Source organism: Nesoenas mayeri (assembly GCF_963082525.1).
Source record: "Nesoenas mayeri genome assembly, chromosome: 14".
Classification (NCBI taxonomy): domain Eukaryota; kingdom Metazoa; phylum Chordata; class Aves; order Columbiformes; family Columbidae; genus Nesoenas; species Nesoenas mayeri.
This window is the reverse complement of record NC_137556.1, coordinates 799,581-942,283: the sequence shown is the minus strand read 5'-3', so window position 1 is coordinate 942,283 and position 142,703 is coordinate 799,581. Positions and strand designations below refer to the sequence as shown.

Here is a 142,703-nt window from a genome sequence, read left to right as displayed (position 1 = left end):
CTCCCATTGCCAGCAGCGAGAAAAACCACCCAAGACTGCCAAACTGAAGACTAGAAATGCTGAGAGAGAAACCTCCTCTTCAGGTAAATCATTTCTGCTCTTAAGGGTAAAGCAACCACGTTTTGATCAGGTGCACCGATAGAAGGCTGTAGCTGTCTAACGATGGATACTCCCATCAGCATCCACAGCTGAGAAACCTGACACAGGTAGAAAAGAGAAATCAGGATAAAAACACAAAAAGAACGCCCAGTAGGGCTGTCTCGCTTCATTTTAACTCAGCCATGTGTGCTCAGATGACAGTTCCTTTGAGGTGTAGGAAAGCAATGAAATAATATGAATTCTAGCTTCTTTTTCTGCTTTATGGCACATTACAAGGGAGAGTTTATAACCACCCACATCTTTGAAATACTTGGATTGTCATAATCTTGGAGAAAATATCTGAAACATCCAGCAGTGATGCATTAAAGACTGTTTTTCAACCAGAAAAAAAGTGTGAAGAGAAGGCGCACACAGCCACACACACAGCCCTCTCCGCTATGAGAACCTCATTGTGGCCATTACCGAGAACACAGGGCAGCAGGAACTGGTTTAGCACTTATTATGGCTTTTGCAGTTGTGGAATTAGTGTTGCACAGGCAGGACCTACTTTTACAACTTATTATATTAGACAATTTACAATCACAATATTTTCATTTTTTTATTCCAAGCCTTCGCAGAAAGAACTTTCCAGTAATTACACAATTAATGTAATGCCTACATAATCCCGGAATGAGTCAACCTGGTTGCAGCAGATAATACTACAGGAACCCAAACCGCTCGGTAGTTAGACCGCAATCTGTTCCACCTGTCTGCAAAGAGACACAAGAAGAGAAAGATGCTGCCAGCCCTGTCGGGGCTGGCTCTGCACCGGCACCCGGCTCTGCACCAGCACCCGGCTGAGCTGTGCACCGTGATCTCCCTGCTCGCTCAGAGCAGCCCTGGGCTGTGAGGACGAGTGGAAAGGTGGCAGCAATTGAGTGTGTGCTCCGGCAGAACCCGCTGCCAGGGAGCAAACCCCCAGCAAGGAGGCGCATGGAGAGCTGGGGCCAGGCAGGGTGCGCTGGCAACCCCCATTGCTGGAAATGACAGAGGGAGAAAAAGAGGAAAGAGGGGAAAAACACTGCTCTGAGTGCAGCGTGTTGGTGATCTGGAGGATCCTTCCAGCTGGGACTGTGACACCTAGTGTGACGAATTTCCACCTGCTCTTTCATGCGGGTCTGCTCAATGCTTAGCGAAACTCAGCAGGCAGAGTGGAAAACTGCAGCTGCAGAAGGAAGAGCAGCGATTGTACTTTCTCATTGCAGCTGTAATGAGCTCTGCGGTGAGGCGAGAGCCTTGCTCGGGGTGCCGCTCACAGCAAGGCTGGCCCCGCACAGAGCCGCCCGCGCTGGGGTCCCCGTCTCGCTGCGGCCGGGGGTGCCAAGGGGCAGATTTGTGTGTGAGACATCAGAACAACTCCGGCCGTTCATTCATGAGGTTTTCTCCAATTAGGCTGAGAAAATGATCTCACCCAACACCACTCCTTTCAGATCTACAGCTTTTCTCCCACCTGTGACATACTTTAGCATATTACATTCATTAAACTGTCCTGAGCCTCAGGGCCAGCATTGCTGTAAGTGCTGCAGGTTAATATGTTTTCTTTCTCCCCTCCTATGGACATTCATTAAACTATGACTGTTACCACAAATTTATTAGCAGACATTGTATATACAAGCTCACATTTCAGTGCTCTCAGCTTACACAAGCACTACTTTGCGCTTACCACTGTATTTTATTTAACAGTGGTAACATTTGCCCAGACAAGGAGGACACTCACATCTCTGCTATGCCGCACATTTCAATTCTGCAAAAACAAGTCCCCTTTAATGTATTTCTGCAAAGGGAATCGTTAACTTGTGATCAAACCCAAGCCACAGCCCTTCTGCTTTCAGCCACCCAGCAGGTGCACCTGCACACCCCCCTGCACACCCTGCACCCGCACACCCCCCCTGCACCCGCACACCCCCCCTGCACCCGCACACCCCCCCTGCACACCCCAGGAGAACACTCTGAGTATCTGCAGAGCTGCTGCCGGTCTCGGGACAAGCCCTGCTCCCCGCGTCTGGAGAGGGCCCGGGAGCCTCTTGTACCGTTCAAGAACTATGGCTTTATTGTTTGCTTCCTGTCTTGCTCAAGTACCCAATCCTCAGTTAGGTTATAGCGGAAAGACAACGGAATGAAGAAAACCTGCAGCTTTTTGAGGGAAAAAAAGAACCCGATATGTTTTTTACATATAATTATTTGGGTTAAGTTTGGGGTATTTCACTATTTTGCTTGAGACTGTTCATTCACTAGTTCTGTTAACAACAAACACAGCAGAGCAGCTTTGCCGGGCAGGACCCCAGGGCACCATTTGCACTTCGGCTCACAAATGCCCAAGAAACAACAAGAACTCGAGCACTCGAATACCAAACCTGGGTATTTTCTCAAGGTACACAAGAGGTGTGTTTTACACACACGCGGGCCTGAACTCCGCAATACTGGACTCTGGTAGAATCTGACACTTGCTTATGAAAAAAATACAAAAAGATAATTGAGTCTTAAAGCCTTTCAAAGCTGGGAAGACACTTTGAAAGGAACTCCTGAAACATTTCATTCAGAAAACGTTGGAATGGGAAGTTTGACATCGCCTGAATGTATCACCTCCTCAGTGCCTTCCCCCTCTCAGAAATGAAGCTCTCAGCAGTGACGCCGTGATTACACAAAGCGTTTTCATCTCAGCTGATCTGACCGAGCTGTTCATGGGTTTCTCCAGCAGCTCCGCACGCAGCACTAAGGCAGCTTTGGATTTCTTTGAAGTGCTGTATGCAGAACAATTACTACTCAATCTACTACCACTGCAATTTCTAGTTTGGTTTTTTTCTGGACACAGTTCCCACAGACATGATGACAAATGAAGCATCATAAACATGCCCACATCACAAAAACACATAGTCATAGTCCTTCAGGTTGTTAGGATACGATGTATGAGCATATTTTATCAGACAAGCTTCAAAAATAAAACCACCATGAAACAAATAACATACTGAGGAACTGATGTAAAACAAGAAGTTTCATCAGGATACACTAAGCAATGGAAGTTCCTGATTTACATCAATTTTATTAGCTTCAATTACCTGTCTCTCCATCAGTACCTGTCCCAGTGACACCACCTGTTCTCTATCACAGCCAGACAAACCTTTATGTTTTTCAGACACTTCATTAAGCAGGTTTAGAACAGAAAATATGACTGTCAGAGGAGTTATTCAGGCATCCACAAAAAGTTTCTGATAGGGAAGATGAAATTACAAGTGCAAGCAAGTTTTCAATATGCTTTCATATTTTGGCAATGGCATTTGAAATCAATATTTTCCATTACATCTATAAATGGTGACGGAATGCAGGGTAACGTTTCATGGGCTAATATCTTACGGTCTGATCTATACAGAATATCTATTTTTTTGTGGTCCGATGGTATTGATTCCTCATTCAACATACCAACGAGACTACGAGTTCATTAAACAAGGGAAAAACAATTGCAGGGTAGTTTATACTTGTCACTCGGGAGACTGAGCTGGATTCCAGTGAAGTTAGCCGAGCAGTCACCACGAGCATGTGCACACTCGTCTGCAGAAGCTGCACCAATCTCTCTATACCACCTGTTCCACACTTTCTCCAACCTTAATGCCTGAAACACTGGGACAGAATCTCTTGGCTGCAGCAAAAAAACAAAGGGCACCCCAGCAAACCCAACCCAGCTTTATACCAACACTGAAGCAGCTTTCCCAGGTGTCTCTCAGCAGCTGCCCCCTGAGCACACAGAGGTTGAAGATTGAGAACCTGGAATTCATTTTGCTGCTTTAGGGCCACCCCAGCATTACATGATCTTCCAGAAAAATCCTGCAGCCGGGAAGAGCCACCAGTGAGGGACTAGACACATTCCAGCTGTCACCTCATTGGTACCCAAAGGCAGGAGAAGCCGCCTCCTGCACACAACTCAGAGGGCGCGCACTGGGGTTTGTCATGCTGCCCATCAAAATTCCTGCTCATGTACCTGAGATCCAACTGGCCCCACCAGACCCTTATGAACAGCTCGACAAGCCGAGCTGCTCACGAAACACCCTTCCCAAACACGGGTCTGGTCTTGGGAAAGGAGCGCGCCGCCCGTCCCACCACCCGCGGGACGGCAGGGAGAGCGAACCCCGTGACATTCGAGTGCGTTACACGCGGGCTTGAAGCATCGAGGGGAAGCTGTTAAACTAGCAGCTTTGGATGCAAAAAGCCTGTTCTTCACGCTTGGAAAGAGAAGGTGAAATGCCAGCAGGGTGGCAGGATGCATGTCTGAACAGAGATTTCAGGAAGGACAGTTAGTTTCTTAGTTTCCAGAGGCTTTGGCCTCTGATTTCAATCTGACATCTGTCAATCCTGTTCAGAGCTCAGAGTGGTCTAATATTGGATGGGATTTTGAAAATTCCAACCCCAACATGCTCACACAGAACCCTCAAAAAATAACAGGTAGGAACCATCTCTCATTACGGAGCTGTGCTAATTTAGATTAATATGTCAGAGGGGAACACCCATAAATCATTACCAGCTTTGTACCCTTCTTTGCTGTAGGAATAAGGGTAGTAATTTGTAAAATTGCAGCAACCTGGAAGAAGAACTCGAGACAAACCATCAGTCCATAATGAACAGAGCGAGTCATTTCCAAGGCTCTGCGGGAAAGTGAGAGATGCATTAGGTACATTTCTGTCTCACATTTCGGGAGCTCCGGTGTGCTCTGAACAGAAGACTCCCGACGCTTTCAGAAACTATGTCCTTGAGAAGGTAATGACTATGTCAGGCAATGGAGTTAAAATAAGAAATGTGAAAGTAATAAAACACTCTCCATAAGTCACAGCAGGTGTCCAACCTTTTCACCTGCTGACATGCCAAAATGTCTTTTTTCACAGGAGATAAGCAGTGAGAGATGACTATTCTGGAAATTACATTTTAGCTCCGATGAATCACATTTTCCAGCCCGAAGTCGCTCACGGTGAAGCACTATGTGCCCAGAGCTCCTCATTTCCAGAAACAACGCTCGGAGCGCCTGGGAGGGAACACGACGCTCCAGGGGGACACGGATGCCGTTCACATGTACCCCAAGGGCCCCAAAAGACCACAGTCACCCCGATATTTGTAGTCTTTACCTTAATTTACCTTCCTATACATTGTTTTCTCTTTCTGTTGTCTGCTACATGTTCTACTGCTGATGGTGATTACGGTGTTAAATGCGAGATGAAAGGGACTTAGATGCAGAAAATTATAGTGCTTTATATTTTCATGTAATTGAATGTTTTCCTTTTCTTGGATATTTACATGAGCTATTAATTTTATTTACTTTTAGATATGGAAGCTGGAGCTTCAAAACAATCATTTGGCTTGTTTACTTACAAAAGATCCTCTGATTTAATTTATAAGAATTATGAATTGAGAATGATGAATAAACATGTGTGACAATTAATAGATTCTTTGTTGAATTCTCATATGGAACCAGATGGTCTACTGATGCATGTAAATAGATCATTTCTTTCATTTGCAAATCTGAATATTGAATAAGAAATCAGATATTTGCAGTTGAAGACCTTACCAAATGTTCAGGCTAATTCAGAACAGAACTAGGGAATGGATTATGCATTGTCAGATGGAAATAAATCCAGGGGCCTCTTCAGAACGATCAGCATAGTTTAACATATGAGCTCATCGCGAATGCCCAGTATGCACAGACAAAAAATATTTGTCTATCTGAACCTTTTAGTCATCACGGTTTTCCATCAGAAGTGTTTCTTTTGGCTCAGTAGCCAGCAGGCTGTGACACCATACACAAACTTCACCGGTGGGGGTTAATCTCAGTTTTTACACAGCTGCTTCAAACAAACCATCCACAAGTTGATCGCACCAGGAGAAGTTGGAGATGGATGGAAAAAACAAGCCAAACTGAACAGCACCAAAGGTACGTTTGTTCTCCACATGCCAGCATCGCCACTTTTCAAGACATACTTTTAAGAAAGAGAAAATAACATGTATGCGAAACCCAGACGCTCAGCAAATGCTGCTGCTGGGGCTTGTTTGCAAACAACCACAGCAACAACAGGCACTCAGACGCCAACCACCACGGTGCAACGGCTGAGCAGGACACACGCCATGAAGTCATTGATAAATAAACTCATGGATGCAGGCTAAAACTGATGGTCCCTGCCCACTTTAATAGCAGATAAAGTAAATATGACTGCGACCTTTCCACAGATCAGTAGAGTACCAGCACTCTAATTAATTGACTCTGTATATTATTCAGAATTCGTTATCACAGTGACCCTGGAAAGGCAATTTATGTATGCTGGTAGAAAGAGCCAATTCTAGTCTTAGTAAAACAGGTATAAATCAGACACCAGCGAGGGTACGTCAGGGGCAGGTCCCACGTCTGCAAGGGGATTGTCTGGGGACACAGATGCCAGCGGGCACACGCTGTCCCCAGCGGGACCCCGAGCTGCTCCACCGCAGGCTGGGGCGCGCGGCTGCTCGGCTCCGGGCACAGGGAAGGGCTCCGGGCGGCTCCGCAGCCGAGCAGATCGACTGCTCTGAAATGGGGAGCAGGAAATGACTCGTGGGACTAAAGCCTTCTAAAACCAGTCTCAAGTTTAATATTTAAAAAGTTCCAGTTCAGGTACATTAACACCTCTCAGCTTTCTCAGGTACTAAAGCTGACAGCGTGTTTGTAGGGAATAGGACAGAAAAACACCGCTGGTGGGTAAACCAAAGCTGGCTCCAGAGTCAGGTGGGTTAATCTGGCTTTCCTGGGATACGGCCGACATAGAGTAATCTTATTTTCTAGGCTTTCCAAGTACAAGAGAGTTCAGTGTGTGGCACTTGTAAAGAGCCAGCGACTCTTTCCTGAATGGTATTTGCTGAAGCATCCCTCTGCTCATGACGGTCCTGGCAGCGATGTCCTGCCCTTCTGCAGAGACTCACTTTCCTTGTTTTCCTTCCCCTGATGTCTTATGATATGGGTTACTTTTATGATAGCAGGACAAAATCTAGTGTTAGTCACCTGTTGTAATTCTTCCCTTTTAACTGACCATGAACACCACCTACCAAACCTGTATATCTGCCCCGTTGCAGTAACAACGGAGCAGGGAGAAGGATGCCATAGAGGTACCTACGGTAAGGGCTGAGCTCCTCTCCAGGGGCACAGAGTGCAAACGTATTACTCTAAGTATTACATCTTCAGTCAAAGCCTTTGTAACTCTTATACTCTGGCACTAATTATAAATTAGATTTCATTGCACTTAATCCCTGTAGCAGTCATGTAGATGCAGTATCATTTCTTTAGGTCATAACAGCCCGTAGCATAGTGTTAATTCCCACTCCATTTGGGCCAAGCACTTGGGTCCAGGGAAGCACAGCGCTGAATTTGGGGCAGGCTCTGCGGGCCGAGCGCTGCAGCAGGGCCGGGCAGACCCTGGGGCGGGACGGGACCCGCGGCCCCCACCCCGAGCTCTGACACCCCTCAACTCCACAGCACTTTGCTGCTGCAGCACGAATGATGCTCAAAGGCACTGAAAGCCTCAAGAGATCCTCCCTGTTGTGCACATAGCACTGCCTGTGCAAATAAAGCCATTCTCTAGAAGACAGAAAGGTCTGGGCTGCTCCACACCGCACCTTCCACCATGACACAGTGTTCCTGCCCCTTTAGGAACTCGTGTTTGCTTTGCCATGACGGCATTTACTGTTGTGCAAATTTCACATGAAACCTGAGGAATTAGACAAATGCTGAGACCAAGCAGACAATTAAACTGTCCAATACTCCCCTTTTCCAGAGAGAAATTACAAGTGGCACAAGGAAGTTGAAAAATGAAGTCCACTTGATTAAGGTCTATCCTCTGCTGAAAACATACAGACCCTGAAATACTCCTTTGCAGCAAAGCTGAGCTCTTCAGCATGACGAGCTTCATTTGCTCTTCAGTCCCCACTTGCCTACTTGCAAGATGCAATAACATTTACCTGCCTCAAAGAAAATGATCATGTTTAATTAAGGACTGTTAAGCCACTTGAGATGCTTGATGGCAAAGTTTATTCTTTATTATCAGAATAATCAGCCCTTCATGATGAAAAATGCAAATTGCTGCCAATAAATTCACACATGCAAGTCCACCTAGTATGTCTTCGAGATTATTATTTCACATTAGTGCTGAGTGAAGCCTCTTCCACCTGTTGGTCTGACCTGCAGCCATCGCTGCCCCCAGTGCACGTATCCCCTCACCCAAACAACCAGACATCACAGCCATGGGATATTTAGTGCATGTTTTTGTGTTTTACAGCACATCACCTTATCAGACCAGAGATGTTTCAAGCATCCTCAGTGCTTAAAGTGGCTCCACAAGACCAGCTCAAATGAAGACAGGGCTGGCTAGAGATGAGGAGGACAAAGGCAGAGCAGGCGGTGGCAGCACACGTGACCAGGGGCCCTGCACCCGGGATCAAAGCGATTCTGCCTTCCACAACTGCAGAAACCTGTCCCAGTGCATTGTGCTCTGTCCACATTCAAACTGACCCCAGCCTGGCCAGTGCAGGAAGGGACAGCAGAGAAAGGGCTGTCAGGGACCCATTGATGAGCCAGGATATAGACCCAAAACATCAGTGTACGTTTGCTATTTTAATTCCCCCACCAGTTACACAACACACTGTGAACATCTTATCGCTATGTTACTGACGCCACCAGCGCAAATACAGATCAAATTCAGGAGCAAACACCAGCTAAATTCAGGAGCAGTCCCATCTAATCCACATACAAACCTTGGCTCATCTTGCCACCTCAGTTAAACACACTGCCCCGCTGGAGTTCAATGGGGCAGGGGTTACACAGGAGATGACATTAAAGGTTATGTTTTAATCCTAGCAATGCTTGTAGACCTCAATAAAGGCAAAACCCCATGTGTCAAGTCACAGCAAGGCATATACTGGAAGAGACAAAGCGTTTGCAGCTGAGCCAAGCAGGTTGGGATGAACTGCCTGGGGTCACGGGGCAGCTGCCCAGCTGGAGTGGGAAACAGCGTCTCCACAACGTGTTCTCGTGTTTTACAAGCTGGACCACAACTCCCCACGCAGTTCCTTGGCACTTGTTTGGTGGCCAGGCAGTGCAACTGAAATCGTATCCTCTCTCTGTTTTGTCTCTATTTTTGCTGTTTTCTTATGTTCAAACATTTCACAGAGCGTTACCACTGCCATTTAGTCATCTCCATCTTCCCCCCAGCACACACACATCACATCTATAGTCTTCTATGCACATTAGTGCCGTATTCACCCTAATTTAACCGTGGAGAATGAACATAAATGCTTGACATTATTCACTAACATGCAAGAGAAACCACTTCCAGATCTGCACGTGCTGTCAAAAATGTAGACGTGGCAGAGGCACTTTGCAGTATTTTGGTTGCATTTGGTGTTTGTGGGGATTCACAAGCAGCACCACCACGGCACAGACACCGTGTTCCAGTTCTGCACTGCTGGAAAGCAGTTCTGTATTGACTGCAACATGATTTTCCTCAGCAGTTCCTGAGACGAAGCTATTAGAAAGGACAGGGCTTAAAAAATAATTTTAAAAAAAAAAATCAAATAGTTAAAGAATCTTTAGGTACATAGACTGCACAGATTTCCACAGCTTTTATGATAACTACAGAAGGACGATATGAGAAAGAACATAAGCTTATCTCCTTTAATTTGGAGGTCTGGGGGGCCTGACATCCAGCTGGGATGACAGGAGTTACAACACCAACGGGAATCAGCTCCTGTTCAAGTGCTGAACACACATTTAAAACACCGGCATTATGTTGATTTTGATAGCTCCTCAGTTTTGTTTTTAAAATTCTAGGAAAGTCTCAGCACATCTACAGAAACACCTGTTCCCGAGCCAAGAGCCAAGGAAATCTGTCTTTGCAGAGCAGTCTAGACAGGAAGAATCTGATACCTGCTCTACAGGGATTAACACAAATGGATGTCCTGGGGTTGAATTATTCTCCCCTTTCCCCTCCTCTGTACAGCAACTCCAATTAAAACCCATGCTCCTATTGCAAGAGAAAGCCCAGCTCTCATTTACCTACAGATTTCTTATGTTATGGATTATTTTTAGCTGCAAAATAAAAATGAAAAATAGCAGCAAACAATGGTTGCAACTGAAACCTTAACATTGACAACAGTTTTGGTGTGCAGTCACACCAGTTCCTCAAAGGACACTCGCAGGTCCTGAGCACCACGCCATGGCTGTACACAACTACTGCCCTCTTGGTCCTTTGGAAAGTGTAAGCGTTTTCACGAACATTCCACAGAGAAGAGTAAAACCTCAGCTCATATCCCTAGATGAATCAAGCAATAACACCAGCCACTGATATGAAACCCCCAAATAACCCATTTGCTACTTAATTAAAGCCGTGTCCTAAGGGCCAGACCTGCTGTGCCCGCAGCAGCTCCTCTGCCCACAGGTCTGCGCCACAGAGGGGCACCAGCCCATCCCAACAGCTCTAGCAGCAAATGCAGTATTTCCTAATTGGCTGGCTCCATAAAATTGATTAACTGCAGGCAGATCTGCAATCAAGAGGAATTTATGGAAGCTGTTTAGCAGTCAGTGCAGCCGACACTGAAGTCATTCAAAGGCTGGAACGCCCAGTCAGCCTTTTGGAGTGCTCAGCTCTGCTGCTGAGCACCCACTCTGCGCCCAGAGCCCCCAGGACACAGCGGGAGCCCCTGCCCGCCGCCCACCCCCGAGCACGGCAGCTCCTGCCCCAGCAGCTCTTCAGCAAGATCTCTCTGATTCTTTTGTAATCTCAGTGCTAATTAATCTACTGAAAGAAAAAGCTCAGTGTGGGTTTTTTTCATTTGTCATCTTTGTTTGGTTTGGGGTTTAATTGTTAACTTCACCTTTCTTCTTGCTCTCTGAAGAGCCTCGATCCCCTTTAAAACACAAATACATTCCAATCAGATCTCAGAACGTATGTTTGTTATTGTAAAAACCCTGTAATGACTTCCGGCTTGCTTACGCACAGGACCTCTTGCCAAACCGGGACTGAGCGCAGCAGCCGCGGTTGGCAGCCGCAGCTTCCAGGGAAACATCGGAGCTCCACTGAGGATTAACTAAGGTGACATTGAGATTCAACAGCATCTTAGCACCATCTGGTCCCCCATAGAAACTTCCCTGAGGGGAGAAGGCTCCAAGCAGCTTGGTGTGCCCTGGGACCGCTGCTGGGACCTGGCACTGAACAGGACCTGCTGCCTCCGCTGGGAAAGGGGCGGCTCGGTGGGGCTGCCAGGGCGCCCTCAGGTGTGTCTGCAGCCCCAGGAGAACCCGGCGCCTCCCCTGGTTTTCCAGGCAGCATTTCATCAGATGAGGGGGCTTCTTCCATTCAAGCATCACAGCCCAGGAGAAGCTGTACAAACACCAGGATCACAACCACCGGCTCTCTAGGTCTGTGTTGTGACAAATGCCACCTTCACCCGCAGGCACCCTGTAGAATTAGTTTGTGCTGCCCTTGGGAAAATGCTCAGAGTAACTCTTCTCTCCCAACTCGTTTCCTCAGGCTTTGCAGCCAGCGATCAGCCACCCCACTCAGCAGCCCTCCCTTCCCAACCATCCTATACCCAGACTGGTGCGGAGGGGAACAGAGCCCCTTTACAAGGGGTGACACAGAACAGGGGTACCTGGTTTGGCTCAGGTCCCCAGCAGCACTGTGCACCCCGAGCCATGGGGCACCAGGCAGGACCGGGTCCCCTGGGGCTGCCCCTTTGCTGTGTGCGGTTGGTTTGGTTTGTTTCCCCTGTTGCAGAGCAGTGTTATTGTTTTGCTTCTGGGGGAAGTTAAAGGATACATTGTAAATAGCTTGTGAGTAGCACTATTGTGGGCTGGAGGAAAGCGGTATAGTTAACAGAATTTAAACGATTAGCTGAGCTCAGGAGAAACAACCACCTCCTAAGTGACTATGAATATTCAGGTAAATATGTTTAGCTGAAATATTGAGTCATCAGCAGACACTCCACGCACAAAATGTACTCCTGCCTATTCTTCATTAATTTAAAACCAGTACTGGCCAGCACTCTGGACAGTTTGCCATGACACATCTCTAGTATTTCTCAGGCATGTTCTCTGTCAGGTAGGTTTGCTTTCTTCTGGCATGTTACAGAAGATAACAGCTTTGCATACAGCAGCTATAGAATGCATTATAGAGCTACAATATAGAATGTCCTGAGTTGGAAGGGACCCACACGGATCATGGAGTCCAACTGCTGTCCCTGCACAGGACACCCCACAGGTCACCCCGTGTGTCTGAGGACGTTGTCCAGTCTCTTCTTGAACACTGTCAGGTTGGGCTGGGACACCTCCCAGGGAGCCTGTTCAGTGTCCAGCACCTCCGGGTGAAGAACCTTTTCCCCATGTCCCACTGACCCTCCCTGGCACATCTGCCATTCCCTGGGCTCTGTCAGTCACCAAAGAGAAGACCTAAGTCTATACAGCTAAAACTCAGATGCTGGGGTTGGAGCAGGGAGAGGGAATATGAAGAAAAGAGTTGCTGAGCATGTTTTTCCTCACAGATAAAAGATTTATTTATCAGAAGATAGTGCTCCTTAAATGACAAGCTTCAAGGATTTCCAGACAGCAAGGATGGGAGTCTGACACAAGGCACCCACCCTCTCCTGGCTCCTGTGTGCAATACATGCAAGCACAGAAGTGGCTGAGGAGAAGTGGGAGCATCACCTTGTGCAATAAGAGGAGCAGGAGCTGCTGGGCAAAATGAAACTTAAACAGAAGTAATCAACACTTGAAGATAGGAAATGGAGATGAAACCATACAGGAAAGGTATGTCTGCTGTGGGGGAAGGTGGAAAAGCATTTTCAATATAATATTTTTCATTAATTACTGAAAAACAAGGAGAACTGACCTGCCTTTGGACAAAGTGCTATACAACAGCAGTGGAAGAAAGACAATCAGATTCTGGGATGCTAGAAAGAGGGAAAGCCAGACAAGCTTAGAGGAGGAGCCAAGCAAGGAAGAAGTGTGGAACAGTGGCCCATCGCTGTGCTGGGCACGGTGGAAGGAAAGCGGAGCGCCCCGCTCAGCCCGAGCGCCAGCTGGCAGCGCAGCGCTCAGCACGGTACAAGGACCAGCCGAGATACGCTCTGGGAACTGGCAAGACAACCCATCTCATGCATTCCTCACTAAACTGTTTGAAATAGGCTTATACTCATTGTTCCAGGACAGCATTTTTTACACATCACTGTCCTAACAAATAGTTTTGAGCTGTACATCGTCTGATCGCTCTGACAAATCTGGCTCCATGCACCAATGCAGCAAACTGCAGACCAACATGTAGGCTGGAAGGATGACGACTAATGGCCAACTACCCGCGCTCCACTGAACCTCGGGAATCTACGGCAGCCTGCACCAGGTGGGAAACAAGTGCTGCACTGGGTTTTAGTTGTTTCAAAATAAATCCTTATTGGAGAGCAGGACTAGGAGCACATCCTGCACAGCCACACTGACCACCAACAGCACCATGTCAGCTTACAGCAGCCCATGGGGAAAAGCATCATTCTGGTCACTCCAGCATTTGGCCGCCTGATCCCCGCTGGGTCCCACCGCTCTGCTTTGGGGCAGAGGCCAGTGCAACCCTGTCACTCTGGGGCAAGAGCAGGAGTTCAGATGTTAAAGCAGGAGGTGAAGAAGTGATTCAGAGCTCCAAGGGAAAGCGTTTCATCCGTTCCGCCCAGGAGCCACGTTCTGCGCTCCCAGCCGGGCAGCGGCCGGCTCTGAGGCCCAGCAGGGCTCTGGCGGCGGCAGCAGCACCTTCCCCTCTCTGCACACCCAAAGCTGCCCGAGGGAAAGGGCATTTTCATTTTCTTCGCTTTTTAAAGTCTGCCTGTTCTTCTAGAAGGTTCTACAGCTACCACATCTCTCCTTGTTCTGTGTTCAGTTTGGAAGCCCTGCATTCACGGCTGGAGAAATCCCCGTTCCTGAAGGACACGGCATGTGCCAATGGCAACAAACCGTTTGTGTTTGCTTCAGTAAATTCTGCCATCTCAGATTTTTAATGTGCTCATGGACCAGGACCAAAACTTTCCTTTCTGGCTGGTGTAGGCTCCAGAGCGCCTGTGATCTATTTCTATAGCTTGGCTGCATTAACTTTTCCTCCCAAATCTCTTGTTTCTGTTGCATGGAATTTATGCTTTTGTTCAGCTGTTACTGTGCAACTCTGGTTCTTCCCAAGGCTGCAGTGCCTTTGGTCATCCTGAGTACTGATAATTAACCTCTGGCACCTTCATCATAATTGCATTCAGCAGTACTTATGATCTGTTTGTGTCAACTTTAAAACAATCTTCACTAATAACTCCGGCTTGTTTTGCTATTGCTTTGTTTTACTTGCTCCTTTAACCTTATTGCGGCGCCCTCGCCGCGTTCCCTGCGTGGGCTGCGGTCACACCCGGCTGCACCGGGACACACCAAACCCAGCTTCAGATCAGATGATACGTGTGCAAACACAACTGGTGTGGGATCATCAAACACCATTACACCATTCACCTCAGCAACCCCCAGGTACAGCGTCCTGCTCACACAGCAGCCCTGATGCTCTCCTGTGCCAGAGCTGTTTGACTCCAGCCTGCCCAGAAAAGCGCAAACCCTGGCCAGAGAAGCATCCCTCAGGGCCCATAGAGCTGGCAGAGGTTCGCAGCAACACAGAAAAGCTTGTTTCACAGCAAGATCGCTTTTCGCTCCCCACCGCAACTGGAACAAGATGCTCAGGACCTTAAAAAGCAAAGTCTGGAGGGGTGAGAGTCGTCTCCAGGACGTCCCGGCCCCTGATGCTCCGCGCAGCATCAGCACCTGAACCAGCACCATGGGACCTCCCGGGCCAACAGTCAGCAACAGCTGAACATCCCAGCCATGCTTTCAATTAGTGCTAGAGAGCACCTTCATTTGCATACTGGCAGCCATTCACAGATTAACTACATCCTTACACATGCACATTTCATCCCCAATATTATGAAAGGGAGACAGAAAACTGAGTTCTGCAATTTTCTTAAACATATTCCAGCCCTTTCTCATTATCTGGGGGTGCAGAATATCTGGATTATTGGCTGTGGAGGAACAGCTGTATTATCTCTAATCTTTGAGTAAGCTGGGTTGTAGCACTCAGTGAATATTTTCTTTACAGTCCACAAGCTCTTCTCACTTCACTCAACACATGGCTCTTATTTAAACAGGCTTAGCAGGATGAGGAGTAACAGAGCTAGAAACGTAAAGCAGCGAAGGGGAGTCATGAGAACAATGATGTAACAGGTTTCCAAAAGCCTTACATTTATTTGTAAGTTTTTAGCAACTTCAGGTCTCCTGGGTACAAAAGGATATGCTTAGGAATATCAGCCTGCAAAAGCATAACAATTAAGAAAAATGGTTAAAAAGCAAACTTGCAACAGAGAAGGGCAAACCCAAGAACTGAGCACAGGCAAATTTCCATTAACTTAAGGGAAAAAAAAAATAAATCAGGATTTTTGTTCAAAAGTTGGCTATTTAGCAAACAAAATGGCCAAGGAAAACAAGGTACAGTTAGGAATGCCCACAGTCTTCCAGTGCTGGTTTAAGTACAGTGTATGGATAACACTGGACTGACTTGAATCTGCTCCCACTTGGCAGGAAAGCCGATCTTTTTTCCTCCCGCAGCTGTCTGTATTGATGTCCTGTCTTTTTTTTCTTCTTAATATGTCTAGCATCTAATTTAATGCCTATTAAGTGTTCTCAATCAGATAGCATTTCTTTCATTGCGGGAGGAAGGCGATCTATCACACACGCAGCACGCTCGCAGCACAGAGAGCGCAGGGATGGTCGTGAGAAGGTATTAACAGAACAGCAGCTCCCAGGAGAGCTGCCGCAGGGCCGCCCTGTGCCACCCCGTCCCGGGGACACCGGGGGCTGGGGCTGATGGAGGGACCCCCCACCTTCACTGGGCCATCTCCACTTCCAGAAGGGTGATAATAGCCACAAAACGTCACCACGAGCAAACATCTGAATTGGTTTTGTGAAGAGCAAGTGACCGGTTACACAGCATCACTGCGAAAGAAGGCTGCTCTGCTCTTTCCTGATGGGTGAGCTAAGAGGGTAAACTCACCAAAATGTCTCATTAACCATTCTAAATGTTTCTCTTCAGTTTCAACCCTTTCAACTTTTTTTCCAGTATAAGTGAACCACAGTTTCAAACAAAAAGTTACTTCCAGCTTAACAGGTCATTTTTGAAACAGATCCTCTTCATAGAGCTTAAATTAGAAGACTTGGAGGAAACGTACCCTTGTAATGAATAGTGTTTGTTTTATAAATGACTGTTTTTCAATGGAAAGAAAAGATTTCTTCAAAACCTTCCAGACACTGCCACTCACTGTCAGTGTCGTGATTACTTTGGTAATTAGAAACATAATGACTCTTGTCATATGCTCCCTCAAATTCTGGGAAGCACACGCCGATTTTCTATGTTGTCTCAATAGCTTTGAGACCCAACGGATCGGATCGTCCTTCCCTGCCCACCCCAAACTCATATAAAGTTTCCCAACGCCCTCCCCAGGCCCTGTGGGCACAGACCCTCACGTACCAAACGGGCCCTGCCAGGCTCATCCAGATCAGACACAACTGAGGCCAACGTTGTTTGGGAATCAATATAAAACCAGCGAGACCATGCTGCTCGTTCTCTAACGAGACTGGAGCAGGTCAACAGCGCCTCCCCCAGCCCAGGCAACAGCCAGTCAGCTTGTTCTGGGTACAGGTAATAACTTCGTTTACACAACATTCTTCGCAAAAACGTCTATCAAGAGGCTAAAATTTAAGGACACAACACAAGGGAAGCAAAGCTTACTGAAGAGATGTGAATATATTTAGATGAAAACACTGAACTTCAGAAAAACACCCCATGCTACAAAAGATATTAGCGTAGCCTATATCAAACGTGACCGGTAACAAATGCTGGCATTCTGCTTTTCCGGCCCTATCCACATTATTTGTTTCAATCACAGTACATGATATCAGAACAGCAACCTCCCGAAACACCTGGATACACAACTTTGAGCCTCCTCCACCCCACATCTCAGTAGTTTTAGCTTTGCAGTCAGATATCCTGACTCTTTGGTACCACAGAGTCTTCCCTGGCAGCTCTGACAGCCCATTTGTTTGCTAAATGATAACACTTCATCAGGCTGCTGACTTTCAAAATAGTCCTAAAGGTAACATCCTAATTTCTGCTAATCATTTTAAACCCAACTGGTTTCTCATATTTCAACAGCCGTATCACTGTCCGGCAAGGGCACTTGAGGAGAGAGGGGTCGCCGTATGGAGACACAAGCTCTGCTCCGGGGAGCAAACACTCTCAACAGAAAGACGGATGGAGTAAACAGGGCAGCAGTTCAAGCAGGCTCCGGGTTCAGCAGAAAACGCAAACACTGCAGCGCAGCCCGAGTGTCACCCTGGCTCAGAGCTGTGGCGTCCTGCCATCACTTTGGATGCTTATGTAGCTACACAGCTCCACGAAGCAGAGACCACCGCATTATTGACCTCTCTTCCGTGCACCAATTGCCTAAATCTTCTGTTGCTTCCTCTTAAAATTGACTCCAGACAATTCTATAAGCTAAGGGTTGACATTTATTATCAGAGTTTAACAGAGTAAAGCTGCCAGAGAAAAACAGTCTTACAGTTGAAACACACGGTTGGAAACCCTGGAAAGTAGGCTGCTTCACCAATCGTGCCGTGCATCTTACCTGCCACCCGGTAAAGGCGGCAGATCCTCTGGACACAGGCTCCTCGTGCACCAACGGAGCTGCAGGTGCCTGTGCTGCCACAGGCGGTTGTAAGAGCTTTGACACATCAAGTGGAAAATGTTGAAGTGTTACTTTAGGATAACACAAACTCTCAGCATTTCCAGTACAAGACAGCAGATAATTCCCTATTCTTTACGCTATGGAACTGGATGGGTCGCTCCCCAGGTTGTCCCAGTAACGGCAGCTGGGATCGGGGGAGCTGGGGGCACCGGGCTGGATTCTCCAGGGACACTCAGCGTCCTGGCTGGGGTTGGATTTCCCATCGAACAGCAGCCCCAGGAGCCCAGGGACGGCTGTTACCCCCCAACCCCAAACTCAGGCTCCAGCAGCCTGGGCTGGGGTCCCGCTCCTGCACACAAGCTCAGCCTCTGCAAACACTGCGGCTGTTCAGAGAGCCCGGGAACTGCAGGTCATTAGAACGAAGCACTCCAATGCCATGCCCCTGTGTAACCCGCCCTTGCCAAGGGGGCCAGGCCCATCGCTCCATGCCCTCTCCCCCTTCCACAAGCAGCTCCCCTCGCTCCCAGCTGCTGCAAACCACTCGAACCCCCAGACCCACCTCCAGCAGCCCCTCGCATCAGATGGGGCTTCTCAGCAGCTGCCGCCTCCCCCAGCCGCTCTCAGAGCCCCTTCCAACCCAAACCAGCAACTGAGGAGCTGGGCAATGAGACAACAGTACAACTGCAGAATCTCAACAGGAGACTTCAGAACCTCACACAGACATCACGATTTTCACTGTCTATTAGCCCAGAATACCCCATCCCACAGCAACGAGGGAAACAACCATGGTAACCAGCAGCCGCTCGCTGCAGTCCCAGAGGAACGGCCGGCCAGGCACAGCATTCCTGATGGCTCAAACCTCCATTAACCAGGCACGAATCAAAGCCCGAATCCGGGAGGGGCTCCTTGGTGGGACAAGACATACAAGGAGAATGCTCAGAGGGTGGAAAGAGCCCAACTGGTGCAGCACAGCCCCGCTCCAGGGCCACTGCGATCCCAGCACTTCCCATTAGGAACAGCCCTTCTCCTCCATATTTGCAATTTTTCATGCTGTTGCAATGTAAACAGTAATGGCTACGGGTAAATGTTAGCTTTCAATGACAACCACTGTACATATAGATTTCATACAGTTTACTTTTCGTGTTTTGGTTAAAAGGTCAGAGTAGCGCTCAAATATTTGGAAGAGGCATGAAATTTATAGCACGTAAGAAATTACAGCGCATAGTAAACACACACGCACCCTATTTATATGTCTATACATATAAAGAGAACCAGCCTGGCTCTGGCAGTTAATCTGTTCCTGCTGGAAGGCAGGATCCCAGCAGCAAACCCGCCTGCACGGCCTCACCCCTCCGTGCTCTTTGGAAGCGCCTTCATTCTATGGCACACACTAAGCTAATGCATATTTCTATTTACATTATCTTTATTTAATTAAATGCCGCTTTTCATACACACATACTATTTAGCTGACACTCGCAGCTCTCCCTCTGAATTGAGGAAAATCTCCTTTCCGTGGCCCCTTCTCCAGATGTTTGTCTTTCGGCAGCGATGCAGGATTAACCCAGCCGCAGGAGAAGCAAGCGGTGTGCCCGAAACCAGCCCCCGCCACCCCAAACGGGCAAGGGGTGCGTGTGCCTGCCCCCGGGCTGGGGGGCAGAGCTCTGAGCCCCCAGGGCCAGCTCCACCAGAGGCACTGCATCCAGCACAGGGCTTCAGGCTGCTCCCTGCACCCCAAAACCCTCCCTCCCATGCTCTGCTCGGGGGGCAGGTCCCCCCTTTCCTCTGGTCCCAGCAAGGGCTCTGCCGCCCAGCAGGGCCAGCACAGCAGCACGAGCCAACCTGCCCGGCCAGCACATTCACCAACAGCTCCATCAAAGTTTAATTATGATTAATAAAAGGATTGCAGCTGCAGCTTGGGTTTCGAAATAATAAAACTCATTTCTGCAGCCATTCCAAGAATGACTTGACTTCACCGTTCTTTGCAATTCAAACATTAGCTCCAAGCAGCACCCAGCGGCAGGAGCAGCGCGCTCTCTACCTGATAAAGCAGAGCCTTAAGATTTGTAACGTGAACTGGCTACATTTAGCCAGCATACCAAAGCAAGAACGTTTATTATTAAGAGAAAACAATATACTAATTTTCAAGAACTGTCTTTCACTACACAGAACTAGTGGAAAAAGCAAAACAGTAAAAGCTCCTGACCTGGGTTACAAGGGATGGGAGCACAGCCAGTTCTGAACAACACAGCCCATGCAGAGTCACAGAACAGTTTGGGCTCAAAGGGACCTTAGAGACGATCAAGTTCCACCCCTGCCATGCGCAGGGACCTTCCTGCCTCCCCCCAGCCCAGGCTGCCCAGAGCCCCATCCAGCCTGGCCCAGAACACCCCAGGGATGGTGCATCCACAGCCGCTCCAGGCCACACCACCTCCATGGGGAACAACTTCTTCCTTATATCTAAGCTAAATCTCCCCTCTTTCAGTTTAAAGCCATTATCCCTTACCCTGTCACAACATGCCCTTACGTTCTCCTTTTTCCTCCTTTTCAAAAACAGGAGTTAGGTTTCCCCTTTTCCAGTCAATGGGAACTTCCACAGCACCTCAGATATGATGGATGGGGCTTCACACTTGGTCCACCAGTTCCCTCTGGACCTGCAGATGCATCTCCTCAGGTCCCATGGGTTTGTGCACCTTCAGGTTCCTTAGGCAGTCTCAAATCTGATCCTACAGCAGGTAGTTCTTCATCCCCAGCCCCTGCCTTTGCCTCTGGGACCTGGGCTCTGCAACTACAGCACCCCCAGTGAAGACCGATTAAAAAAAACCTCAGCAAGTCCCTCAGCCTTCTCGCTACCCCAGGTACACAGCCCTCCTACTTCTTTCTGCAGACAGCCCATGTTTTCCCTGGGTTCAGCACCAGCACACCTATGGAAGCTTTTCTTGTTACCCAAAATAATGCAACTAGATGAATATCACCTATAAAGCCACCTGTTCATAACGTCAGTGTATGATTATTAAGAGTAGCCTAATTATTGTTACTATTTGTGTATACAACAGCAGCCCAGAAGCCATAACCTCCCCACGTTTGCAGCTACGACCACAAAACAGCTATTGCTGCTGCCCTGAACAGCAAATAAAATAACATCTATTTTCTCTCAAATGAAGTATTATGAGTGCACATTCAAATTTTGAGCAAGAGCCCCCACCAGGTTTAGTCTCTATCTGTTGTATTCCAGCACGGCCGAGCCGCCGCAGACAAAGGTGCTGGAGCTGCCGCCGGGCAGCCCCCTCAGACCTCCCCGCGGAACCCGGCTCCTGCGCCCCACGTTACAGGGCGAAGGAAAACTCGACTATTAACTTCAGAATTCTTTGCACAGGAAGCAGCTAAAAAGCCCCTCATAACTGAAATAAAATGCGGTCATCTTGACGTACATAACCTTTTGCCTTGGGTTATTTTTAGAATTTAAGTTGCCATAACAACAAAGAGTATTTTACCATGTAGTGTATGCTGAAATGAGTTTGTTCTCCCTTGTAGCGCACAGCGGCACCCTGAGCACCACCCGTGCCCCCAAGGGGAGAGAAGCTCCCCGCTCCAGCCCAGGGTCAGACCCAGAACCACGGCTACAGGAACCCAGGACACACAGCGTCAGACACACAGACAGAAAAGCAGCCAGAGCAGCAGATGCTGCAGCCCCATCAGCCCAGCTGCTTTCTGGGCTGCAGTAACCACTGCACAGCCCCCACACCCCTGTCCAAGCACCCTAGAGGAGCTCTTACCTGCACCCAGCAGCCCCTCCAGCAGCAAAGGACACTCAGAAGCAAAGCAAGACCTAGGCTGGCTGCACCCTTAAGAGGCTGTGGGGATGGGACACACCTGTGGAGATGGGGCACACCTGTGGGGATGGGGCACACCTGTGGGGACAGGGCACATCCATGGGGATGGGGCACACCTGGCCTGCTCAGGCAGCTGGACTAGGTGATTGTTATAGGTGCCTTCCAACCAAAACATTCCATTCCATTCCGTTCCATGTGAACGGGGCACACCAGCAGCAATTGTGACGCTGGGTGCTGTCACTGGAGCTGTCGGTGCAGCCAGCGCGTTGGGCTCAGCAGCGGGTCCCCGCTTGCTGTCCTGCCCCAGTTTCCAGGGCCTCATCCCCCATCTGCCCACTCCAGTTGCGCATGACCTGTTGAATATATATTTTTGCCAGCACACGCAGCAGAGCGGGGGCAGAGCTGGGCAGGGCTCAGCTCTAACCCGTCAATGGGCTCCATTCCTGATCCTGCGAGTGCAGGGGCTGTGGGGGGGTCTGCAGCCCTGGGGTCGCAGCAGCAGCGGAGCCTCCTCACCATTACTCATGTGTAAACTGCGTATTATTCAAAAACATGTTTGATCTGAAATACATTTCTTCTGCTTAAACAGTACTGTGCTTCCCCAGAGCTGCCTGATCACCAGGTAACTGACAGAAAGCAGCTGTGGATGCTGAACCCAGCTCAGATAGCTGAGTGATTGCTAAACACAGTTTTTAAATGTTTGCAAACGTTTACTCTCTTCTGCATACCTTTTTTCCAGCAAAAACTGACAGCGTTCTTTTTAAACAAAACAAATGAGGCAGTGGCAGCAGGTGAGCGCTCCTGGGCGCTCCTGCCGCTTCCAGACCATGTGGAAATCTGTGTGACTGCAGCTCCTGCAAGCCACGGGGCTCCAGGCACACACAGGGACACCTGGCCCAGCGCGGCCGAAGGGAGCACACATCATGGACAACCAGCGGACGGGCTTTAATTAAAACCAGTGATCAGAGTTTTAAGCATAGAAAATACTGGTCTTCTCCAAAATTATTTGCTCTGCTTGAAAGCTAATGCTCTACTTTAAGTCTGCTTTTATATGTCTTTTGGACTCGAATTACGGCACATTAATTATGGCCAGAGGCAACGAAGTGGTGTTATTCCTTTATGAAGAGTATGGAGAAATTCAGTTAAAAATAGCGTGTAAGGCAGCGCTGCCAGGCTCAGGCGTTTTCCTGCCTCTGCTGGATTTCTGGTTTCCATAACCAAGGAGGAATTTGCTCACAGAACATATGGAATTTTTATATTACTCAGCATAATTAAGTGTAACCAGTTAAACGATGGCAGCGACTGTGGAGGTCACTAGAACAGCCATTAACTTTTCCCTGCTAAGTGACGTGGCAGGTGGCCAAAATACCATTATTGTCCTTCCCCCCCCCCCCCCTTTTTTTTTAGTGTGGTTACACAGAATTTTAAGCTTCCATTGGAAAGGACGAGCACATAACACCCGCACACCCGCATGCTGTGCAGCTGCGTTCCCAGCAAGAGACAAACATGCTGCAAGATCCGAAATCAGAGCCAGAGCCCCAGCCTGAGTGATCCACTGAGCTCTGGTGGGACCTGGTGCCGCCTGCAGACATGGCTGAGCTTTAGTCGGCAGGACAGGAGAGCAGAAGCACCCACACCTGCCACCCCCTTTGGAAGAGGAATGGAGTTTGCTCTAAGACCTGAAGCTATACAGCAAATGGGAACTTTGGAGAACTCACAGAGGAAAGCAGGGATTTATTCTCTGTGCTCTGACATGTTAGAAAGTGTTCTGAACCAGCAGCGCCGCGCTGCCCCGTGTCCCCGAAGCGCCCGTGTGGCCCCGCTGCAAGGGCGGGCTCAGGGCACCGAGCTGACCCAGAGCAGCCCGGGACCGGTGTCGCGGGCCGGCCGCTCCCCAGCCCGGCCCGGGACCAGCGGATCCCCCGGACCAGCGGACCTCCGGGACCAACGGATCCCCGGGCCAGCGGACCCCCCGGGACCAGCGGATACCCGGGCCAGCGGAGCCGGCAGCAGCTCCGAGACTCCGTGTGCACAGATTGCCATCTAGTGGCCCGGGAACACGGGCGTCCAGGGCTTTGCTCGCTCGTTTAGTTCCCGGGGATGCTGATCGAGCCCAAATATTGGTGGAGGGGGCTCTGAAATGCTCTTGCTTTCCCCCCTTGCCTGGGACGAAGCCTTTGCCACGGCGAGCAGCAGGTTGGGAGGTCAAATTGTATTTGCTCTGCCTTCTCCCCTTGTTAATCCTATGTTTTAAGTTTTCAGGATGTTTTGGCTGGGAAGTAAGGCCAAAGGGCGACTTTGGGAGGAAGGTTCGTTATTGGTGCTGTTTCTCCTGGGTGCAATACAGATTGCAGGTCAGGGATGCTCTGCCCGTGCTCACACCTTACACCAGGAGATTCAAGGAAACCTCAGTGGCCTTGTCAAAGCCCCAGGTGTGCAGGAACCCGCAGGACGCTCCGTTTTCCAGCAGCCGGCTTGAATTCAACAGCAGCACTGGGTCAGCCCAGCGGGAGCTCCCAATGCGGCTGGCACGGGGACTCCTGCCACAGGGACACTGGACGTGCTGCTGTGACCCCTGCTCTGCAGCCTCCTCTGCCTTGGAAACGTTCATCCCCTGGGCTCTCTCCTGTGGGGCCTTTGCGGTCACGGGGTGACTCATCTGACCCTTATGGTACTTGCGTTGAGATAAGAAAAGTGCCTTATTTACTGATATGTCTACATCTGCATTACAGATATCTGTCTGATCAGGTGAAGCCCACAGCAGATGGGTTGAAATAAAGGCTGAAACCAGTGAGAAATATTGAGAACTGCAGCAATATAAATACCGCCGTTACTAATCATTTATTGGTTCAGAGAATGATGCAGACAAGTTATTGATAATGGTATAGATTAATAAGCAAAAGGGGTTTTTTTGTTCTGGTTCTTTTTCCCAGCAGAGCTGAGCTGTGGTTATGCTTTGCCTGTTTAGTGTCCTCTAGACAAATAGTTCCCCATCTCCATGTCTCAGTTTCTCCCTCTGTGATATAGAGATGATAATAATTAGCCAGCTTCTTAGTAAACTGGATTGACTGAGACTGGTAAGAGGAGAAAAGGCACATTATAGTGGGAGAAAACTGAAGCAGAATTATAATCCATGAAAATGAAAGAATTATAATCCATGAAGCCTTATTGGCTTTCTAAGCTCCATCAAGTGCTGCATTCATGCATTACTCTCATGCTTGAGAGTCAACACGTGCCAAGGTGCATCACCTGGAGATTTGCCACCTCGCTTAGCCGCAGACTGCAAATAAAGGAAACCTGATGATACGTGAACAGAGCCTCGAGGGCCCTTGCTGGCCAAGGGCAGCAGCTTCTGCCCAGCGTGACCGGGTCCCAGCCTGCCGTGTGCTGTGCAGGGCGCCCGCCCCGCACCACCAGCAGCGTTACTCCCGGGTTGCGAGGGGCCGGAGCGCTGGCCGTGCTGTAAATCACGCGTGGGGATGACGGGGGAAAACTCACCATGAGACATCCTGGCAGCAGTGCGGAGGGGATTGCGATAGTGTGCAAGTGCGGGCCAAGGCTGCTAATCCTGCCAAAGGATCTTGGAAGAAACCAGCGGCGTTTCTGTATCTCGCAAACCCATGTCTATCCAGCACACTCCATACCCTTGTTCATATAGCAGTTCTCCAGCTTCTTGCGATGGTGAGTGTATTAATCAAGGGTTATATGGAAAAGAAAACAGGACCATAGCAACCAGACTAACACAGCCGGGTGGTATCTAAACATCAAGTCCATATACACAAGAGTGAAGAGTGAAGTGAGTTGTTTGGGGGATTATACTTCAGGTTTCCATGGAAAAAACTCCTGTAGAACACGCTTCCACCCTAATTACTGTGTAAACTGAAGAGAGGTTTCAGGGCTTCAGCTTGATGTTTTTAATGAGTATTATCCAGCTGCTGCCAGCACTTCACAGTGTCAAAATTTAGCTCAGCTGTATTTTCTCCAGGGTCTAAAATTCTGCCTGTATTTGCTTTGAAAATAGAGAAGGAACAAGAAGTGGTCTCTGCCGTTATTCAGTCATCTGCCTGGCAATCCAGAGTGAAAACAAGCAAACAAATGTGCTGGAGGCAGCCGCGGGGAGAGAGCTGGATGTGACTGCTCCAGCGCTACTTACAGCAGGAAAACATTAGTATCTCCTCAAAAATGCTGCACACACGAAGAACATGCAGACTCACTTGTACAGACAGAATAATCAGAAAGAAAGAGGAGCAAAAATCCCTAAGAATCAGCGAAGCGAATAAATTAAGGATTGTGGAAGAGCATTCCATAGCTGCATCCCCAGCTGCATCCCATGGGAGCATCCCCGGCTGCATCCCCAGGAGCATCCCCTGGGAGCATCTCCGGCTGCATCCTCAGCTGCATCCCATGGGAGCCTCCTCAGCTGCATCCCATGGGAGCATCCCCATCTGCTCGCACACCCCGTGCCGGGATCCCGCTCCAGCCTGGCGTCGTGCAGGGCTCGGTATCACGACAGGGGAGAGGAGTGTAGGGTGATGGGTTTTCAGGGTAGAATTTACTACAGATCGCCACGTCCACTATGTACACTGTGATGATTTATCCATAGGGGGAAAAGCCAAAAAATACTCCCAACCGAACCATGCTCCTGACTCTTACACTTAACTTCATCGCGAGGGAATGTGGTTTTCCCTTCTCTTATCCTGTGTTTTTCATCATCATTTGTCAGATATACTACAACCCACTATTTACCTCATTCTGAACCTCTGAGATGTTTTGTGGCTTTATTGCCTCCCGGTGTTCTCTGAATAAATCCCTGTGTATTTGCAAGACAAGGTGAGAAGCGCTGGCAGTGGCAGGTGGAGCACATCACCCCGGTCCATAGGTGCCCGTGTTCTGGCACTCGGTTGCAGCATAACCTGCGCCAAACCTGCACCTGGGGCCAGCGGCGAGCGCCGGGGGAGCCCAGCACTGCCCAGCGTGGAGACAGGAGGATCACTTGCAAATTTAAGCTCTACCATGGCTATACATCCGAAACAAACATAAGAATAGATTTGAGGCAGAATTAGGCTATTTAAGCTCAATTAAAGCTCAGAGAGAACATTAAGATCTTCATAGCACACGAATTAAGATCACTTGATTGCTGCAAATTTTTTCCAAATTAACAGTGGTGGGAAGGAATGAAGAATTAATCCAGCGATGTGGGCTTGGACCAATCAATCATTTATGATTATGATCTTGTCTTTTGTCAATATGCATGTTTAAAATTTAATTCTGATGCTTTATTCAGATATGACAACGAAATCAACAGAGATTAACAAGTGAAATGAGACAGAGAGGCCTGTTCAGTTAAGAACCAAAACAAACACCACCCCCACACAAACATTGATGTTTAAAGCAGATAATGTTATTTAAACATTAAATAAGTGAACACAAACTACCCCATGGCAGTGAAACCGTTATCTTGATTGTGTACACATGTGCATGGATAAACGCATTCAGTGTAGAAGATCCTGGAATTAAGTTCCGTGCGCCTCTGGGAAAGCCGTGGCTGACACAGGACGGGCAATTCCCAACCTCCAGATCAACCCGACTGCTGCATGGTAGCTGAGTACATGTAGTTCAGATGAAAGGATTTAGAGTATGAGAATTCCAGGAGAGTATAAAACGGCCAGAGAAGGCGTTAGAGCCGATTGCAGCTCACCAAGCACGTGTTCTCACCGAACCCTTGCTACTGAAATCCATAGCCACAGCTTGCTTCTTCATCTGAGATTAGACTCACAGATCCCTCTCATTCTTTAGCTTTTAAGAACAATACAACTGCTGTGGCTTTTATTAAAATACAATGTAATTAAATGATTCAATTGTTTTACTGAAATGCACATATTTGACCGGCAAAAGAGGAGATTCCAGTCCCAGCACAGCGTCACCTCCAGCTGCTGCTCCCACAGAAGCCCATGGCTCCGGCTTGTGGCCGCTCAGCCTCCGGGCCAGCCCGGCTGCTCCACCGGCACCACAGCACACCCGCTTTACAGCCCAGCAGCTGAACTCAGACCAGTTAATTCCCAGCCTGGTTTAACTCAAGGCTGATGCTACAATCAGCAACACAACTGGCAGGGATTGAGCAAATATTCAAACAAACAACAATTCCGAGCAAAATAAGGCCCCTCGTCTCGTGTTGTAAAATCCAAAACCACTCAAAACCACTGTGTATTTAAAGCCTGAAATATTCAGTGGTGAAACTGTATGTCTGGAAGGCATTGAGAAGGTTAAAATGCATAATGTTATTTTCATAATGCTGTAGTGTGATGATTTCAGCTTCTTTTAGTAAAGATGAAAAACCAAGCAGCCGGTGCTGCGGTAAAAGCAACAAGTGACCAATAAACGAAGCAGCGAACGAGACAACAAAGTTTCTATGAACAGATTATAACAAAGTAAAAGCAAAATCCGTGACCGTCCCTTTAGAGGGAAGGAAAGCAAGTGCTGCAGTGGTGCTTTAGAGGGAAGGAAAGCAAGTGCTGCAGTGGTGCTTTAGAGGGAAGGAAAGCAAGTGCTGCAGCGATGACGGGTTGAGGCGCCTTTTCTACGAGCCCTTCCCAAAACCCCGGCTGCCAGCGAACACCTAAACCCTTACAGGTTACGGCTGTTCCTGTGAACTGTGTGTCCGTGGCGGGGTATCAAATGACACCAGAACATCCTCGGGAACGCGGGCAGCGGGGCAGGGAGGGCGCCACGGACACGGTCCTTACGGGGGACAAATAAAGCGCTTCTGGAGAGCAGGACCCGAGAAAGAAACGTTAATGCCGGTGTCACGGAGGAACCCACAGACAGTTGTAGACGGACAAGAAGTTCCAAACCAGACGATTCTAGCCGGAAAAGTGTAGCCAATAAACCGCCCAGAAACAGGGTTTAGACAATTATTTAGCATTCCGCCAATATAAAATACAGGTTCGGGTATCAGTTGAGGAGGTTATTGGGGTAGGACAAGATAAGAACAAGGAGGATCCACAACGTGCACTCTCACACTCACGGGATCCAAACCCAGCGGCCCCTCAGGACACCCACGAGAAACAACGCGTGGCCGGGGCCAGGCGGGGGCTCACACTGGCCCGGGTTGGGCACGGACTCGCCCGGGGCTCCATCCGGCAATAACCACTCACCACACGGGGGGTTCGGCGCTCTCAGTCTCCTCAGACGGGTCCCAGTCTAAGGGGGGGCTCCAGTTCACAGACCCGCCGCCCTCAGCCCGTTCCGAGGGGTCTGCGGCGGGGACCCCGTTTTCCAGCCCGCTCAGCCCCGGCTGCGGGCGCTAAACACGGTCCGGAAGCTCCTCAGCTTCTCCGGGCTCCTCCTTTGTTGAGGACCCTGTGGATCGGCCGAGGGTCCCACCCTCCTGCCCCCGGCTGGGGGAGGTGAGGACACCCCTCGGGACCGCCCTGGGGGTGACCGCGGGGACAATGGGGCACAATGGGGCACAAAAGGTGCTAAAGAGCCATCGACTGCCCATCGAAGGCTCCGGATCTCGGGGATGTGCAACTGACTCAACCTGTAAATACATAGAAGAAAAATGAGGTGATAAAAATCAGCCATAGTGGGATCGTAAGAGAGAAAGCAGGTTAGGAAAACCTAGTGATCTTCTCCCAGAGGTAACTTGTCTTATTAAAGATGGGGAAGCAGCAGATGTTGTCTCGTGTTTTGCAAGAAACACGATTCAGAAAAAATTACCATAGAGGTTGAAATGTGAGCACAAAACGCTGACTGTGTCACTGTGAAGTGCAGCTGATATCCCACCCTCAGGCCGCACTGTTCACTATCTTAATCAACTTGGGGGATGAAATCCAGAGATAACAAAGCGGAAGGCACTGCAGTCACTTTGGAGACTGGATTGGAGATCAAATTGATCTACGTAAATTGGAGAAATTATCGGAATGGTTCAGATGGAATTAAGTGCAGCACACACGCTGTTTTAAAGAGAAAATGTCACTGCCTAGAAACACGGTGGTAACCATGGGCTCAGTGGCGTTTCTGTAGAAGAGGGTTTGGGGACTGCAGTGGGTAGTTAAACAGGTTTTTTTCAAGAAAAGAGAAGAATGACAAGGGAAATTAGAATTAGTTCACCATGATGTAAGAGGCCACTGCCAAAAGGAAGAGAATAAGCTTTCATGTCTGTTGTGGATAGAACAGTAATCATAAAGTGCATTAGAGGGAGGAAGAAATAGGAAGAAATAAGCTTGATATAATGAACCATTTTCTAATGATAAAGTGGGCAAAGTACTGACACGGTGTTCAGGAGATTGTGCCATTGCCCTCCAGCTGTGGCTGCGGAGGGCAGATCAGATCCATCCCTCCCCTGCGTCCATCGAAGGGCAGATCAGACCCATCCCTCCCTCGGGTCCATGGAAGGGCAGGTCAGACCATCTCACCTCCCCTGGGTCCATGGAAGGGCGGGTCAGACCATCTCACCTCCCCTGGGTCCAGCGGCCCGAGCTGCGGTGGGGAGGGGGTGGGACAGCCAGGGGACCATGCCAGGAGTTCACCCAACATCCAAAACTCATCGACTTGCCTGAAACACTTTGTTCCAAGAGACGAAAACACTCCTGGTACCAGCGACGGGAATGTTAACATCTCACATCCCAAAGTGATTCAAAAGGTAATTCCTTGCAGACTCGGGGTTTTTAAAGTAAATCAGACGGGTATTTGGCAGAATTTGGCCGAGTGAAGGTGAGCAAGCGGAGCAGCGAGCAGCGGGACATCTGCTGCTGGCACCGGTGAAGTGCAGGCGCTGCCTTAGATCTCTGACCTTGTCTGAACCGGGAATTTTGAACTGGGCAGAACACTGGAACGAGAAGATCATCCTGAATGTAAATGTTTCCATCTGTGATTCAGTAAAGCTTCCAGCAGCGCCTTGCCAAGGTGTTAGATTACCTCTGCTGCTGACAATTAACATTTGAACTAACTGCTAAAACAATCAAATGATTGACTCGTTAATAAAGTGAAGATTAAATACAGAAAAAGACACTGAACTCATTAAAAACCTGTTGTGAGTCTTCAGTGCGAGGACAAAAGGAGCTTCAACTTTCTTGGTAATTGAACACGAATGGGTGAATCCATTAAGCGTCTAAGATGGGTTTTCGGTTCTGCAGATGGCATCCTTCACAAGTCCCCCCAGCACCGCTTTCCAGGCTGCGCGTTCCTGAGGCCAGAGCTGGCAGCGCTCTGCAAACCCCGGCCCCGCGCAGACCGCCCTGTGATCCCGCGCAGACCGCCCTGTGGCCCCGCAGAGACCGCCCTGTGGCCCCGCAGAGACCGCCCTGTGGTCCCGCGCAGAACGCCCTGTGACCCCGCGCAGACCGCCCTGTGGCCCCGCGCAGACCGCCCTGTGATCCCGCGCAGACCGCCCTGTGATCCCGCGCAGAACGCCCTGTGGTCCCGCGCAGACCGCCCTGTGGCCCCGCAGAGATCGCCCTGTGGCCCCGCGCAGACCGCCCTGTGGCCCCGCGCAGACCGCCCTGTGGCCCCGCGCAGACCGCCCTGTGATCCCGCGCAGACCGCCCTGTGACCCCGCGCAGACCGCCCTGTGATCCCGCGCAGACCGCCCTGTGATCCCGCGCAGACCGCCCTGTGATCCCGCGCAGACCGCCCTGTGGTCCCGCACAGACCGCCCTGTGATCCCGCGCAGACCGCCCTGTGATCCCGCGCAGACCGCCCTGTGGCCCCGCAGAGACCGCCCTGTGGCCCCGCGCAGACCGCCCTGTGGCCCCGCGCAGACCGCCCTGTGATCCCGCGCAGACCGCCCTGTGATCCCGCGCAGACCGCCCTGTGATCCCGCGCAGACCGCCCTGTGATCCCGCGCAGACCGCCCTGTGATCCCGCGCAGACCGCCCTGTGATCCCGCGCAGACCGCCCTGTGGTCCCGCACAGACCGCCCTGTGGCCCCGCGCAGACCGCCCTGTGATCCCGCGCAGACCGCCCTGTGATCCCGCGCAGACCGCCCTGTGGCCCCGCGCAGGCTCCGACGCTGCCCGAGGCAGCATCGGCCAGTCCCCCGCGCCAGTTTATTTGGAAATGAGGGCATTTGGCCAGATCTGCCTGACATAATTATTGGCCGAATATTCCTCTTGTTGATTCAGCCAAGTCTCCTGTTGAGCTACGCGGGAACTCTGCCCGCAGGAGAGCGGAGGAGCTGGCGCCCGCCCGAGCGGCACAAATCACACCCCGAGCAGGGACGTCTGAATTTCACCCTGAGGCCCAAACAGCCTCCAGTTTGGACTCATAAACACCACTGAGGATGAGGCTTCGCTGGCAGCAGCGGCCAGTGGGGCTGGAAGGGCTGTGCCTGAGCTCCAGAGCAGCGCTCCTTGGTACATTCAGGGGAAGCTTCATTAGCTCGCTTCACAAAAATACAGTATTTTAGTACGAGAACCTGATGTGCTCAAGAAAGTATGTGAGCTTTCATACTTACTTGAACAATTCTGTATTTAATTTGGCCTCATTAGAAAAGGTAATCACTGTAATTTATTTGCACAAATACAGGAGATAAAGCTCCATGAGCAGGTAATGTTCTTCATTAAAAGGAATAAGAACTTTGTGCACCAGGGCAGACGTGGTCTGTTAATCCAAAAAAACCACAACCATGAAGTACAGAGTAAAACATTTTGATAAATTAAATCAACTCAACCTTTATTTAGGATGGTAATTGCTAATAACATACACAAGTAGAAAAACGTCTTGGCCCTTGAATTCGCTTCAGGAAGGAAATTGAAGATTTTAATGTGTGTTTAAAGCCATTGTAAGAGCCGGTTACAGTACGTCACCCCAGCCGGAGCTGTTTGGTGCATGTTTGGTTCTTAAGGGCTTGACATTCATCTGGCGCTTCCCAGTGCTCCCAGTGACACCAGCACACACTGCCCCAGCCAACAAGGTGCCTGGGCAGCAGGTCCCAGAGGCACCAGGAAGGTGCTTTTAGGAGAACGTGCGGAACTAAGAGAAGAGTGAAGGAAAACGTGCCGAGCCTTCGGGACCATTCACGTACCGGGAAGAGGAAAGATCTCCTCGAAGGTGCATTCGCACAGTCTTACCAGGTGGTGCTAACGGAACACGGCTGGTCTGTGGGTCACTCCTGAAGCCTGTGACAGATCGAGCCACAGACACCAGATGTGGGCGCCAGACTGACGGATGGCTCCACAGACACCAGATGTGGACACCAGACTGACAGACAACTCCATGGACATCAGAGGTGGACGCCAGACTGACAGCTCCATGGACACTAGAGGTGGACACCAGACTGACAGATGGCTCCACAGACACCAGAGGTGGACACCAGACTGACGGATGGATCCACGGACCCCAGAGGTGGACACCAGACTGACGGATGGATCCACGGACCCCAGAGGTGGACACCAGACTGACAACTGCGGTAGATTCAAGGCTATGAGATCCCCTGGGTCACAGCGCTGAAGCAGCGCTGGTTATAAAGCAGCACTCTGGCAGAGCTTTGCCATTCCCAAGGCAGGGGTGGGGAATCACTATCGACTTCACCAACCTCCCTTCCCCGGTAGGAGCGAAAATACGGCTGGATCCTTCTCTTGCACATTTTAGGAAACAGCAAGTGCTGATGTGCAAAGGAACCGGTTTTGCTTTCCCACTTCTGCTTGCAAGGCTTGTTGTGAGTGACTAACAGCACAAACTACATTATACCTCTCATGTAACATTAAGTATTTGTGGCTGAAGCAAATTTCAAATCCATTAACTGAAAACTGTTTTAAATATCATTTTGCTTCAATATCGAAGTTGCTATTTTAGTAATTAAATCCATTAAAAAAGAAACATTAGAAAAAAACAAACACCTTTTTCAAAATTTCAGGAAATTTAATCAATATGCCTTAAATTATTTTACAGTAACTACAATACTGACAAGCATAACATTTCCAAAAAGGTGTTTTTGTGGGAAGTACTGCAGCAGATATCACTGCTCACCCGCCAGGCTCTGCGGCACTGGGAAGGGAACTCCACCTGGAGTCACCTTCAGAAAGCCGAGTTACCACACAGCTACCTGGACAGCCAATCGTGGTCAAATTCCAAGTGTGACAGACTTACAGATCCCTTGAAGTATCTGTTTTCTAATTCATAATTTGAGTACCTTAAATCCTGAAGTATTATCACATCAAACGAACAAATAAATGAGACCAAATAGCTTAAGAGTATATTTGTTGAAATATAGAAAATACTCTAATTGCTTGTGGCCATTGGCGCATTTTGCTTTTGCTAAGAGGGGGCAGGAAATATGTTCGACTGCAGATCGATTCAGAGAAAACCCCAAATCTACTTCATCTGCAGTTCTTTAACTGTGAACTTTTCCTGATGAAACTCTATGTGTAACTGCAGTCTGCTCCCTGCCCCACCCCCCATGGAAAACAAACAAAAGAAAACAAAACAAACAAATAAGAATCCCCAGTCCTCAAATATCAACCAAAAGTTACTTTTCTAAAGACAGAGGAATGGGAAGGAAAGTACATTAACTCGATAAGCGTGAACACTTATTAAAGCTATAGACACCTCAGGTCAATTGAAAACAGTATTCAAAGTCCTACAAAAGTGAACACGAGACATTTGTTGCCATTGTTCAGATGATTCAGCCCAGGTCTAAGTGTCGCGGCGGTGACACTACACAGTCGTTTGCAGCCGTTTCTGGTCCGATTCAACGTTCCAAGTTGACGCTTTTTGGCCCCCTGGAGTCCAACGGTTTGGACAGTCTGTTCAAAACACGGAAATGAGCGCGAAGACTCCGTACAGCAAAGCGCAGGGGTACGCTACGAGGAGCTGCTGGCCCTCCATCGCTAAGGCAGAAATAAAGATCTTGGAAGCAGAAAAACTGCACCAGCCAATGATTCCAGCCGTGAGAAGAATCCCTATCATCCCCCTGCAAGACAGAAATAAAGACTCTCAGACTTGTGTATACGTGCCTATAGGACTTGTAACTGGACTTCTAACACTTCTGACAGATTCCAAGATTAATTTTAGCTATCTTTGACTTTTTAAATGAAATAACTCCAGGAAAGACTCCAGAATGATATTATTCCATTTTGACAGCACAAAAAAACCCAAACCAACTTCATGCATATGAAACACAACAGCGGTGAGTAAACTCACTCTAGTACTCAGTCCCTGATTTCATATCACTATGACTAATCACACTGATTTTCTCCTGTTTGTCAAATTCAAATCTGCATCTTAAATTATATTTACTTTTAGACTTTATAGGTACCGAGACTTGTCAGATTCAAAAGTGACCAAAACCAAACTGGATATTGTTATTTGAGTCTATGTATTTAAAGGCTATTAATGGACTTACAGATAAAAGCAGTACTGACGCACCTTTCATCCAGTAAATACCTGAAGATTGTTGATATTTATGTTCTTACACTGACTACGCTACTGCTGAATTCCTGATTATTCAATTACATGTGGCCTCATCACTGAATATGAAAATTCCTTTTAATAACTTTCTTCGCCATCTCATAGGAGAGGAATCTATTACCAAATTAGTAAGCTTATGTACTTACTGCAAGGAGAAGACAATTGCAGAAGTGGAAAGCAGGATCATGGGAAGGAGACAGTATCCGAGGACGCTGGCGACGCAGCCGAAGGAGACGCCCGTCATGCTCATGAGGTTCAGGAGGCAGAACATCCCTAAACAGCCGATTGCACTTATTCCATACACGTAACCAAACTGCATCTTACCAGCCTGCACGTCAAGCAGAAAAATGCGCTTGTTACCAGAGCAAGTTGCGGCTCCCACAAACACAGGGAAAAAGACACGATCTTTAGAGTACCTTCATCTTCCCCTTGTCCCCAGTTCCCACATCCCAATCAGACAGTATTCCCCACTCCCTCCGTCCCAGGACACCTCTCTCTCTGTTCCAGGCCACCCCCCGTCCCAGGACACCCGGAGCATTCACCCTGACTCCACCTGTCTTGAACATATTTGGACCAAACTGTTATTCTTTGATCTGGGCTGCAAAACACTAAGAATTCTTTAGGGTTTAATAGACTAACGTCTCATGCCGATTGATTACTTGCAATAATAATCATTATAGAACTAGTACACAAAGACCAAGAAACTGTAATTCAGGAACTTCCTGACAAACCCAGAGCTAAAACCCTTTAACTTGCAACAGACTCCACCAAGTTACAGCACGACGTACATTACAAAAAATTCCCAGGAACAGCTGAAGCTGAGCTGTAAAGCGCCGCACATGAGCAGCACAATTAACTCATGTAGGTTTTACAAGGTCGAAATCAGAACGTGGCTTACTAACAAGTGTGCAGAGAGCACACATGCGTTATCTCCAAATCTACATAAGCTATGCCATCATGCATCTCTCTGCCGCCAGCAGCCCTGGCTGCCAGCACCACCATCCATGCTGAGCTCCCTCCCAGGTGCTGCAGAGAACCATCACACCTGCTGGAATCCTTCAGCGAAGCCTGAGCTTGTTCGCTTTCACTGCACTCAACGTATCGAAAAGAACATCAATAAAAGGCACAAAGGAGAAAGTGGTACTTCCTCAGGAAAAGAACATCCAAATGCATCTATTACAAACATGCTCATTAACTCTACTGGCCTAGTTTCCATAAAGTTGACTTATAAAAGTAGGCTTAAAGTCCCCTTGGTACCAAACCACTGTGTTCTAAATGTCACAGCAGTGTGAAATTTTCGACAAAAATTAAATGCAGTGCCTGAAGACATTTAGAGAATAAAAAGAGATGAAAAATACCGCAGCTTTCAATGACAAGGAAGAGTGTTCGCTGCTACCCTGTCATTTCATAATTGACACTTTTGAGTCACTAAAGAACAATCTTATTTCAATTAAGCTCGACTAAAAAACCCACCAAGCTCCAAGAGCTGCTGACCTATTAAGCAGTATAAACAATCTGAAAGCAGTTGTACTTTAAAGTGTTTCACCAGACTGACTCTTGCCACTGAAAATCATGCCTGATGATACTTAGGAAATCTCTTTTCACACATGAATTTTGAGTATCCTTGCCTCTTGCATATCAGTAAAGAACAATGAATAAAGAGCAGGGAGCATCAAAATGAAATAAAACAGAGAAACAGACTAAATATTAAACACAATAAGAGTTAAAAGATAAAATAAAAGTGTAAATGAAGAAATGAAATAAATGTTCAAATATTTGTCTGTTGTTTCGATTCCTGACAAGACAGAAGATAACAGAGATGGCACAAAAAGCCAAGGTTTGATTCTGAAAGCAAAATATCTTTAAAAACCCCCAACCAGGTAAAAAACTGAGCACATGTCACAGCCATTCCTGTGACAAAAGGGAGCCACATTCCGCAAAAGCAAAGCATGACAAGAAATACGAATGACATTGAAATAACTGCCACGCAAAAACCAGGCTCAAAGACATGGATTGAAACTCCCCGGAAGAAAAGGGTCAGCGAACTGCTGAACCTCCACCCAGCTCCGCATTCTTGCTCAGGATGTGCGTTTTTGGCCTACGTGCCAAGAAGTCACTTCCAGTAAACCCAGAGGTAACTTGGCTTTTCACAGTGTTTCCAAGGATATGAATGCACAAACTAATATTTTGCAATCAGTATCTTACCAGTAATAACGTGGCTCCAAAAGCCAGACAGAAGACCATTGGTCCAGCCAAGTCGGTCTCATTCATGATGCTGCCGTCTGCTACTTTCAATGGGTGTAGCACCGTTAGTGTCTTCTGCCAGATGTGGTCAAAATTGATCCCCAATTCTACAAATTACATGAAAAGAATTATGCATATTTATTTCATTTTTCCCTTTGCTTCATTCTTGGTTTTCTCTGCCTCTCCACTTTGAAACGCCCTCCAGACCCCATCCAGTGGGGCCCAGGAATTGAGTCATTCCATCTTTCCTCCAGCTGCCGAACGTGCTGCCTCCACAGATTGCAGGTCCCAAACGCTCAGAAGTGACAAGGTGGTTTCTAAAGGACCAGGTAAGACCATAAGCAAAGTTCTGGGTCAGCCCAGAAGTTCCTTTAGCCCATTCCTCTTCAGCACCAAACATTTCAGTCCTAAACAATCCACTGTAACTAACTGCATCCATTTATTTCACAAAAAGTGGGATTATAAATAATATTTGCAACAACAGAAATATTAAGTGTTTTGCCATAGGCACTGTATAAGGTCAGGTTATGCGTTTAACTCCACAGAACAGCTGGTATGAAGTAATAAAATACAAACTTAAAACTGCAGAAGTTCACACAAGAACATGCATTTCATACAGCAAAATACAGTTAAACAAAAAAATTACTGAGAATTTAAAATCAACCGTGCACTTCCAGAAACAGGGAATATGCACCCTGCTACTCAGCTTATCACCAAACTGGGAAGAGTTTTGGATTTTGGCCATCAAGCGTAAGTTATACCTTCTAACAGAGGAGGCTCATCCTCAAAATTACTTCCATAAAAAGACTGTGCTGAAGTTGGAGTGTAGGTCTGTGTCGGCTGGTAGATCTGCCCTGTGTACGGCTGCTGCTGCATCATGTCCGGGGGGATAAATCCGCTCTGCTGAGAGTATTCGTAACCTCCATACTGCCTGCAAAGAGCGACAGTGCGTTACGGACGGGGACAGAACTGCATGGAAAACACCTCCCGGCAAAAGCAAAGCTTATGTCCAGAAAATAAGCCACAGCAAACAATGCTCTCCTCTTTTTAAAAAGTCACATTAGACGCTACCGTGCTCAGATCCAGGACAATCAGGCATTTGGCCACGTCCAGCAATTCGAACCCTTATAAACAACACACTGTTAAGCTAAACAAAGTAATTCATGCCATATGCACTAGTACTGCTTCTTGGTTTAAAGTCAGAGAAATGAGCGTTACCCAGTGACTGAATTACTACTACAGGCTGCAGACCCGGAAAAAGGCAGGAAAAGTTTACATCTCAAACCTATTCAAGTATTGTCCTTTAATTGTTGTGGACATCTGATTTGATACCAGCATTAATTTACTATTTAGAATGTTTATTTGCAAAGTCACAGTTGGAGAACAAAGTAGTTCGTACTACCACTTTTGTTACCATCCAGATTTTATAACTGAGCTTAGCAAAAACAAAACCCAAAAGCAGTTTTCCCCTTCACTTTGGCACCACGTGTATCATTACGACATACAAGAAGGAATTACGACAGACATTAAACACATTGTGACATCTACCTACAGGACATGATGCAGAGAGAAAAAATGGCCAATTTTTCACTTTTACACATTCTCAATCGCTTGCTAACAAACCATTTTATAGTATCTTTGGAATACTTTCTACTGTAGTTTTGATATGTATAAAAATATACATTACTATCTTTTACAAAAACCTCATCAGGGCTATCCTCTGTTTCTAAACAAACTTGTAACCTTTTCTTGCCACTAATCATAAATATTTAACTACAGAAATATGCAAACAAAGGAGGAAAATCCAGAACTCCTCCTTCCTTCCCGCATGTCAGCACAGTTCAGCTCACCACGACCCTTCAGGACACAAACAGGCATCAACCCGCTCCACCTGCTGCAGGAATCACAGGGGGCACGTAACCAACCGAGCCCTCAGTCTGAGACCAGAGATACACAAAGGGGTCCTGAGAGCCCCCCGGCCAAGAAACATCCCCCCCGCTTCCCTGCTAAAGCCTGGGAATCACCACTGGCACTGCAGCTCGCTTATGTGACACTGGGACTCATTTCTACTTCTTGAGTGGCTGGACTTGGACTTACAGAACAATAGTAATTATTTTCAATGTAATTAAAATTATTCATATAACCTTTCCTTCAATTTTCTAATCTTTGCTGTAAAATGTAGAAGGCAGGATATTCGACATACAACTGCTTTCTATCTACAGTTGCAGGATATGAGTTATGCTCCTCATAAATAAACCAGAGCAACAGGAACTCAACCCCGGCACCAGGAGCCAGCTGAGGCACCCGCCCCGCTCTGGATAAACAAACTGTCCCGCAAGGATCTGAACTCGGGCTCGGCCGCTGGAGAAGCTCGACCGAGCAGCCCCAGCCGCCCCCCAACACCACCCGGGGCACCCAGGAGTTACTTGCTGTACGCGCTGCCGCTGTAATCATAGGCCTGGGGCTGGTCATCGATGCTGTAGCTGGTCTGGAAGAAGTCTGTGCCGAAGCTGTCGAACCCGGACATGGCGGGTGTCTGCAAGAGAGCGGCCGGGCTGCGGGGAGCAACGGGCACACCGCGGGGGGCAACGGGCACACTGCGGGGAGCAACGGGCACACTGCGGGGGGCAACGGGCACACTGCGGGGGGCAACGGGCACACCGCGGGGGGGCAACGGGCACACCGCGGGGGACCCGACACCGCCCAGAGCCGCCCGGGACCCCCAACGCACAAAGGACCCGCCCGAGACCCCACAGGGCCGCCCGCAGCCCCGAACACACACAGGCCGCTCCGGGCGTTCCCCTCCCGCCGCTCAGCCCACAGCGGCCCCGCCGCCCTCCCTGGCGCCGGGAGCTGTCCCAGCCCGCCCCGTCCCCGCCGGCCCCACCTGCACCCCCCGGCCCGGCCCCGCGGACCCACCTGCGGCCCCCAGGTCCAGCCCCGCACCGGCCGCCCTGCGACGTGTCACCAGCCGCCCGAGCACTTCCGGGGCAGCGTGACCGCGCGTGCGCACGGCGCTCCGAGCCGAGGGGCTCTACTGGGCATGCGCCATCCCGGCACCGCGTGACGTCCCCGCGCGTTGCCATGGAGCCGGGGCGGAGCCGAGGCGGCGGGCCCATACACTGCCCAGGCCGGCGCTCCGGTCACCCCGCAGGGCCGCGGGCGGCCGGGCCGGGGTGCAGCGCTGCCGCTCTTCCCTGCGCTGTTAAGCCTTCCTGGGGCTTCGAGGTTTCGTGGCTTCTGTCTCCCATTGTTTTGCCTAAAATCTGAAGAAAAGCAAACCACTGGCTTTTAAGTTCTGTCCATGTTTCACTTGGCATTACAGCATTACTGGTCAGTTCCTCCTTTTGGTACCTTGCCTGGTGCTGTCAGCCCAAGTTTCTTCTCAGATTTAAATGGAACCCCCTGTGTTGCAGTTTGCACCCATTGCCCCTTGTCCTGTCCCTGGTTGTCACCAGCAGAGCCTGGCTCCATCCTCCTGACACTGCCCCTTTCCATATTGATCCCCAGCAATGAGTCCCCCCTCAGTGTCCTCTTGTCCAGCTCCAGAGCCCCAGCTCCCCCAGCCTTTCCTCTTCACTGCACACGCACACAGGGAACATGGGCAGGATTTCAGTAAGGTTTAGTGTTAACAGAGGAATTTATTAATAAGCAACTTTTTAATTGTCAAAAATCTCTCCCCAGGATTTTCTCCTATTATTCATCAAAAGAAATAGTATTGTGAGTCCTTGTATAAATGTGGAGCAGAGCGGGGATAAAACGCTGTTCGCATGATTCAGGCAGAATTCCTGTTGCCATCACCGAGGGGACTTTAGCCCTAGAGAAGTCACGTTGCACCGGTTCATTTAAGGTGCGTTTCTTTCGCTCGGTCCCAGGCGGTGCCTTTGCCCCCCGGGTCGGCGCTTTGCCCGCGACGTGTGCGGGTGTCCGGGGGAACAGGGCGCGCTCTGCCCTCTGCCCGGGCCGCAGAGCTCCGGAACCGCGGGCGCTGACGGGAACCGCAACGGTGCTGCTGGGGGAAAAGGAAATGATTGCTGTCGCTCAATACTAGACCTTCATTCCCTTTCACATGTCCACATTAAATAGAATCAGTGTTTTCCTGAGGCCAGACAAAGAGTTTGCTAGAGCCACAAATCTTGTCTTTGCTAAAGATGAGCGGTCAGCCCGTCCCTCACGAAGAAGCTGCAGGAGCTGGGAATGCTGCGGAATTGAGAAAAACGGGACCGGGACCGTGGAGACACCCTCATGGGAAGAAGCTCCTTTGCAGCCCTTCGTCATTCACTCTGTTTGTCCCTGTAGTTTTTCATCATTTTGCTCCTTTACTTTTCCTGTAGGGCCAGGGGAGAAGGCTGCACTCAGACTGCTAATTAGAATTTGTTATTAGCCGCCCAGGGGCCGGTGTTGCCCGCTCAGGGGGGCTCTGTCGTGACAGGGTCGGGCAAAGCCCATCTGAGGGGGTTCAGCTGAACCTTCAGAACGAGATGACCCGTGACTGCCACTGGAGATGACTGCATTGAAATCACAGCCCGTTACAAGCCTCTGCTGCAGAACACACCGTGTGGTGCAGTATATACGGTGTCTCCTGAGAACAGACCCCAGAAAATACACGTCTTTGTAGAACGGAATGAAATAATGGTGGAGGAATTGTAACCACAGATATTACAGAGATCAGTAACTGTGGCATAAGCTGCTTCTTGTGAGTTATACTTCCAGTAAATCTATGTTTGAAGACCGAAGATGGCAGCTTTCACGGGAGACCTGTGGAGTGCACAGGCTGCGTCTGCCGCTGCTGACTTAGTGCCGCTCTGCTGAGTGGGGTGGTTCTGCTGTAGTTCACTAGACAGTAAAATGAGACCCAAATCCCAGGCACTAGGCTGTTTAATTGTGATCTGCTGTTGAAACGCTCTTTGGCTAGAAATCCATTTGGATTTGCTTAGATTATTAGAATTTACTCACAGCTTAGGCTGAGCTGTCATTAATTATTTCTCTCTGCACTGGGCATCTGAACATTGCTTGAGGGTATCGAAGTTTCAGCTTTGCAGGACAAATGCAGCCTGGTTTGCAGCGCTGTGTCCAGGCTGGGGGCTCCAGGTGCGGGCAGGCGCTGCGGACACACGGCTGCTCCTTCCCGCTGCACTTGGCAAGGGAGTCACTGAGGAACAGCCCAGCTCACAGGTCCAGCACTTGGCAAGGGCGTCACTGAGGAACAGCCCAGCTCACAGGTCCAGCACTTGGCAAGGGAGTCACTGAGGAACAGCCCAGCTCACAGGTCCAGCACTTGGCAAGGGAGTCACTGAGGAACAGCCCAGCTCACAGGTCCAGCACTTGGCAAGGGCGTCCCTGAAGAACAGCCCAGCTCACAGGTCCAGCCGGGAAGGCACCAAACCCATCTCTTCCCGAGGGACCAGCCCCAGCTGCACCTGGGCTCGTCTAGACGGGGATCTGGCTTTGCAAGAAGCCTTCAAATGGCTCCAAGATGGGAAGAGTAGAGATACTCATAACATTAGTTACACAGTGCTGATGTCAAAATAATGTTACCCAGTGAGGAGCAAACTTTGTTTTAGCCGTAACATTAAAAGACACACTATAGTTGCACCAGTGTTAATAATGGGGTCACTTGAACCAGACTGAGAATAAAAGTGTTATGCAAACAACTTTGGAATTGTTGGAGGAAGGGAAAGAGGAGCAAAGGCTGCTGAAGGAGGCTTTGCTATGGCAGAACTTGTGAGAGAAAACGGGAGTCATGTACAGAAGATGACTGAAAACCGCACATTTTGTGTGAGTTCAACCCTCACACTGACATGGGTGCACGTGAGGTCTCTCTACTACTATTGCAGTACCAGAGACCCCCAGGATTGCTTGGTCCATGAAATTCTAAAGGATTTGTTGGGTTTGGATATATCTATTCTTGGCCAAAATGTTATCTGATGTACAACGATTGCTATCTAAACCAGTGGAACATGATTCCCTTCACTGTCAGCCTTTAAAACCTAGAACTTTGTGCAATGAATTTGCTCTGGATTTGGTGTTTGACAGAAGGAGCACACAGTTTTATTTGCAGAAGCTGCGCCCACACTCTGTATGTTACATGACGGCAGAAATGCCGCATGCCTGCTGCTGCGGCTGCCTGCCCTGCACCGTGCCCTGCTCGTGTGCTGGGGAAGATTCTTCCCTTTGCCTTTTCTAATGAAAATACATTACACACTTGAGTTATGAATAAAAGATCAAGGGCAAAACTGTACGTGGCTTTACTACATACTTGTTAATAAACCTCACTTCATGGCACCGGCGCTCTTTTGCTAGCAGATCCTTTTCGTAGGGAGATTCTGCCATTTAGTGTTTCTTTATGCTTTTTCTTCAAAGTGAAAGATTTGTTAGAGCTTTTATTCACACATGCTGCTGGATTTCAGCAGATGAGATTTTCACTGCATGTAATTCGCGCTGCCGGATCGGTGGGTAATGTGTTACTTTAGCTCAGTCTCATACACTGACCTGCCTGGCTCACTTCTTGGGAGCTCGACTTCTGGAGCTCCCTGGGTGATGTGAAGCCCACCCCACTCTGGCAATGGGATCCACCTTGCAGGGGGCGGCTGCACTAGGGGGCCGGAACTCTGCAGGAGCCTGGACTTTCTTGCTGCCCGGGCTCCGTGCCCGCTCTTTGCTGCAGTTCGAGGCTGGATGGGGAGTTTTCTCTGGAAGCGCTCGCGCCCACCCCGGGACACCGGGTCTGGTTCTGGGGAAGCCGGAGCGCGCTCCCTTGCTCTGACAATGAGTCAGAGCTGGGCCAGAGCTCTGCTTCTCTTTGCTGTGCCACCCTCCCCAGGCACTGCACTTTCCTCTCTGCCTGGCCGGGGTTTTGCCCTGGCCAAATGTTGCACTGGCTGGGTGTTGAGAAACAAGACTGCCGAGGGGCACTGAGTGATGCGGGATGTGTGGCTGAGGATCCTGAGGTCGCACCTTTAAGTCATCTCTGAATCAAAGCGTAAGCCTGGAACTGCAAGTGCTGTTTTTTTCCTTCCTTTTTAAATTTGTCTTTAACTAGTGTGTGTAAAAGTCACCCAGAGTGATGAAAGTTCCCATGTGGCTTTTTAGCTGAAATCCTTTGTCCAAAATCCAGCGTAGAGATTTTTCTCTTCCCAGAATTACTCCTTCCATTTTTGATGGAAATGATCAGTACTTCTCCGAGAGCTTTGAAGCTCCGCATGGTGTTGCTAAATGCTGATAAACAGCTTCTACATTTCTCATTATGCGTGGGCGCGTTGATTCGTATTTATAGCTTGTGTATTCACACTGCGAGATGTGAGGTGATACATGTACAGCACACACCATCGCTACTACAGCCCCAGCTGAATCCTCCCCTTTCCCTCTAACAGTCACTGCTGCCTCTGCTGAGACACCGACCTTTCCTCAGCACCCACAGAGTGTGATGCAGTCACTTGTCCCATGATTTCCTGAAAGCCTGGATGCTAATTTAGCACTTTGCCGTAAGGAATGACCTCAAACCTGGGAATGACATCACAGCTTAGTGTACGGGTTTGAGCACAGCTCTGCTGTGACTTTCGGGACACCCACTTTAGGCTCAGGCTCAGTTTTCCCCTAGCTGGAGTGAAGGTTACGTAGGCATCTGTTAAAGTGGAACACGCTTCATCCTCCTCCCTCTGATGGATGCGGCTTTTCTGTTCCATCAGAACTGCAGCTGCTCTTCAAATGAGCTGCGCCGGTTCTGCAGCCGAGTGGGTAAGAACCTTTGTGTGGTCCTGACACATATTTTACATGTAGGTCACCGGTGTATTTGGCCCGGATTTCCAAGTTTCACTCTTCTCAGGCTGCATTTTGATGGATTTGGCCCAGGGCTTGTGTTTAGCAGGGAAGCAGTATGTGATGCTTTTACTGCTGAAGTCATTTCATCAAAGGAAATTATATTATATTACCGTAAAATGATTGGAACATCCTGTGTAAAGAAATAAAAGCAAGACTTGAATTTCTTTCATTTATTATTTGAAAAGTGTAGATGCATTTCTAAAGCTGTTGCGATTAAAATTCTAAGGTTTTTGTTCTTTTCAAAGGGCAGTTCTGATTATAATGTTTCAAAAAGACTTGGAGCTTAAATCTCTCTGTATGCAGTAATCACACGGTATCCATGTCAGAATGCTTCACAGAAGCTTGTCAGGAAGCACCATGTTTTATAAACCTCTCATCACCACGCCGGTCCCCAAGCACCTGCACATCAGACTTACTGCGTTGTCTCAGTTCGGCCCCAGAACTTCTGCCCTGGTGAACTTCATCCCCCACCTCGGTGCTTTGAATCTTAATCATACTGCATGATCACAAATGGCTCCCGTGCTTGTTTGAACAAGATCAATTTTTACTGCGCAGCGTGAATTGATTCTTCAAGCCCCGCCAATATGGCATCACTGGCTTTATGAAAATTGATTTTAAAATTATTACAGTGCACTAACTGACATTAATAAGTACAGTATTTGAAAATGCTGATGCAACACCCCTTGCTCTGAACAGGAGCAGCACTAATGATCTTAAAGCCCAAAGGAAGCGATCAGTTCATCTGACTGGTCATGTAAAGCCCATATGCGCCGAGTGTCCCGGACTCCTAAAAAAGTAATGAAGACATCTAAGTGAACATGTTCTCCCATCACAGCCCTGAGCCCGCTTTGTGAGGGTTGTGGAGCACTTTGTAAGTACTTCTGCAGCTGGCCCACTGGAACTGCAGGTGCAGATGGACAATGCTTTGTCTTTCCACCTTCAGAGCTAATACTCTGCAGTATTAATAGTACCAGATTCTGTTGGTTTGAAAATCAGAAATCAGATCCAGAAGTAAGAGACAGAACCTTGGCTCAGGAGTCCAGTAGCTGCTTTGGAATTAATCAACTGATTAAAGTAAAAATCAAGGGTTTGATTAACTGTTCAGCTCTCAGATTTGAAGTCTGTAAGTATACAAATTATTTTCTGCCTTAGCCTTGAATATTGTACTTTTTACATAGGCATGCATTGTTAAACTTTTTACATTATGGCCCTGTTTTCAGAAGAATCTCACCTGCAGCTGGAGTGCAGTCAGCGAAACAAATGTGCACACGGTCACTTCCCCACACGAAGATTTAACTCCAGGTTTTAGTTAATGTTTGAGCAAAAGGCTTTATTCTACCATAGATTTAGTATTCTGAGTAACCTATTTTTACCCGGAACCGATGTGTGCGAGACACGCGGCCGGACCGTCCCGCGCGGTGCCCGGTGCGCGCACACGGCCGCTCTGTGCCGAGCCGCGCCGTGCCGGGCCGCGCCGTGCCGAGCCGCGCCGTGCCGGGCCGCGCCGGGCCGAGCCGCGGCGGCCGCTCCGGGGCTGCATCTCGGGGCTGTTCGCTGTGGGGCTGTTTTAACCCGAGGCGTGCGCCGGCGGGAGCGCGGGGCCGCCCCAGCCTCAGCCCGGGGCCGCCCCAGCCTCAGCCCGGGGCCGCCCCAGCCCCAGCCCGCCGCCCCGCCGGCCCCGCTCCCGCTTGTTCCGCCGCCCGTTCCCGCGGCGCCGGACCCGCGATTTGCCGCCGGGACGATCCCGCGCGATCGCGGCCGCGCGGTGGCGCGCGGAGCCACGGCCCCGGGAGACCCGCGGGGAACGCAGCGGGTGCGGATCCCCGCTGACACCCGGTAAATGCGGCGGGTGCGGGAGCGCCCTCGCCGCGCCGAGCTCCTGCGGGGACCCACCTGCCCCCAGCCGCGGGGGGGCGCGGGTCCCCTCACTGCCAGCTCCTGCCTTTCCTGGGTCGCTGCTGGGGAGATGAGCAGCGCCAGCAGCCTGCGAGAGCCCCGCTCCTGCCGGAACGCCCCGGGGGGCCGTGCCGGGAGCCTCCCCCCGCCGGCCGCTGCATCCTTGCCCGCCCGCGCCGCCGGCTGAAGCCCCCCCGTGCCAGCGCGGAGCCGGGCAAGGCACGTCTGGGCGGCGGGCGGGCAGGGGGCGTTCGCTGCCGGCTGAAGGGGGACGGAGAGGAACGGAGCGGGGCGGAACTTTCCCCGAACTGGAGCGGGCTGCAGTCCCTCCCGCCCCCCGGCAGCGGCCCCGGCGCTGTCTCGGTGCCGCCCGGGGCGCGGGCGCCCATCCCGGCCCGACTCCTTTAAGATGATGCAATCGGCATCGCCCTCCGCGCTCCCAGCCCCGCGCCGCTGAGCAGAGCCGCGCAGGGCGGTGAGAACCGCGCAGAGCCGGGTAGGGCGGTGCAGAGGCGCGCAGGGCGGTGCACAGCCGCGCAGAGGCGCGCAGGGCGGTGCAGAGCCGCGCAGAGCCAGGCAGGGCGCGGAGCGGTCGCACGGCCCGGCGGGGCGGAGCGGAGCGGGGCGGCCCCAGCGCCCGGCGGTCCGGGGGGGCCATGGCCGCGCCGCCCGGGTGATGCCGCCGCCGGACCCGCCCGCCCTTAGCGCAGCTTTCTGCAAGTCATCGGAGCCGCCCCGCTCCCCGAGCCCCATCGGATCGATTCGGGGGTTTCGTTGTGGTTTGGGTATTTTTTCCCGCTCCCCCATCGTGCGGTATATGCTGGTTTCCCTCGTCACCTGCCGTGGTTAACTTTCCGGTGACTCGGTTTAACTCTTGAGATCTCCATGGATGTTGCTGAGAACACTTTTCCTGCCTTTGCCGGGATCGGATTTCGTGCCGACTGGACCCTGTGTAGCTGTATGTGTGTTCTGAGTGTCTTGAAATTTTGCTTTCCTTTCCAAGAGCTATGCATTAACTGTAACCAAGGTAAGAGTCGCTGTTCGTGTTCCCTCGTGCCTGTCTAAATTAGATGTTTCTTTAAAGATGAAGGATGTGTTTTCTTTTAAGCGGTGGGGTCGTATGTCGTCCGTTCATTGATTAGCACTTGTGAAAAAGAAGCGTAGAACTTGCAGAAAAACAGACCTATTTAGCAGGAGATGTAGCTTGGCTTTCTGAACTGATCCGGTTTTCTCTGTTGCAGCTTCTGTGATGCCTGAAAGAATAATTTGTGTCTTATTTTGTTTTCCCCTTTGACAGACCTGTGAATGACCATAGGCTTGGCTTGACCTTGATTTTGATGGCTTTGTTGGAAGATGTAATGGTGTGATTGCATTTCATGAAGCGATTGCTCTCCAGCCTCTATGGCATAGGCTGTAAGCCACTTCTGCCACACTGTCGCTCATGGACAATCCAGATTTTTTTTAAACAAACCTTCTGGCTATTTTTCTTTTCTCACTTCTCCTTTCCCTGCTGTTTTTCCTTCATGTCGGGAGCCTTATTCTACACTTTGATGTGACTGAGAGTCCTGCTGTTTCGTGCTGCTGATCTCTGGTTTAAAGTACAATGGCTCTAAGTAGCAACTGCAGGACTTACCTTCCCCCCCGAGAGCAGGGCACAGGGCTGCCCTCCTTCCCGGAGGTAGTGGAGCTAAACGTGGGCGGCCAGGTTTACTTCACTCGCCATTCCACCTTGGTTGGCACCCCTCACTCTCTGCTGTGGAAAATGTTCACCCCAAAGAGAGACGCAGCCAACGATCTGGCCAAGGACTCCAAGGGAAGGTTCTTCATCGACAGAGATGGTTTCCTTTTCCGCTACATTCTGGACTATCTCAGGGACAAGCAGGTGGTTCTGCCTGACCACTTCCCAGAGAAGGGGCGGCTCAGGAGGGAGGCTGAGTACTTCCAGCTCCCGGACCTGGTCAAACTCCTGGCTCCCGATGACAACAAGCAAAGCCCCGACGATTATTGCCACAGTGACTATGAAGAGGTCTCCCAAGGCAGCGACACGAGAATATGCCCACCCTCATCGCTCTTACCGCCTGATCGCAAATGGGGATTCATTACCATCGGGTACCGGGGGTCGTGCACTATTGGCAGAGAGAGCCAAGCAGATGCCAAATTCAGGAGGGTTCCAAGGATTTTGGTTTGTGGAAGGATTGCTCTGGTCAAAGAGGTCTTTGGAGAAAGTTTGAATGAAAGCAGAGACCCAGACAGGGCTCCAGAAAGGTACACCTCCAGGTTTTATCTCAAGTTCAAGCACCTGGAGAGGGCTTTCGACATGTTGTCCGAGTGTGGATTCCACATGGTGGCCTGTAACTCCTCAGTGACGGCTTCTTTTGTCAACCAGTACACAGACGACAAGGTCTGGTCCAGCTACACTGAATATGTCTTCTACCGTAAGTACAAGACGTTTCTGAGGGCAACATAACTCTCTGTTTTAAGCTGCTCTCTTCTGCTGACTGTACGATTCTCCAAGCACAAAGAGTGCACGTTTCCTTGTATCTGCTGTGCACTGAGGTTTTATTTAGATCCGAGGGGATACGCTTCAGTTTAAGCTTTCCAAGTGTAAAGCAAGGCTGAACCCAATGGCTTGCTCTTGGCTAGGTGGCAGCACAGGCTGCCAGAAGCAGCCCAGCGCTGGGGCTGGGGGATGCTGCTGGCTCTGCGGGGACATCAGCATCCCGGGGCCATCAGCATCCCACCGCCTCGCCCGCTGCCCCTTCCACGCAGGATGCAGCATCAGCCTTGCAAACACACTGCAGATTTAATTACAGAACATCTTCAAATGGGATTCCATTTGCAAAGGTAATAGCGGCTTGATAATAGTCAAGCACAGTCAGCCAAGCCATCTGTCAACAAACCTGACACACTTACACGCAGCGAAGGGGAAACAAAATCCCGTCCCCCGGCTGTTTCCATCAGGGGGCCTGCTCGGAGCCAGCTGATGTGCTGGGAAACGAGGGCTCGGAGCAGAGAGAGACAAGTCGCTGTGCCTTGTTATGCAACACGCCAATGAAAAACAAACTGTCCTCATAATGAGGAGTATCTGCCCTGCTTACTGCAATCACATCAGATCACATACTGTTGTGGCAATTTCAGCTGATAGCTCTAGCAGGCTCATTAACTTTCCAAATCGATATGCAGGTAGAGGCATTGTTACCAATGGTAACACAGGGGTAGTTTTGATTCTATAATTTTGTATCAGCAAATCATTCCGCAACTGCTGTGCTTAAATATTTGAGAGGTTCATGAGGCTGGTTTCCTCCATTTTCATTTCAAGAGGGGGAAGGAGGGACCGTTTCCTTGGTGCATTTGTGGAAATGGGCTTTATCCAGGCGCTGCTTTGGAGGGGCGCTGGAGCGCGAGCGCGCGGTGCCGCGGAGCCGCCGTGCTGGTGCGGTGCTCTCGGGAGCAGCCTCGGGGACCTGGGCAGCCCACAAAAGTTTGAGATGAAAGATGGATCAGGAAGTGAATAGTTTGTGTGTAATCCTGCATTCAGCGCCATCTACTCTTGTGTCTCAGCTCAACAGGCAGCCCTGATTTGCTTGTGTAATGGTGCTTAAGTTAGCATCCTGAAAAGCCATCTGTATTTTGGACATGCACAGATTTACTTAAAATTAGTTTTCTAGCTGGATTTCTTAGCAGAATGGTTCTAAGGTCGTAGATCCGCTTATATTCCAACAGGGATGGACGATTTCTATCATTAGGCTTATTGTGTTTGAAATCATAATGTCCTGTACAAGCTATCAGAGGAGAATTAATGTAGTTAAAGGAACGGATGAGAATAAATTCTGTTTGCATTTATATTTAAAATCGGGAAAAAATACAGGTTCTTTATAGGCACAATGGTTTGCTAATTGAAGAGAGGGTGAAGGTGAGTTTTGCACAGACTCCTGTTTTTCATATTACTTGAATTTTTGCCTTCAAGGATTGCTCTTTGCTTCTCCATCACTACAGCTGGGGTTGGGTACCGACACGAGAGGTGCCTTACGGATTCTGGAGAGTGAGAGTCTGTAGTAGGTGTCACAGAATCTTCTCTCACCAGTGCAGGGAAAACCCAATTCAAGTAACGTTCCTGGGAAGACTGGTACCCTGTTCAGCAGGCTTTGCGTTTGGCCCGTATCAGTTTTGTGGATACGGTTCAGAGATGGATTTTTCAAAGGTGCTTCCATAGGTAAAAGCTAAAGCGATGACTGTGATGAGAATCACTCTGTCATCTGGATCCCATCTGTGATGCCCAGGGCCATGTGCTGCAGTGGAGCTGCGGGGCTGCGGTGGAGCTGCGGGGCTGCGGTGGAGCTGCGGGGCTGCGGTGGAGCTGTGGGGATGTGGTGGAGCCATGGGGGCTGCAGTGGAGCTGCAGGGCTGCGGTGGAGCTGCGGGGCTGTGTTTGAGCTGTGGGGGCTGCGGTGGAGCCATGGGGGCTGCGGTGGAGCCATGGGGGCTGCGGTGGAGCCGTGGGGGCTGTGGTGGAGCTGTGGGGATGTGGTGGAGCCATGGGGGCTGCGGTGGAGCTGCAGGGCTGCGGTGGAGCTGTGGGGCTGTGGTGGAGCTGCAGGGCTGCGGTGGAGCTGTGGGGATGTGGTGGAGCCATGGGGGCTGCAGTGGAGCCATGGGGGCTGCGGTGGAGCTGTGGGGGCTGCGGTGGAGCCATGGGGGCTGCGGTGGAGCCGTGGGGGCTGCAGTGGAGCTGTGGGGGCTGTAGTGGAGCTGCGAGGCTGCGGCGCTGGGCCGTGTCCCTGGCTCCACCGCAGGCGTCACCTGGAGCCACAGGAACCCTCGTCCACATCTCCCAAAGTCAATTCATGTGAAACTTTTGAGGACCAACAAAATTGACATCTGACTTTCTAGTGGAACATTCCAGCTTCTTGGCAGCTGTAATTATTTAATTAGAAGCTGCAAACTGTGTCTATCTAGGCATTAACTCATCAGGCTGTTGCCATCAGGTTAATGGGCCCAAACTCGGGGTGTCTCGTGCCAGTGGTGGGGCAGATGCTGAGGTGGTCTCTGCAGAGCCCTGGGGCAGCTCCTGCTCTGAACGGTCAGGGACCCTCAGGGGCTGGGAAAGGCTGGTTTTACCAAAGGAAGGAGAAGAGAGGGAGGAACATTTTTTTGATACACCGAGTACATTGGATGCTCCAAATACTGCTGGGCAGGTAAATGCCTGTGGTTGGCATGAAGGTGAAGAACGATACGTGCAAATCCTTCTGAAAGTAGATCAGAAGGACCAAAGGGAGTGTAAGCTGTGCGGCTATTCACGCGGGTACGGCCTGTGCTGTTAACAAAATTGCACGATTAATATTGTATGGCGTTTTCTTCCCTTGTTCAAATGTAGGTGCTATTAAGGCTAATGGGAGATTCATGTTCTGTTTGGGGGAGGTTTTCCCAAAATGCAGGGCAGGCAGAAAGTGTCCGGACAGCAAAGCTGCAGGCGCTGCGCTGCATGGGCGGGCTGGGCTGCAGGGCAGCGGGGGTGGCGGTGCAGCCCGCACAGCCCCAGGCGCGCTGTGCTGCGTGGGCGGGCTGGGCTGCAGGGCAGCGGGGGTGACAGTGCAGCCCGCACAGCCCCAGGCGCGCTGTGCTGCGTGGGCGGGCTGGGCTGCAGGGCAGCGGGGTGACAGTGCAGCCCGCACAGCCCCAGGCGCGCTGTGCTGCGTGGGCGGGCTGGGCTGCAGGGCAGCGGGGTGACAGTGCAGCCCGCACAGCCCCAGGCACGCTGTGCTGCGTGGGCAGGCTGGGCTGCAGGGCAGCAGGGTGGCGGTGCAGCCCGCACAGCCCCAGGCGCGCTGTGCTGCGTGGGCAGGCTGGGCTGCAGGGCAGCAGGGTGGCGGTGCAGCCCGCACAGCCCCAGGCACGCTGTGCTGCGTGGGCAGGCTGGGCTGCAGGGCAGCGGGGTGACAGTGCAGCCCGCACAGCCCCAGGCACGCTGTGCTGCGTGGGCAGGCTGGGCTGCAGGGCAGCGGGGGTGACAGTGCAGCCCGCACAGCCCCAGGCGCGCTGTGCTGCGTGGGCAGGCTGGGCTGCAGGGCAGCGGGGTGGCGGTGCAGCCCGCACAGCCCCAGGCGCACAGCGCGGCGGCCGGGCCGTGTCCGTCCCGCACAGCCGCGGTGCGGCGGCTCTGCGCGCGGCTCTGGTGCGGGGAGCAGGACCACAGCCTGGCTCCGGCTCGCAGTGGAGTGTGAGTTAACGCTGCCAGGTTCTGCTCAAGCATTTTCTTTCTCTTCAGTTTCTCTTATGTCCAAACCGTTCACTTAAATGTTATACTGGTTAAGGTCGGCTTTCTTACTTGAATGATTTTGTGTTTTTTTTTCCCCTCCTCCTGTTGTTTTGATGATCTTGAAGTAAAACCTCATCTCCAAACACTCTAATTTTTGAAGACAGTGACAGCATGTGCTTGGATCTTCATTTTTGCATGTTTTCAACCTTTACCATAGGATGAATCAAAAGCATGCACTTGAACATCTGGTAAATGTTGTGGCGGGGGCAGGGGGTGTTAGAGCATATGGGCTGGCTCAGCCTGGTGGAGCCTGGCCCCGTTCCTCACTTGGCAGAGACAACAGCACACTCGGCACCACCTCCCATCACCTCCCAGCCAGCTCTGCACCACCTCCCATCGCCTCCCATCTCCTCCCATCACCTCGCGCCCAGCTCGCACTGCCGCTGCCCCGCGGGCGGCACCGCCAGGCTGTGGGGCGCAGTCCTGCTGGTGGATATGGTGATTGCTAGAAAAGCAAAATAACAGGTTGGAAATAAAGCAGGCTTGAGCTTCATCCAGGTCAGCAGCGCGGCAGACTGTGTGTATGCCTGCAGAGCAGCGAGGAGCCAAGTGATGTGGGCTGAGATGGGGAGAAAGCGCATGGCAGCCCCATCTGCATATTGCTATTGCCCCCAAAAGCCCTGATGCCATGTCCCTTCTCTCTCTGCTTGTCAGTGGCTGGGACTGCAATAGTCTCTTAGAACAGTTCGCAGTATGGAAATGAGAACTTGAACCTAATACCTCACACCAAACCCTGTTCGCTGCGGTGGCTCCCTGCACACTGTGGGCAGCACTGCAAGGATGCAGTTGGCACCACAACAAGCAGCTTGTCCTCTGCTCAGCTGGAGCAATAAAGCAGGGGGACAGGAGAGCCGTTGGGCAAAAAGGAACAAATACAGAAGTACAGATGGAGGCAAAGGAGAGAAAATTCACACAGTCTGGAAAGAAAAAACTGGGGAAAAGATGAGGGTACTGACAACGACACCAAGACGTGCTGAGGGGGAATTTGTTAGCTACGTCAGGCCTACAGGTTAACTCAAATGTGTTCCTGCAACAAGCAAGTGGAGAGGGGTTGACAAATGCTCGTTCAAGTGCACCAGCAGAAAAGAAAATGAGGATTTAGATAGACAGTATCCCTGCCCTTCCCAAGGCTGTGTTTCTAAGTCTGAGAAAGCCAGGCCAATGGTCTGATTTGTTTAAGCCTTGCCTTGCACCGGCCACTTCACATGTGCACGTGTGGAGCAGCTCAGGCACCTGCAGGCGTTCGGGGGAAATAGAGATGTTCCCGGCACTGTAGCTCTGAAAGGCAAAAGTTAATTAACAAGGCTCTTGCTCCTGAAGGACACGGCGCCTCTGCTTGCTCTAGGGACACTTGTGCAGTTTGGCCTCCTCACCTCGCTCTGTCAAGAAGCTGCAGGGTGTGCTTGTCACCTCCCGGCAGGAGCCTGATGTGCAGAGTGTCGGTGAGCAGGTTCCTGGCCCGGGCAGCCGGGCCCGCTGGCGCGGGGCTGTGCAGGGGCCGTGCCCCGCGGTGCCGCCGTGGCTGCGCTCTGCTGCCCGCCCCGGGACCATCCTGGCGTCCTCTGCTTGAGATGATCCGCTCGGGACTCACGCAGCGAGCTGTGCCCCGTCACTGCGCGCGGGAGCAGAGCCGCGGGATCCCGCGCTGCTGTACACATCGCTGACTCAGGGACGGATTGTGTGGTAGGAATTTGACTGACAAAACGGAACGCTCCTGCACGGTGACACCTACGGCTGTGCTGTCAAACGGGTTTGATGTGGAAGAGGTATATAGCACCTATTTTCCCTTCTCTTTAAACTGATACTGTCATATGTTCTAGTAGTTGATTCTACCTGGTTTTAAATCAGTGAAGATCAAAATGACCCAAAAGATTACAAAATACAGTCTAATCCAATGAATAATGCAAGCTTCCTTCCCTGTTGACAGGAGATGTTTCTGTTCCCAAGTAATTATTGTCATCATCAGTGAATCTGGTCCATCTTGCCAAACAATTCCCTCTCGCGAGGATGCTCGTCTGCAGGCGGCGGGGCTGCAATCTCGAGTCTGCTCGGTCAGCGCAGCCATGTCGGAAGGACCTTGCTCACAGCTTTTTTGGTCAGACTTGAGTGACGGTTGATTTTTCTCCCAGTTTATCGTGGCATATGGAAAAGCCTGCAGAGTTTTTGATCAGAGTTATTCCACAGATGAAAAAATGCTGTTATTTATTGGAGACCAGTAGTGTCAAATCTGACTGTTAGGTTAGTCTAAGAAGCTCCATGGATAACCAAAGCAAAACTTGGTAAAAATGTTGGCAGATGTAGGACTCTTGAGTTCATTCTAACAATGTGTGGATAACGATGTTCAGGAACAGGCAAGGATGGCTTTTGGGTACTGGGCTGTGTCTCTACCCAGTATTCACAGCATGGCCGGTTATTTCACAGCCCTTGGGGTATGGTCTTTGTTGGCTTGAATGCTGGAGGTAAATATCCATTGTGACCATGCAGCTGTGTGACCTGCTGCTCCAAAACCCCTCCTGGCAATGCAATCCCCCCATCCCCAGCCCCGCACAGCAGCTTTCCTGCCCAGGACAGCCCGAGCCCTCCATCCTGTGTCTGCGGGGGCTCTGCGCTGGAGCCGGGTCGCTGTTCGGGAGGCACAATCAGTGCTGCCCGAAGGGGCTGTTGGATGGGTGTTGATGTGGTGCTTGCGCCTCCCCGCTCCGTCCCAGCTGTGGGGATGCTGTGTGTGCATCACGCGGGGCAGGTCGCGGCGAGGCAGTGGAAATGTTCCAGCAGGGTTGATGACACGAGGGCCTGGCCGTGGGGACACGCTGCTCCATGTCCTCGGTGCGCCCAGCCAGCACCTCAGCGGCTGCAGGTACGGACTGGAGGCAGAACTGACCCGTGGAGCTCACGCTGCTGCTGCTCTGTGATCCATAGGAGACTGGAATGACTACGGGATTAACCGAGGAGGGCTGGTGTTTAGGGGAAAAACAAACCAACAAACCAAGCCATGTATTTGAAACTGCAGTCTTGAGCTGGATGCTCTCACAGAGCGGTGCACAGGTCCTGCAGCAGCGTCTGGGGACCGGCCACTCAGAGGAGGGTTTGCTGTGCCAGCCGCAGGTGTGTGCCGGGGACACGCTCCCGCTGCTGTCCCGGGACGGTCCCGTGTGCTGTCCTGGGGACACGCTCCCGCTGCTGTCCCGGGACGGTCCCGTGTGCTGTCCCGGGGACACGCTCCCGCTGCTGTCCCGGGACGGTCCCGTGTGCTGTCCTGGGGACACGCTCCCGCTGCTGTCCCGGGACGGTCCCGTGTGCTGTCCTGGGGACACGCTCCCGCTGCTGTCCCGGGACGGTCCCGTGTGCTGTCCTGGGGACACGCTCCCGCTGCTGTCCCGGGACGGTCCCATGTGCTGTCCCAGGACAGCAGGACAGGGTGAGGGCCCAGGGTCCCCTCATCCCGCTCTCCCTGCTCAGAGCCGCTGCAATGTAGCTGTGCTTCTGATGACAACGAAATCAGAAAGAGCAAAGGAGTGTAAATAAGAAAACATAACACAGATATTTGTCACTCAGTGAGTATCAGCAACATATTGTACCCACAGACAAACACTTCTTGCAGCAGGTTGGTTTTTTCTTTCCAGCCATCCTGGGTTTGTTTAGATTTGTAACCACAACATTTTCTCAGTTTCTTCTCTTGTTTTTTTGTCAGCTTTTCAAGTTCAAGGCTAGCGTACAGGAAATATGGAGAAAAGAATGAAATCTGAATTATGTCTTCGCAATGAGCAAGAGTAACCTTTTCTGAAACTTGCTCCAAACCATGTGTTTTGTAAAGGAAGAAAACAGGCTGAAGTGAGTTGGACTTGGTGGAACTGCTTAAACTGACGCTGAGGTGTAATAGCGCACGAGTTGGCCGGTCCAGAGAGCCCTGCTTGGCAGGAGATGCGCTCGGGCTCGTACAGTACAGTACAGTACAATAAAACGTTGCTGCGTTATTATGCCTCCTTATGTTGACCCAAGTGCTTAAGGGCCAGAGGAGCTCAAGCTTCAAATCCACTGATATAAGGGAGTGTGTTCCTGTGAGGATTTGGGAAATGCTGACCACCCAAATTGCCCCTGCAGTCGGGAGGATGCGTGTCTGGTGGCTCACATGTGGTAGAAAAGCTCAGTGCAGGAGATGATAACGTCTCCCTTCCCTGCTCCGGTGTAGGAATCTGGTGTTTGATTCTGTGCTAATGGTTTTGTTCAGGGCTTCCTAAGAGCTTTGAGCTTTTCTTTCGGAATGGACGTCACTTGGTTTTACCTCTGCTGGGTGAATAAACAGAATGAACAGCAGTAAACTGGGCATCAGAGTACTGGGCAGACCATCTTCCTTAGTTTTCCCAAATTAGCTTGTTATGTTAGTTTTCTAATAATGTTTAAAGGAAAGCAAGAAGTCTAGAATTGTGAGAATACTTCTTACATTTCGATAGCTGCTTATAAGCTTTGTGAAATACCCATAAATATGAACTGCTCAGTTAGGGCATGATCCTGTTGCCCATTTTCTATTGACTACCAGTGGTATGAATCCTTTCCGCCGGGAGCCAGGCTGGGGGGAGCCCTGCACAGCTGGGAACCGCTCGCACTTAGAAACTGCTTCATAAATCATACGTACAAATTTTCCAAGGCTTCTTCTGAAGCTACTAACAAAGTCATTAGTGATTTATAGGAGCTCATTGATTAGCTGCTAAGGCAGCTAAAAAATTGCTCTACCAAAAACATAGTGAAGAGACCCTGGCCAGCCCGGCTTGCAATCCATCCTGAAAACCCGGCAGACAGACTCCAAGTCCGCGTGTGGAAATCTCTGTCGCTGTGCTCCGGCTCTGGAGGTGCTTGGAGAAGGAGTTTGGCGCCCCAAACCATTAGTTTGCAATAGGAAGTGAAGCAGAGTGCGGCGTGTGCTCTGGGCGAGCAGAGTCTGCCCGAGGGAGCCCCCGCACGCCTGGGAGCGGGGGACCCTGCGCCCCCGCGGGGCTTTGGGCTCGGGCTGAGCCCGAAAGCCCAATTTACAGAAAAAACTCTCTCTCTGCATATTTTGGAGGAGACTTATTTCAAAACTTCAGGTTGAATTTCCATCAAACTGAATCAGAGTATATTTTTACACCAGAATTAAATCAGGCTGAAATAGAACCCAGTGGAACATGCTGATTTTGACTGAGTTCTGCACTTTAAATATTCTCAAAGCCAAAAACTCAGGGCAAAGCTTGAGTGAGCAAAAAGCGTGCTGTCAGAGAGCCTGGAAAACCTGCATTTGGGCTTCTACAAAGGGAATTTTACTGCGGTTTTCTCGGCTCGGAGGTCTCGGCAGTGCGGCAAGTCCAGCGTTGTGCTCCCCGAGGAACGGGAGGGCTCGAGGCTGGTCCCGACGCTGGGGCTGAAGACGTCTTTTTGCAAATTGACTATTTGCATGCTCGTATGAAAATGTCATTACTGATCATCATTTAAGCTCAATATAACACCGGTACTGAGAGCGGGTGCTTTCACATAGAACATGAAGCGAGTGTTCTCTTCGCCGTCATTGCCGTGGTGCAGCGTCCTGCGGCAGACGGGCGCGGGACACCGGGGCTGCTGGAGACAGTGAGGGGCTTTGCCGAACAGCTACAACCTCCCTGCTTGTAACACACAGAAATCACTAAGGAGGAGTTGGATGAGTTGCTGGTTATTTTTAAAGTATGTTTTCTTCGGTTTGCTCTCTCAGTTTTAGGTGGTCGGCACGGTCAGGGCAGGGAGCTGCTCGTCAAGAGGGTGCCTGGTTCCTTCTCTTTGGTGTGATGTTGCAGCATAATTGTGGAAAAGTACTTTATCAATGTCTTCTTGCAGAATTAAAGAGGAAATTCTGTTTCTGAGTGAATGGCCCACTAGTGATCTCTGTCATTCCTGCCAGTTTTGGGCAGAACGCGTTTCTCTTAAAGCACAAGGCTCGTTGGTCAGAGAGGTTTTGTGCCCATGGCTCAAGCACGTTCTGTCATTCCATGGGACGCTGTTTAACCCAAACCACGTGGTGCCCAAGGGTGTCTTTGCTTTCCTGGTGAAGCCGCAATTATCAAGATGCAAAAGCACATGTTTCCTAGGTGGGGGAGAGCCGTTTTTGGGTATTCTTGATTTCCTTCATTTGTGAGCATTCAAGAGAACAAATCCTCTATTCTCTCAAGTCAATGCACTTACATTACGTGAGGAATAAATCATTCCCTTTCTTCAGTTCAGAGTTTGCAGCTAGAAAGCTAGTCTGCCTCACTCTAAGTAGACAAAGAATATTTAAATAAGGATACTGATAAAAATGCTTTCACCAGGAAGGATTTGATTGAAGAATCTGTTGCTTTCAAGAGTCCTGGAGATGATGCAGAAATGAAAAGACACCATTCCTCACAGACAGATTGAGAAGTTGGTTTAAGTTTTATCTGTGGGAAGGATTTCCAGAATGGGGTGACACCTGCGGTGCTGGGAGACCCCGTGTCCCTGCCGGGGACACCCTGTCCCTGCCAGTGTCACCCTGTCCCTGCCAGGGTCACCCTGTCCCTGCCAGGGCCCTGTGTCCCTGCCACTGTCACCCTGTCCCTGCCGGGGTCACCCTGTCCCTGCCGGGGTACCCGTGTCCCTGCCACTGTCACCCTGTCCCTGCTGGGGTCACCCTGTCCCTGCCGGGCTCCCCGTGTCCCTGCCGGGGTCACCCTGTCCCTGACGGGGCCCCATGTCCCTGCCGGGTCACCCTGTCCCTGCCGGGCTCTCCGTGTCCCTGCCGGGGTCACCCTGTCCCTGCTGGGCTCCCTGTGTCCCTGCCGGGTCACCCTGTCCCCATGTCCCGCGCTGCAGCCCGGGGGGGTTGCTGAGGCCGGGTCAGCTCTGCCCACCCAGGCACGGGTGCTGCTGTGCCCACAAGTCCAATGTGCATTTTCACGTGTTGTCAGAAAGACGAACATTTAGGAACAGTGGTATTTGTTTTCCTCCATTACACAGAAAAGCAGCGTTGCCAGGAGCGGGGCTGGGCAGCCCGCGCAGTCTGCGCCCCGCGGACGGCAGCTCTGCTGGACCTCCTCAATGGGGACAATCAGACCCTGCTCCAACTCCCACTTTTCCATCTAAAAAATGCTGTTCATGTTTACACTTCTTTTCCAACTGTAGCCAGTGGCTTTGGTACAAATGGCATCGTACCTGAAGTGCATCTAAATACGTTACTAGCTTTCCTTTGCGAGAACAGATGTGGACAGGGGAGGAAGAGCCGGCCTTCCCTGCAGCCGTTTGGGGAGCAGCCTCTGCTGCACCCCTGCTAATGGAAGTGCAGCGAAACCAATCATTTTCTCCATGAACGCTAAAAGCTACGTGGCAGATAGTAAATAAATAATAGCAGGAAAACGTTGCGCATAGATTTCTTGGGGAACGGAACTTAATTAAATTCCATGAACATGCCTACGTAGTTCCATTGATCAGGAAAAAATGGGCATGTGCTACATCTTGAAGATTTACTCACTTGACAGTGTTTTGCTTTCCTCCCCCCGCTCAGTTTCATTCACTTTATACCCTGCAGTGGTAAGGGAACACATTTCTGGTTTTGTCTGTTGAAGCAATTGATCCTCAGAAGCACAGGACATGATGTATGGTTTGTAACTCTGCAATATCGCTAAGCAAAAAAAAATCACTGAAGAAGGCTTGGCAGATATTATATTAATTTCCATCTTAAAATGGATTTTTTTCCCACTAGGACCAATAAAAATACGCAAAGGCTTTCAACAGCCTCTCTAGTAATAATTAGTTAAAAGATGGTGTGAATCTTGCTAGGCTAATTTAGCAAGGTAGGTTTTTTTAGACACTTCACAGACATTCTTTTTGCCATTGAATCCAAGCTCACCCCAGATTCACAGCACCAACCACCCCGGGTCTTGCTGGGGTCTCTGTCTCCTCTTTGGCCCGGCACAAGCAAAGTCATGGTGGGTCGTGGCAGGACAGACGGACACGGCCCGCGGGACCTTGGCACAAGCGGTGGCTCCGGCTCCTGCGGTGGCGGCGCTGGCGCTGCTGGCTCTGCGGGACGCCCGGCGCGGCTGCGCAGACAGGACACGCTCCACCACAACCCGGGCACTTTCTCCCCTGGTTGTCTGGCCCTCGGCCGTCCCACGCGAGCAGGCGCGGGGCGGAGGGCCGGCTGAGCAGCCAGCACCCACGACCATGTTGCTCCAGGTTGGCCGCTGCTCGTTCCCCGTCCCCCTGAAGGACGGCAGCGAGTCGGCTGGGAATGAGGAGGCTGCTGTCCTTGCGCGCATAATTGCGATTTGGCATATCGGTACGGTATTAAAATTCCAATTGAACAGATGGTGTCAGGATTTTAGCATGCTTATGAGACACAGATGGTCTAAGGAGTGAACTTGTACACTAGTTATTTTTATTTTGAACAGGTTAAGAACAAATTATTTTTTGACTATTGCTATTATTGCCCTGCTTGTCATTCTCTCTTCCCTTGTGTGTGTCCATGCATTGATGTGCGTGTCTGTGCACACGTGCAAGTCTTCTCAGAATCTCTTTGCCTTGTACCTTTAGATTGAAAACAGCCCGATTTCTGCCTAAAACTCCTTTCTGTGTATTTACAGTTTCCTTCCCGGTGGCTCTTTGTTTTCCCGTAGAGCCGTTGCCGCTCTCCTGGGGGGTGCGGGCGGAGGGGGCTGCGGGCCCTGCGCAGAGGGGACAATGACAAACCCCCGTCCCTGGGAGGGCAGCGCGGGACCCGGGGCAGCGCCGATGGGCCACGCAGCCCCGCGGTGACCGAGGGTGCCGGAGCGGGAGTCTGGCCTGGCTTGTGCTGGAATAAATGCAGCCTGACCCCGTTTTTACACCAGTGAGGATCTGGTACTTACTGTCTAATCCTGTCATGAAACACAGGGTTATATTTTTGTCATAATTTATAAGTTTATTTAATCTTTTATGAAACAAATACAATCTACTGCTACAAATTATTAATGGCCATCTTAATATTTTACCCCTACTACGTAGCACTAATTTTCGTGCAAAGGCACCGTAGTGTTGCACAAAGCGCCTGTGTGTGCTTTCCGCCCTGTTTCTGGTCCCCGTGCCGCAGACCCCGGGCAGGACCTGCCGCGCGTTCCAGGCCAGTCTGGGGTGCAGCGCGGACCCTGCGGTGGCTCCTGCTCCGCCAGGGCCACAGTCAGTGGCATCTTCTCGGAGGGGGAGGTTTGACGTGGGTCCGTGATCTTCCTTGTCTCAGGGGTGTTTGCCATGTGCAGCTGCTCATGCGGAAGCTTGTGCCAATCTGTGGCCTTGGTGTTTGATTTAGAGCCCGATCCAGAAAGCGGGAGAGACCCTGTACCTCCTGCGTTTGAAACAAGCTGTAAGTATTTGAGATTGGGGAAAAAAAATGTTTCCCAAGGGTTAAATCATTGAGTAAGTGTCTGCCCAGCTTGCTCCTAACATGGGAATGTATTTCTGAGGTCTGACTGTGATCGAGTGACCAGACCAGCAAAAATAAGTCTCAGTCTGTTACCCGTCCTTGGTGCAGCTCCCGTGTACATCCCGGCAGCAGCCGTGGGGAAGGCTTCCACAAAAGACAGTGCAAACATATGGCGCAAGGGCAAAGACGCCGGTTGCAGGTGTGGGTATAATCAGGTTCATTTATTCCTCCCTCGTGCCTGCTGCCGTTACTCATTCCTCTTGCATGCAAATGTGCAAATCTCCCTAGTGCTCGTTCAAGCTCGCAGGGATTTAGAAGCCCCTGTTCCCGTCCTGAAGCGGCAGTGGCTCTGGCAGCGGGATGGAGACAGTCCCATGGCAGGGACTCCCTGCTCCCCGCTCAGACCCCTCTGCTGCTTTTTTTCCTGCTTTCTGGAAAGCTGGTGGGCGATGCAAAGGGCAGTGGTGGCGCTGTGCTGGAGGGGCGGCGGTGGCGCTGTGCTGGAGGGGCAGCGGTGGCGCTGTGCTGGAGGGGCGGCGGTGGCGCTGTGCTGGAGGGGCAGCGGTGGCGCTGTGCTGGAGGGGCAGGGGTGGCGCTGTGCTGGAGGGGCAGCGGTGGCGCTGTGCTGGAGGGGCAGGGGTGGCGCTGTGCTGGAGGGGCGCTGGTGGCGCTGTGCTGGAGGGGCAGCGGTGGCGCTGTGCTGGAGGGGCAGCGGTGGCGCTGTGCTGGAGGGGCGCTGGTGGCGCTGTGCTGGAGGGGCAGCGGTGGCGCTGTGCTGGAGGGGCAGCGGTGGCGCTGTGCTGGAGGGGCGCTGGTGGCGCTGTGCTGGAGGGGCGGCGGTGGCGCTGTGCTGGAGGGGCAGGGGTGGCGCTGTGCTGGAGGGGCAGCGGTGGCGCTGTGCTGGAGGGGCGGCGGTGGCGCTGTGCTGGAGGGGCAGGGGTGGCGCTGTGCTGGAGGGGCAGGGGTGGCGCTGTGCTGGAGGGGCGCTGGTGGCGCTGTGCTGGAGGGGCAGGGGTGGCGCTGTGCTGGAGGGGCGCTGGTGGCGCTGTGCTGGCGGGGCGGCGGGGCTGGCAGGACGCCGAGAGGAGCGCTGCTGGGCGCACCTGCACAGGCTGCGCGGGGTCTCGCCCCATGGGGCTGGCGTGGCCCCTCCTGCTGGGGCAGCCGATGCAGTGCAGAAGGGGCTTTTGGGATCCCCTGGAGCGCAAAAACTTGCCCTCCCACCTATTTTTGATAATTAGTATTTTCCATAATTATCCTGGCTGAGATGACACTGACCGAGAAGCCTGTGCCATAGCCAGAGGTGCTGTTTTTGGTTTTCCTCGGAGTGCGGCCCCGTTGCGGGGCACACGTCGGGCTCCGCTCTGCGCAGATGCTCAGGTACTAATGGGGACAGGGTGAGCGGGGATGAGTAATGAGTGTTTAACGGAAAACAGCACAGCACCGTAAGAGCAGCTGAGTCCATCGCACCTCCACAGCTGCCGCCTTGCTGCAGACAGCGTGTTTGTTCTCTGGGTTACCTGGGGGGAGGGAGAAGGTGACAGCAGAGAGGCACAGGGCACCGATCCCGCGGCCGCCTTCTCCTGCGCAAGCAGAAATATGTGAAAGTTTATGTTGCCGCTTCTGAACGGGGGGATTACAGAGCTCTGGAATCTCAACTTCTTGCCCTTTATGCCCACGTCCCCAGCGCCGGGCCCTGCCAGCCGTGCCCACGGACCGGCACCCCACGCACATCTTCCCACGCTGCACCTACGTCTCCATGGCTTGAAATCAAACCAGGGCTTGAAATCAGTGTCAGTACATCTGCTTCTGTTCTATTGCCAAAAAAACCAAAGCCGAATTCCAGTACCATGTGGCACGTGTCCCCCGTGCTGTTCTGTGACATAAACCATCATGCTGGGGAGAGAGACATTTTCCCGTGCGTGGATTTCCTGCACCCGACCCTGCCAGGTTCTCCCTGCCTGGAGAAATGCGAAAGAATACCAGTGACAAAGACGTTTGCAAGTTCCGTGACCTGATTTTGAACATATTTCAAAAAGAAACAGTGAAATTTAATAAGTAAAATCCTAGCTAGAATGTGTTTGCTCAGCTGCAGTGACAACTTCAGTGACACACTGCATTTTCTGTTTGCGGATGCAGCTTTTGCAGAGCCACGGCTACGGGAGAGATTAAACACTGCTTGAAAAAGTGTTCAGAGATGTTGTTTGCAATCGTGCTGTAGCTCTTCTCTAAATATTGGAAGCCTTTAAAATCAGTTTGTATTGATAATGGCATTGCACAGATCGTCAGTGTTTGAATGTGCTTATCCCCAAGGGATGAAGTAACTGAAGAGAATAGATGAAGTTAAACCTTAAAGAATGCTTTGATAGGGAAAATCGTATTTCTTTTAAAACCGCTTAGCATAATGTTATTAGATATTTGATGGTGTTCCTTAGTACATATATAAGCAGCGTTCATGGCCAGCGCACGGTTATGGGTTTTTGGGCTGCAATGGTGAATGTCCCAGTGCAGCAACGGGCACGGCCCAAGCCGGGGGTGTTCCACGAGCCCTGTGGAAGGGCCGTTCGCACCCTGTCCTCCGCGGGTCTGGGGAGGGCTGTGCTGGGGGGCCCTGACCCCATGTGTCCTGTGCTGGGGGGTCCCTGACCCCATGTGTCCTGTGCTGGGGGGGCTCTGACCCCATGTGTCCTGTGCTGAGGGGCCCCTGACCCCCATGTGTCCTGTGCTGGGGGGTTCCTGACCCCCGTGCGTCCCCGTGGGCTGTGCAGGACCCGGTTCCCGTGGCCGCAGGGCTGGAGTGGCCGTCCGGAGCTGTGGGGCTCGCGGGCGCTGCGCCCCTAATCGAAAGTGTCTTCTTGCTTCGCCGTCTGAAAACACAAACCAGGGACGCGTGTGTTGCGGCGCTCGTCCGTGTTTCTGCCTGTCACAACAGGCTCCGTCGTCTCCTGCGCTAACTCGGCGCGCGGTGACACAGCCACTTGGGGAGGACAGATCAGGTTTGATAAATTCATAACGACACCGTTTGCCAAAAGCTGTTTGAATGTACGGGAGTCACATTTTTACTGAGCTGTTCTGAACACGTCCACCTGGATACAACCTCGTATAGAACAGTCCCCTTCTGCAGGACAGGAACATGTCCCATATGTCCCCAAAGGAGACTGAATTCAGCCGACAAGCCCTTAGAGCTGCCGTGTACTAACCACGGGGTCCGGAGTGAAGATGCGTGAACCTCTTTGTGACTGAGATCAGAAGGATTGTTGTGCCCATTCACTAGAATTGTTAAAATTATTTCAGTGAGACCTTTACATTAGTTTCAGCCTTTGTAGCCAAAGTTTTATTTGGCGTGTATCACGCACCCTGACAGCAGTGTGCCAAATAACACATGGGTTTATTTGACCCTCCCAAATTCCCCAGAAATACAGAGCCAGCTTTACAATGAGTTTCCCTCTGCTTGGAACTGTTGTTTAAATACAGGATGTTACAAAACCTGTCTTGTCACCGTATTTTCTCCTCAACATCTTATTACTGGCCATTAACGACCACCCAGTGTGCTTTCCCTAAGAACGCATCGCTGGCTACTGAAGTAGGAAATGTGGGGATGTGGATCAGCAGGATGACTTCCAGCCGGCGCGCCGGCGCCGGGACCCGCTGGCCGCGCGCGAGCCCGGGCAGGTGGAACCGGCGGCCGTGGAGCAGCTGCTCGGTGTCCCACGCGATCCAAAGGTGCTCGCTGGTCACCTGGCCCTCAGGTGTGGCCCTCAGCAGTGGCCCACGGGGGGGTCCTGCAGCCCCAGGGCAACATGGGCACTTGTAGAAAAGACCCCAAATCCCCCGTCTCGAGGCGGGTGGGGGATGGCAAACATCAGCTGCCACAAAGCGCTCGGCAGTTCCAAGAGCTGGCACTCTTGATGCGTATGTGATATTCTGTTTATGTTTATTGCAATAAAGAATATGATAAAAATCCCACATAACCAATATTTCAGCTGATCAAAAACTGACTTGTTTGTTCATTTTTATTGATTCTCTGATCTCTGGTGAGAAAATAATTGGCTGAAGCAGCAGAAGCCTATTCCATTGGAATTCATGGCAGCTTTGTTCGGTGGAAGCAGCAGGTGACCCCACATCGAGTAAACAAACCAACATTCTTACTTATGTACCAATTATGTGGTAGATAATTTAAACTCTGAAGTACCCAGTTTGCTTATCACTAATTATTCTGCTGTCTCCTTGCATATGTCTCCACTTGGCTAATTGCAATTTGTAAACTTTTGCTTGCACGGTAAAGTATCGGCAGGTTTGCAAAGCGAGTTGCAAGCTCTGGTAGGAGAGCGGAGCTGTCTGAGGGCAGCAGACGTGTGCGTGTTTAAATCACAGCTGCCTCTGCTGTGCACAGGGTAGGAACGTTCTGTATTGGAGGGCAGGGAGGCTGGTCCCTGCTCTGCCGTGCCCTGGGTCAGGGTCTCCGTGCAGCGGTCGCGGGGCGGCCGGCGCAGCAGCCGCGGCATCGGCAGCCACCGAGGAGATGGCGAAGCCACCGGGTCACTGGCCATGGTGAAATGATGGGAACTGAATGGAGCGTTGTCACCGAATGATTCATCTCCTAAAAATAAGCATCTTTGTTTCCCAAAGTCATTTATTTTTGATAAACGCCTCAGCCTTGCATTTGTTTAGCAGCAGGACAGTGTTCCTGTATCCCGCTGGCACTGTCTTAGCTGCAAGTAACTTCTGTGGCCTAAAAGAGCTGACTTGAACCTTATAATAGTCTCCAAGTTTTTCCACTTGTTGCTAGTGATGACTGTGTCTCGCTCTATCTATTGGGAGCAGCCCCGGTACCCCTTTAAGGCCGGCTCTGGCTGACGGGCACAGCTGTGCTCCATGTGTTTATCTGCAGGGTGGGCTTGGGCAGAGCCCTGGGGTGTGTGCGGAGCGGGCAGGGGCAGGTAAGGCTGCGCTCGCTTGGAACGGGGCTTTCTCAGCTGCTTTGGCTGTTGAGGCATCAATTGTTGTGCTGATTTATTTCAAAGAGAAACTGAACTTGAGGTTTGGTTTGGTTTTGTGTTGTTTTGTTTGTATTGTAGAGACTAGTCCCTGCGTCTGTTCTTGTAACATGGAAACACATAAGCTAACTTAACAAAACTTAAATGCATGACTTAACAGTGTGATTAGCTGAGTTGTTCTGCATGTTGAATACATTTTGTGTTTAAGTGAGGACATAAAGCACTTAAGCAGTGTAGAAACCTAATTTTCTGTTAAGATAATCTGCAGGCATGTACATATCTTATCTAAGGAAGCCCAAGCTAAAGGAGCTATTTCTTGCTGCTATTACAGTTGGAAGGAAGAACTTGTTTCTACATCAGCTTAGAGTTCTGCTCTGCTTAGGAATGAGTCTGGGGTAAAGCTGATAATCAGAAACACAGATTCTTCCCCCAGCACTTGAAGCTGTGCTGCTGGAATGACGAATGCGGCGCAGGCGTGTGCCAGTATCCTGCTGACGGGGGGAGAAGCGTCAGCTGGGGTGTCAGAACAGCCGTGCAGCCACCGCCTGGTCCCCCAGCCCCGCGGGGCAGTTGCAGTTTTCTTTGGAAGCCGGTGGAATGTGTCCCTGCAGTGTCCCTGTGGTGTCCCCATGGTGTCCCCATGTGCTGCGGGGGCTGTGGTGGGGGTTGCAGCTCAGGGCTGTGCTTTTCTGAAGCCTTACGCTGTTTGCCATTGCCAGACACTCTGCCCAGCCTCCCCACTCCCTTTTCCTGTGATCTGACGGATCCAAGTGGCACTGGGCTGGTGAAGGGGGAGGAGGGTTGTTCTCTAACCTGGAAGCATAAATGTAGCAGTACAGCCCAGATACTACAGCGTGCTCTGAAGAGATACTGAGAGTCACAAGGAGCTTAAAATACTTTATTGAGGAGAGCAGGAACGAAATCACACCTTTGTCTGTCTTCACTTCAGACGTAGAAGACGAGCTGCTGGTTCCTTCGCTTGCAGCATGGCCCCGGTGAGCCGTGCCCCAGCTGAACCGCTCATAGAGCTGCTCGAGCTCCAGCAAACACCCTCTGGAGCTGCCGGTCCCTCTGCCCGCTGGGCTGGGGCTCTGCCCGCCGGGCTGGGGCTTCCCCCCGTGCTCCAGGTCCCGGTGGGCTCTGAGCTCCCGGGTTTGCTGCTCGGCCGCCTCTGCACCAGCCCGGCGCTCACCCCGCTGTCCAGCCCAGCCCGGAATCCACATCCCCAGCAGGACTCCATTCCCACCACAGACCAAGTCCAGCAGGGCCGGGCTGTCTCCAAAGTAGTTTTGTTAGAACTGTGCTTAGCGATTTGTCAGCTCCCGTTCCCCCGCAAATGTGAACGTGACTCAGATAAAACTGTCCACGTGAAAAGGTTTCTTGAAATTCTTCAAGTGCACATTAAAATGCAAACCAGCCGTCCTATTAAAGACTTCTGGAAGTTCTCTGACAACACATTTAAATGCAAATTGCTGAAACGTAGGCTCAGTATTAAAATCCAAACAATTATTTGATCCACATGCTGAAGTCAAAAGGGGACTGTGGTGCCTGTCTCCAGGAGAGCCGCGCCGCTGGGCAGCTCTGGCGCTGGGCAGCAGGGGCAGGATGGGCACTGTGTCCCACCATGGGGACATCACGGTGTCAGAATCCACAAAAGCTTCTGACCTGGATCTGGACTAATGGAACTGAAAGAGTCCAGCTGGAATTTATGATGAAGTATCTCGGGCCTCACGTTCTCTTTTTGCCTGGTTTGGGTGTCACCAACACACACACACACGTGAGGAGCAATGGCAGCGAGTTTGAGCTCTGCCTGTGCACGTTTGGGCTCATCAATGTCCAGGAAATACAAGTGAGAACGTGTGAGGCAGCAGAACAGGCTGTTAAAATATCCTTAATAAGAAAGAAACTACAGCTAGATGATTGAATTTTCCACCAAATTATGCTGCAGTCTGAGGTTAAAGCTCTGCCCCCAACCAAATTGCCTGTAATTATTTGATGGAGTTTTAATGGGCATACTCTGAAAGCTCTTGGTGTTGTGGGATGCAGCTCGGCTGTACACATCTGATCTGGTTTATTTTGAAGTATGATAACCCATTAGGAACACCAGGCTTTAAATACGTTCAGGATGGAATGAGGTCCCTTTTTCCTTTTGCTGTGCTGTGCTTGTGAAGCTCCTCTGGACAGAGCGGAGGGATCAGAGGGTGCTTTTCCACCGCGCTCTCCTCTCCCGTTCCTGGAGCTGCTGCCCCAGGCTTTGCTCTCCCGTCGGGTCCGGTGGAGCGGGGGCTGCGCGAGTGCCTTCCCCACTTGCCTGAAAAGTGCTGCCCCTTACATTAAGAAAACCGTCTCTCTTTCCCTCCTGGGTTCTTCCAGTCCTTAGACTGTATTAAAAATGAGATGCGACGTTTTCAAACAAGACTGTCGTATTCCAAGTTGAGGGTGTTGTCTGTAGGATGCTAAAGATACTGAGGTGTGCTGGGAACTGGGGAAAGGCACAGGCTGAAGGGCAGGCTTAGCAAAGCCCGGGGGTGGGACGGCGCAGGATTGCTCCCGGCTGAGCTGCTCAGGCCAGTTTTATTGCTGGCTGATGTACAACCAGCATCCCAAGTTTCCCCAACAGAAACTGGGGATTCTTTTCTCTGGCGAGCTGGATATCCCACCCACAAGCTTTGCCAGCACCAAGGGTTTGTTTATTTGGGGTGGTATTTGCGAGTTCTGAAGCTCTGCTTTTGTTTGGATCTTTTGTTGTTTCATCAGGGTTTATTAACTTGACTCTGTCACTCAAATGCTTCTTCCTGATGATGAGCAAAACGAAGCTGTTCCACTCTGTGTATCACCAGTTCATTTTAATTTTCAAGGAAAAAGTGGGTTTGTTTTTTTAATGTTTTAAGTATGATTATTTAAAAATCTGGGATAGCGATGTTGGACAGATAATCATAGGACAAAATTGAATCCAAAGTACCTAGTGCATCTGGCTGTTCCCCCTCCCCCGTGTACTGCTTGTATTACATGAAAAGAAATATCATGCCCAAGTAATTTTCAGTGATACACAGGGACAAAATGTCCTGTAGCTGGTGTGTATCAGTGTTTGACAACGGGGGAAAAAGGGAAGCATTCAGCTCATCATGTTCATGGGTTACTTGTCTCTGCCTCACCCTTTATTGCACATATTTTTGACTTGGGGAAAAGTGAAAATCGGCTCATGAGCTGTAAATGGCAGGAGGGAATTGCGTGCGCAGGGGTGGGAGCCTCGGCAAGAGCAGAGAAAGCGGACAGTGTGTAAAAAGAGCTCAGAGGCTGGTGCGTGTGAAACCAGAGTCGCGTCCCCGCTGGGGGTGGGGGGCAGGTCTGGGATGGGACACGCGGGTCGTGGTGCCGGTGGGGGCTCTTTGGCTGTGGCGAGGGGACACGGCTGCGTCTGTCCCGCTCCTGCTCCCCTGGCTCTGGCGTGCGGGAGCCAGGGACCTCGTTCGGGGGTGCTGGGGCCGGGTCCCTGCGCAGCGTGCGGAGGAGACCACCGCCCCCCCCGACACCCGGTGGGCTGAGCCATTGTCTTCAGTGCTCGGTTTTGGACGGGTTGCTGCTGGACGGCTCCATGGCCCTTCATTTACAGCCAACATCTGTATTTCCCGGTGACAGACACTGCAGAGGCGCGTAACTGTGTCTGTTGCCTCCTCAGCGAGCGGGGCAGAACAGCTCGTGCCACTGACCGTGGACGATGAAATCCCTGGCGTGCTCTTTGTTATGGGCTTAAGAAGCCTGGAAAATCAGGGAATTGGCAATCCCTCAACATAATACATGTTATCTGCAGCATATAGTACAAATTATATTGGAAAACTGAATTATTCTTGAGCTATTTGTCTGTGGGATTTGTTGCGAAGTTGGCACTTTCTCATTCAGAAAAGAGACAGATGCAAATGTACCCGTGTTCTGTGCGTGCTGGGGTTGGTGTGGGCAGCGTTGCTGCACCTGGCAGTGCTATCGCTTCGCTCTGTTCTTCTCCCTGCTCACACCCTTGTGTTCTGCATCAGCACTGAGAATGTTTGCTGATGATGTTGGGAATTCATAGAAATCCCTGGGAACAGTCCCCTTTTGGGGTGCTGGCACTGACCCGGCTCAGCACCCTCCCCTTGAGCATCACCAGCCGCCTGCACCCACGGCAGTGAGGGGGGACGGACAGACAGACCTCTGCCAGCCAGGGCAGCTCCGTTGCGGATACGCTCGTGTGCTGCTTTATGGGCTTAAAATTCAATTTCTCGTCCTCTCAGACTGCGTTTCTTATGTTCATTTGAGTGCTGCTTAGGCGTTTCTGTTCCATTTGCTCCAGTCGCTCTGTCTCGCTGTGGGGAAGCGCGGGAGCACCCATTGCGCCCCAGCTCTGCCCCACGGGCCCTGGGGGCGTTGGTGCGCGAACCTCCCCGGGGGCAGCGGGATCGTCCCCCGGGGGCAGCGGGATCGTCCCCCGGGGGCAGCGGGATCGTCCCCCGGCCAGGGAGGCAGCGCCTGCCCTGCTGCAGCACCCGGCCAGACCCAGCAGCACCTCCTGCCTTTATATATATATAAATATAAATATATATATATGTGTATATATATATAAAAAATATATATATAATATATATTACATATATAATATATATACATATATATAAAATATATTATATATAAAAATATATATTTTATATATATAATATATAATATATATATACATATATATATAAAAAATATATATATATATAATATTTTTTATATATATATATCCTAATGAAAAAACAAAAGGGGAGGGGAACTGAAATTCAGTCAGGGCTCGTGCTGCCAGGAGAAGCCCCGAGGGCCAGCAGAGGCCGGTGTCCTGGGACCCCACGTGTCACACTCCCTGTTGTCCCCTTTTCCTTCTGCAAGCGTCTTGTCCCGCAGTCACCTCTGCACGTACGTGTCCCCCCTCCCAGCTGACTTGCTCTTGTTTTCTCCTGTGGTGCAGTGGAGGATATTTGTTTTGCTATTGAATTTGCACTCAGTGCTTGACCCAGCTTAGGGAGCTGCTGTATTTGGGCTTTATCTGAGATTTCTAGGGGAGAAAAAACCCAATAACCAACGAGCAGTGACCAGGCCAGTCTGCCCCGCTTCCCCCTGCTCCTCGCCAGGTAAAACAGGCATTTCTCGTAACAGGAATCGTCCTGCCCCTCCACCTGCCGTGGAGAATCCTGCGTTCCCCGCAGTGATCCCGGCGCAGCAGTCAGGATTGGACAGTGGCTCTTCAGAGCTGCTTTCCGGACTCTGAGGACAATTCCTAAAGAAACAGTTTGTGGGAAATGTATTGGAAAATTAACTTCGTGTTCATCATCGCATCGGTAACGGTGTTCTCACCCTACCCATCAAAATGTCCGTGATCGTTTCCGTCTTGGAAAAAGGTGAATGCTGGCACCAGGCAATATGTTCTCTCATCATTTTCTTATGGCAGCGCTGTTCCCGGGGGGCTGCAGCTTCCTAATGAGCAGGGACAGCAGAGAGAGGCATCTGGTGTGTTTATGAGCCTGTTTACAGCAGAGGCCAAAGCCTGTCAGTGTTGGAAGCGAGTTTTATTCATTCATTTTTACAAGAAAAGGGTGTCATTCATGGGTACCTTTGCCATTCTCAGTTTCCCATCCTCCTTCCCGGTCTCCTTGGTCGTCCCGTGCAGCGTCTGCTCTCCTCCTGCCTTTCCTGACGTCGCTTTTCATCCCGTGTCTGCTGCACCAACAGCATCGTTGCGCTTGTTTCTTTGGGCGCTGGTCTCTGGATGTGTGGTTAGCTAAGGATGCCAAAGCACAGTGGCATCTCAGCCACGTCCGCGTCAATACAAACAAGGTGAATATGTCCTCTGTTTAACGGCTGGGGAACTGGTTTCCCTTTCGTTTCTGTTTTTATTTGCATTTATAATCCAAGCAAGTGTTCAGGACAAATGGATCTGAAAAAAAACCCGATCAATGCCTGTTAGCTGTTATTCTAGAAAGGCCACAAGCAATGCAGCAGACCTCACGCTTAAAAACACTTGGAGGATGTCAACAGACTTGTAACAATGCCTCGTCAGCGCTCAGCCAGCTTTCGGCGTGCGTGCCGCCCAGCCCTGCGGTTCTCGCCTCTGCTCCTGCTTGTCGGTGCCTCAAATCCGGCCCCGGAGGGACTGGAGCGCTGCCGGCCCGGCCCCCATCCTGCTGCCCCAGGTTCACCCTGGAAACGCGGTGCTGAGCAAGCACCGACCATCGGCTTTTGTAAAACACAGAGCTGGTACCGCGGCGTTGCTGCAGATTTGCACCCAGAAGTACAGTTTGGTATTTGCAACCAGCTCCAGTCTCAGTGGCTGCAAATGGAGCGTTCGCGGTGGTGCCGGCGGGTGGGAGCGAGCGCTCTGCGTGTCTCACCCAGCACTGTGCTTGGCTACGCCTGGGTTACGGATGAGATTTAAAATTGAATAATTAAATAACTAGAATTCATATCTATGTGAATAAATTCCTCTAAAACAGGTTAGTAGTGACGGTGTAAAATAAGCTATTTCAGCACTTACTGGTTCGTACAGTTCAGAACAAATGATCTGGGATAACTGATGTTGCCAGTGAAGAGACCTGTGCAAATTCAGCTGTAACACGGGGGAGGAAAAAAAGGAGTGGAACAAATAATCTGTGGAACAAGAGAGCAAAGAGTTTCTCAGCCCTGAGGCTGCATGAGCACAAACCAATTTTGGTGGTAGGAAGCCGTGCTGGGCCCTGGGGAGAGCCCGTGGCGTTGGGGCCCTGACCCGGCAGTCGGCAGCGATTGTATTTCAAGGTCTAGAAGCAGATTCTGGACGAGTTACACTGATCCCTTCCAGGGGAACGATGTTGTGCTGGGACCTGTGCCACTGCAAATGGCTCTCAGCCCGGGGTGCTGTGCCCGCTACAGTGATTGCACTGAGCTTGATGGCTGCTGTAATTACACACACGATCTCTGTTCACATAGCAGTGATGATTTAGCCCTAAAATGAGAGCAGATTTTCTTAAACTTGTTTTCTGTTTAAATGGGGCGATTTCGTTCTTGTCCCTGCCTGTGGAATTTGGTGTGATGTACATGATAAGCATGAATGATGTATGTAATATATTGCCCATGGGAAGCATTGTAGGTTATGGTAATTCGGGGATGTATGTGTGAGGGCTGAAAGAAGCCGGGGAGATGCAGAAATGCACTTTGTCAGGTGTAATTCACCCCAGGACGGTGCAGGTACGTGCACGGTATGGGATCAGTGTCTGTGCAGCGGGAAGGGCTGCGCTGGGCGCTGCTGCCGCACTCGTCACCGCGCTCGTCGCCACGCTCGTCACCGCCAGCTCTGCTGCCGCTTCTCCACAAAGTCATTTCCCGGCATCATCTTTCAGCCCGTGATTTATCCGCCTCCCGGACCAGCTGCTTTGCGGTTCTGCACATGAAGGCATTTCCAGCACGTCTGCAGTTGTATATCTCCCAATTCCACCAGCCTTTTAGTGTTTCCATTTTTATGAGTGCTTATACCTTCCTGCTCGCAGGGAAAAAAGAGCTGCTTTTAGGGGAAAGGAGGAAGGATGAGGACCTGGGGAGCAGCAGGGGTTTCCAGGAGCTGGATGCAATTGCTCCTCCTGTCCGGTCCAGGTGTTTGCCCCCTCCACGGGACCTGATGTGGGGCTGCAGCCCTGCGCGGGTGCAGAGCCCGACCCCATCGCCCCAGCTCCTGCGCTCAGGAGTGCTTGATCTTGCTTGGTGGAGCATGTCCTGGGTGGCAGCGACGCCTCTGGCCGCTGCCGCACTGGTGGCAGCTGGTGGCAGCTCCGCGGCTCCATAACGAGCCCAACGAACGGCGTGGGTGCGAGGCCGGGGGCAGGAACAACCACCCGGGTGTGCGACTGTAGCCGGCTCGTGTGCCTGTTGGTCTCTGGTGCTGGAGTTACCGCTACGCCTGTCTAGTCCTGCATACGTGTTTTTTTCAGAGTGCCAATTACAGTATAAATAATTATCTGATTACGCAGTTTCCCCTGCCTGCTTTGTTCTCCATCTTGTACCTCAGCAGAGCCCCAGTCAGCCTCAGCGTTTATTCATCTGCACTAATTTTCCCTGCATTTTCTGTGCCTTTTCAACTCCATGGTTATGTAATGTAATTATCTTGTAACTTTTATTTGATGACTCTGTTTTATTAGTAATGATGTGCTAATTATTCAGGTTCTGTGTGCATTGATAATTGCTTCATATTACGATCGTAGTTTAAAGATCACAAATAATATGTAGTGCTTCGTCTTATGAGCCATTACTGACTTGTACTGTAGCCCGTGAAGAGTTTAAACCCACTTTAAAGCTCCCATTGCCCAATACGGGTGTGATGAACGAGATAAAATCCTCATCTCCACCCCCTCTAGACTTCATTGCAAGTGCCTAATTACTCTTTCCCACAATTAGACCCTTTCTGAACTTCCTAACTGCAAAATAAATCCAGTTTCTTCCTTTGAGAACATGATCAGGACCCTTTTGGGGTGCTGGAGCCGGGTGCGGGATGGGGTGGGGGGGACCTGAGGCTCCCGGCCCCAGCACCATGTTTCACTAGAGCTTTATGCTGTGCTCACCACCAGTTCATGCTCATCACCAACCTGCTGAATGTCACTAAGTTTGGATTAAGAAACTAGAGAAGTCAGTGCCACTGTTTCTATTTAGTTTCACTTGGGTCTTCTATTTAGCAAACACTGTGGCTGAATTTCCACAACTGGTGGGCTAAATATAAATTTGAAAGCAAGTGCCATTGTGAGTGAAACGCTTCAGAGGAAAAGCGGTTGTGTTTGTGGCAGGGAGATGCAGGAGGTTCTGGGGACGGGTGCGGGTCGGCGCCTTTCCCAGAGCTGATGATGAAACCGGCTTTTCCCAGGGACTCGTTTCCATTGGAGACTTCCAGGCGCTCAAATGCGCAATTTTGTCTGCTTGTTTTGCCCATCGGACCCTTGTTCCTCAGTGTCCCAGGTGTGCGGCCGCTCCGCGGGAAGGACGCCCTGGGCCCTCTGAGCTCAGCTCCTCGTATTGCGCTCCCTGTTCTAACCCAGGTCAGTGTATCAGCCTCCAAAAGGGACCCGCGGAAACACTTCTGTTTTCTCTGCTGTATTTTGCAGGAGCTTAGAAAGACTAAACAAAGTCTGACATACGAGACAAAAAGATGATCAAGGATGTGTGTATACATAGCAGTGAAGGAAGGCGCTTTGCAGTGTGTTTAATAGCAAATAGGAAACAATTGTGTGAAAAGGATTTAATTAACCTGAATGAATTTAGTTAAACAGGTATTAAGCACTTTAGCCAGAGTATATGCTGTTGTATTGTTTCATATGTGAAGTTTTTTATATGTGGAAATGTTCCTTGCTATATTTGTGCATGTTGCATTGAGATTTTATTATCTTCAGTGTTTTCATTAGCTACCTGTAATTAAATATTTCCGCTACAGTGCATTGACTTCTCTAGAACATATTGGAAATGGGAAGGAACTCTGTTTCCAGGAAGGAGCGGGTCAGGCTGACAGCGGCAGCTCCGCGGGGCACTGGGTGCGTTGGGTTTGTGCCCCGAGCGAGCGGCGTCGGGGCCGGCGGCGCCGGGTTCTGCTCTGCCCAGGGCGCGTGGTCACGCTCTGCCCAGGCTGAGCCTGGGACCAGCTCGGCCGTGAGAGCCAGGGCCGTGGACCCGCAGCAACCGGGGCCACCGCGGAGCTTCCAGCCGCTCCTGCCGCCGCCTGGGATGGGCAGAAGGTCCCTCCGTGCAGCAGGAGCAAATGGGCGCTGAACACTTACAGCGTGTGGGTAATTCAGAGATGGAAGTGGGAATTTCTGAGAACCAAGGAAAATCGATCACAGACTGAAATAGGATGCGCTTTTGCCTTTTTGTCATTGATTTCATTGCGGTTGTGTCAAGTGTAGTTGATATTATATAAGGCAAAGAATTCAGAAAACAGTTTCAGCTTGTTGGCTTAAGAAAAACGCAGCCTCTCATTTAGGCAGCCAGCTCAGTAGCTATTACAGCAACGCTTCTTTCTTCTTCAACAAGTAAAGCGTTTTTGTTTAAATGAAGGAAATAATAGACTATTTATTACTGTTCCGAAATTTGGATGGCATTAGCAGCTGTGTAAATTAGTTTAACTTCATTGACTTCTGCAGAAATAAACCAATTCATCTCTGCTGAGAATCTGGTTCCATGAGACTTAATTGATTTTCAAGCTGACATTTTTATTAGTAATAACATTTAAGGTTCAAATAATACTCATCAAATATTTGCTTACTAGTCTACACAACAGCTTTCCTAGGTAAATAAAGTTATTGTGTGTATACAAGTCAGAATAAAATATAGATTAAAACGTAGACGTTATCATTAAGCAGCAGATAGGCTGTGGAAGGTGAGGTTGCCCATCCTGAACCCTTAACAGGAGCTTCAGTCACACTGAGCAGCGTATGGTGACCAGCAAGGGTTTGGGCCATGGAACCAGTGTCATATTGTCACCTGAAATGAGGTGGATTCAGTTCCCCAGGTCCTGGGTGCGAAATGGACCTCAGAGATTCAAAAGATCCTGTTGATTTGCTGAACACAAGCACCAAATGGTTTTAACTAAGCAATGCGGAATGTGTTCATATTCTGCAGATGTATACTGGATGAAATGCGTGTTGTATCGTGGATGTTGTTCGAAGGGCCCAGTGCTGTTCCTGCAGGTGCTGAGCTCCCGCTCCGCCGGCACGGCGCCGGCTCTGGGCGCTGCAGGAGCTGTGCGGGGTCCCGGCTCCGCCGGCCTTGCCGCAGCTCAGAACCCCCTTATTTCTGCTGTGTGTACTGGGGGGTACGAGCTGCGCTGGGGGGGCCGTGCAGCTGCCAGGGCTCCTGTGTGGACATCGTCCCTGCGGGAGCCAATTAGCCTGTCATTAACTCCAGCTACCCCTCAGTGTGTGACTCAGGGGCTAAAGGAAGTGGGAGGAAGGAAGAAGAAACCCAAAGGAGAAAAGTGTATGGGATCAGTGCTCGTTGACAGTATTTAGTCTTAAACCGTCAGTTCAGTGGCATATGTAAAATAGTGTCTCTGGCACCAGCAAATTGTTCTTTGAGTAATTGTATTATGTAGTTCAGTGCTTCTTTGATAAGATGTAATTTGTGTGAGGTGATAGCAAGTCAATAATCCCCGGGGTTCCAAAGCCCCGGTGCAGGGGAGTGTGTGCCGCTGGCTGCCTGGGCACGAATGGGCTTGTTCAAAGGGGGAAGTGTTACTTGCAGCCTAATTAAGGCGACCCTTGCATTTAAACCCCGACGCGCTGAGCCGGTGTGCGGTGTAAGGAAACGGAGTTTTTGGGGTGGCAGCAGAGCAAAGGGCTGAGACCCGGCTGCAGCCGACCCCGTGCTCCGAAACGCCTGTTCGCAACACACGTCAAACCGGGATGGCGGAGAACAGGCTCTGTGTGGCCTTAATGCGGATTAATGGTCTTTCTGTTGATCCTGAGCCAAAAAGGTTTGAAGTGGAAGAGAATCTGAATCGCTGGCTTCTATAGCATTTTTTAACTTAACCACTGTGTCTCCCAGCTGAGTCGCAGGCGCTGTTAATGTTGGGTAACCTCGTTACACAAAACAACCCCTAAGATGACCATAGTGCTGGAAGGCTTGGACATCGTGGAAATACTTGTTAAATTTACCCTCTATTCATTATTTGCCAGGATAGGCAGCCTGAGATCTCTGCAGGGTGGGTATTTGCCTTACATTTAGGATCTTCGTGCTACGCAGAAATAACAAAACCAGGCAAATACAGGTGGATTCCAGGTATTAGCTTCCCATTTATTGCCACTGTATTAGATGCTGCTAATCTAGAAACAAATGTGTTGTGCAATAATTTGGTGAAGTGCCAAGAACAGCATCTGCATTTGCATTCTGTGAATTAGAAAGCAATCTGTTGCTAGCGGGGAGCTTGTGTACTCATTTCTGGCTCACAGTACTCTTGAGATGTTTCACTGAAAATATCGAGTGTCTGAGGCCTTTCCTTCCTCATGTCTCAGAAGAAAATGGCCAGACAGGTGCTCTCTGAAAATAATAATTCACAGCTTCTTGTGTCACTTGCCTGACCTTGCCCTGGAGAAACAACCGTCCTAAGAGGGTTCCAAGGAAAACCAGATTATTTTATTTTTCAGTGTGAAACTCTTCTTGGTAAAACCGAATGTTTGGATTGTTTTACCTTTCTGTTAAAAAGAATAGTAATGTTGCGGTAGATCAGACGTGTGCAGTTTGCAACGGGCACGAGGGTTTGGCTGTGACCAGAGGGGGACGGCAGCAGGTGCCGGCTTTGCCACCAGCCTCTTGGCTGCTTGTTTTAACCTGCCAGGTGGACATTGTTGGAGTCTGGAGTTCGTTGGCACTGACCTGAACCACCCGCCTGCTGCCAAACAGGGTGTCAGCACCCGCCTGCAGGAGGGTGAGCTTGGGGGATGCTGACACAGCCCCGACTGACCGAGCGCTGACCCTCCCCAGTCACCCTCCTGAAGCGAGCTCTGCATTCTGTGTTGCACAGTGATCTAACATGGAGTTCTGAGTACGAGGGGGTTGCAAAGCCCCACGGGGGCTTTACAATTACTCTATGTACCTGTGCACTGTAGGGGCGGTTGTGCTGCGGCGTGTCCCTGTGCGCGGTGACGGGCCGACGCCTGAGCCGCGGGGCTGCTCGGGCACCAGCGCAGCCGGGCGCTGGAGCCGCCGTGCTGGTGACGGCCCTGGAAGGAGCGCTCGGGTTTTGCTGCCAAGAGCTCCAAAACTGCTGAGTTTCTATCGAGCATATATACTTTGCAAAATGAAAATAAACGCCTGAACCCATAAATACCATCTGGGACAGCGAGCGCCGTTTTGGCGGGTTATATAGATTCCATGTGCTGGAGTAATACCATATGTGACCTAGATGTACAGGTGGCAAACAGAGACTGGTGAAATGAAGCTTGTTGCTGCTCTGGCCTGGAGTGAAGGCTGTGGTGCTGGCTTTCCCCACCGGGCCCTCAGCTGCCCTGGCTGTCCCTGCCGGGCCGCCCTCAGGTGGCAATTCGGGCAGCCCTGATGGAAAAAGCCGTGCAGTGCCGGGGAGCGGCCGCCCTGTCTGCTCTGCCCCACTGCAGCCGTCCGTGTACACGGGAGTAGCGGTTCCTCCCACTCTTTCAAATAGAATAAGCAAGCCATTGTGAGCAACCGACTGCACTGGAGCGAAAGGAGCTGAGTGACAAAAGGGACCGGAGCTCAGGGAAAGCCAGCCCAGGGCAACGGGCACCTTTTGAATCATTTGCCTCCTCTGTGCTGTATCAGAAGATGAAAGCTTTCCCTCTCAGCTCAGCCTCGCTAATTAAACTGCTCAGCTCCCACAGCAGGATCAGCCCCACCTCTGCTTTCAGCCTCCCCAACATGCGGCATTTCAGATAATTCGGGCTCTGGGAAGGGCTTTGAAAGCGCTGCATTGAATTCCTCCGCTGCCCTGGGAGCCGGGGATTAGAGTCGGCCGGGTCCCCGGTCCTTGTGCCTCGTGTCCCTCGTGTCCCTCTGAGCCCGCCTGACCCGCACACAAGGACAGGCTTAAAGCAGGAAAAGCCTCCCTTCGGCTGCGTTGCCGGAGCGCGGCCGGGGCGGCGCAGCCTCGGTGCTTGAGACCGGGAGGGGATCTGGCCCACAGTGAGGAGGCAGTAAAGGGAACAGCTGTCTTGAAAAACATAAAATGTAATTGTTATGCAAAAGTGGTATGTATTTTTCATCTCTCAAAGATCAGTGCTCATAACTTCCCCATAAAAAGTGCAGCTGGCCAATATTTCTCACTTTTCCTGAGTGAATTGGAAATGAAGGCATTTTTCACGCTCTCAGATGAAACTTTGAACGAGAGCTGCTCTGAAGAAAACCTCAGGGCTCGGCAGGAGCTGCGCTGCTCCCCGGACACCCCTCGGTGGTACCTGCAGCCGGGTGTCCCCTCCGCTGTCCCCGGAGCCGCGCTGGGACGTGGGGATGATGCTCTGGGGACGTCCCGGTTCTGGCAGCCGGACTCGCTTTGGCTTCTCCTGCTCTTTCCAGCATTGACCCCAAACGGTCAGGCCGGGGTTCGTGCCCTCCTGGCCCGCTCCCCGCAGGGCCCGCGCTCGGAGCGGGGTCGGGGGGCAGCCCTGGGCGCCTCCAGAGCTGCTGGAGGGGCTCCGGTGAACCTCAGGTCATCCTCCAGCGCTGCGTTTCTTTCATTGGGAGAGAGCAGATCTTGATTTTAATGCCTCTTTTTGTCAGCATCCCTGGAGCTTTTATTTACTTCAGTTGCTTTCTCTGCAAACTGTACCGATTCATTTAGCTGAATCCTCGTTGGGTTGTTGGAGCTCAAATTGAGATGCAAATGTACAGCAGCTATTCCCATTTTTTCAGATGCAGAAAGCAGGCATTGGGAAGATAAATTACCGTAGTTCCCTTTAAGCACATATTGCTGAGAAGCAAACACTAAAACATCAAAATAAAGCCCTTTTTCTTCTTTGCTCTTTTTAAAGCAAGAATATCATTATGCTCCGTGGATCTCACCAGAGCACAGATTAAAGCAATTAAGTAATTGCTCTTGGCATTTGGGCTGTGGTTCGGAGCAGCACGTGCAGCGGCCGTATGGTGCAGCCTAGGGGGGTTGGCGGGAGCGTGGACACCCCACGAGGAGCAGCAGTGGGTCCCGGGGTCCCCGCCCGCCACTGCTGGCACTGCTGGCACTGCTGGCACTGCTGGCACTGCTGGCACTGGCACACGGTGACGGTAAAACACCCACAGGCTGCTGGTAAAATGGTCACTTGAAGCCTCAGTGGTTGCTTGGCTGGTTTCTCATTCAGCATAAAAACCTCCCTCTGGATCTTGGGGATGCCTAAAATGCAAGTTTCATGTGTTTTACTTTCCAGCAGAACAAACTGGACCCTGAATGCGAGCACTGACAGCGCTCAGTCTGGACTTGGCAATATGTGCTGGGTGACTTTCACCTGTACAACAAGGAGGCTGAGCAGACGTGAGACTAACCGTAATTTTTCATATAAGAAGATCTGGCAAAAAAATATATATTTCAATAGCATTTTATATTTCCCCACAGAAATATTCCCCTATGTTTTAAATAAAATAGTTTCCTTCTTGCCTTTCTTCTGAATGCATGACCCTCTTGCAAGGCGACTTACAGCACCGTCTTGTTTCTAATTGCAGGGAAAAATCCTATTTCTGAGTCACGCTCTGGTACTCGATCGGCTTTGTGCAATTGTTCCTTTCATGGTACTCCTGGTACAATCAGTATATTGAACGAGCAGAGAATTTATGCCGGTGAATTGCAATACAGATGAGGTGTGTAATGTGGCTGGGAGGAGGGTTCTGAGCTCGGCGTTCAGCTCCAGCCTTGCTCGGCTTTAAAACCAGATTTAAACCCCAGCTGTGGCTGGGCCAGCGTGGCACGTTCGGCCACGGCCCGGAGCGGATCCCAGGCTACTGCCGTGGGATCCCCAGGGATCCACCTGGACCCCTGTGCCACATAAAACCAGTGTCAGGTGCGTTCCTGGTGCTGCGGTTCCGCTCCGGGTGTCTTTAGAATGGCTCCTGGTAGTGGACACCGTAACCTCGCCAAAATCTGCAAATGTAGATGTGTTACGCTGGAGAAGAGGAGTCTCCAGCAAGCAAGGGTGTGAGAAATGGATTGCTGCTTGTCTTGGGTTAAAGTCAGTTTTCATCTGAAAAAGAGAAAAGCTTTCCTGAATGATGTTCTCTTTCATTGACCCTTTTTGCCATGCTGCGGGAGGAAATCTCTCAGACCCTGCTATAGGTGTAATTTGGTTGCAAAGAAATAGTAGGCTTAAATGCAAAATTTCTGTGAAATGAACAAGGATATTAATTAAAATGTGTAATTGTGAGCTCCCTGAGAAAGTAATGACAGGATGCATAATTGTTTCTCTGTGATTCTTGTTAATCAAGAAGAGAGCCAAAGAAACAATGTGTTAATCACAAAGGTGAAGATTTTTGAGGACATAATGATTGATAAGGACCCAAATGTCATTGATTATCACGGAGAGTTTTATACACAACAGTCTTTTGTGCCTTTCAAAATCCGCCTGAAATGGAGAAGCCGTGGATCCTTTCTAAGCCCGGGCAATGAGCAGGGGATGGTAATTTATACGCCATAATTGCATGGAGATCTAGTAGTGGGAGGATTTGAGCCTCTATCTGGGCACCTGCAAATCTTGAATTCCTGCCACTGCTGCTGGTTTGCTGAAATAGAAAAGGCTTGCCAGATAGCTTGGCTGGAACAGTTTTACCTTAACTAATGCAGGCGAGCCTCTGCCTGCTGTAATCCAAATCCTCAGCGGAGCTGGAGGTAGTTCCGAAGAGTCCCTGTGATAAAAGGTGCATGTTTTTGCTGCTCCTGGAGGGGCATGTAATCTAGCACTTTCTATGGCCCCCCAAGGCACAGGATTAAGTTGAAAGGCTGGCACCTAATTTTTGAGGTTTAAATAACTGCTGCTTTATGGAGCTGTGGCTGCGGAGCCTGTCCAGGGCTGAGTGGCTGCGGAGCCTGTCCAGGGCTGGGTGGCTGCGGAGCCTGTCCAGAGCTGGGTGGCTGCGGAGCCTGTCCAGGGCTGGGTGGCTGCGGAGCCTGTCCAGGGCTGGGTGGCTGCGGAGCCTGTCCAGGGCTGGGTGGCTGCGGAGCCTGTCCAGGGCTGGGTGGCTGCGGAGCCTGTCCAGGGCTCGGCTCCGCCCGGGGTGGCTGCAGGACGAGGACTCGCGGTGTGTCCCCATGTTCGCAGCCCCAGGCGCTGAGTTACAGCCCCATTCACGGGCTCTGGCTACCGGTAGCTACCAGAGAAAGAAAACCGACATGTAATTGCTTTATAATTATTTTTAGGAAAAACTGTGCCCTCGAGAGCAGCAGGAGGCGGGTCTCTGAGCTGGTACAACAGACCTGGCTCAACACCCGCCCGGTGGATGCCCCGGCTGCCCGGGCTGCGGGTTTGCTGGGGCCCTTGGGACGGCCCCGCTGAGCAGGGACGGGAGCAGCACTGGGCCCTTGGGACGGCCCCGCTGAGCAGGGACGGGAGCAGCACTGGGTCCCTGGGATGGCTCCGCTGAGCAGGGACGGGAGCAGCACTGGGTCCCTGGGATGGCCCCACTGAGCAGGGACGGAAGCAGCACCGTCTCCTTGCAGCGATTCTCCCCTCCAAGGGACAAAGCTGCACAGAACAAACTGTCCGCCCCAGCTCTGCAGCAGCTCCTGGGCTCTCCGCAGGGCGGTACATCCTCTCCTGGGTAATCCGAGGCTCTCCTTATCTCAGTTAATTCTCTCATCCCAGTTTTACTTCTGGCTTGAAATGAATTTGTTGAGCAAGCAGTAAATCTATCATTCCAGTGAGTGCTTAATGGAGCTATTCAGTCCTGGAAAGTCTTTGTTTCCTTTCAGAAGATAAACAAATACCATCTACCAACATATTTCCTCTTCCTTCGCCACTCCGTTTATCCCTTTTTCCAAACTGAACATTTCCAGGCAGTGATGCTCTTTGTCCACGACTTGTGGGACATGCACAGGGTGACAGCGGCGGTGGGTACTGCACAGGGCGGGAGCGCTGGGATGGGTCCATCACCCATCGCCCTGACCGCCGCCCGGACTGCTCCAGGTGGGCTGAGAGCAGCCTCAGGACTGTCCGAGGATAATGGAGCAAAACACAAGAATAACCTGTGGCTCCTGCTGGTTTCGTTCAGCTCTGGTACCACCTGAAGTCAGGACTCAGGCTCTGGGGCCAGCTCTCCCCGCTGCCCACGCGTGGAGCTAACACGGCTCTTCTGCCACGACCTGGAAGCTGCTAACAGCTCTTTACAGAAAAAAAAAAAGGGAAAAAGGCAGATTTTTCTTCTCTTACTGCTAATTAGATCAATAGGAATCTTATTCACTGCTTATTGAAAGAGGTGGTTGCAAACTAATGAGGCACGCCAGGCTGAGCGCTGGTGCTCCCGCGCTGCCCTGCAGTCCCTGCGAGCAGAGGGACAGCGGTGGCGGGGACAGGGTGGCTGGGGCAGCACACGGAGCAGCTCAGAGCAGCTCCTGCGGGACGGCGACTGCTTCTTGTGGCCTCAGCTCCTGCAGAGTCCACTGCTGCCTGCGGTGCCGCAGCCGTGAGGAGGCTGCAGCCTGCCGGGGTGTCTCGCTGTGTTTAGATGTTTGCTCCAAGGGAGCGTTGTGAGGAGGTGAGAACTAACTGCGGTGGAGCTGGTTCCCTGGCCCCCTCACTGTGTGTGTGCAGCTCGGCTGTCCCAGGCTGTGCACTGACCCACATGTGTGCATCCTGTGCACTGACCCATGTGTATGTATCCCGTGCGCTGACCCGAGTGTGCACGGCCCGTGCGCTGACCCACGTGTGTGCATCCCGTGCACTGACCCATGTGTGTGCATCCCGTGCACTGACCTGAGTGTGCACGTCCCGTGCACTGACCTGACTGTGCATGTCCCGTGCACTGACCCACGTGTGTGCATCCCGTGCACTGACCCGAGTGTGCACGTCCCATGCACTGACCTGAGTGTGCGCATCCCATGCGCTGACCCACATGTGCACATCCCATAAGCACCTGCTGGGATGCTGCCCGTGCCATGATCTAGTGCATTCAGCTAATTGGAGAACAACGCTATTTGCCGTTACAATAATTTTCAGTGTCAAATATTTTACTGTTAATTTGAGCACATGAGGCTTTCCATAATGCTGTTTAGGGCTTTGAAGTTAAACTGCAGTTTCATCAGTTGCATGATAAATCACTTAGCGGAATTTCCCAGACGTTTTGAAATTAAGCTTGTATTTTCCTAGAAGAGCATCAGGCTCATTGCCATGACGGGAGCTGGAGGATCTGTCACGGTTTACTGAAATTTAAACTTCCTTCTTAGTAGCTCGAAGTGCAGCTCCTGCCTTTCGGGGGTGCTGAGCGAGGTCGTGCCCGCAGGAGCACAGAGCAGCTCGCGGCTGCTCCAGGACGTGCTGACACTCACAGCTCCATCCACGCCGATTTGAATTTCAAAGCAGCGCAGAGCGCTGGTGGGGACTGGGGACCCGGTGCCAGGGCAGGTCTGTGCTCTGGTGAGGGACCTTCTCTGTGACCTCTCTGGTGAGAACGTGGCTGAAATGTTCCGTTCCTGCGGAGTGACAGAATTGCCCAGATGATTCACTTGTCTTCGGAAGTCATTGGGGTGATTTTAGAAACATGTCTGATCATTATAGCGTGAACCTGAGAGAGAAAAATCCAAGTGAAAACTTCAGTGTTGCCGACCAACTCATAATGAAGAAATGAAAATAAGTGAAATAAATAGCGGGAGCTTTTTGGTGCCATGGGGGTGAGGAGGGGCAGTTTGTGCTGGTTTTCATTTGGTTTTATGCCGGTGAAGCGCCCAGCCGGTGATCAGCCGCGCTGGGCGGTGCTGGCGCTGGGTGCGGACCGGGGATGTGCTGGGGACCCGCGGTGACCCGGGTGCCCCCCTCGCCCCCGCGGGGATGCAGCGTCAGGCCCCAGATAAATTGGTCCATCATCCTGCAGGCTGCCATTTACCGAGGAGAGAGCAGGTCAGCTGAAACAACCGAGCCTGGTGGCTTTTAATTCGATAATCATGTTGCTTTGATTTGTTTAAAAGTTGCCCGTTGGCTATGAATGCCTCAAAACGTGATTGTACACGGAGAGGATGTCAGGATGCAGGCAGGTTTCGGGAGATGGATGGGCAGTGACAGGGCTGCTGGCCCCGCGCAGGCGGCGGCTCAGAGCAGCTCAGATGCGCTTATGCGCTTGGACGGCTGCTCGAGCTGCCGGGGCTGCCGGGCTGGAGCTGCGGCTGACGGGGAGCAGGCGCTGCGGCAGCCCCGTTTGCGGGCGTGGGTCCCCGTTTACGGGCGTGGGTCCCCGTTTGCAGGCATTGGATCCCCGTTTGCAGGTGTGGGTCCCCATTTGCAGGCATTGGATCCCCGTTTGCAGGCATCGGATCCCCGTTTGCGGGCGTGGGTCCCCGTTTGCAGGCATTGGATCCCCGTTTGCAGGCATCGGATCCCCGTTTGCGGGCGTGGGTCCCCGTTTGCGGGCGTGGGTCCCCATTTGCAGGCATTGGATCCCCGTTTGCAGGCATTGGATCCCCGTTTGCAGGCATCGGATCCCCGTTTGCGGGCGTGGGTCCCCATTTGCAGGCATTGGATCCCCGTTTGCAGGCGTGGGTCCCTGTTTGCAGATGTCAGTCTTGCTTTTCCTGTGTGAGGCATTTGACAGAGTTGTCATCTCCCATGTAACCCATAGCTGGGTGGCAGCTGCAGCAGTGACAGCACAAGCTGACCAGGTGGGCATTAGAAATTCGCATCTGCAGCTGCTGAAGTGGTATAAGCATCATGCAGATTTGTTAGTGGAAATACTGTGGTTGTATGGGGAGCCATTTTAGGGTCACTAAATGACTGCGGTAGACCCAGCCCACGGTGCGAGTTACTGTATTTCTGCCCGTGCCGGTGCTCGTCGGTGGCAGAGAACGGGCAGAACCAGCCTGCCCATCCGTGGCCGGGCTCCTCAGCGCTTCCTTCTGGAGGAGCTGCCCTGCCCGCGCGTCGCGTGCCCGTAGTGCCCAGCCCAGGGTGTCTAATTAAACCCTGTGCTAGCGATGGGCTGAAAGAGGGCTGGTAGCGCCCGGGGCCAGCTCTCCTTCGTTAGCACAGTGCTTCTGATGATCCAAGGCCAGCTCCTGGCCAAGGTTAATCAGGCGATGTCAGTTGTGTTGCCTCCTTCTAATCCTCTTTTGTGCATCTCGTACGGTTACCGAGCATGACTACACAGTTAATAATTGTAAGGCAGTGGGGCAATGCTGGGATTTGAGGAGGAAGCCCAGCCCGAGCTGAGGACTTCATTTTCATATGAATTTTTCCTAAGAGGTGCCTGCTCTCAGGCCCACAGGGCAGCATACGCCCGTCATGGTAGGCATGAGGATGTTATCTGCTTATAGCTGCTGCACAAGCTGTTTCCAGCAAAAGGCTGAACACTGGTCCCTTTGGGCTTGTCTACGTGACTTTTCAGACGTGCTACGGGTTCTTGCAGACTCGCTACCCAGTGCCGGCTCCAAGCTGACTCTGCTCTTCCCAGGATGTTAATGGCTGCCTAAACCACACGGCTTTTCCTTCGATCCACCATGAAAGTGTTTTAAGCTGGGGCTTCCAGGCGTGGACTAAGCCAAGAGGAAGCGAGCAGTGCAGTTCTGGCGTGAGCGGTGCTCCCCAAGCCCCAGCTGTGCGCTTGTGGTGCGGACGGGCTGTCAGCTGAACGTCTGCGGTGGGACCTGGCACAGCCCCGTTGGGCAGCAAACCCAGTGGGGTGAGCATCCCCCGGGGCCGGCTGAGCATCCCTCGGGGCCGGCTGAGCATCCCTCAGGGCCTGGCTGAGCATCCCCTGGGGCCGGCTGAGCATCCCCCGGGGCCGGCTGAGCCTTGGGGGCTGTGCAAGCTGAAGGGAGCTCCAGCCCCAGCTGTTTGCGGGGAGAGCAGCTGGATAACGTGTCGGAGCAACTGTCCTGGGACCGTCTGTGGGATCTGCTGGGGCTGCACTCCTGGGTCCTGCTTTGTGCCACCACGTCCCCGTCCCTCTCCTGCAGAGGCTGAAGGATGCTGGGACACAAATACCTTTTACTGCTTTCATGTGTACCTGTTCACTGGTTTATTTTCCACTTCCCTGTGTTGTGCAGGTGTGAGTGCAGAGGCGCAGGGAGACGGGGGTCCCTGGGAGGGGGCGGTGGTACCTGCAGCCACGAGGGATCCTGCGGGCGCTGCTTTGCGTGGCGGGGTTGGCATCGGCTCCTGCGCTCTCTCCAGCGCTTTGGTAACAGCTCAGGCAGAGCCATCCATGTTTAAGGAGACTGCAGGAACTCCTTTGCGGAGCTCCCGGGCGCGGCAGCAGCGCGTCGCCAAGCGCACGCTGCATATGGACCTCTGCGGGCTCTCCTCCCTTGCTTTTCCTCGGCATGGATTTGACTCCTATTATGAATAACCTGAAATGAGGATACCAGAAAACATATATCACACCAATAACCATACCATAAATATGTATTTGCACTGGAGTGGACAAATATATCTGCTGAATGATATAATTTAAAAAAAAAAACGAAATAAATTCACAGGATAAATTATTCAATGATTAATATTTGACCACTTGCAATGTATGCAGAGTTACCTTAATGTATTTGTAGGCCAAAACTGACTGAGAAATATGTAGCATTTGTGCAATATTTTTACAGCTGTTAAATATTAAGGGCCTGTTGGTCATAAGCACTGGGGCCCCGTAAATCATTCTAGTTCTGTAAAGGGGCCTTGAAGCATAAGTAAATTACATTGCTGCTTATTTTATGGCACTCATACGCAGTAAGAAAGGTATAAAAAGGCTTAATGTGTAAATGAGAACCTGACTTCCCTGGTTTTGCATTTGTGAAGCTTTCCAAATGACAAACTCGCTGCGGTCAGTGCAGTGCAGCTGGGGCAGCGGGTGCCAGGGCAGAGCATCTCCTGCCCCGTCCTGGGGTCCCCCCAGCTGCCCCCCGAGAGCCCCCTGTCCCCGGGGGTGTCCCCTGTCCCCAGGGGTGTCCCCAGCCCCCAGGGGTGTCCCCAGCCGCAGGGCTGTGCTGGGAGGAGGGGGCAGCCCCAGGGCTGCTCCCGCAGTGACGAGGTGGCTCAAGTCAGCGCATCCGCTGCCCATCACACCACGGCTTGAAAACGAGTCAAACCAGGCTGAGTTTCAGGCTGGGCAGGTCGTGAGCTGAGGCTCCTTGCAGCCCTTGCCAAACGTCCGCTCTGTAGCACCATCTCAAATAAGTCAAACATAGCCCCAAACCGCGCTTTGTTCAGCAGGCACGGTCCCTTCCCCTGCTGGGCGGTTTCCAGCGCGGTGCCGGGGCGCTGGTGCCGCCGCACTGGGCTGAGTCTCTGAGCTCAGCAGGATCTGTCCGAGGGCGCCGGTGACCCCGTGGGGCCGGACACCACAGAGGGGGCTGAGCAGAGCAGCTGAACCTCACACGTGAGGAGGCTCGGGCCCTTTGCACCAAACCCCTTCTTGTTAAGGTTGAATAACTGTGATAAAATGTGTGCGTCTTTCCCAGATACTGGTAATACTTGTTTTAATTTTATTTTTGTTCAATATGCAAGAGAAATCCATTAAATTCAATGAAATACTTAGACTGGCAAAGTGCAAACTGTTTCAGCCGAGATGTCACTGTGATATCATAACTAGTGCAAATGGCGTTTGATTTGGTAATGGCAAGGAGACAGATCTTTAGCTGTGAATTATTTATGTAAAGGACTAATCCAGCAAACACTGGAGAGCTATGCCAAAATACTGCTTGGTTATTTTTTATGCTTGAGTGCAGTATAAAGGAATGATTCCTTTGTCTTAGGCAGAGTTTGGTGATACACCGATATTCAACTAATGCTTATCATAGCACAAATGCAAGTACCCATGAAATGAAATTCCACTGTATTAATTAACTATTTTGTGTTAGAGATTAATCTCCCATGTTCAGTAGGAGTTTGTTTTATTCTTTGAAGGCAGGAGGTTGAACTTTGAGAGCGTGAAATGCAATATGAAGCCCCAGAGAGTGCACAAATCCTGCAAAGCTGTGCACCCAGGCGCGAGCACCCCGCGGCGCGGACCCTGCGTTCTGGGTGCCAACGGGCCGTTGTCTCCCGGCTGGAAGCTGCCGAGCTGTCAGCTGGGCGAGCGGCGCGTGCGTTATTCCACGGTAACCCAGGTCTAACAGTTCCCTTTAGCAGTTACTCGCTGGGTTTTGGTTTCTCCCGTGGCCGCAGAGCAGAGCTGGTGGCAGCACCAGGAGATGCCTTTGGCCGGATTTGCAGCTTGCCAAGGGTGCGAAGGCACCAGAGACAGGGCAGGATGGAGCACAGTGGTGACTCGGGCCTGAGCAGCTCACGGGGAAGATGGGAATGGTGTCAGCAGCGGCTTTTCCTACACGGTGATGTATTGAGTCGAAGCTCAAACATTTAGACTCCTTAAATTATAGTTTGTGCCTTTTTCTTCAATGTAACCATCGTATTTCTATTTGTCTGCACCACTTAGCTGGATTCAGTGCTTGCGTGTTGCTATTTCTGGCTGAGCAGCGATGCTGAGCGGAGGCGGCTGCAATGCTGGGGGGGCCAGGCCCTGCGCGCCCCCCACTGCCGGACCAGCGCTCCCATTAGTGCCCAGCACAGACAGCCCGGGGTACCAGAGCTGGATCTTCTGACTGCTCCATAAATAAAGACATAAAACACTAAAACAAGCCTCTTGAGCAGCAGGCCATGCGTGCATTTAGAATACTATTTATCTTTCCTGAAAAACAGAACTAGGTTGCAGCTTTGTTTTTCACCAGATAAAGCTGAAATAAAGCAATAGGCAAGACCTGAGCAGCCTGGCTGTGTGTTAGCATCAGAGACGGATGCAATAGGAAACTGCTCCCAAACACCTCGCTCTGAACCGGGGCGGGATCTCCACCCCCCCTTTCCCTGCCTGTATCACCCATGTACTCCTTGGAGCGAGCAGAGCCGGGGAGCGGGAGCGCTGCCTGCAGGGCTGCGTTTCTTCCCAATGTTGAACAAAGCAAAGGGCTCCATCTCTGTCCTGCACAGAGAAAATGCATCCTTAGGTATTTTAACTCCAGAGTGTTTACTTCCAGACACGGCTCTGTGGCCGTTCCAGAGCTGTGCGCAGGTTCCAGCCCCCAGCAGACCCCGCGGGCAGCGCGGGTGCGGGTCCCTTCCCACCCACCAGCACAGGGGGTCCTGCATCCTCACGTCTGCGGGACGACTCTTTGGCTGCACCGCAGGGTCGCAGCCGAGGGACCGGCGCTGGTCAAGTGGAGCTCTATAGGCACTTTTTGTTGTGCTGCCGCAAGCCACACGTGAACATCCTGATGGTGTTTATTTGTTTATTCTCAGCCTACTTGTCAGATTAATGCTGCTGCACCTATGGCAAAAAATACTCCCTATCTGAGTGTGTGAGTTAACAACTGACATTTCCCGGCACTAACAACAGGTGAAATAATTTACACTGTGACAGGAGTAAATATGTGGGGGGAAAAAAAGTAAACCCGCCCATAACGTGCCTGTCTCATTCTGAGCGTTTCAGGCACGTGTGGGAAGGTATGTTTTCCTTCAGTGTAAAATATTTACAAAACATTGCCAGGTACTTGCTGGAGCTCCAACTGCGGTAGCTGCTCTGTTGTGGCAGCCATAAGGCAGTACACGGGTCTGCTGAGATAGCGGTGTTGCCCGTTTATCACTGCAGCTGAGCGGTTGCATGTGTTTAATGCTGCAGAAAGCCCTTGTGTACGTGGGCATGGCGATCCCTCAACCAGGACCCAAAGCTGAGGTCCGTGATTTCATTAGAAAAACAAACCATAAGTATTGCTGTCTGCGTAGCCCCCCAGGAGGAAATGCCTGAACGGGGGCGAGGGGACGCGTGTTTGGCCAGTGGGGAGGGTGCTCAGAGCAGCACGGGGAGGGTCACGGGGACCACTGAGAGCACCCACCGGCAGCCGGGGAAAAACCTTTTGTGTGGGATCTTGCTTCTAGTTTGGTAAATTCCCTTTATCCGTAGGGGAAAAAAATCACTGAGGGAAACAATTGTGGGAGACCGTGGTGAAGGAGACGCCCCACACTTTGGTGGTGAGCCCGGCTGTTGTATATTCTGGTTTGGCCGTGTTTCCTGGGCAGCGTCCGTGGGTCCTGCTGTGCAGACAGGGCAGTTGCGCCGCCCGTGAGCTGCTCCTGCTGCATCACTGGCTCAGCAGGAGTTACCGAACCAGCCTAGGAAGCCCGGAACACCAACCCAGATGTTAACTCTGAATATATATATATATATATATATGTTAGCTTTTGGACAGCTGTGAGCTGTGGTGACTTGTAGAGGAACAAGCTGTCTGCAAGGCACAGGGTCCAGAGGCACAGCGGTACCCAGCACCGCTCTGTGCCGCAGCTGCTCCGCTCCTCTGCAGACCTTTCCTATCACTGGAAACACATTATTTCCAGAGGGATTAAGATCAGGTCTTCACATAGCTGAGAGCTTTCTTACATTTTCAACATTTCTTCTAGGTCAGTGGACAGTTAGCCCCATTTTCCCATGCTTTACGCATTTCCACACTGCAGTGTCTAGGAGAGCGCTGCCTTTAGTATTTCGAATACATCTGTAATGCTCTGAGATTTCCCGTGCATGTGTTTTTTCATCCACAGAGGTACTGGGCTCATAATCATTGAGATTTTCTGTGTTGTTATGGAGAAGTTATAAGGAATTTAATAACGCTGATGCGGGTAGTCTCTATAAATGACAGTAAAACCCTGCAGAGTTTGTTAAGAATCACTGAAATCTCTAAAGACTTTTTGCATCCTCCTGTAGAAATATATGGAAGAGAATACCTAATAATCTGTTAGATTTGACAGGGGGAAAAAACCAAAAGTATTTTCTTCTTCTCTAAAGGCAGGGCAGAGCTGTATATTGCTTAATCAGAACCACTGTAGTTTCCCCAAACTGATCCAACCCAAGATGCCAACCTCGAAAAAATTGAAGTATCCTCTAGAACAATAGGGAAGAACCTGCCAGCACCTGGTAGAAAAGCCTCTGCGCAGGTGATGTGCACAGCTGCCGGCGTTGGGGACCAAGCGCTGTCACGGCCCCAGCTCTGTCGGTGGATGCTCAGCCCACCTGCCCTGTGCCCGGCTGCCCCTCGCTTCCCAGGAGGAGGCGCCGGTGGTTCGGGTGTTCCAGCTCATCCCCTCCGGCACCTCAGCGTGGTTTGGTGCGGCTTTCCATCTTGAAATGTCACTCGCTCCAGATTTCACTCGGGTTTCCTCCCACGGAGCAGGTTCACACATGTTACTGATGCATTTTCTGGAATGCCTGGTCCGAAGGCGGCGTCCCCTCCCACGCAGCGCCGTCCCCACCCACACAGCGCCATCCCTTCCCGCACAGCGCCGTCCCCTCCCGCGCAGCACCGTCCCTCACGTCAGGGCTGACGGGCAGCTCAGCTTTGCTTGGATTCTGCTTTTATTTTGTTATACACTGCAAAAATAGCCATAGTTGTGTGTTTCATTCACGCGAAGGAGAGCTGGAGCGACCTACATTGCCTGGCGTGCGATGGGCGGCCAGCGGGGCCGCCGTCCCCACGCGGCTCCCTGCGTCCCCTCCGGAACAGCCGTGACTCAGAGGATTGCCCGGGCGTGGGTAACTTCATTGGTCCTGGAGCTGGTGCTGAAAAGGTTTGGAAGAAACTGCTGCATTTGTTAAAGCGGTATCTGGAGGGTCGCGCACTGCATGCATTTGTTTGATGCGGAAGCGCTTTGCTCTAGATGCTAAAGCTGATAAACCAAACCATTAATTTCTTAAAGTTCGAATTCGCCACTTAGAGGATAGAAAATAAACCAAGCTAAGCCACAGCAACGTTAAACAGCAAGATACAGGATTTGAGGCAGAGCCCACTGTGGCTGTGAAGGTTTCTCTCCCATAAACCCAATTTATCTCTATAGAGCAGAAGGCTATTTTATGAGGTTCAGACAGCAAAAAAAAAAATGGAAACTTCCAGAGAGAGGGTGTCTCGTAGCTCATAAACTCATGCAGGCAGGGACCTGCGTGGCGGGAGGCGCTGCCCGGTGCTCCCCGCGCTGCAGCGGCCGCGGTGCAGCGCCCGGTGCCGCCCGTGTCCCGCGGGCTCGTTCTTTCCCCCGTGCTCCAGCCGCCGCTGCCCCGGTCCTGCTCTCCGTAGTGATCAAGCGCAGCCCCCAGCGCTGCTCCCTCTGCCCGCAGCCCCTCGCTCTCCCATTTGCTCTGGAGCCGCAGTGTTCACCTCCATGCAGCTCATCTGTGGTGGTGGGGAGAGGGGTCAGGCAGCAATTGTTTCCAATAAGCAACTTTTTCGGTTGGATCTCTCAGTCAGAGAACCATTTCTGGCTGCTTAGCTGGTCCCGTACCCTCTCGCTGCTGCCTGGGCCAGGTGCACAAGCCATGGTTCATCTCACTCCATAATAACAACATCCATCACGTCCCTGTTCACAGTCCGGAAAGCAGCTGTTCCGCTCGGCTCTGCCGGCGCCATCCGGGCCCGGGGGGACGCGAGCAAACAGGGCTAAACTAGGCAGAAAAGAAACGCCGCTGATGAAGTCATTGCAGACTGACAGCTCCGTGCTGCTCCTGCCGCCGGCCCAGCACCGCGGGCGATGCACGGGGTCCCGCAGAGCCGCAGGAACCCACGCTCAGGGCTGGGTTCCTCCATCCCCTGCCCTGGCGCTGCAGCCAGCGCGGGCGCTGGGCCTGGCTGGCGGGTGTGCTGGGCGAGGGGGCCCCGGAGCCCCCCTCGTGGGACAGGAGGGGGACCTGGAGCCTCTGCCGTGGGATGGGAAGGGGCCTCGGAGCCCCCGCCGTGGGACAGGATTGGGCCCTGGAGCCCCCGCTGTGGGACGGGAAGGGGCCCCGGAGCCCCCGCCGTGGGACGGGATTGGGCCCTGGAGCCCCCGCCGTGGGACGGGAGGTGGCCGGAGCCAGCGCTGCCCCCGGCCCGGGCGGCTGCTCCGCCAGGCTGGCTCTGCGCCCATACTGACCGACCCTCAGTAACCCGGGCTGCACATTCACAGAATCTCCCCCCACCGCCTCTTTTGACTGAGTCATTTCAGCTGTGAGTTCTAACAGCTCACTGGCTGTTATTATAGCTTAATTATTAATTTATAGAGTCATAAACCCCCATGCTGCACATGGGTAAACGAAGGAAAAGGACTAGTAAAGAGACAAGAAGTCGGTAATGCCAAGGAAAAGGAAAACTGGACAGCAGAATCCGGGGGGAGACCTGACCAAGGAGCCCCTGGTAACAGTTTCTGGAAAGGGTGACTTTTGGGAACAGCACTGGATAGAGACAAAGAGGCAATAGAAGGATGCGCCAAGAATAGCGAATCACTTGATACTGAGAGTAAAAAATGAGAGAGAAGAAACTGGAGCAAGAGAGAAACTGCAAGAACACAAGAAGGGAGAGGTGGGAGGGGGTGGGTTTATCCGTGTGATGGTGGCAAGTGTCATTGTCCACAGAAGCCTCTGACAGGATCCGAGGAGATATACATTTGTACATAATGTATATTTGTATATGAGGGCCAGGTGGAAAAGAAAAGGGAAGAGGCACAATTTCTCCCCCAAAGGGCTGTGAAGGGCTGTGGGGCATTGGAACAGCTGCCCAGGCAGCGCTGGAGCCACCAGCCCTGGGCGGGTTGGACTCGATGATCTGGAGGTCGCTTCCCACCAACATGACTCTATAGTTCTGTGAAATAATAAGGTGAAAAAGGTTTAACTCAGGTCTTTTAAAAGGAGAGCTGAGTTTGCTCCAACCATAAGCGTAATAAAATGTGATGAAAAGACAGCAGAGCTGTAGATTGATTTAAAAAAATACCGTACTGGTTGGCTGAAACCAGCACTGTTAGCAGAAACTCCTCGTTTAAGAATTAGTTATCTTTCTGCCTGGGGATTTTTCCACTTGACATCATGAAATAGCTTGTCAAGCTGGTGCGTGTCTGAGTGCGGGTGTTGAATGACAGACTTGCTGTCTTTGAGCGCGCTGGTCTTCATCGTGACTGCCTCTTGCCTGCGAGAGCTGTATCCCTGTTGGGTTTGCCTGCTCCACCAGCTTTCGCAGCCAGCACCCAGCCTGGTGCTGAAAGCTGTACAGTTATTTAGGTCATTTGATTTTGATGTCAAAAAACTCTGTCAGGATTTGGGGGCCTTTGTTGTGAAGCCAGTCAAGCTAAAGACAAGCCAAACCGCTCTCTTGCCCATTAAACTGATTCCAAATGGCTCTTCCTTTCCCCGTGATTACACAGGTGGTGGCTTTGGCCAGGCTGCTGCACCCTCGTCGGCGCCTCTCGGTGTCCGTGCTGGAGCGTCGTGCGCTTGCAGGTGCGTCTCTCCTGCCACCGTCGTCAAACCAGAGCGTCTCCCAGCTCCCGCGCTCTCCCTCATCTTCATATTTGGAAATCACTAATGGGTTAATAGCATGTTTGTGGCCTATGGCAGTCACGCAGATCTGTGCCTTTCTCGTGCTGAGCTGGGACTTGGGAGGAAGCCTGGGCCTCTGTGGGGTGATGGGCACGTGTCCCCCCTCTGCCTGCCTCCCTGCATCCCCCCATCCCTGCATCCCCCCATCCCTGCATCCCTCCATCCCTGCATCCCCCATCCCTACATCCCCTCATCCCTACATCACTCCATCCCTGCATCTCTCCATACCTGCATCCCCCCATCCCTGCATCACTCGATCCCTGCATCTCTCCATACCTGCATCCCCCCATCCCTGCATCACTCGATCCCTGCATCTCTCCATACCTGCATCCCCCCATCCCTGCATCACTCGATCCCTGCATCTCTCCATACCTGCATCCCCCCATCCCTGCATCACTCCATCCCTGCCTCCCTGCATCCCTGCTGCGACGTTCCCCTCCTCCTCCTCACCATGCCCTGTATGGCAGCAGCTCTGGAAGCTGCGGGGTCCTGCACAAGTGATGCCGTTGCCACCCTGGTGATTTAGCTGTGTTTTGTGTTTGCTGCTTTTCTGCCTGTAAAACCAGATTTTCCAACCTCTCTCCAAGCCCTTTGTCCAACCCAAGCCCATTCTGTGCCTTCTGCCTTTCACACTGTTTCACCATTGTTGCTTGGATTTAAGGTGCGTTGTTTTTTGACGACTTTAGTTTCAACGAAGGAGGCGTTTGTGCTGTCTGGAAATCCAAGGAGCGAGCAAATGCATTTCCTCAGTAATACCAGAGCTGCCATTTGGAAAGTTTTAGAGGTGGAAGGCAAACAAGTGACTGATTTTTATTGTGGCTGCCAAACAGGCAGAAGAAGATGGGGAATCAGGCTGCTGATTCTCCTTCTCACTCTGGTTCCTGAGATTTCTTTGCACCCATGTCATTGGTGATGGGGGTGAAGGGGGACACACAATTATTCTCCATTATGTTTGCAGTAATGACAAGTCTTAAAATAGCTCTCAATTAGCAACTGATTGCAGTTAATTGGAACAACATAGGCTGACATGATATCTTCATATCTCCAGAGCATTTTTGAGTTCATGAGTTCTGATTTTCAAAAATTCAAAAACTGTGGCTCCCACATTACCATAACCATCTGTTTGCAATTTATAACCTGTGTCTTCACGAAGCAGGAGCGATACATGCTTTGGCTTTGCTAATTAAAACAGATGCCCCAAACAGGGCTTGAGTTTGCACGTAAGCTGGTTTTTTACATTTCCGTATGCAAATGTGTGTTTCTGTGCGTATCTCGGGGTCTCTGCACCCGCTCGGCGCCGCGTCCGTCGGGGTCGCAGCGCCCGGTGCCCCCGGCTGCGCTGAGGCGTGAGCGCTGTGCTGACACTCATCCAGCTCTGGATTCCCCCGCTCCAGCTGCCGAGGAGCCTGCGGGACGCTCCTGAGGGCACCGCGAGAGCCGGGGCGCTGGGTGGCAACGTGGTTTCTCATTATCCAGATTAATTTGGTTCTATCTGGGTTTTAATTAATGGATGTTTGCAATTTCTTTCTCAATAAGCATCAGGAATTCATCAGCGCAAACCAGCTGTGTGGGTCCAGCCGGGACCCGCCTGCAGAAAATACAGAAAATTCTTCAATTTGAGGGGCAAGGCTGGACTTGAAGGAAGAAGGTGCAGGTACTGGCAGCTGTTCATTCTCTGTGCACCAAAATTTAACAAGCTAGAGAAGAAACTTGTTTGGGGTGAGGGTGGCAGAGCCTGGCCCAGGCTGCCCAGGGGCTTGTGGAGTCTCCTTCTGTGCAGACATTCCAACCCGCCTGGACACCTTCCTGTGTAACCTCATCTGGGTGTTCCTGCTCCATGGGGGGATTGCACTGGATGAGCTTTCCAGGGCCCCCCAACCCCTGACACCCTGGGGTTCTGTGTGATTCTGTGTTTGACAGAAGGAGCAAACACTGATGGCACAAGAAGACTTCTGCATCAGTTCTTTGTATCAATGTAATTTTCCCAGAGGAAGATATACTTAAATGCCACAGTCCTGATGGTCAGATATTGTTTCCAATGACAGTATTTGGAAAAGGGAGAACAAAGCAAGGAAGCCAGCAGCACTGAATTACTGCTTGAATTACTTCTGCTCCTGTTGGAGGCACCGAACAGTCCGAGCTCCTCAGCTCTTTGTGCACAACAGGCCGTTCATTTCACTCTCCTCTTCAGGTAAACGCTCGCTAAACTGTGAATGAAAAATACAGGTGGGAATTAGAGTGTTGCTCAGCTGTGCTCTCGCTTTGGTCCGGGCAAAGATTTCACTTAGTGGGTAGGAACTGAGAGGTAGAGAGGCAGGTGACCGAGGGTTGTGTGAGCCCTGGTGGCCCTACAGCACTACCAGGGACCGCAGAAGTGGGTTTGCTCTGATGGTGGTTTTGCTTTTGTTCTGAAGAGCATCCCTTGAGGCCGGCTGGTGCAGCCCACGCGTGAAGGTGGAATGGATGTGAAAGGCTGGTGCACCCCAGCGCTCAGCAGCCGCCCGCCCAGCTCAGGGACGCGCCTGCCCCGTTTCTCTGGGTGCTTTTTGTCTGTACCGCACTGCTGCTCCCACTCTGCGCTTCTCTTTCCACTCACAATTTTAACTGCATCACATGCTACTTTGGGAAAGATCCGTATGCAAATATTTTGGCTCTTTTAGTAAGCCTTCTGGTATTTTAACACCAGGTCTCACATTTTCTCCATCATCTGGGGAGCTTATTTTTATTTTCAAACAAATTTGATACTCATAAAGAAGTTCATTTCCAGAATTGAGTGCTTTAGGAAAGATCACAGGAGGGCTGATGAAGTACTGGGGGACACCTGACGCAAGTGTTTGCACTGGCTGGGGACTGGCTGAAATCCTCTGGCACGAATTCTGGATGGAGAGACCATGGGCGAACGTGTCTGGGGTTTACACTGGGTTGGCAAGTTCAAAAACTTTTAGTGGAAAAAACATGAAAGCAGAACATGTAAATGAGCAGAGCAGAGGAGGAAGGCAGCCGGTGTCCGGAGAGCAGCGGGAGCTCTGGCCACACGGCACCCGGTACTGCAGCGGCTCCGGGACATCAGACATGGAGTTATCTCAGTAGCGGTGCCTGGCAGCAGCTGCTGTCCCGCGGCCCCTGACCTGCCCCTTTGCTGTGCCATGGAACAGACAGGACGCTTGGAACCAGTAACGCTGCCCTCAAGTCCTTCCCTGCTTTTGTTTTCTTGCCGAAGTTTTACTCGATACTTCATCCTAAATGCAAACAAACCCACCGCGTGTCCGTCCTGCTGCCAGCGCCGATCCCAGAGCCAATTACTTGCCTGGCATTTGTCATTGTTCCTCAGCTTTACCTTGGTAATTTTATTTAGACAGGGGCATTTTCTGCTGATAAATCTACCTCGATTACCAAGTCAGAACGTATTTATTAAAACACCAATTAGAACTTGGTCTCTCATCAATCACAACACCTTTAATTCATGCATGGATGCAAAACCCGTTTGAGGTGTTGTGCACGCATGAATGAGTGATCTAAATCAAATTGTCACTTTCCAGCGCTACCTTACCCGCAGACCTAGCGGCGAGCCATTTTTTATGGATCATACGAACCATGGGTGATTTTATTAAAAGCTTCGAAATGTTGTTTTTTTGGTGTTGAAAGGTGAGTATTTGCTTCACAAGGATGGAAACAAAGGTGAGCGTGGGGTGAGGGCAGCGGCCCTGCAGCCCGCAGGTGACAGGACCCCCGTGGGATGGAGGGGACGGGGGCCTGGCCAGGTGGCACTGGGCGCCCTGTGTCGCAGCGGCGGGGCTGTGAGTGCTGCTCCAGCGGGTCACCTGCTGCCCGAACCCCCGGCACAGGAGGCAGAAGTGGGGAAAAGAGCGAGAACTGAGAGCAGGGGAGAGGCCAAGGCCGTGGGGAAAGGAAAAGGGATGTGGAATGGAAATAGAAGAACAAAACCAGCAACAAAGCCCTAAAGCAGAAGCAGCGATGAGAAGAAAAGGTGGAAGGACAACAGAAACAGACAAGTGTGGATTGAGAGGAGTGGGACAGGAAAATGGCTCAAACGGGGAGGGTCACAGCCGGAAAGGCTGGTGCAGCCCACGCGTGAAGGCGGCGAGTGGGTGTGGAGAATCCCCCTCCCGTGGGACGCCTGGGCAGGGCTGGTGGCCCAGTGTGCTGCCCGGTAAAGCTCCCCCCTGCTCTGGGGACCGTCGTGTTGCCATCTCCGCATCTGCAGCAAACCTGCCATGCGACGTTTTGTGAGATGGGCTCAACCACCCCTCCTGCCCTGAGAAAAGGAGTAAACCGATCCCACCAAAACCCCACTCGCCTCCCCAGCCCTCAGGAAAAGGGCTGCGAAAGCTCTGGAAGCTGAATAAAAGAAGCAGAATTCTGAGAGCAACGAGAGCAACGAGCTGTTCTGGCTGCGGGGCCGGAGCTGCCTGGGACGCAGCTCCAGCCCCCCCAGGGTCCGCACACACAGGCGGGAGCTTTCCTTCCTAATCCAGCAGGAAAAAGAACGTGTAGAATCGTAATTTGTAACATTCGGTCTGAAATATCACAACATTGCATTTTTAAAGTCTGAAACATTTTAACAGAAAATTAACTATATATAGTTTGATATTAAAATTAACATGAAACGGATGTAATAGGGATGTCAAAATGAAGGGGGGTGTTGAAGTGATCCAGCTGAGCGCTTCCCCAGTGCAAATGGCATCAAAACCACTGTGCTCTTTGAGAATGTATCTGTCTGGAGGCAGCGGCATTTATTAGTGAAACATTGGCTAAGCAGCACCCGTCCCTGTCTCCCGAGATCTGTCGGGTCTCGCACCCTGGAGCATCCTCTGCGTTTCCAGGTGGCTCAGGGAACAGGGTGAGGATCCTTCCCCGCGAGCAGCTGGATTGTTTGTAGTGGGACTGACTCTGGGAGGCTGGAGCTGGTGCCAGTCCCAGCAGTGGGTGCAGCCGTGTGTAAATCAGCGCTCGGCTGGCAGTTAATTATGGATAGCATTTAAATGTGAAGAGGATTCAGTTTTCTGGCAGCCTTTTTCTGGTGCACAAACGTACTTCTTGAAATCCCCGCAGTCGTGCAGGGGAAGATGCCCCAGCCTGGTGCAGCAGGGGGGTTGGGGCAGTTTTAGGTGCCTCGGGGTGCTGGTGAGGCCCCCCACAGCCAGAGCGTCGCTGCTGCCGAGGGAAGCGGGGAGCGCTGCCCCCGAAACCCGGGGCTGGCTGTTCCTGTCCCCAAAACCCAGGGCTGGCTGTTCCCCCAAACCTGGGGCTGGCTGTTCCTGTACCCCAAACCTGGGGCTGGCTGTTCCTGCCTCCAAAACCCAGGGCTGGCTGTTCCTGCCCCCAAAACCCAGGGCTGGCTGTTCCTGCCCCCAAAACCCAGGGCTGGCTGTTCCCCCAAACCTAGGGCTGGCTGTTCCTGTACCCCAAAGCCGGGGCTGGCTGTTCCTGCTCACCCCAGGCTGAGCACAGCAAAGCGCAAGTGCCATCCTGTGTGGGATGGACGGGACGCTGGCCGGGCTCGGGCTCTGTGCTGCTCCTGTTGTGGTTCGTGTCAGGCCGTCTCTGTCCTCCCCGGTGTCCCACACACCAGCCGTCCCCCGTTGCGGGATTTCCCGTTCCCTTTTTGCAGCGTTTGTTGTCAAAGACGGAGAAAAGCTGGATGGCGGATGGTTTGTGTGTCAATTATACATCAGAGGCTTTGCTGCTTCTTCAGAAGCTTCTAATAATAATAATTATAATTAGGGCACTGGGAGAGCAATGTGCTGAGATCAGGGAGAAAAGCAGGAAAGCCAGGCCAGAATTAATTAGCCCCTTTTATCCAAGAATCTCAAAGCATTTAGACATTAATTAATTAATTCGGTGGTTACACCAGCGTGCTGCTGGGTTTGCCGCTGGGGTGGTGGCTGGGCTCGGGGCTCGGGGCTCGGGGCTTGGGGCTCGGGGCTCGGGGCTTGGGGCTCGGGGCTCGGGGCTCGGAGCTCGAGGCTCGAGGCTCGGGGCTCGGGGCTCAGGGCTCGGGGCTCGGGGCTCGGGGCTCAGCGCCGGCCTCGCCCGGCCGTGGGTCCTGTGTGGGCTGGTGCTGCTGCACAGCCCGTCCTCGCGCTGCAGGACGCAGAGCGACGCTGCTTCTCTGTCTCCTGTCAGCTCTGTCACCCTGACAGACCCGGCCCCGGCTGCGACCCGGCCTGCAGCAGCGCCGTGGGGCCGGCGTGTGCTGCTGGAGCTGTGCGAACCCCCAGTGGTGGCTTCCCGTGGGGCTGGGGGCTCTCTGCTGACCCACGCTCAGTGCCATCTCCCACCTGCGGGGCTTAAATTGTCCCTGGGACCCCAGCAAAAATGTTTATTGCGTGACAAAATGGTGTCTGGCACAGGTCGAACGACTTGCTTTAGCTCTTCTCTTTAATGGCTGTGATAGTTCTTGGGTTTTAATTGATTTCAGTTCAGTTTGCAGCCATTGCTTTTAGTTAGCAGCAATCTGCATTTTTTCAGTGGCTCTTCATTGATTTCCTTTTACACACGGTGGCTGCACAGCACGTACTGCTGGTCCTGAGCCTAAACCCGTAGCACAGGCTGAGCTCACCAGGAGGGTTTGCAGTTTAGATGCTGCTTTTGCCCATGGTCATAGTTATTGCTTTGAAAACTCATATCCAGCAAAATAACGTGTAGTGGAAGGTGTGAGCTGCGCTGCTCTGCTCGTTCCGTTGCCGTGCAATACAGAACCATTTGCTGGTGCAACCTGAGATTTGGCAGCAGCTTCTAATTGCGCCCAGATCTGGGGGGTTTGACGTATAGGTGACCCGTGGCACCGCCGTGAATCGGTAGTCGTTTTCTCTCTCCTCGATGTCAACTAACTGATGTAACAGAGTGATTTAGTCACTTAAAATGATAAAAGTAGGTCTTGTTAGAATTTTGTTGCATTTCCTTACCCCATACCCTCTGAAGCTCCATGGACACAATGGCCGCATCCTTCTGTGGTTCCCGTAGCTGGTGAGTTCCTGTGGCTGATAGCTGCCGGTAGACGGAGGCTTTTAACCGTGCTCTGTTGAGCTGGCCCTGGCCAGCCAGGCAGCTCCAGCTCCGGCTCCGGGGGGGCACAGGAGCCGTTTGTTGAGCCGGGGGCTGGAGCCATGGGTCAGAGCCGCGGGAGCAGATGTTCCCGCAGCCCGGCCCGGCTGAGGAGGAATTGGGTGAAGGGAGCTTGCGGAGCAGTGAACGAGACAGCAATGCCCGTGCTTTTCGTTGTGCACCTGCCGCAAAGCGGAGCTCAGCTTGCTCGGCTTGAGATCAGATAATTTTACAGTACTGCTTTAACTAACAGAGCCAGCTTCCTAGCATGGTAATTGCTTTGATCCTGGTTGGCACAGATGTATTTTTCATGTATTATTGCGTAATACTGGAACCTTTTTTTCTCCTCCCTCTTGTATCTGAAGATAGCCTAACGAAACTTATCTTTTCCTCTACTTCATTAAATGCTAAAGGGCAATTCAGTTTTCTCCATAGCTTTCCCTCTCTGTTTAGATTTTCTTAAATGTGCTGCTCTGGCTAGCCTGATGTGTTTTACTTGTAATTATTATATCCAAGTCTTTTCAGCATAAAACTTCAGCTCATTTTGTCGCTACAAGTGAAAGCCCCTGTCTGGCGATGGCCACCGGGGCTCTGGCTGCGCAGGCTGGCCTGGGCTGGTGGGCAGGTTGGGGCTGGACTGGATGGGTTTGGAGAGCGTGTTCAGTTTAAAGGTGTCAAAAATGCATCTATCACAAGAAAGTCTGTCCAGCTTCGCCCCTTTTCCCGTGGGGGGAGCAGCTGGTGTGGTGGCAGCTCCCCCAGCTGAGCTGCTCCCGGGGCGCTGGGAGGTCTCTGCATCCCCGCAGGGATGCTCGGGTACCCCGTGCACCGCTGCTGGACGCCGGCGCGGCCCCGCTCGCTCAGTGCTGCCCTGCAAACCCCGCGGCGGTTCCCAGCACCTGCATCTCGCCTGCTTGTGGCTGTTCTGCTTCGTGAATAGACGAATTTCTGCCTCGCGGCTCACCCGCGATATGCCCATCATCGCTGAATATTCATTAACTGAAATTAGCATCTATTGGGTCTTAATTAACTTCTGAAGGGCTTGTTGTGTGGTAATGAAGCAGATACTCTAGATGTGCCTGATGGCGGCTGGTGGGTCCCCAGTTCCCGCAGCCATCCCCGAGCAGGGTCGAGTCCCTCTGACCGGGGCACGGGGCGCTGGACCCTTCTGCCTCCCCATCGCTGGGACATCCCAGCCATGAGGAGCATCTGCGGCTGCAGCGTGTGCTGAGCGGCAGCGTTTCATGAGGTGACAGTGGCGCTGTCCCGCACCGCTGCGGGGCCTGATGGGCAGTGTCCGATACAGTGTCTGATGTTCTGTCCCATGTTCGGGGTCCAGGCTGGCGGACACTTCAGGCACCTGTTGGAGTTTTGTTCCATGGCCGCGCGAGTGCAGCCCTTTGATTTGGGTTTCATGGGCTGTCCCGCTGCTGTGGGGTGTGGATGGGCTGTAGCTGAACGTCTCTATGAATGTGGTTATTTGTTGGGGAGGCAGCAAGCCCTGCCATGCTGAGGGCCAGCGGTAGGAGAAGGATGCATCATGCACTGGTGGGAACTGGCCTGAGTAGTGCTCTTTTTCCTCTTGACTCCATTCTCACAGCTTTTGAGCCTTAATTTGGTCCAGCACGGGGTGGGCAGCAGTGAAAGCAGCAGGAGCACATCACCCCAGCGTGGAAGTAGGGGAGCATCCCCATGCTGCCACTGCGAGCTGTGACGGGAGGGAGCCCCGTGTCCAGAGGAGGGAAAGCACGTCATGGGAGGGCTGGTGGCAGCAGTGGTGCTGGTGAGGTGCTGGTGCTCTGAGCTCCAGGGCCGCATGGAGCCGCCCTCCTGCTCCCTTCCGCCTGGCTGGTTTCTGCCGCTGCAACGCTGGATCGGCGGTTCTGTGTTGGGAAGGGCAGGGGCTGTGCAGCGTCCCGTGGGACGCTGCGCATCCATCCCACTCATGGCTGTGGTTTTCAGAAGCGCATGCGATGGGGTTTTGTGAAGGCTCAGCAACACCTTTGTCGAAGTCGAGCAGATTATAAAAAAATTCAATTTAGCCATTATTGACTTTTTTCCAGACAAGATACAGAAGGGGTTTTGAAGCAAGTCTCTGAATTAAATTCAGCCACACAGCTCCCAGACGGAGAGGCTCCATCACTGACAGGGAAGGGAAGAAAGAGATGAGGAGGGGCGTCCTGACTTTTGTTTTTCTACCTGTTTCTGTAAATTGTATGGATTGTGTGCGTAGCTGTGAAAAAGATGGAGGAATAGGAGAGCAGGGCAGCGACTATCAGCAGCTCAGCTTTTTAACCACTTGCTGCCCCGGTTCACAAAGCACGTCTGCTCCCACAGCTGGGGCATGCGAAGCTGGCAGCAAGATTTTTCTTTCTGTTTGTTTTCCATTTTTGCCCCATTTTTTGGATGGAGACCTGTTTCTGGAGCGATGGCAGCAACGGTGACCTTGGGCCCTGCTGGAGGACGGGATTTCCCTTCGGCCTCGTCCCCTCTGCTGCAAACCCGCAGGCTGGTGCAGCAGCTCTGACCCGACCGTCCCCAGTCCCTTCTCCTGCCCCTACTCCACCGTCACAAGTGCCACCAGCATTGGCTGTGACACTGGTATGGGGTCCCTGCTGTGACACTGGTATGAGGTCCCTGCTGTGACACTGGTGTGGGGTCCCTGCTGTGACACTGGTATGAGGTCCTTGCTGTGACACTGGTGTGGGGCGCCCGGCTTCTCCTCGAGGGTGAGACCAGGGGCTGTGTCGCTGGTCCAAAGTTGCAAAACGAAATGATGCTTTTTCTGGTGTGGGAAATGTTCCCAATCTGCGTGCGGCGGAAATGATAATTACATTTTAGTGGGAAGATGGATGCTTCCAAATGACATTTAAATCCGTGGTTATTGCAGTGGTTTGGTCAGGGAACAGTTGTCACCGTTGCCAGCTCTCCCCTTTGTCACGTATTGCTGCGTTTGGGCAGGTCTCCAGCTGAAAAAGGAAAAACCAGGCCATGCACGACATGCATCGGGGAATAAATGCAGCACCGCTCAGAGCTCCTGTCCCCGATGGGTCACGCAGATGAAGGGCCGTGTTCCCCAGCGCCTCTGTCTGCGCGTGGCCGCTCAGCAGCAGCAGCCAGCGCCACGGGAGCCACGGCCGCAGGAACCGGGCTGCTGGGGCTGGCAGAAATGGCCGTTTCCCAACCGCTCTGCCCTGGAGGCTGGGGGAGCCAGAACCTGATACCCAGTTCTGAATTGTGTAACGGGCTGTCTGTATCCTTCTTGGTGTGGGAGAAATGTGTCTTGACATAAAAGGACCCTGAATACAGATAAAACTTGGAGGAATGAATCAGGAATGTCAAAATCTGATGCCCTCATTCTGTTTTTTCTCTGTCTTTCCTCTGGCAAAATTTCTGTGGACTTCATCGCGATTTTCTCTTAAAGGAGAAAGGGCCCCGTGTGATCTGCTCAGGGTTCCGCCGTGGGTTGATGGGTGGGGGGAGCAGCAAATCATTAAGAGCCTGAAAAGCAATTAGTGCTCGTGGGGCGATGGGTGCTCGCTCTGGTTGAACCCCCGGCTGGGTCCTGGTGTGACTGTTTCTCACGGAGGAGCTCAGAAACCTTGCAGCCGAGCGCTGGGTGTCCCTGGGCAATACAGACTAAGGGGCTCGGATGTCAATGGCAACTAGCCCCCTTGGGCCCCCGTGGGGGTTTGCTGCCAGTTTTGGTGCTGCTCAGGAGAGCTGGTGGGTCTCAGCCTGCTTTTGGTGTGCTGCGGTCCGGAGCTGTCGGTAACGGCGGGGCGCTCTCTGTTCCTCTTGCAGGCGAGCCCTCGCGCTGGTCCTCGTCCCACTGCGACTGCTGCTGCAAGAACGGCAAGGGCGACAAGGAGGGGGAGAGCGGCACGTCCTGCAACGAGCTGTCGACGTCGAGCTGCGACAGCCAGTCGGAGGCCAGCTCCCCCCAGGAGACCGTCATCTGCGGCCCCGTCACCCGCCAGCCCCACATCCAGACCCTGGACCGCCCGCCCAAGAAGGGGCCGGTGCAGCTGCTGCAGCAGTCCGAGATCCGCAGGAAGAGCGACCTGCTCCGGACCCTCACCTCCGGCTCCCGGGAGTCCAACTCCGGCAAGAAAAAAGCCGTGAAGGAGAAGCTCTCCGTTGAGGAGGAGCTGGAGAAATGCATCCAGGATTTCCTCAAAATCAAAATCCCAGACAGGTTTCCAGAGAGGAAACATCCCTGGCAATCCGAACTGCTGCGCAAGTACCACCTATAGGTGCAGGGTGGGGGAAGCACAAGACCTTATTACCGTTAGGGCAAGATTCTAAGTGATACAGTTTCCAATAATATTTATTTGTTAGGTCACAAAAAAACAAAACAAAACATCTCTATAGTACTGCCTAATTTGCCTATTTCACCTTAACGTTTATAGTCATAGGGTAATGATATTTTTCCAGTCGTGGAAGCACAATGAGAAACGCTTTTGTTTGTAAACTCTGAGTTCTACACAAGCGGATCCGAAGGGCACGGCGCGGGGGCGGGGGCATTGGAGGGACGCGCTCAGCGCAAGGAAACGGGCTCTGCCGTGGCAGTTTACCTTAAGCATGTGTATATATATATATGTGCATATATATATGTGTGTATATATATCTCTGTGAATATATATATGTATATATATATCAATATATATTGCTTAAAGATTTTCCGGCTCTCTCCTTATAACTGCACTTTCTCAGAAAAGAGCATTTTTTAGCAGGCTGTGGATGTTCTGTTTCTTCTTCAGGTCTTTGAGGGTTGAACAGTAGAAAACCCACCTCTCTGTCTCTCTTCCTCTCTTTTTTCCTCCTTCTCTGAGACATCATAAATGCATTTCAGTGGAGCCCAGGGAGCAGTGTGTGGGTCTTTGTTGCTGTCAGTGAAATATTCCATTTGTTCTGGATGGTCTCGTTCCTGCCGTGTCCTCCCCACGCCTCGTGTCCCGTGTGTCGAGGCTCTGCGGGCCGATCCTGTAGGAAGCTGTAGGAACTCCCGAGGACGAGCGCGGTGGCGGCGCTGGGGACAGGGCTGGTCCTGCAGACCTGCCAGGCGTGGGCGCCGGGAGCCTTTGGTGGGGGCTGCAGGAGAGCGGGCGCTGGGTCCTGCCGGAACAGAAGCAAACACAAGAAATTATCCGCCTAACAGGCCAAGTGGAGCGCTTTGCTGGCCGGGGGTGGATCGCCAAGGGACGGGAGCCCCTGTGCTTCCAGAGAAAATGCAGCCCCAGAGGAGGAGCCCGTGTTCCCCGCCGTCCTGGTGTCGGTTGCAGGCGGTGGTGCCATGTTGGCCAGCAAACGGTGCCAAGTGTCCCGTGCTGTCCCTGGGAGCCATGGGCAGAGCTGGTCCCGTGCGGAGCGGGCAGGGGACCCGCAGCCCCCCGGGGGTGGGGGCAAGGGGAAGGGCAGCCGGTCGGTCTCAGGGGGCTCAGTGGGCGGTCACTGCCGGGACGTGCAGGAGCCGCGGTTAGTGAGTGTATGGCCAGCAGAGCCTGGAGCAGGTCAGCGCCGGGGGCTCGGCTCAGGGGGCTCGGCTCAGGGGGGCTCGGCTCAGGGGGGCTCGGCTCAGGGGCGCTCGGCTCAGGGCTGCTGGGGCGTGCGGTCCACAGAGAGCAACAGGGGAATGAATTGTTCCAGCTAATGTACTTTGTCCATAACTGGAACAAACCAGCTAAAGTATTTGAGATAAATTATTGATTTTCTAAAGACACAGGTTGAAGGAGATTTTATATATATATGTAGATATATATATGTAGAGAGATATATATATAAAAATATGGGAAGTGATAGTGCTGGTAACAGAAAGCACTTTGATTCTGACTTATTTAATGTCCTGCAGGTTCCAGGGCTTCCCCTCCTCTTAGATTCCAGAGACTACTAGAGGAGATGATGCCGAGCATGCACAGGTTGAGTCTGCTGCTCTTGTGCAGTTCCAGCAGGGTGGTGTGTCCGCACTCGCAGGCTCCAGTGCACCCTCACGCTGCCCGGGACGCTTTTGTTCTGCTAGAAGAGCCACCGGGTCTGCGCGGGCACGTGGGCAGAGGTTCACACCCCTTGCTCAGCTGCGGAGCTTGTACGGTAGGATGCAAATTTTACCAGCAAAAAAAGGAAGCAATACTTGTCCAGAGTGACCCATAAGCACGAGCTGGCGCTAAGGAGGGGAAAACCCTCCCAGCAATACATCGCCCAGTCTCGAGAGCAGCGCGTGGATGTGGCAGTTTGGCATCATCCCTGCTCAGCTTTTACATGCAAGAAGGGTACGATTTCTAACAGTGAACGGGCAGTGTTGGTAACGCCGAGTAGGGATTGAGAAATAGAGGATCTGACCTGGGAAATGCTGGTCTGAATGAGCAAACTCAGCACTCGGGATCAGGCTCTAGGTCCAGTTTGGGTTTGCAGACATTCACTCACGCTCGAGTCCACCCGTGGTAGTTGTGCAGCCCTCTGCTTACCTGCTCAAAGGTGCATTTTCACATGGGAATCAGTGTTTTGCACAAGACCCACAGATTGGGCTCCTCAGTTATTTGTTGGTTATTTTATAACATTTTTCTTTTCCTACTCAGCTCTGTCTGCATTTTGCCCCCCAGCCCCGGCCCCAGGCAGCGAGCCGGGAGCAGCAGCGCTCCCCGCCATTCCCAGCTCACCGTGCAGTGTGGCAGCAGACTGCCGCTGAAACCTTGTCCTTCCCACCACTCCAGGTTCTTCCCTGTCTCTTTTTAATATCACAAATATGTGGTCTATAAAACACGTGTGACAGAGTGAATGAACAGGCACTGGACGTGTGTGTGTGTGTTCCCAGACTGATGTTCAGGGTGCACAGGATTGCACGATGATTAATAACTGTAGAAAAATTAGACCAAATGAAATGCGCCCAAATGGGCTTGATTTATGTGGCCTTCATGTCTTCAGTTGTAGATGAAATGGTTATTGCGCTCCAGTGCTACAGAAATAAAGGTCTTAAAATTCACTAATCACAGGCAGGCCAAGCTTGCTAGGAAACACAATGCTTATCGCTGTTTGGGATGGAGCGGGAGGAGATCAGGTGCCCGGGCATGTGGGTGCACACTTGTATGTGTGGGTGCACACTTGTATGTGCGGGTGCACACTCGTGGGTGCATGCTCGTGGGTGATGGTGTGCACCTCCTGCTGTGCTTCTGCAGGGACTCGGTTCTGGTCTGGCTCCGTGTTGCAGTTGGTTACAGGTGGTTTGGTGTAAAAGGAGCTGGGGGCTGTGCATGGAGGGGTTTTGCTGCTCAGACTGACCCTTTTCCCACTGCTGCTGGTGTCCTCGCACAGGCACGAGGATGGTGATTGTTCTTATCACGGGAGGGGGATGTATTCACTCAGGAAGACCTCTTCCCTAAAATAATGTTATGCCCACATATATATATATATACATATACCAGTACATATACATAAATATAGCTAGCTAGATGTATACATGCGCCTTGGCACCACTGGCTGTCAGGAGGTGCAGGAGAAGCCCCTGCAAGGGCTGGGTGTCAGCTCCCCCCGCAGCCACGCGGGTCCACGGCTGCCCACACCGGCTCCCGCCTTGCGGGGCACAGATCCCAGGTTTCCTTACGCCTGTCACGGTCAGAATCCTGGTTTCCCAAGGGCTTTGCTCCCCGCCCAGCCGCCGCGGGCACACACCTGAGCAGGACTCCAGGCACCAGGGGAGACAAAGGGAGGACACGGGGGGTTACAGAGACCCGTGGGGAACAGGATGTTCTTATTTCCCCGGATCATCTGCACACACTGTATAGAGGCCTCACAGCACTCTGGAGAACACGTTTTGGGTTTCTAATTCTAGTTTTGTCAGTGCATTTGTCAGTTTTATTTGCAAAGCTGTGGGCTGATGGAGAAGATGAGGTTGGTCTTTGTTGGCAATGACCATAACGTAACTGAGCCCTTTGGTCCTATCTCTAACCTTGCTCTCCCAGCGTCCCAACGTCTGCCCCTGCCCCGGGGCCCTTTCCACCACCGCGAGAACACACGTGGACGTGACTTCCAGAGTGCTTTACGCATCAGGCCCCATGTGGATCATGGTACAAAATAATTGTCCAGTCTTATGGATAGTTTATGCCCCAACGGGGTTTTGTATATTAATAGTAGAAGAGCAAAAAAAAACACTTTTAAATTATTTATATTATAAAAAGACATTCTTTATTTTTCTTGGCATCGATACCACTTAGCTAAAAAAAAAGAAAATCAGTTTGTAAGTATGATATTACAGATTTTAAACTATAGCAATGGTAACGCAAACACACACAAAACAGCAGAATTCGGAGTTAAGCAGACAGAGCCTACCGGCGTGAAGCAGGATGGCAGGGCCGGCCGGTGCAGCAGGAGCCGTGGCGCTGTCCCGGGTGTCTCTGGAGTCCCCTTCAGGGCTCTGGCCGTGTCACTGTCCCCGAGGGGCGGGGGCAGCGGGGGCTGGTCCCTTCCCGGCTCTGCAGGGCAGACCCCCGGGGTCGGGGTCGGGGTCGGGGTCGTTGCAGCGCTGCCCGTGCGATACCCTCCCAGCCGGCACCGGGCACGGGGCCGCTGCGGTCGGTGGTTTGGTGACCTCGGGGCCTTGCTCACGGTACATTCTCGGACCTCATCCAGCGCTCGGTGCCCCTGCGGAGCCCGAGTCAGTCTGTTGCACATTGGTGTAGATTAAGTGGCACCCACTGAATTACCTCTTGACTTTCCGACGTGGTTCACTTGTACATAAGTGTAATGTCAAACTGTTTACAGGTTACTTTGTGCGTAATTGTGGAAAAAAAAGTTTTAACTACAAATTTAAAGGAATCGATTTTACTGGAAGGTGTTTTAAAACAAATGAATGTGCTTAATACAGTATAGACATCATTGATTATGGTCTCACATGAATGCATGTATCTCCGTGTTGTCGGTCCCCACCAGTGAGGTTATTGGCAATATTCTGCAGTCTGTGAATAGCAAATATGCATAAACTACTGTGACTCTGACAAATATAACTCCGTAACTGTTTCTACTGTGGTATGTAAAACAAACAAACAAATCATGTAGCTTTTAGCCTGCTGTATTTCCCCGGTACAAATAACCCCATGAAAGAAAGAGAGACATCCTGGGAAAAATCACACAAGTCATGGCCGTGACGGGTGCGGTGGCACCTGCGGGGTGCCTGGGGCCAGCTGCTAAAGGTGCCTGTTTCTAGGGGCCGGGGGCGGCAAAGGGAGGCGCTGCCGTTGCCCTCAGCCCAGCGTCGCTGCTGGCGGCAGCGCTGAGCGTCGTTTGGGACGCGCCACGCGTGTGAACGGGTTCAGTGCTGGGTGCCGTACAACGCGCTGGTGGGAAGCGCAGCTCTCGCTGTTGTGGCAACGGGCGCTGGAAACTGCAGCTAATCTGTGTCTTGCCATTCCAATAAATCAGTGCATATACACTGGAAGAGCACAGACAAGAGTAAATAAGTTGGTATCCTTCAACTGTCATATATATGTACACACACAACGCTCTATAGATAGATACATACACGCTTTCTCACCCACTGTGATTTAGCGTCAGTTCATGAGCAGCATTTCCCTGCAGGCTGGGGATTATTCTCCCTTGAAGGTGGTGGGTTTTCTTCCCCCCATTTATTTCTGGGTTGGGCTGATAATAACCGTTTGGTGGTTGCAGAGTGAGATTCTTCTGCCTCCCTGTCTTGAACAGAGATTTTCTGATGCCATGATTTGAAAGTACTGTCACCAGCAGCAATACTTCTGGAAAAGTCATCGTTGCATCGGGGTTACCTGCCGGAGTATTTCCAAGCATACTTTGAAATACTGGTATTCTCTGTCATCATAAGGACGCGTTAGCAAGGGCCGGTTTTGTTACAGCCAGCGGCCGAGCCACACACGGCCCGAGTGCAGGAGGAGCGGAGCACAGGCCGGTCTGTCCTGGACTGTCCCCTCACTATCCATCCCAGCGCGGCTCAGTGTCCCCGCGTGGTGCCCAGCTGGGAAAGCTTCAGGTTCCTCCAGCAGCTGCTGCAAAGACAGAAAGAGAGGAAGGTTGCTGGGGGGAAGAAGCGGGTCACAGTCCTCACCCCAGCAGTGACAGACCCGTGATCTGGGTTTATTGTCCTTTTCCGTGCACAAGTGCCGGGGCTGACGGGCTGGGTCCTGCTGTCGTCACCGCTTTGGGTGCCCGGCTGCCGTCGCTCTGCCAGCCGCACACACACCGGCAGGGCTGGAACCGAGCGGCATCGCTGCAGGCGAGCTGCGGCTGGAAGAGCCAGAAAACCAGGCCACTGCTCACTTGTGGAGCTGACTGTCCTGGGATGGCTTTGTTTTAAATTATCATTATTCTTCATCTGTGGTACTTGGCTGTTCTTCAGAGGAAGCTCTTTCCGATGGCCCCTCTCCGGGAGGAGGTGCAGGCTCCCGTCTCCGCAGCGCTCCCGCAGATGGCGCGTCACCCGGCGGGGAGCTGGCTGCCGCAGTGTCTGCGCAGGCATATGGGGGCAAAGCCGTGCTGGAAGCCGTGGCTCTCGGCTGCGAGGCGGGATGCTCGCCCAGCGCCGGGCACACTCCCAGCCTGCAAACAGCCAGTGACACCGCCACCCCGGCCTGGCAGATGATCGCAGCAGCCGCCTGCCTTCTGCATGGGCACCGCCTGCCCTCTGCATGGGCACCGCCTGCCTTCTGCATGGGCACCGCCTGCCCTCTGCATGGGCACCGCCTGCCCTCTGCATGGGCACCGCCTGCCTTCTGCATGGGCACCGCCTGCCTTCTGCATGGGCACCGCCTGCCCTCTGCATGGGCACCGCCTGCGCAGCCCGCGGGCCCCAGACACGTCACAGCTCCCGGCCGAGCTTCTCCCACGTTAGCGACGGGGAGGGAGGGAATGGGGAGACGGTTCTGCTGCCGGTTCTAAATGAAGCTGGTGCTCTGTGACCCTGGTCACCCGTCTCTTTCTGCCGGTGGCATCCAGTGAGCTCGCTGCTGGCGGGGGAGCAGCCGCCTGGGCCAGGGTTTGGAACATGATCCCATGCTCATCATACAAATAAACCAGGTAGCGAGGCTGCTGTCGCCTATTCTTTATTAGAACTGGCACAGGTTACTTCTCTGGGTACGCTTTTTTATCGTAATGGCATATATCTAACTAACTGTAGGTGTGTGGTGCCGGTACATGAGCAGTAACTGCGAATAGCTGGACTCCAGGTGTCTGTGGAGCTGTTGCACTTCTGTGTGGGTGAGATCTTTGTGACCAATGGATTTTGACTTTGCTGACCAATTTTTTTTTTTAATGTCAGTTTGGAATAAACAAAAATATTAAAGTTTTTATTTTCTTTTTTTTTAATGTGAAACTACAAATATCATTTTGTCTGACCTGAAATGAAATAAATGTTTCACTTCAAACAAAAAAGAAAGTAATAATGATTTATTGTACCCTTTTTATTCCTCTTTTTTTGTTTGAAATAGGTCAGTTTTGAACTGAAAAATAAGAACAAATTTGAAATAGTTCACTTTTAGAATAGCAATGTACGCATTTTTGCACATTTCACCATGTCCCCTGTGATGTGCGTGGAAAGTGGGAGTGACTCCCTTTGATACCAGAAAATCGTTTTAATCTGCCTTACAACGATATAAGTAAAGGAGCTTATACAGGGCAATGCTGATGTTCTCCTGGGCGCTGGCGCTGCAGCCGCTGCACCCGGGAGCAGCAGCAGCCCCAGGTGCGTCCCCGCGGTGACTCGCTGTGCTGCCCCAGAGCTGGGAGCAGCACTAGCGCATCACTCGTTTAAACACCTCGGCAGGAGAGGACACCTCGCCCAGGTGTAACCCCAACCCCAGCCCCTGGAATGACACATTGTCTGGAGGAGCAGCTCTGGGCAGGTGCCCGGCTGGTCCTGGTGTCCCCTTTCTGCCGCTGACCTCAGCAAACCCATGCGACACAAGGTTCAGGCGGGGTGACGTGTGACCGTGGGCTTGACAGAAATAGGAATAAATCATTACTGTGCCCCAAACACAGAGTGAACGGGGAGCTCAGCAGCTTGCTCGATGGTGTCCAGTGGGCAGGGACGCAGTGGGACACAGATGTGGTGGGATGCAGACGTGGTGGGATGCAGACACAGTGGGATGCAGATCCAGCAGGATGAAGACGTAGTGGGATGCAGATGCAGTGGGATGCAGATGCAGTGGGATGCAGATGCAGTGGGATGAAGACGCAGTGGGATGAAGAGCGGTGGGATGAAGACCGGTGGGATGCAGATGCGGTGGGATGCAGATGCGGTGGGATGCAGATGCAGTGGGATACAGATGCAGTGGGACGTGACCCAGGCCCCCTCCAGCACCAGCCTCCCCGGCTGTGTCGAGGGCAGGACTGGGCACAGAGAGAACCAAGACAATGAGATTGTCTCACATGGAGCAGAAAGCCGCGGGTCCTCGCTTCTCTCTCGACTGTTTGCTCCTGTTGTGCTGCAGCGTGCAAGGAGCTGGTCCTTGTCCCCTCCTGCTGTGACACCCCTTGGCCTCCTGTCCAGCAGCGCACAGGGGACAACTCTAAATACAGCAGGTTAAAAATGGGCAAAGTAACAGCAGATCTGTATTTAATGCAGATGTTTCCCATGTTTTGTAGTATTGTTTTACCGACAAATAAAATCGACCAAAGACAAAAAGAGGCATTTGGCATCGCTTGCGTGACCTAGCCAAGCCACTCGCCTGTAGAAAGGGGACAACGTGTCCCACGAGGGGCTGCGCTCACCTGCAGGAGACCCTGGCAGCGTTTCATCCAACGTGCAATTTCTTCTCAGTGGAAGAAGATACGTTCTGCATTATTCAGCTCAGGGCTTTCTGCAAATGCGGATATTAGTTTTCCACCTGAAATATAAGAATTAAAATACAAACCCTGTCCTGCAAACTGCTCACGATGGAGCGTGAGCAGCTGAACTGCTAAATGGCTGGAGCCGTTGCCATCAAAACCTGCTCCCGTACCCATCCAAATTAACCAGCAATGGTCCCCTGAGCGCAGCGGGAGAGGAGCCGCTCGGCGCCGGCCGCGGGCGCATCCTGCTCCACACGACCTGGTGCTGCCATCCTGAGCCACAAAGCAGGGCTGCCATGACAAAAATAGCACTGATGGCTGACAAATTATCCCAAAATGCTCAGGATTTTTAAAGCACAGCAAGAGAAACAAAATTTGAAGCAATTGCACTGCATGTAGATTAGCTGCCTCCCAAAGAAAAGCTTCAGAAAAATGGTCTCATCAGAGACTCGTTAAAAACCACTAAAAACATTAATACTATAGACATCCTCCCTGTGGCATAAATTTTGCATCTGTCCAGATGTACTTTTATTATTATGCCCATTTTATGGGTGGGGAAAGTGAGGCACAGCTATTAGGATTATTTTGCCCCAGAGATCACGGCAAACAGGAGCCAAGAGGCACTAAAACCATCTCGTCTTATTGAATTCCCAGTCAGGTGTGCTCGTGCTGCACCGGGCTGCCAAATCTAAAACACTTTATCAGATTTTATTTAGTCTTTACTGAAGCAAAACATTCCCCGATTTCAAGATTTAGTGCTGACAGAAGCGGGAAGCCAATACCTGTGATTCCTCCAAATGTCCATTTACCCATGAAATAGAGCTGGGGAGCAGAGGGGATGTGAGAATAAACTGCTCGGTGTTAACCCCTGCGGCCCCGGGCGGCGTTCACAGGGGGCCAGGACTGGCAACAATTATTTAGTGCATTTCAGTGTAAACATATTTTAGCATACGGATTTGCTGAGCACAGGCGATGGGGCTGTTCCTGCGCTCACTCTGCCCCTGGAGCCCGGCTGTGACCCCCAATCCCGGCGGTCGAGGCGCTGGTACCACCGGCTCTGTGCCCATCAGTGACCTGGGAGCTGGGGCGGGGGGGGGAGGGGTCCCAGATGTCCCTGGGGACAAGAACCGTCACCAAGAGGCAGCCACGGGGGAATCCGGTGGCCGGAGCCTCTGTCCCCCCAGTTCTGCTCTGTCACCCCCTCTGGGTGATACAGGAGAGATGGAGACGGTGGCTGGGGACACCATCATCCCTCTGCATGGAACCGGAGTCACTTCAGTTCACCTGACCACAACGTCATTATTAACTTTGTCCCCTCACCCCTATTCCCTCTTTATGAGTCGCTATAAAACGCAGATCAGCTCCACCAGAGGGGCGGGAGCAGCTGAAGGGCTCGGGGGCCGCGCTCTGCGCGCGCCGGCAGCAGCGACCTCGGCTGCGCCTCTGAGAACGTGCCCTCTCCTTCCCTTCCCCGGCCACGCGCCAGCGGCGGCCGCGCCGGCTGCCGGCCCTGCCAGCGCGGAGCGGCGCGCGGGGGCTCCGCGGTGGAGTTCTGCCCCGTCGGTGACCTCGTCTGGGTTACTTGAAGCTGTTATTAAGCTACTCTAATTACTTTTAAAAATCCAATAAAGACATCTAATATGTGTAATTTTAACATAATGTTTTGGGAGTAGTACGCAGTTTAGTGATATTACCAGTGCTAAAATAAATGGTACTACTCATGTAGCTGTGAGCTTTTATTTTCATCATTAGCCTGAAAGAAGCAATCTTGATCTGCTTGTAATTATTCATTAGGAGCATTACATCTGACCCCCTTCTTTCCTTTGCCATAAGATGCTCTCTGTCCTATTGTGAGCGCTGTGAACAAGCACAGAATTTTACTTGTTGCGATGTTGATGGTGAGACAGATGTGCGCCGTGCCCGGGCAGCCCGCGCTGTGGCCGCGATACCCACGTGCCCTGCGAGAGACCGACAGGATCTCTCCCTGGACTTTTGCATTAATGAATGAATTATTCCAATCTAAACCTGCGAGAGCTGGAGCTGGTCTGGCTTGAAATAGCGAGGCTTTGGGCAAAGCCATAACCAGCACAGAGGGTGCCGGAGGCTGCAGCATTGCAGCAACAGCAGCGCGGGTGTGACGGGCAGCGGTGAGCGCTGCCAGGTGACACTGTCAGACTGTGACATACAGCCTGGGAGGTGACAGGGAAAGTCAATGCCCACACATGCAGTAATAGCAGGATTATGTCTCTACTATAATTATCCCTCCATTACCAGCAGTATTAGCCTGGATGCTCCTGCCCATCCTTTTAACCCAGGCTCTCAGGAAGGGCCAGGTGGCTGCTCCTGTCCTCACTGTCACTGTCCCCTCTGTCACCATCCCCACCGCAGGATAAGCTGCTCCTGTCCCTGCCCGAAGCAGCAACTGGTTCCCAGTGCCAGAAGCAGTTACATGTTAGCTCAACTTGCACAAGTCTTAGTTTGTGGGTGACTCACAGGTCACCAACCGCAGCAACTTTGCCAAAACGTCTCTTCTTGGGTAGCGCCGGCTGCAGCGGGACAGGAGCCGGGAGCAGCCCCGACTCCAGGTCACCTCCTGTGCAGGGGAATGGGGACCCAAATAAACTCACCCCCTGAACAGAGCCCCATGCGCGTCCCCAGAGCCCCATGTGCATCCCCAGAGCCCCACACACGTCCCCGGATCCTCATGTGTGTCCCCAGAGCCCCATGCACATCCTGGGAGCCCCGTGCACGTCCTCAGAGCCCCCTGTGCATCCACAGGGCCCCATGCATGTCCCCAGAGCCTCCTGTGTGTCCTCAGGGCCCTGTGCGTGTCCCCAGGGCTCCGTGCGCATGTCCAAAGCACTGAGAGTGCAGGTGGGGGACGCGGGTGCTGCTGCCGCTGCCCGGGGCAGGTGAACCTCAGCCCGGGTCCCGCAGCCCTGCCAGCTCACCCCGGGATTGCCGCTGGTGTCCGGGGCTGTAGGGAGGAAACCAAACCAAACCAAACCAAACCAAACCAAACCAAACCAAACCATTTTAAAAAAAACAGAAAAGAAAATCCAACAGCCCTCTCTTTTTTTCATGGCAAAACGGTTAAGGGAAAACTTGTCCCTGACTACAGGGGCAGCAAGATCCAGCCCCTGAAATGCAGAATCCAGACACCTTCCCCCACACTTTTCCCTCCAGCTTTGTGTCCTGCTCGAGATTGTTCTCCCTGAATTATCCCCACACAGCTCCTGCCACGTTGTCACTACATCGTAATTCAGCTCTTTAAGCTGTCCACAGATCTCATATATTGATCTAATTATCTACAGAAATCATTCAAGTCTTCAGCAGCCCCTTCGTCCATTTTTTGCAGCTTTTAGCCAACACAAAGGACTGAAGATTTTCCCTCATAACTTCATGAATTTTTAATCACTCACACCTCCACGTCACGTCCAATACCTTCCTTTATGTCTAGGGCAAGCTGCACAGAACATAAAACATTCTCCAGCCCTTTACCTCTGCTGCTGCTCCGTGCTGCTTGCTATGCCCCGCGCTGCAGCGCGGCGTTAATACTTATCTCTGCCTCACAAGCGTGTTTATTTTTCCAGCGCTGTGGGTAAGAAATAAATTCAGCTAACAATGCAGAGCTAAACCCTGGCAGCTTAATGCAGCGGTACAATCTGCCTGCGCGGCAAGCCAAACATGAGCAGGAACGTTTCCCCTCCAGCTCCGGTGCGCCAGGCGACCGCGGCCACGTCCCCTGAGCTGCTGAGACCCCACGAGGAGGGAGCGATGGGGTTTCATCTGCTTTGGCTTGTAGTGGCACATTCAGCCCCGTCCGTAGCATCCTCACCTCTCCTCTTCACCTCCCCGGACTGCGGGGCAGACAAAGCATCCTGGAGCAGCAAAACAAACCAACCACAATGACAACAAGCAGCTTTTTTCTCCCGTCAGGATGGAGCCATCAGCCTTGAACCTGTTCCTGTGGCATCTACATTTTAAAGTTAGTTAAGTGCTAAGTGTTCTAGCAGGGCTTGGGTGCTGAGCCCGGCTCCCATCAGTTAGAGTGGATGTCGGGTGGTCTCTGGCAGACCTGACACGGTTCTGCATGGACCACAGGGCAGCAGTGGCTGCACGCCGGGCAGGATGGGGCTCGTGCTCCTCCAGCCTGAGCTGGGACACGGGCAGGATGGGGCTCGTGCTCCTCCAGCCTGAGCTGGGACATGGGCAGGATGGGGCTCGTGCTCCTCCAGCCTGAGCTGGGACACGGGCAGGATGGGGCTCGTGCTCCTCCAGCCTGAGCTGGGACATGGGCAGGATGGGGCTCGTGCTCCTCCAGCCTGAGCTGGGACACGGGCAGGATGGGGCTCGTGCTCCTCCAGCCTGAGCTGGGACATGGGCAGGATGGGGCTCGTGCTCCTCCAGCCTGAGCTGGGACATGGACAGGATGGGGCTCGTGCTCCTCCAGCCTGAGCTGGGACACGGGCAGGACGGGGCTCGTGCTCCTCCAGCCTGAGCTGGGACATGGGCAGGATGGGGCTCGTGCTCCTCCAGCCTGAGCTGGGACATGGGCAGGATGGGGCTCGTGCTCCTCCAGCCTGAGCTGGGACACGGGCAGGACGGGGCTCGTGCTCCTCCAGCCTGAGCTGGGACACGGGCAGGACGGGGCTCGTGCTCCTCCAGCCTGAGCTGGGACATGGGCAGGATGGGGCTCGGGCTCCTCCAGCCTGAGCTGGGACATGGGCAGGATGGGGCTCCTGCTCCTCCAGCCTGAGCTGGGACATGGGCAGGATGGGGCTCGTGCTCCTCCAGCCTGAGCTGGGACACGGGCAGGACGGGGCTCGTGCTCCTCCAGCCTGAGCTGGGACATGGGCAGGATGGGGCTCCTGCTCCTCCAGCCTGAGCTGGGACACGGGCAGGACGGGGCTCCTGCTCCTCCAGCCTGAGCTGGGACACGGGCAGGACGGGGCTCGTGCTCCTCCAGCCTGAGCTGGGACACGGGCAGGACGGGGCTCCTGCTCCTCCAGCCTGAGCTGGGACACGGGCAGGACGGGGCTCGTGCTCCTCCAGCCTGAGCTGGGACACGGGCAGGATGGGGACAGCAGTCACACCATCTGTAGTTTCTTCCAGCCACTAATCTGTGCCCTGAAACAGGAAAATAGATATTCCCTTTAGATCTACCTGATAGGAATACCAATGTTATTCTGCTTTTTATAAATACCCTGATACTGTAGTTAAGTTCTTTGTAAAAGGACAAAGCAGATGAGCTCTGTTTCCCAGCGATCATTTCTCCAGGCAGACAAATCTTCCTCCAGTCGTTGTATTTTAGCACCGTTATAACTAATCATCTCCTCCAGGTTAAACCTGCAAAGGCATCCCAAATCACGTATTTAAACGATAGCAAAAAAATTCCCCCAACTCCTTAAAGTTAATGATCTTCATTTTCATTTTCCACATATTTCTCTCCTTGTAATAGCCATGTGCTAAATCTTCATGAGATTTTTATAGTTTCACTGAAGGCATATTTGCATAATTATTAGTGCAAAATCTACTTTAACGGTCGCTCTGATTTTACTGTTACAGCTGAATGGACGTGGTGCCACATTCCAGCACACACAGTCTGGGCAGCTCCTGGGCAAACCCTGCGCAGGGTCTGGGCTCCTGCTGTCCCCTCCGGAGCCCCCCTCGGGACCCACGTGAAAACCCACGAGCAGCATCTGGAACAAGAGTGGCTGTGCGGGTGCTGCGGTGCCAGCAGCTGCACAGGAGGCAGCACAGAGTTCTTGAGGGAAAGCATCAAGCTCCTGCTATTCTCCAACCAGACCATACTGTCTATATAAAACGCCATTTCTAGAGGTGGTTTTGGGCTGTTCTAATAGACACTGATAAACGTTCTTCTCCTTGGGGCCTGTCAGAAGCAGAAGTGATTGATTCCATCTTCGGAAGCAGACAGAAGTGTTGAGTGCGGTATCTGCCAGTGTGTCGGATCATAAAAACAATGGGCTAAAGCTAACCTGTACTTTTAAAAACCATTTTAAATTCATAAACCAGCAATTGAGGTTTGCATCATAGCTCTTCGTGAAAGCCATAGTGAAGACCCTTGGACTTGTAAAATCTGTGAAATGAATAAGAAAAGCAGAGCATCTCAAAAAAATGTAGACAACAGTGTGGCGTGAGTACAGTTTGGGGGCAAACTGCCCTTTCTGCACTGGTTTTGGAAGTATCATGATTCAGTTAGTGTTATTTAATAAGAATACCGCCACGTTGTGATTGAGAGCTTCCCTGAGCCTGGCTGGTAGTGCCTCCACTCTCCCACATTCAAGTGCAAACCCAAAATTAAGCTCTTAATGCCTTATTAACAGCAGAGAGTTTTGAAAGGCAGCTTCTTTAAATGATATATTACATTAACTTGCCTTCTGTGTTTGGAGCTGAAGTCGAGCGGCTCCACACAGCTCTAGACAGCAAAGGCCGGGCCAGGGGATCGCTGACGTTTTGCTGAGCCCACCGAGCTCCCCGTGGGCTGTTCTTTCACCTGCATTTGCCGCTGAGATCCAGGACAATTTCTGATCTGATGCCACTTTTGCCTGGTAGAACTAATACTAGTAATGGGCACCCTTGGTGTTTGTTATGCCACCTGTGCCACTCTGGGGGTTTCAGCTTTCTGAGACGCTGTACAATATTCCAAATTCGTTCTTGCACAACAGCTGTCAAATAACATCGGTTGTTATCCTTTCAGCTGTACGCAGGCAATGGCAGTAGTTCTGATTCTTCATTTCTTTTTAAACAGAACCTGTCAGAATAACATGATAAAGTGTTGCTGTCATATCCCAAAATGGTGCGTACAGTAGCCCTCAAGTGTTTTCAACAGTTTTGATGGTACCTTATTTCCATAACAGCAGATAAACAGCCGTGTGGTACAAGGCTGTAATTCCGTTGGCTGTTCCCATTGACAGCTCCGGCGGTTTGTCCCTCGGCTCTCCGCACGCAGCGCTCGCGCCCGGCCCGGCCTCGGGGTTCACACGGTGCGGTTCCATCTCACCTCCCCAGACACGGCGGTCACAGCGGCACCCGGGGGGTGCGGCTCGGGTACCCCGCTGCCCCCGCGTCCCCTGCGCCACACAAACGCTCAGCACCCTCCTTTGGAAACGAGGCAGCTGTAAGAAATTAGGAAATAACGTCTGGATAAATAGTCTTATTGGTGCAATTTGGTTTTATATGTCTAGAATGGTGTGTTTATAAAATATTTATGGAGTTTTCCTTGGCAGTGATGGAGCAAGAACCAGCTAAACAATGTGCGAGTCTTCATTAGTGCTATTTCACACGCAGGTTTGTTTTCTGTCTCATCTTGTCCCTTCGTTAAGTTGGCCATCGTGATAAATTGGCCCAGATCATTAATTAACAATTACCTCTCTGTATAAAACCAGACTCCTCAAGTTAGCCCTACTGGTTATGAATTCAAGATTCTGCAGAAACCTGTGTGCGTTTCTCTGCTCCATATTTAAGTCATTCCATTGCTCATCCAAAACCTCATCAGAACAGATAATAAACCACTTCATGAGCAGATGTGCCACTTATTCATCTAGTTTTATAATGATAATGAAGAAAATTTAATCTGGAGTGTCTATGGAAGATGATCTGAAAGACAGATTGCTATGAATAATAAAGACACTACAGAAGAATTTAGCAACTGCCATGAAAAGGCAATCATTAACTACCGCACAATGGCGCCTTTGATACGGTCCGGCAGAGGATAGAAACCAGCACCTCTCGGGTGTTGGACTCCACAAGGAGCTGCTGTTTCTCCAGATGTAAATGCTCTAAATTGCTTTTACTTTTAAGAAGTATAAAGGATAATTTCTCTTACAGCTGGAAGCAACATCTGACATTGCAAAATACTGAAAACGTTGAGGAGAGGTTAGAGATTTCAGACACATTCAAGGTGAGCGAGATAACATGCACAGCTGAATATTTATCTAAAAAATAAGAAAATGCCGAGACAAGTGGAAATTTGTGAGGCCAACTTGCTCTGAAGAGCCATTTACCTCTCGTTAGCTAGATATATATTTATCTGTTTCCTCATATATGCTGCTATTGATTCCTGTCACTGGAAACAAATCAGGAACGCAGTAGAGGCAGGAGACACTTATTGTGGAAGAATACTTGCAAAGCCTTTCATGGAGCTACCCAGCTACATGATTTCTGTTAGCACTCAAAAATCACCGTTTAAAATCCCCAAAGTGTCTTTGAAGGAAAAAAGCCACTGCATTCAATGTTGGTGAGATGCCCTAGATTGACAACTGTCATCTATTTATTCCCAAAGCAAGAAAAGCACAAACTGTGCAGCGCAAACTCTCCAAGCGATAGAAATTAAAAGAAAAGACCAAACCAAAGAGTCTGGCTGGAGGGGGGGGGCATGGCACAAGATGTCATCGCGGTGTCCAGAAAGTGCCACCACCTCAGGAGTTACTCTGGCCACATGTTACTGAGCACACGCGGTTCATCACGAGCACCTCATGCGGAGCGGTGGGCAGGGCCACCCCCTGCTGCTGCGGTGGCAGAGCGGGACGGCTGCGGCGCAGACAGACGGGGGGACAGCAGCACCAACAGCGCCCGGGTCAAAGTCATTTGCAAAGCTGCGCGGGCAGAACGAGTCTCGGTGCGGGGCTGAGCTGTCACCCGTCAGCGGGAGGAAGCGACCGAAACCCGCCATCACAACACCAACGCAAAAAAACTTAACGTGTGGATATGTTCAGGATCCTTTGGGCTTCAGAAGAATTACCTGTGTTTGGCCCCTCCCCAGGGCTGAGCACTTGCCCCAGGGAGGAGCTGTCAGGAGTGACCCTGCAGCACCTGCCCGCACACAGAGCATCCCCTGCATCCCTATACCCCTGCATCCCTATAGCCCCTCCGTTCCCATAACCCCTGCATTCCCATAACCCCTGCACCCCTATAACCCCTGCACTCCTGCATCCCTATAACCCCTGCACCCCTATATCCCCTGCATCCCTCACATTCCAGCATCCTACCATCCGAGGGCTGGGTGCCGGGCAGCCCTGAGCAAACTCCACGGCCCATCCTGGTCGGGTGTCCAGCAGCCAGCAGGATGATGGAGCCGCATCTCCAGCTGCAAAGGCATGAATAGAGATATCTGTATCAGGACAAGCCACTACTTTGACATACTTGTGTGAGCACACAGGACAGCGTCCTTCCCCGAGGGCGCCGATGTCTGCGTGTCCCCTGTGCTGTGCCCCCACGTCCTCAGCTGACAGAGCCAGACTTATTCCCACTAGAAAACGACCCTGAGGGGAAACAGCCTTATATCAGTAAATCTGTTTTTTAACAGTTTGTCAACAAAGAAGTACTGCTTTTAGCACCAAAAATATTGCCAGCCTCTTGCAGCATCTGTCACAACAGCAGCAGCTGACACCGCCACAAATTCTGGGTTAAGGAGGTGGGAAATAAAAGTGCATTGGAGAGAGCAATGTGGAAAATGGGTTTCTCTTTCAGGTCAGGTCCTTGAACGTGAGCCAGCAGGAACACGTGAGGGGAAGATCTGAGCCGTACACCTGGTGCGAGCTCCCCATGGAGCTGGGCTCTGTGGCCGTAGGAACCAGCATCTGCTACAGCTTTGTTACTTCTGTACTAAACTTCACCAGCCTTCCTTCAGTTTTCCCATTGGTTTTGATGGAGTCAGGGTTTGCTTTAACTCACTGAGCTCTTATCTCAGCGGACACAGTTCAGATTCAGGGTGTCCCCCTTGCTCTTTACCCACACGGAGGACGCAGAGCCATGTCTGTGTGGACTCAGCCTTAGCGAGCTCAGCTCTCGGTGCGGTGCTGTGGCGGCGCTCAGGGACAGCGCCAGGGCACAGGTCCGTCTGCTGGGTCCTGCCGCTGTCATGGCCAGGACAGGCACTGGAGTTCGCTGGTGCAGGTCCCCGGTGACCCATGCCAGCGCTAAACCACCAACACGTAATGAAAACAGAAATGTGTTAGTTATATGCAGTCATATTAATTATATACCTTCTCTACCAAGTAGCCTTTCATGCGGTAGATTGTAGCACTTTTTGCTAGGTCTCTGCTTCCCAAGGACTGGTTGAAAGGATAAGTATTTAATCTTCTAGTGATAAAGCAGACATTTTAACAGTGAGATTGTTTCATTCTTAGGATGCCTTCAATAAAGGTTATATATCTTCCCAAGGACAAATAATTACTTGAGCAGCCTGCCGCAATTTGTCAATGAGAATGACCCTGAGACTGGTTAAAGTTCGTAAGGTGCAACGTGAGTCACCATTAGAAAGCAGCAGAACTATTTCTCTCAGTGACACAAAGTGAAAATTCAATAACAAATCGGTATGAAGTATAATGACCTGAACTAAATCAGAGACGAGCAGATGAAGAATCACCATTGTTGCTCATACGGGAAGTAGATGCGAGATGGCGTATTTTGAGTGTTGAGAGGAAATTTGGTATCTTTGGTAACATAAAGATGTATATAAAGGAAGAATATTGAAATGGTTTCTGAACAGCTGGGCAGGGTCTTGCCCGGCTTTGCAGGAGCTCAGTCCTGGCCCGGGGAGCAGCAGGGCAGGAGCTGGGGGCAGGAAATGTGGGGTCCAGTCAGCCGGGGGGCAGGAGCCGGGGGGCAGGAGCCGGGGGGGGCAGGAGCCGGGGGGGGCAGGAGCCGAGGGGGCAGGAGCCGGGGGGCAGGAACTGGGGGGTGGGAGCTGGGGGGCGGGAGCCAGGGGTCCAGTCAGCCGGGGGGCAGGAGCCGGGGGTCCAGTCAGCCGGGGGGCAGGAGCTGGGGGTCCAGGCTGTGCCCCCGCTGCCGAGGGCAGAGCGCAGGCAGGTTCTGCAGATGTGCCCTGCAAACCCTCCCGCGCAGCGGCAGAGCAAGCGAACAGGGCCACCGATCAAATAGGCACTCTGATGGATTACACACAATCTTAAATATTATAGGAGAACGTATTTCATCTGGACAGGAAACTTTAAGCAGGACACAACAGACATTTTTCTTACAATATTAACAATTTACCATCTGAACTTTATCTTCTCCTTGGATAATAACCACTAGACACTGGGTAAAGGAACAATTGATTTAAGATCTCAATCAAAAGAAAGCATTCCTCTTATCTGTACGGCTAAGCAATGAAGTAATAGTCATCTGGGGTTATTGTACATTTGTCAGTCCATTAAAAGCATAGATTCAAGATCTATATATGGAACACGAGACATTTGCGGAAATGACTCTTGCAAAAACCTTTAGTGGTTAAGAGGTTCAGCCTGTGCCTTCCCGCAGCTCGCACAACGTGCACGAAAAGGACAAGGGAAAACAAGAGAATGTTAGTATTTCCTATACTCATACTTTCTTCATGCTTCTGTTTGGTGGTTCAATTCCCACTCTACCCAGGAGCACAAGGTGCGACTCCCCCCACCGTGCAGTCAGGATGTCCTTCCTCATCCTCGGCGGTGCCCACGCGGGGAACTTGTGCGGGTTTGGAGATGAGACCACAGCACCTTGGTGGCGATGTGAGCTGTGCTGAGTCCTGCAATACTTGCGGCTGTGATTTACCAGTGACTACCCCTGACAAAGCACAGTAGCCACATGTGCTGGGCTTGCAAACCAAACCCAGGAGGACTCAATGTGGCTATTTCCAACCCACTCCTGTGCTGAAGGTGGAGGAGGAGTTCATCGCCACGTTACGAATGAGGAGAGCACGCTGGGCTGGCGTCCTGCGCCTGTGCTGCAGGTGAGTGCGGTCTGAAACGCACAAACCGATCGCGAATGGCTGATGGCAAACAAGACCCATGTGATAATGATTTCTCCTCACGTTCTGCCACCTCTTGTAGAGCACACGCTGATGTGAGGCAGAGATGTCAAATCCAAACTCAGAAGAGTTTTAAATCACACTATGTTCATTGACAAAACAAAGTATCCAAATAGTTTTTTCTTCCTAAACTTATTCCCAGTCATTATTTTAAGCCCCAGCACACATTGTGTGCACCCTCGACAGACCTTGCTTGGATTCCCAAAGCAAGTCCCTGGCTCTCCAGGGTTTGCTCTACTGTTGGTGGATGATGCACTGTTATCAATCAAACCTTAATCATTACTGATCTAGGCCAACAGTTATGAAGCAGACATTGATTCCAGCTGTTTTTAGTATATCAATACATATGCTGTATTAAACAGAATAAGTACTGCTAAAATACCATCTACCTTCTTTGAAAGCCATCTCGAGTGGACCCAGCCGTGCTTAGTAGGCAAATGCACTGGTGTACCGGCAAATTCCGTGAATGTTAAGGATTTCTCTAAAAATAAATAAGAATGAAATAAAATCATCAATAGCCATTAAAGGAAAGATCACGGTGTACCGCAGTGTGCACACAGCTTCCCAGCAAGAAACCTCGCTTGTGCGCTGGGCTGCAGAGCTAAAGCTGCAGCACTAGAACTGCTGAAACCATGCCCAAAGCCTTCGCTATGCTGCGTTTAACTTAAACCAAGCCTGTGCTGCCACAGAACTTTATCTGCCCTAAAGGCAGAGCCCCCCCACCTCCTGAGTTCCGTGCCTCCCACCAGGCTCCTGCTGTCCCCGTCCCCCCACAGACGCTGGTGTCTCCTCACTGGCGACAGGCATGCCCCCCAAGCCCCGTCCCTCTTTCACGCCCGCCGAGGTCTGTCCATCCCAGACACAGCTCGAGGAGAAATGATGGCGATGGGCACCATCAACACCAACCCCTTGCACGGGCCCCCGGGTGCGACGTGCTCCTCCAAAGCGCACGAACCTCCGGCGGGTCTCCAGGCAGCACCGAGACGTGCCGGAGGGAGCCGGGGCAAGTCCCGGGTATTTTTAACACGGCTGTTCTGCAAAAAGAATTGTGTCAAACTGAACGCACGGCGCTCTGCTTACATTTCTGTTCCAGTTACCATGGTTGCTAACACTTACAAAACTGCCTGGGAAGGGGATTGTTCTCCCCATGCTGGGAGATGTGTCCCCGGCGCTTGCTGCCCACACAGCGCAGAGATGCTGCTGCTCCGCTCGCGCCTGGGGCCGCGGGGTCTGCCGCCGCGGCTGGCACACGGGCACCGGTTTCTCGCCACGCTGGCAGAACAGATCTCACCTCTGCCTTGGTTTTGTGCAGGGGAGACATGTCCCTCGGTGCCGCTGCCAGCAGGCGCCCCGGGGGGCAGGAGGAGCGCGCCTGCGTGGCAGAGGCTGCTCTGGCGTGCGAGGTCTGAGCTGGTGGCAGCAGGAGCAAGGCGACGGCTGCAGGAGCAAACAGCCTGCGCTCCCTTCAGCACAACGCGGTGGGCAAATACCCCCCCAAGATGCATTTCCAAATACGATGGATCTGAGCATAACAAAGCGAGCTGTTCAATACGGGTTTGAAAAGTGCTCTGGCTTCGGGTCTGCTGCAAACCCTGCGGGAGGGTGATTCCCTCTGGCTCTCGGCCTCCCTGCGTCCATGTGATGATTCCCTGTGTACAAAGAACTAAAAATGTCCCACCAAAAAATGCCTGAACTCCGTGGAGTTTAAATTCACAATGAATTATGCATTATCAACCAGGCAAAACAATGAGCTGAATCATTAAATCTCTAAAATGGTTTCAGAATCAAAGGGACCTTGGTTAAATTTACCTACATTTAGGAGACTAAGAATAGGTTTCTCCTGTTTTCATGAGCAGTATTTTGACCAGCTCTTCCTGGGCACCCTGGCAGCCATTGCCCGCTGTAATTCATAGACCTAATTATTTAAATGCCTGAGCAACCATTTGGAAAGCACTGCTCCGCAAGCACTGTTGTTTTTCCCCTGTTTTCTGGTACATGGCTGACCAGATGGCATCATTGCATGTGGCAAGCTGCAACCACACCTGTGTTTAGATATTTGAGTCCTACTGTCACAAAATCATGAACTGGAAAAGGTCTCAAATTGTAGCCAAGACAAGATACTGACATGTATCTGTGCTACTCTTCTGCCTCTGCAATGGGTGCTTCTTAATACTCCATCCCATCTGTCCCCAGGCTTCGCATTCTTATTGTGTATTTTTCACTTCAGCTGCTCATGCCAGGACCAGCTGCATTCACACGGCGGCGTCACCTGCTGCTCCAGGACAGCAGAGCCCCTCTGCTCAGAGCTCTGCAGCTCATCATTCCACACACAGCGCGTCTGGCCAGGAATTATCTTGTCCCGGGGCTCTCAAGAGGTCAGCTGAGGCTTCACAGGGGCTCCTTTTGGCTCCTGAGTCTGCCAGCAGAGAAAAAGCAACACAAATACCTGGATCATTGACATTTCAGTGAAAAAGAGTCATGAATTAAGGCTCATCTGGCTTGACTGTTTCTTACTAAATGAGTGTCTGGTTTATTGCTACCTATTCATAAAGTTATCCATCATTCCTCACTAAATTTGGTATGAATTCATGTGAAAAGACATTCCAATATTCACCTTGCAGCATTCTCCTGTCTTCACGCCCATTCGAGCCAGCTGCAGGAATGAGGGCGCGTGACACCGGTGCCAAGACACACGCAACGCTGTGGGACGTGGTGGCACGGCCGGGGACACGCGCAGCGGCGCCGGGGGACGCGACGCGAGGCAACGTCTTGTGTGCGCACATAATGCGCCCTGTCTCAATTACACAGTTCACAGGCAGCTAATAGCCCCGTAATGACGTGCTGGAAGAACAGGCGGGTCCGTACCAGCCGCTACACCTGCAGAATACAAGGGGGAGCGGGGAGCTGCGGCCGCACGGGCTCTGCTGGAGAGCCCCGGCCCCAGCTGCTTTCGCTCAGAGTTGCTCTCCGCTGATGCCGCTCATGGAAAAGCCAAGATGGTGGAAATACACGGGGGCAATGCCGCTTCCTCCCTCCCAGCGCTGGCAGAGCCGGGACCGCCGAATCCCACAGACACCGCACCGAGCCCGAGCATCCTCCCAGCCGCTTACACGGCTGCGCACCCGCTGCTTTGGTTATTCCCTTTCAGCTGCTTTGAGCCTGCTTGTTAGAGAGCAGGTCTGGGGAGAAAAGGCACATTGACATCTCTCTTTGGACATTTTGAGATATAAAAAACAAGTCATAAATAACATCAAATACCACCGGCAATTTGCATAATGTGTGTAAGAAGCATGGGAGAACAGAGGGCACTGGAGAGCCAGGTCACAGAGTGCTCCACGAACTGCGTGTCTCACGAGCAGATCAAATAGAGTTTTAGTGAAGACTTATAAATATTAATACAGCACCTGTTTCAATTATTTCCAACTGGCAGGAGCAGTCATGCCTGGTGTGCCCGGTGACACAAACAGAAGCGGTATGTGACAAGCCTCCCATGTTTACTTTCATGTTTTTCTGTAAGATTGCATGGACTTCTTTTTTAATCAGCACTCTGGGGTAAAAGCAAAGGTGATGTGAGCACGGCTGAGGGAGGCAAAGCTGCATCATTGAAGAGATGTGCACCACACCCCACAAGGAGGAGCGGGGTTCGGGGGGTACCAGAGCCGAGGCTCTGGGGTACACACACCTGTATCTACAAGTGCCTTTGGCTGCTTGAAGCATTTGGAATTGCCAGCAGGTTACCTTGCAGTAACACCCTCCTACACAGAGGAAAATGCGGCAGATAATACATTTTGTCCAGTGTCAGTACAGAATTATTGCTGCCTTCCCGAGCCGCTGCTCTGGTGCTGGTCAGGCTGCACGCGGGGGCTGCCGGGTTAAAGCTCTTTACAAATGCTGCTCTTCTGTAATGGAGAAATTACCTTTTTGGGAAAAGAGCAATCCATTCAGTTCTGCCCACCCGAAAACTTACAATGCTTACAAGCGGGGCGCTGTATTTCAGCTGCTCCTGAAGCCTTCCTTCGCACGGCGTGTCCACGCTGAATTCCATTGCGGGTGGGAATTGGGCCGGGACTGCCCGAGCCCCCGTCCCGCTGCCGAGGCTCCGTCTTGTCCAAATCACCGCGCAGTTCTGCGCCCCGAGCTGGAGTTCAGCTCATCAATAACGATGCCACAGCTCGGGAGCTTAACATACGAGGGGAAGAAATAGAGAATAGCCATAAAACATTTACTGTCGAATAAGCTCAAAGTGCTTTTATAACTGTTACTCATGTCATGAGATACTGCTGTGATACAGTGATAAACACATTCAACCATAAAAATATTATGTATTTGCTTTTTAAGTCACCTCCAAGTATTTCAGTGCAGAAAACTTTTATATTGTTTCGTTGTAGGGTGTCCCATACGAGCCCCCGCGCCTCCCGAGTGCTTTTGTCCCCCGGCAGAAGGCAGCGAGGTGGGGAAGGACAGTCCCATGAGACCCGCCAAGAGGGGACATGGCAAGAGGGGACGTGCCAAGAGGGGACGTGCCGAGGTCCCAGCCGGGCTGGGCAGAGGGACGCACTCCAGCACCCCCTGGCTCCAGGAGAAAGTGCCTTGCTGGTCCCCGTGTCATTGTGAAGATGCTGGAGCTTTGCAATGAGGCAGCAGCGTGTGTCAGATTACCCAGCTCAGACAGGGAGGAAAGAAGATACTACAGGAAACAGTTTTCTGGATGAACACCTAACAGTTGCTATTCTCTATAATCCCTGCTTTTTCTGTCTCTCTTCTATCCCTCTTTTTCAGCATGCACCCACACGCACCAGGGCAGACTGGAACACAGTGGTTTATGATTTGGGTGCTTTGGTCTATTATACAGTTACCTTGGGACCAAAATGCAGACGTTCTCACTTTCATCTTCCCCCTTTTTGTTTCTGCCCTCCTGTTTTAGCCAGACGGACCTCAGCTGTTCCTTGGAGCTCTATTCAGTTTCTGATGTATTTTCCATGAGCAAAAGGGGAACTTATTTTTCTCTTCCATCAGTGATTTTCTACAGTAAATAAGAAAAGGGAATGGAAAACCTCCTAGGAAGTCCCAGGCAGCCGAAGGTTTTTAAATAGGCTCAGAGCTCAGGCACGAGGCAGATTAATCACAGAACAGACACGCTGAGCCGGTGCAGAAGTCGACATTTCAGGGCTATGTAACGAAGGCGGATTAACTGAGTGACGGGACTAGGGACAAGAGAAACCGGAGCGGGAACCACCGGGTTCCAGAGAGCCAGCATGCCACAGCACTGAGGCTGGTCCGTAAAATTCAGTGTGGCCATGGAAAAGATTTGCTTTGCATGACATTGTGATTCTAATGTGCTTGCAAGAAATTGGAGATGATTAATTGGATCATTTCCATATCCTGCTCCTAAGAGAGGTGTTTAAAGGAAACTGTGCTCCTGTTGCTGCCTGACCTACAAAAGCAGGTGTCAGCCACTCCAAGGAAGCCTCAGCATGAAAAAGGATGGAGTGACGAGCAGTACACACTGAAGAGACAGGCAAAATACCTCATAGCCCCTGTGTCCCCTGAATTATATCCCATTCCTCGGGTTAACGCTTTAAAAATGTACTGCACAGGAATGTACTGCTCATTTAACAAAAATAAATAACTAAAGTAAAATAACAGGTTGCTCTTGACAGAAAGCAGCACTTGCCAAATATAATGATGCCTTTTCATGCAGTGTTAGTGCTCCAGAATGGTTAATCTTTGCTCAATGGTCCTTTTACCCTAAAAATACATCAGATACATTGCAGTGCTCTCTCCACCGGGAAGCCCACACAGAATGCTACAGCCATCAGAACCAGATTCACGTCCCTTTGTCATTTCTCCCCTCTCCTTTGCCTGCAAAGTGCCGCAAGGTAGAGCCAGAAAAAGACCCAGCGAAGCTCCTGCTGCCCGGGGTACCCGGCCCTGGGGACTGTGCTGCTGCTCAGACAGCTGGTTCTAATGCTAATGCAGACCTAACGCTTCACTGACTCCCCATTGCCAACCCGCTATCTCCTTGTAGAGCTTCAGCCCCAAATATTTTGTTTTCTTGGGGCTGGAAGCTGCTTTCAGAGCACCTGGAAGCTGGTTTCTGCATGTTCTGTGTCTACATAACGATATTACTCATGAATAAGCAAAAGCAGGGATTTAGTCCTATCTAAAAGCGGCAGGTGAGCAGATGTCTCGTACCGGGGATGGGGATGGGCCGTCGGTGGGATTGATCTGGTGCTGGGAAATCCGGATTGTGCTTCAATAGCTCCTGGCTTGGGTGGTCCTGGGTGGTCCAGCTGCCTCCGCGGGGCTGTGCATCCTCTGAGCCAGCTGGGGATAAGCAGCGCCTGGGAGACACACACCCGGAGATCTGAGCCCAGAGGTGAGTGTTCGACCTGTGTGCCATCCCGAAAACCTTCCCATCAATCCCAGACTCCATTTCAGTTTCGCAGCATCGCTAACTCGCTCTGAAGCTGCCATTGATTTACTGCTCAATTTCTGGGCGGTTTGAAGAGTTTTTCCCCAGCGTAAATGCTGCTTATTTGAAGTAGAAATTGAATCTGATGGGAAAACTTTTTTTCATTTGCAAAAAGAGAGAAGGTTAAAAGGGGCAGAGAAAAAACAACCTCCTCTCCCCTTTCTGCTCACCCGTCCGTGAGCAGAGGACTCACCTGGGAGCAGCGCTGGCTCCGGGTCCTGCTCAGGGCATCTCCAGGGTGATGGAGCCGGTTGTGTCCTGCTCAGGGCATCTCCAGTGCGGTGGAGCCAGTTGAGTCCTGCTCAGGGCATCTCCAGGGTGATGGAGCCAGGTGTGTCCTGCTCAGGGCATCTCCAGTGCGATGGAGCCAGGTGTGTCCTGCTCAGGACATCTCCAGTGCGATGGAGCCAGTTGAGTCCTGCTCAGGACATCTCCAGTGCGATGGAGCCAGTTGAGTCCTGCTCAGGGCATCTCCAGGGTGATGGAGAGTTGGGTTTTAAACCATGAATCCAAACCAATGCTCAGCATCTTCTCTAGTGTTTCCAAACCAGGTCCCTCTCTCGTGCCATCCTTTGCCACCACTGCACAGCGTGTGCTGGTATTTTCCGTGGGGACGGAGCGGGGTTTCGGGAGGATTTCCACCCCTTCTGGCTCAGGCAGTACTGTCATCAAAATACAGTAACAAACCGGCTTTCAAATGAATTAATGTGGTTCTCATCTGAAGTGTGCAGAGACACCTTACCGTGTCATTTTCCACTAAATACAGTGTTTCTCTTTGCTGAATTTATTTGCCATTCACCCATGTCTGCACATTTGCATTCTTTGTTGTTGCATTATCTTTGCAATGAATTTTCGTTTGTACATTGTAGAAAAATGTCTTGCTCAGTCATCACACAAATGCTGCTTCTTGTTTCCTTACCCAATAACTCAAAAGCAGAGACTCTAATTTTCCAGTGCAAAGGAAAGTGATGTTTTTGAAGATTGTGTTCTATGCAGAACTCAAAGTACATCACATTCATTCCACTGTGAGATCCTCAAACATTGGTTTCTTCTTTCTACTAATAAGCTGTTACCAGTAACAGTGAAATTTAGATTTCTGGGTAAGCGTTACAAACCTAGAAGGGGAACACCTTGGAGTTCCCGCTGCTTGTCGTCCCCAGAGGAGAGGGACGTTGGGATGATGCCATCGCAGCCCCTGCAGGGGACAGAGTCCCCTCTGCCTTGGGCACAGGCACCGTGCGAGGGGGTTGAAACACGGACCCTGGGGCAGGGGGGGCTGGCGCACATTGATCAGAGATGCGATACATTCATTGATAAACCAAAGGTGCGATACATTCATTGATAAGCCAGAGGTGCAATACGTTCATTGATAAGTCAGAGGTGCGATACGCTCATTGATAAATCAGAGCTGCGATACGTGTGGGAGACGCGGCAGTGGGGACAGCGCCAGCAGCCACTGAGCAGCTCTGTCCCTGCCGTGCTGCATGTGGCGACGGTTCCAGAGCTGGAATTGCTCTTTTGGATAGCGGGAGCCTCCATAGTTCAGTTATGAATAACAGACTGTACTGTTCTTTTATCACAGGTTTTTGACGAACATGAAGCATTGTCTTTGGATCTTTCCTGTGCCAAGTGATCCCTTTGGTCACCAAAGCCCAAGTATTTACAATTGGCTGTTCTTGTTGAAAGAGAACAGAAAGGAAAGGGTGAAAACAAAACCAACCCAAACTTCAGCTGTCCTTCACCTCCTGCTGGCATCGAGTCCTGTCTGTACCTACGGTGGGAAGTGACAAAACCTACTAACGCTTAAGGGGTTTTTTTATTACAGCTTTTCACCTTTTAGTCCGAGCTCAAACAGGGTTCTGATCTTCACAACATGCAACTGAATGTTAAAGCAAGACACACTACAGTCAAACAAATAATGTGCAAAGCCACTGCAGCCTGGGGAGGCATCGGGGCGAGAGGGGGTTGCAGCAGGACAACAGGTGACAAAGGGCTCCTGCAAAACGCAGCACCTGAGCCTGTCCTGCTGCCGCCAGCTCCGCAGGGACTGAGCAGGGACACCGTGCAGGGTCTGAGCAGCCGACAGCAGCCGCGTCTGTGCCCCAGCACGGCCCCGCGGCCGCAGGACCCCCCGTCCCTGCCCCCCCGCCCTGCTGTGACAGCAGCGCGTGTCAGCCTCCAGCGCTTCGGACGTCTGGAGTAGGTTAGATAAAATCTGGTGGACCAGATTTTGGTCACCTAAAAAACAACAACAACCCCCCCTTTCCCTCGCAGCCCTCCCACACACACATCTGCCACGCTTAAACTGGAACATTAAATCATTTCTCCCCTCCGCTGGCAGGAGTCAGCCGGTAACTCACGAGAACAGCAGTTTTAAACCAGATTAACCCTCGCAGGGAAGCGACCGAGCCAGAAGGGCTGGAGGGCACTCTGCTCACAGCCGCCCCGTCCCTGCCTTTGGGGACGGCGGCATGGCCAGTCCAGTGACATGAAGAGCAGGGCCAGCACGGAGCAGAGCGCTCGCGCAGGACAGCGCTCACGCCGAGCAGCAGCGCCATGGGGCGGTTGGACGGAGCGGCCGGCCCGGCTCCGGGGGTGCCCGGGGGGGCTCGGGGATGCTCCCATGTGCGGAGGTGCCGGGAGAGAAGAACAGGGAGGAGATGGACAGATCCTTCACCTTTTTGTCAGTCTCAGCTTCCTCACTCCAAAAGCAAAAGCTTAAGTTTACCATTTTGTAGTGTATTTTGTGGCAACAGATTAAAGGTCTTGCAGGGAACTATGAATATTAATTGTTCTCAACACTTGAGCAATGCTTCCCCTGTCATTCAGAAATACAAGGCTACAGTGCTCACTACTATAAACGCCCTGACTTCATCTGTAATTCACACGTCCAAGTGTCATCCAAAGTGTGTGGACTGTCTGCCTCATTTGAAACGTCCCCTGTCACACCCCGCATGAGACTTATTGTTCTGGAGATGCACTTCAATACAAGTTTGAGTGCCACTTCTCAGTCGAACTGGCATTTCAGTGCATTTCCAGAAAGATAACACTCCCTTACCGAAATTACGGTTATTCTATCTTATTTAATTAATTAAGTGATTTTGCTGACCTCTCTCTGCATTGTATTTCCTCTTACCTTGTGCCTCATTAAACTTGCATGAAGCGATCCAGCCGCCAGCGCCTTGTGCTCAGGCTGCCAGGAACTCATCTGACAACAGGCTGGAAATCACTCTGTAAAATCAGCAGCAGCTTTTACTGGAGTTATGAAGATACCTATGTCATGTAAGGCAGCGCAATTAGCAGGGAAGCAACCGAGGTCCTAATAGCGAGAGGTGACAGACAGACAGACACAGTTAAATGCGCTCAGGAACGTGCTGGCGGGGGCTCTGGGACTGGAGAGGGAAGGACTCGCAGCACAGACGCGGGCGAGAGCTGCGGCACGACCGCGGCAGCTTTTACTACTGCACTTTTTTTAGTCTCTATACTGAATTGCAATCTAGAGAGCATAAAACATTTATAGCAGCACTGTGCCTCGCCCGTGCTGCCGCCATAAAACACAGCCCTTGCAAGTGTCCCCACACAAATTTGACTCCAGTTGTCAACATCCAGCTGCAGTTGTTACCTGGATAACACCAGAGATGGGCACGTCCAGCGCTGGCGGATGGGGACACGGGGAGCTCAGCGTTTGCTCCATTAGCACCAGCGCTTGTGCCTGGGAAACTCTCCTGCGGCACCGGGGTGGGAGAGCAGCGGCTCACCCGCCGGTCACGCTGCGGACGCCCCCTCGGGGATCAGGGACGGTGGAAACGCGGGGCAGCGAGTGCCAGCCCCCCGCTCTGCGCTTACCGCTCGCTTCCTCAATAAACACGTTCTTCTTGGGCAATGCCAGCTCGGTTGGCTGTGACCAGTGTGACGATGGCTTCGCTTTTACAAGCCTCTTACATCTCTAGCTTTTTGGAAAAATGTTTTGTAATTTGAAGCGACTTTTACATTTTAGAAATTGTTGCTCGCTTCCAAGGACAAACCCAGATAAAATTAGAGTGCGATAATGTCTACATGTGACGCTCTGATCAAGAACTCAAATTTGTAGAGCCGAATACTGTTTCAGGAAAATCTTTAGAATTTACATTTTTCGACCCAAATGAGTGAGAAGAGCTGACAGCCCAGAGCCGCCCTGCCCGCCTCTCTGCCCACAGCCCGCGGCACTTCCAGGAGTCTCCATAGGTTTATTTTTAGTAAACCATTTCCACATGAGGTTCAAGTCCAGAGCGTCCATGCTCACCCTCATTTACCAGCCCGCCCGGGACGCCGCGCGGGGCGGTGCGCACGGAGCGGGCTGCTGCAGCGCTCCGCCTGCCCCAGCCGGCCCGGCCGCGTCCGCAGCGCGTTAGAGCCCAGTCGCTCCCCAGACACCGACCGGTGCGAACGGCTCTGGGAGCAAAGGAACGGCAGCCCTGGGGAGCGCTGCCTTCACCCGGGTCCAAGGAACCCCCAGACCCAGGGATTTTAGCACGCATCAGCTTCTCTTCTCCACACAAGCGTAAGAAGATGAATATCAACAGTAGATGTGAACACCAAAAATGGAGATGCCTTTTTTTAACCCCTCCCTTAAAGCATTTTAAATAACAAATCAAACACGTGGGCAAGTACTCCCTAGTGCACTTGTACCCTGCAATACATGACAGAGGAGCAGCAATTATGGCAAGAACAAATCAGTACAAAATGGTCATCGCTATCTGAAGGACGAAGCAGCCCAAGGTTGGTGCTGCTGCAGCGGGGGATGGAACCCCCGGGGGTCACCGAGCAGGACGCTGCCCATGACGGGCTCAGCCCAGCCCTCCGTGCTGCCCACCTGGAGCCTGCGCGTCCTGCAGGCGCCCATGGAGACCTGAAAGATAAGGACAAAGTTAACAAAAACATATAAATGTCAATATCTGAGTGACGGAGGTGCTGCCCCATCCATGACGCAACATCTTACGTATATTGAGCTGTATTTGGTGAGAGTTTTGATCTTTTCATTTGTTCTAAATATACGAGCAGTAGCCTCAGAGCACCTCCTGCTGCATCAGCTAACTTGGGTTGCTTATTTGAGACACGTAAGAGCCTGTGGTATTTCTTTTCATTTAGCACTAATCATGGCACGCAGCATGCTTTATGTGGCACCACGTTGCCCTGCACAGCATACTTCTTATTCATAACATTCCTAAATTTTTGCAAATTGCTAAGATTCAGGCTCTGTTATTCACGCTTATGGAGATATCAGCAAACATCAGAGTGCCTGAGAGAGCACTCAGGGCACTGAGCTTTTTGAGAAGTGAACCAGTGTTTAACGCTACACCTGGAAAAAGTGCTGGTTGCAAACCAGCAGCTCCGCACAAGCGCAGCCACCAGCACCCGGCACGTCCCGGCTCTGCCTCAGGTGAGACGCTGCACCGCAGCCTGGGGTGAGCTCCTGCACCGCAGCCTGGGGTGAGCTCCTGCACCGCAGCCTGGGGCGAGCTCCTGCACCGCAGCCTGGGGTGAGCTCCTGCACCGCAGCCTGGGGTGAGCCCCTGCACCGCAGCCTGGGGCGAGCCCCTGCACCGCAGCCTGGGGCGAGCTCCTGCACCGCAGCCTGGGGTGAGCCCCTGCACCGCAGCCTGGGGCGAGCTCCTGCACCGCAGCCTCGGGGGAGCCGCTGCACCGCAGCCTCGTGGGAGCCGCTGCCAAGGACACAGGCGTGCTCTGAATTTAAACATTTGCAAAAATGGCTCAAGCGTTTAGGCAAGAACTGAGACCCCACACGAACATCTATGACGGTATCTGAGGTATTCCTTGTGCCTCGAGCAGTAACTATGGCTGTAAAGCCCCCAGGGTGGTGAGCATGCAGTATTGCTGCAAGCACTGCCCTGCGGAGCCACACGTGAGCGTGGAAGGGGATCGATTCGGTGCACATCACACAGCACAGGCGTGGAAATCCAGCGCATTATTTAGCAGAGCCTTTGGTGGCTTTCCGTTTAATCTATGTGAAAATTGGATTTATGGTATAGGAGTAAGAGCTATCTGAAAAGGCCCATAAAACGGGAAGAATCATATTTTTTCTTCAGCAGCCAACTTTTAACAGCTCTGCTGGGTGCTTATTTGCAGTCACAAGGCAAAAATTTTCCCTCTGCTGTTTACGACCCTTTCAGTCATTCCTGTGACAGAGGGGGGCATTTTGGAGCACGGTGCCAGCGACGCTCCGGTTCCTGGGTGTTATTTGCTCCAGGGACTCTGCTGATATGTAGCCCTCTGCTGTACTAATGTCCCCATTAGTCTTGATTGCCTCTGCAGGGGGTGGTAAAGCCTTCTGTAACGAAGCGCCTAGGAAAATTCTTCTTGAGCCTTTGATATTTTCTCTGGAATATTATCCTCATCTTCCACAAGACATCAGTTTGACTTTGAAGATGTTTCCAGTTCTGTTGTTGTCATTACTTTATATTTGCACTGGGCAGTTGGATGTTTCTTGAGGGGAAGAAGGAGCCCCCAGTGTCCCTTGCTGTGTCCCCCACGTGGTCCTGATCTCTTGAGGAAACCTTCCAGCTACTGAAGCCGCAGTGTCTCAAACCACAAGGTACCAAGGTGCGGGCACCGGGCGCTGTGAGGTGTCGCTCCGAGTTCCTGCAAGGAAAAATGAGGAACGTTTTTGTCTGG

The 142,703-nt window shown here is 51.8% G+C and overlaps 2 protein-coding genes across 3 annotated transcripts; one reads left to right on the top strand and one right to left on the bottom strand.

Moving 5' to 3' along the window:
* Positions 1–33,945: 33,945 nt before the first annotated feature.
* On the bottom strand, positions 33,946–40,399 carry YIPF5 (Yip1 domain family member 5). Of its 2 annotated transcripts, XM_080353493.1 has the most exons (6): positions 40,335–40,399; positions 39,842–39,951; positions 38,177–38,346; positions 37,377–37,522; positions 35,318–35,499; positions 33,946–34,674 (listed from the first exon to the last, which is right to left on the bottom strand). In XM_080353493.1, exons 2-6 carry the CDS (start codon positions 39,940–39,942, stop codon positions 34,512–34,514), a joined length of 762 nt encoding a protein of 253 aa, XP_080209619.1. In that variant the 5' UTR covers positions 39,943–39,951; positions 40,335–40,399; the 3' UTR covers positions 33,946–34,511. The 2 variants fall into 2 exon arrangements, with proteins under 2 accessions (XP_080209619.1, XP_080209620.1); XM_080353494.1 differs by lacking the exon at positions 40,335–40,399 and having other exon boundaries at positions 38,177–38,342.
* Positions 40,400–48,735: 8,336 nt separating this feature from the next.
* KCTD16 (potassium channel tetramerization domain containing 16) lies at positions 48,736–109,214 on the top strand (the record flags this gene model as incomplete). The annotated part of the gene is made up of 2 exons (XM_080353168.1): positions 48,736–49,567; positions 108,763–109,214. The coding sequence occupies 2 exons, from the start codon at positions 48,736–48,738 to the stop codon at positions 109,212–109,214; spliced, it is 1,284 nt and encodes a 427-aa protein (XP_080209294.1).
* Between the last annotated feature and the right edge of the window lie 33,489 nt (positions 109,215–142,703).

Coding starts and splice junctions, on each gene's coding strand:
- YIPF5 (XM_080353493.1), bottom strand. CDS start 39,942: ATGTCCGGGTTCGACAGCTTCGGCACAGACTTCTTCCAGACCAGCTAC. Junction 38,347..39,841: donor AGCGGCAGCGCGTACAGCAA/GTAACTCCTGGG, acceptor CGCTCTTTGCAG/GCAGTATGGAGGTTACGAAT. Junction 37,523..38,176: donor TGAGCCTCCTCTGTTAGAAG/GTATAACTTACG, acceptor TGTAATTTGTAG/AATTGGGGATCAATTTTGAC.